Source organism: Anguilla rostrata, chromosome 1 (assembly GCF_018555375.3).
Source record: "Anguilla rostrata isolate EN2019 chromosome 1, ASM1855537v3, whole genome shotgun sequence".
NCBI classification, from domain to species: domain Eukaryota; kingdom Metazoa; phylum Chordata; class Actinopteri; order Anguilliformes; family Anguillidae; genus Anguilla; species Anguilla rostrata.
Window position 1 is genome coordinate 32,517,330 of NC_057933.1, and position 123,096 is coordinate 32,640,425.

The following is a 123,096-nucleotide window of genomic DNA, read 5'->3' on the forward strand; positions in this document are numbered from 1 at the left end:
ACGTCGGTAGAAATTCACACGTTTTTATTGAAAAAAAGAGGTAAAAATAAAAAGTTCATACAACAGCACTGCATCAATTACAAGAAGCTGACAAAAAAATCACACTCATACTGAGCTTATTTAGAATTTAGCCAAATTTGAAAACCGTTATTTCACCGCTGTCCCCTACATATGTGTAGGCCTAAACTAGAAAATGAAAGTAGCCTAGTATCGCCCCTATTTGCAAAGCAGTGTCAGGTGTATAGGTGCTAGATACTGTACTTCGGGCAGAAAGTGTCCGTGAGTGCTAAGGAATATTGCCCCCTGTTGCAAGAGGTTAGGATACGACTTTCTTCAGACTCCACATCCAAGTTAAGTTCCAAACTGTCGAACAGGAACACAGCGATTTCGATAATTTTGTATTTAAGACATGCTGAACATTAGTGTCCTCTATTATTTAATGTCTAATATTAGAATGTTTAAAACGATCGGTTAAGTCAATATTTATTTATTTATTGCACTTGAAATGCGTCCAGCACACATGAGCACATGCCAATATCAATCATATTTTCCAAATGCAGTGTAACGAGGTGCGGCGATGGAAACTATGGAAGATTCAGAACAATCTCACCTGATCAACGAAAGGACATACTCACTGAAACAAAAACGGTAAATGTTTTGATTACGAAATTGAACCTTAAGCTTCCAATGTAAATTTTCCCCTGGCATATCAATAAACGCAACCAGAAACATATTCGCGCTTACAGTAGTGACCAGTATCGTAGCTAATATTTACCAGTTAACATTATCCTACAGTTTATATTTTTGTCGAGATGTATATAGTCAGTTGTATTGCACTGCTTTTTTGGCTTTTCGTCTAGCAAGAATGGAAGTCAGCAAGTTTGAATTGTAATGATTGATGGCCACGCCATAAGATTGCATTGGTTTGTGTGAAAAAAAACAAATTAACCTACTGCATGGAGGACTAACTGTGCCAAAATGAGATAAGATATAAAAGTTAAAATTATAACAGTGATTATAACTTGCTAGTTCGGTAAGCCCTAGTGCTGTATAGCTATTGATGTAGGCTGGTAGGCTAGTCGCTCCACTCCACGCACACCCATTCCCAACATAGGGTGCAAATCAATAAACAATCCACAAATTTACTGCACGAGTGCAAATCCTTTATTGGAATGAAAGCAAGTTGCAAAAACACAAAACGGACAGGTTAAGCTTTATCATGTTCGGTTTTACGATAAGCTGTTCGTGTCACCAAGCCTGCGACTTTTATCCAATACAATACTAGCCTAAAATGTTGGATTAATTAACTACATTTTATAGGTTCTGTCTATCACCGGTTCTGTTTATATAAAAAATATATAGCCGGCCTACAATGAGCACCATAATTTTTTGGGGAAAAAGACGTAGCCTAATGAAAGTGCATATTCTTAGATTTTTATTTAAGGACATTTTTATAAGTCTACATTTTGGTTTCGCCATGTAGAAATTACAGATCTTTTAATAAATAGTCCCCCATTTCAGGCAGGGGACCAGAGATTGCCATTCTCTGTGAAGCTCATAAAGTCCAGTAAATAGTTACTCGAGGTAGGCTACTGCAGTTCATAACCCTGTGCCAAAAAGCAAATTTCTCCATTGAAGTCCATTCAAAACTACGAATTTACCCTGGCCAAATTAATTAATTAATATTTTGGACAGAACTTTTTAGCTCTAAAATGTATTCACACTGAACGAAATACTTTGCAGGCACCGATTTTGTTTCTTCTTGGAAGAAGATATAAGATTTATTTCATTTCAATTTGGTCCACATGGTTTTACGTCACAGCGCGCGTAGCCTACTGCATAGACGAGCACGGAGCACCCGCTCATGAACGAGTATGACGTTGTTATTCATCTAGGCCAGTGGTGTCAAACTCGTTGCCATGGAGGGCCGTGTGTATGCAGGTTTTCATTCCAACCAATTAATGCTGCCTTAATTGAGTCCAATTACTCATTCAGCCATATGCGTTTAACTGCATTGAAGCACAGAATATAAGAAAATTTTTATTTAGACAATGCGGGTCACCATAGACGTCGGGTCACCATTGTGCACAAACCTGCATCCCTAATTCAGCAAATAATTTAACTAATTATATAATCAAGATCTGAGGCTGGAATGAAAACCTGCATACACACGGCCCTCCATGGCAACGAGTTTGACACCACTGATCTAGGCTATGTAGAAAAGGGTGGAATTCAGAGTTTCTTGCACAGAACCGATGTATCAGAATACGCAGTATAGCCTATTAAACCATGACCTAGGTCCTAGGATAACATGAATCCACTGCCATTATTGTTTTCATTATATTGTTATTTTGATACATAAATATTAGCCTACTAATAATTATGTTACCTGCCATAATTTTCTTGTTCCCATTGTTCATGGGGATGACTCGTGACAAATAAATAAATGATTAGGAATAAAGCTGGAATATGTGGCTCATAAATTAAGATTCTATGCTGATTTCACCATATTATTTTGACTAAATTCTCATTCTGATATTGCTACTAATTGCAGTATATCATTAAAATGATATTAGTTGTAGCATTTCTGTCTGCATGATGATGGTGCTGATGATGACTAATCACGTATGAAAAATAAATAGGCAAACATAAATTTAAAAATGAGAATAGCTAGGCTATATTTAATTTGCTCTTAAATTATGTTTCAAATGGTGCTGAGTGAGTGACGTGGTGATGATGAAGATGATAAATGTCATTGACCTAGATGACGATTGTATGAATATAAAATAATACATAAGTCTAATTTATCCAGATTTTACGTGATTTTAGCATTTTGAAGTGTATTTATTATTTCTTGGCTAACTCACAGTTCAATGTGCTCAGTAAGCGTGAACATTTGTCTGTGTCCTGTGATATACCGGCCAGGTCAGTACCGCTTCGCGGTTCCCTTTTAATTGTAGGCTACTACTCACCGCTTTTCTAAGGATACTAATGTTCGTTTTTCAGTGGATTTGTCATGTCTTAGTGTGTATTTTATGATTTAAAAAAAAAAACACAGAGAAATCAAGCACAAGTGATGTGGTACATGTAAGCACTAGACAATGACACCTTGAATAATTTCCACCTTGTACTGCTTATGTCAGTTCAGGATAGCAGGACTAACAACATAGTGCAGCAAATCATATCGAAAAGTTGTCGTTGCCCATATCGTAGGCTACTTTTTCCTGTAAACAATGAGAACGAGCCAATATTGCAGTAGCTTACAAGCTCTTATTTTATTACTACACATTGTTTACATACATAACCAAAAGCACATTGCATGTTTCCATTTGAATAAAAAATTAATATTGATAAAATCGTTTGCGTTCTCTCGTGCACCTAACAGGCATTCAAGTCAAAGCAAGCAGATAAATCAAGCGAATTATTTAAGTTAGCTGGCTGTTCCAGTCTGCAATCGCTTTTCACAACAATGCATTTTAGTTGAGATCAGGGTCAGGATAGCATCCGTACGCGCTAACTAGGTTAACTAAAGTAGGCGATCCGTACGCGCTAGGTTAACTAAAGTAGGCGATCACTAAGCGCTAACTAGGTTAACTAAAGTAGGCGAAACGCTAACATGTTAGCGTTAGCTAAATTACGTTAGGCGTAAAGCTGTGCTTAAAAATCTTGTGCCGTAGCAGTGGCGTCGCTAGGGGGATGTTTTTCGTCCAGACCCGGCCCTTTTGACACCAAAAAAAAAAAAAAAAAAAAATTATTATAAATAATAATAATTTTTTTTGGACACCCGAAAGAAAGAAAGTAACCTAACCTACTAGTAGGCGCAGTATTAGGTTGCAATCAGACGATTCGATGACTAGCACTGTTGCACTGCACATGTTTTATTTCAAATCCAGTGTGCTGAATGAATACAGAGCAGAGTAGGGTACACAAAAGAAAGAGTGGACAAATACTGATAGATTTTTTTCCCTTGTTTACCAGGCTCTCTGTGATTTCTGACCTCACCAGCGCTCTCTTTTTTCTTAATTTCTAAGGCTTCGCTGACTTTCATTGGCACAACTCTGGTCCTCATGTTGACAAACATCAGTACCATACTCCAAAGGCAATCAAAAGGCTAGACTCAAAACTTGATAATGAAAATTCTGTTATGCCTGCACTAAAGAAGCAATTGAACACACCTAACTAATCAGAAACACCTGTGAAGCCATGTGCCTGCTGTAAATTCTAATTGAAGACCAGCTTGTGAATGTCCTTGTTCAAGCTGGGCTGAGCTGGTGTGCCAGTCTGGTTGAGCTGGGCTAAGCTGGTGTACCAACCTGGTGGAGCTGGCTTTGGCTTTTGGACAATGTTCATCGGACATCAAATCAAGCAGACTTGTTATGGACCAGTTTGGGTGAGCTGATCAAGCATGTTTGTAAGAATTGGAAACCAGCTTGCTGAAGCTCATTCGTTGTCAAAGAACAACGAATTTGAAATTCCTATTCTTCGGTATTGGTTCTGCCAAGCACAGCACTACATTCCCACTTGCCCCTACATCTGGAAGCTGAGGAGGATGGACAGCTTTCCCAGTATAAACTTCAAAATTGTGTGGAACGCTATCTGATCCAGCAAGGACCAGTATTTTGTAACCCCATTTTCTTGGTTTACTGGGTAGGTACTGCTTGAATGTGCTCTTACCCTTAAATGGCACCATTTGTTCAACCACACTCAATGTGTCACGCATCGGAAGTTGTTTCAGCTTGGTGAGGATGTGATTTAGAAGAGGCAGAATCTTGTATAGCTCATTGTAGTTAGCTATATCTCTCATGGGCTGATGACTGTTGTCGCTGAAATGGAGAAATATTTTTGATGGTCTCCCACCGTGCAAGAGGCATCACATCAGCAACATGTGCAACGCGGCTACTGTGGCTCCAAAACATGTGGGTGGCTGGAAGACCGAATAAGGATGTGTGGAGCACAGTGCCAAAGAACTGTTCAAGTTCTTGAACAGTAAGGTTAGGCGGCTTGGCAGGATTGCACTGGATGCTGTACAGGTTTGACTCATTAACAATAAGCTCAAAGAGATCGCAAGACTTTTGAAATATTGGTATGGAGACAGAATTTTACCGGCTGATGGAGGGATGTGTAACCATTCAGGGTGTACTGCAGAGAAGGTGGTGTGACATGTTTTCCAACGAGGGGTCTGGGAAGAAATACTGTCATCTTCAGACAGATTGTCATCTTCGTCTTCATCTTCATCTTCATCCTCACTGGTATCTTGAGTGTCTATAAAAATATATAAAAAGTAAATTTCCAATGCCAATGAAAACACAACAAGAGTAACTACAGCTTGATATTTCGTATATTCAATAGCACAAAATATTGTGGGTATCCCCAATCCATCTCTGCAAAGAAGAGACAGCCAGACCAAATCAGGACTGCTCGTTTCATGCTTATCCCTCCAAAGGGGACCACAGCATTTTACCATGTACACAGTAGAAGAGATTCTGCTGTTCGTATTGGGCAGACAAAGTGAAAAGCTCTAATATAGAGAGTATACGTGATAGCTTGGTGCAGTACACAGATAGCAACAATTCAGCTTCTTCCAGTCATTGGAAGAATGATGACTGCTTTTCAACTTTGTCCTCACCACCAAAGAGAGGATGTCAAGCTCAGTATGAAACACATTCATACCCCAAATAGGTAGACTTGTGGAACTTAGCATAGTTTTTGCTAGAGAATTCAACATAGCTAAAGCTGTTCAACAGTTTGACTCTAAGGACACTGGATATAATGTTCACAGTTACTTAAGAAGAATTGACTACTGTCTCAGATCTGTTCAGGGCAACTGATTTACAAAAGGTTAAACTTATCTCGAAAACTTGTACCAGAGAGATCCATGTGTTCATGGAACAACTTCCATCAACCGTTTGTTCTAGCTACCCCAAGCTCTGTGGTAGCAGAATACTTACATAAGACTGATTAAGCATCCCAGGCAGTAGCTACAGTTTAGCGTTGTCTTAACTGAGATTAATGTGATTCTGTGTATTTATATTTGTCTTTTTTCAGATTATTTGAATGAGTTCTGTCGGCTATGTTATGTGAATTGATTTGCCATCTACAGCTACATCAAGCAAACACACATGTGGTTTCTTTTCTTTTGGATAACTCTTTCAACTCGAACTCTTTGACTAACAAGCTAAGAATCTTAATGTAGTTGCTAGTCTGTGAATATCCCACTATCAGTTACTCCTATTGCTCATAACTTGAAGCTGTGCTGCCCTCTTTGGCACTGCTGGGAGCGATACTCACTTGTAGCGAAACCGATAGGCCTGCTTTTTGTGACCAAGTATTTTTTTTTACTTTTTCAGAGTGAAAGTTGGGTAAGATGAAAAGAGATGTGTGTGTGTGTTTGTGTGTGTGTCATATGTGCCATATTTATTTATGCCTTTAGTTATGTGTCTAAAAATGGAACATTCGTGATGTATTTAATTAACGCATTTCAATATCAGTGGGTTTAATTAAGTTGATTAAACAAGATACTTTTATTCTTCTGCCCTCTTGAAGTTGTCTACTGTCAGCCTATTACGCTCTAGGAGAAACACTACATGGCCAAAAGTATGTGGACACCTGACATCCAACATCTCTTCCAAAATTTTGGGCATTAATATGGAGTTGATCCAACATTTGCTGCAATAACAGCCCTCCACTCTTTTTGCAAAGCTTTATACTAGATGTTGGAGCATTGCTGCTGGGAATTGCTTCCTTTCAGCCATAAGAGCATTAGTGAGGCCAGGCACTGATTGGGCAATTAGGCCTGGCTTGCAGTTGGCTTTCTAAGTGATCCCAAAGGTGTTCGATGGGGTTGAGGTCGGGGTTCTGTGCAGGCCAGTCTAGTTCTTCCACTCTGTTCTCGACAAAACCATTTTTATATGGACCTCACTTTATGCTTGGGGGTGCTGTCATGCTTAAAAAGGAAAGGGCCTTCCCCAAACTGTTGCCACAAAGGTTGAAGCACAGAATGATCTAGAATGTCATTGCATTAAAGTAATAATCTCGAAGATTTTCATTAAAATAAATGTCTGTTAAGTCATTATCTGTCACTGAATTAGGTAACACAATGGTGAATGAGCCTATTATTATATTAATTTATATTATTATAGTAATAATAATTTATGATTAAAGAACTGGGTGTCTGTGGTGACATTCCCGGGAAAAAAAATCACAAGCGACGCACAGTTAGTGACGCGCTTTCCATCACCCATCAGTGGTTGGTCCGCCAGAGAGGGTAGGCGGAGCTAAAGCAACAGGCTCGCTCTTCAACTCACTTGTGTGTGTGTGCGGCGTACTGTTTTTTCAGGTGGAGAAAAGTTGAGAAAGTTATGGAACCCTAAAAAGTTTTTGTGTAACATGAGAGGTCATATTATTTGTTGATGTAGATTTCGTATTACATTTGATGACAATTTAACGTTACTAAATTACATAGCTATTTGCACAGCTAACGCTAGCTACCGGACCGTGTCAAGAAAGGCAACATTAGTTTAGACAACGTTGTGCACAGTAGCCATCTCTCATATCAGGTAACATTGCGTTAGCTAGCTAGCTAATGTAATTAACATAATCTAATGTCAGCTAACAATTAGAAAAAACGCTAGCTAGCGCTACCGACCGGTACCGACCTGGCAAACTGTCTCTCGAATGCAACGCTACTTTGCAGCTTTGCAATGTAGCTAACTAAAGGCCAGTTCAGATCAATGATTAGCAACGAGACTGGATGCAACTTGCAAAATTCCAAGACGTCTGATTGTAAACGTTCTAAAACTGCACTTGGTGATTTGACAAGGTGGGTCTTTTGAGACCCCAGGGCAGGCAACGGCTTCAGACCATAGACCGTATAAAAGCTTCAGATGCTCTGCAACTAACCAGTTCACACCACTGCATTTTCTCTACAACATTTTTAAACCGTTTTGTCTCGTTGCGTATCATTGATCTGAACTGGCCTTCACGTTACCGTTATTTACATTGCCATCAGTATATTTATATTATTTATAATGATCGGAATAAGGCGGTCTTTACACAGAGCATTAACCCCAGAGTATAGGTGGAGCAGAGCCGGGTCTGATTTCTGTGTAAAGCTGTCAAGCCGGAAAAAACTACAGAATACGGCAGTATGGATTGCGTTATTATTTTATTACGCTTCCTCGTATGTTCCTTCTGCCTTGATGCCCTTTTTTGATGAAATCTCTTTTGTTTTTGTTTTATTCTTCTTATTCTGATTGCTAATTTAACACCCAGCTCCGCTTTTTTCTCGAACAGTTTAGCTAGCAAAACCAGGAACAAGGCAGTTGTTTCAAAAATATCACAACAATCATTCACGATGATGATGCACAAGATACAAAATTGCACGAGCCACAGCGAATCCCGCGAATTCTTCTCTGCAGTGTAAAGATGTTCATACCGGGCAAAAGGTGGATAAAGAACGTCAGTGGAAATTGATCATCACTAATTCTACCCCAGGTCTTCTACAGCATTTTAACCCGGCTCAACAGTGTAAATACAGCTTAAGTTAACCTAATGTTAGACAATGAATGAGTATGTACATAACGTTACTTTTATAACAACCATTTTTTATTCAGTTGATAGTAAGTTTTACAGTTACCGTGGCCAAGGTGCCAAATGACTGACGTCACACAGGCGACACTGTTTGGAAGTTGGGAAGTGAGGTCCAAAAAACAAACCTGCAATTACCGCTTCTTGCCATTGGTACCGCCAAAGAGAACAAAACTGAGATCTTCGAGATTGTAACTTAAAGATTTGCCTTCACTGGAACTAAGGGGTCTAGCCCAAACCATGAAAAACAACTCTAGACCAAGGGGTGTCCAGATACTTTTGGTCATATAGTATATTAACATATTTACTTTATAGCATAAAGTAAAGGAAACCCAACTGCAAGCCAGGCGCAATCGCCCGATCAGTGCCCAACCTCACAAATGCTCTTCTGGCTGAATGTTATTAAATCCCTGCAGCAATGCTCCAACATCAAGTACAAAGCCTTCCCAGAAGTGCGGAAGGCTGTTATAGCAGCAAAGGGTAGACAAGCTCCATATTAATGCCGATAATTCTGGATGAAATGTTGGATGTCAGGTGTCACATACTTTTGGCCATACAGTGTATGTCAGTATTCTCTTGCTTTAGGCCACTAACTCACAAATGCCAAATTTAAAACTCTAATTTTAAAACTATACTTAAAACTCAAATTCTTATTTCCTGGAGTGATACTTGTTGTGAACTACAGGGAAAGTCTCTTTCAGGATGGTGTGACTATGACTTAATATAACCTAACCAAAGTTTCTCTTAGTTTTATTTTTTCATTTAGTAACTCTTTAATGTAACATGTAAATGTCTTCAGTAAAGAATATGAATGTAATATGCCTCATTATTATGCCCAGGCTAGAATATCCAACCCTCTTGTGCACTTATAGGGAAGCATCTGCCACTGTGGAACTGAGCACTGTTGGTTCACATTGCCATGGGAATCAGGTGGCCTCCAGTGAAAGTTATGAGAAGACTCTGGCTAAAAATAAGCTGTACATGGCCTCCATCATCTGCCTCATCTTTATGATCGGAGAAGTGGTTGGTAAGAGTTTAGTCGAGCTCTTGTTTATTTCACAAGTGACATAATGTGCTACTACACCTGTGTTACGGCTAGCCACAGGCAAACCACAACATAAAATGGAGTCGAACAAGAGATTCAACAATAATGATTTAATCCAGAATTAATAGACAAGTTTCACAATGCACTTGAAGATAAATACAAGTATCCACGTATCACCACGTAGCAGTACAACAATGAATGAATTAGTACAATGGTAATAAAGACTAGGTAGCAATCAAATGGGGTGATCCTCCAGGCCCGTCTGTGTAGAGGACCCCAGAAGGATCACAGGGCTGTAGTATATATACTAGAGCAGGGGTGGCCAACTCCGGTCCTGGGGAGCCGCAGGGTCTGCGGGTTTTTGTTTTGACCTTAAATACAACAACCACTTACACAAAATAAACCAGGTGAGGTGAGTTAACTATGTAATCAACTTCTTTAATTGATCAATTAAGTGCCGAGTAAAAACAAAAGCCAGCAGACCCTGCGGCTCTCCAGGACCTGGGTTGGCCACCCCTGTACTAGAGTCTATCAGGTGCAGTCTATTTGGAACAGGTGTAGCTCATCCCACTGCCAATCACCAATTAAGCAATCTAAGCAGAGAGCAGAGAGAGCGACAGAGAGAGAGAGGGAGAAAGACATGCACCCCACATGCACCAAGAAGTAGGGGCGCACATAACAACCTGTTCCACTCCCAAATGTCATCTACCTGTGTCCTTAATAACTTCTGCAAGAGTGCTGTTCTGTGGTTTATAGTGTACAGTATACACACAAGATATTTGTCATTGTTTTCTTACTGCAAGTTTTCTAACTGTTGCCTGAAGTTAAATGGAACTGACCGCAACACTGGTATGAGTGATTCCATCTTAGGTCCTTAAAATGATTGTGCGTTTATTTGTGCGCACACGAATGCATGCGTTTGTTTCTGTGTATATGTGCATTTACATCTGTGTGTGAGCACATGTATATGTTTTTTCACATGCAGGAGGATACCTTGCCCACAGTTTGGCCATCATGACAGATGCTGCCCATCTCCTTACTGACTTCAGCAGCATGTTGGTCAGCCTCTTCTCCCTGTGGGTCTCCTCCCGACCCCCCACCAAAACCATGAGCTTTGGATGGCACCGCTCAGGTCTGGTTCCACCACTGTTATTTCTCAAACAATATGGGATTCTCAATAATATATATGTAATTGGTAGTCAATGACAATTATTTTACTTGAACCCAACACGTCAACAGGGATTATGCTGTCTGCACAAATGTGACTTTCATGTGTCTGTTAGGCACCTGTAGTATTGATTCATAGCAGTATTTGAGAGGCAGCAAGGTGGCTTATCCTGTTAATATACTGTTCCAGTGTGTTGGCTGCACCCCACAGTCTGCTATGCAGCCTGGACTGTGTTATTGACTGTGTGGCTCAGCTGGTGGACTGTGGACAGAATGGGCAGTTGGTTGCACATGCTCTCCTCCTGCTCGCCTTCATTGTCCTGAATCGAATGATGTTGCAACAATGAGACATGCTTACAAAACATTATTGCATATTCCAAATTGGGAAATAAAATGTAAAATTTGCTTTAAAAATGTACTAAGAATCGAACTAATTAGACTACTGATTAGACTACTAATAGACTATTACTGACCATTCATATTCCTCCCACATCCAAAAACTAATACTAGAATTTATTATTTCTTAATGGATTCGAGGGTAAATCCTCAAATTACAAAAACAGAAGTGTAACAGTTTCAGATCATAGTTACACTTAATCTACCTTAACAGGACTATTTCTGACATTTTAGTTCTATGTTGCTTGCAGATCTGAGTTACATAGTCAAACATCTTACCAAGTTCCTGAAGTTTAACAACAATGATGAGGTAACTGACTCTGCAGGAGTCACTTAAGGTTTTTGAAGCTTAATTGAAAAAGGGGAATAAGGGCAAAATAGACAATGAAATTTTGAATGAACACCCTATATTGGCAAAAACATTCATGAACTCCTTTAAACAATCTGACTTTGGTGCAGTATTACAATTAAAATATGAATATAATGTTATTCTCAGCAGTCAACTTCCTTTTACTGATGCTCAAACAAAAAAACTTTGAGCTGGGTGACCAGCCAAGACAAGTCAGAGGGAACAAGCTAAACATGCTATCCATAGGATCCAGTAAAAAACTGTAATTTTCTTTCAAACGTTGAAAATATTAATTACTGCTTTAGGGAATTATATTCAGGACTATATACTACCAAATAATCAGCTAAAGAGCATATTTTGCCAAGTTTTTTGACTCACTCAATATCCCACAACTAAACGAAGTGTCCAAAAGAAATATAGACTGCATGTTTTCTAAAAAGGAGTTGGTTGACACCAAGGACATTTCTGTCAGCAGGTCCAGGTGGTTTTGGGTGTGAATTTGATAAAGTATTTCATGAGATCCTTGCACCACTTACTCTCAGAGTGGATAAATAAGTCAATTGAAAATAGGAAATTCCAAAATTCCATTTATGAAGGTAATATATAGTGCCTCCATGATGTTAGGGACAAATATATATTTTTTAATGATTTGGCTCTGTACTCCACAATTTTTGATTGGTAATTAAACAATTCACACATGGCTAAAGTGTACGTTCTCAGCTTTTAGCAAAGGGTATTTTTATACATTCTGGTTTAGAGCACTTGAAGCACTTTTTATACATAGCCCCCTATGTCAGGGCACCATAATGTTTGGGACATATTAATATTACAGTTGAGGCCAAAGGTTTACATACACCTAGGCTAAAGACATTCAAACCCAATTTTTCACAACTCCACACATTTCATGTTACCATAAATTTCCTGTGGTAAGTCAATTAAGGTATCTAGGGTATCTTTATTTCCATAAGAGCTCATTTCAAAATAATAGCTAAGAGACAGATTTATTTCAGCTTTTATGTACTATATCAGATTTTCAGTGGGTGAAAAGTTTGCATACGCTTTGTTAGTACTTGGTGGCATTGCCTTTTAATTGCTTAACTTGAATCAAACACTTGGGGTAGCCTTCCACAAGCTTCTCACAATACTTTGCCAGAATTTTTGCCCATTCCTCCTGACAGAACTGGTGTAACTCAGTGTGGTTTGTGGGCCTCCTTGCCCGGACACGCCTTTTCAGTTCAGTCCACAAATTTTCTATGGGATTCAGGTCAGGGCTTTGTGATGACCACTCCAATACTTTCACTTTGTTGTCTTTAAGCCATTTTGTTACAACTTTGGAGGTATGCTTAGGATCATTGTCCTGATGAAAGACCCAGTTGCGACCAAGTTTTAACTTTATAGTTGATGTCTTGAGGTGTTGCTTCAGTATTTCTAGATAATTTTCCTTCCTCATGATGCTATCTATTTTCTGAAGTGCACCAGTCCCTTTTCCAGCAAAACACCTCCACAACATGATTCTGCCACCCCCATGCTTCACAGTTGGGATTGTGTTCTTTGGATTAAAAGTCTCACCCTTTTTTCCATACATAGCGCTGATCATTATGGCCAAATAGTTCAATTTTTGTTTCATCTGACCAGAGAACACTCAAAAGGGCTAGGTCTTCGTCCCGGTGATCACCTGCAAACTTCATTCTGGCTTTTTTATGCCGGTCTTGGAGTAGGGGCTTCTTCCTTGAGCGACAGCCTTTCAGGCCATGCCGATGTAGGATTCTCTTAACGGTGGATGTAGATACTTTGGTACCTAATGCCTCCAACTTCACCAGTTCCTTTGTTGTTGTCTTGGGGTTCAGTTGAACCTTTCAGACCAAAGTGTGTTCAGCCTTGGGAGTTAATTTGTGCCTCCTTCCTGAAGGATGCAGTGTATGTGTTGTGTATGATTTTTATATTTTCATACAATTGTTTGTACAGATGCTTGTGGTACCTTCAGTTCTTTGGAAATTGCTCCTAAGGAGGAACCGGACTTGTAGAGGTCAACAATTTTTTTTCTGAGGTCTTGAGACAGTCAACTTGGTGTATGTAAACTTTTGACCCACTGGAATTCTGATATATTGAATTAAAGTAAATAAAAATCTGTCTCTAATCGATTGTTTTAAAATAATCTCTGATGTGAACAACGGAGATGCCGTAATTGACTTGCCAAAAGAAATGTATGGTGAAATGAAATGTGTGGAGTTGTGAAAAACTGAATTTGAATATCTTTAGCCTAGGTGTATGTAAACTTTTGGCCTCAACTGTAAGTAAATGAAAGTAGTCATGTTCAGTACTTTGTCACATATCCTTTGAATTCAATAATTGCTCGAAGTCTGTGACCAATAGACATCACCAGTGGCTGAGTATCTTCTCTGGTGATGCTCTGCCAGGCCTGTACTGCAGCTTTTCTCTGTTCCTGCTTGTTTCGGGGGGTTGTTGCCTTAAGTTTGTTCTTTGGAATATGAAACGCATGTTCAATTGTATTCAAATCGAGTGACTGCCTTGGCCAGTCAGTAACTTTATAGTTCTTGGCTTTGACTCCTTTCCAGCAGTGTATCATTGTCTTACTGTAGGATGAAACATCATTCAATGCGTTTGGAGGAATTTGCTTGAGCCTGAGCAGATGGGATGTTTCTGTAAACTTCAGAATTCATTGTGCAGCTTCTATCAGCAGTTACAGTACATAAATAAAGTCAAGTCACCATTTAACATGCCAACCAACCACATATGCTTTCCACAAGTAATCAACCAAACGTAAGAAACTTAAAATTTACAAATCAAATTAACAATCTACAAAAACTTCCTACTTTCACGGTTCAAATGTAATGTAATTTACCATTATAATAAAAACTCATTTGTTATGTTTTCTCTTCACAAATCCATGCTCCTACGTTACACAAAACATAATGGAAAACTCACAGTAACAAACCATCACAGATAAGCATAGCTTCCTTGAAACAAATACTTGAAGATGCCATCTGTCTAACTTGGTAAAAACAGAGTCATGATAACAATACAGAAGTATTCCTGGACGTAACTTAGCTCTTCTCATGATGTATACAATTAGCTAGCTAACTGAGACTTAACAACATTAAGCACATTAGGTATGTGCATAAAATTGAACAAAAAAGATTGAGTCAATGATCTTGAGTTTAAAATATCACTAAGCAATGCAGGCCTGTAAACTGTATGGCACACTGTGTCTTGAATAAAAAGTATGTTATAGCAAGACAGAAATAATTTTTTTTTTTAAACTGTATATAATGTTTAATGGTATCTGTGACCATATGTGTATGTGCATGGGTACAGTATATACTGTATCTAGGTATTTATATGCATGCATGTATATGTGTATGTTTCTTCATACGCATAATTAATAGCTAAATATTAATTTGTCACCTCCAACCAACCTTTTTTGTGTGTGTGTGTGTGTATGCGTGTGTGAGTGTGAGTTGCATAGGTCGAGTATGCGTTCTTTTTTATTTGTCTATTTGTCTTTCTTGTGCTTGTTTTCGTCATATGTTTGTATTATATTATTGGAAAATAAAAAATAAAAATAATATTAAAAATTATATAATTATACTTGAATATTGTGTGCTTACTGTAACACCTTCTACTTTGTAATTCTGTAACTTGTGGCAGAAATTCTGGGAGCTTTGGTGTCGGTGATGTCCATCTGGATTGTGACAGGATTCCTCCTATACCTTGCTGTTCAGAGGGTTGTTGATAGAGACTATGAAATCAATGGCCATGTGATGCTTGTAACATCAGGATGTGCTGTCGGTGTCAACTTCATGTGAGTTTCTCTTTAATATAGTCTTATTCTCTTTAATATAGTCTAATATAGTCTTATCTTGGTTGACCTGACTTATTTTCATTTGTAATACAACCTGCAAACCCCATCTCTTCTTTTAGGAAATATACCAGTCACTGCAAACCTTATACATTTGAGTTATTCAGCCTTTAACAATGACTAGTCATAACATAAGTTCTTTTCCATCTAGTCACCAAAAAGAGTTTGTGGTGCGTCTATGTGGTAGAGGTTGGTCAGCGTCAGGCTTCAATCCATAGCCCTCATTGGCTAATCCACGCAAGAAATATGACTAGCACACTCAGATAAAGACCAAGGTCCCCAGCCAACCAATCATGCTCTTATGCTCTTATTGTTTCTCCTGGCATAACATCATGTTCTATAGCAGTGTACTAAATTATATTTTTAAACTACTGGCTACTTAAGTCTCTGTCACTTCCCCTTTTTCAGAATGGCATACATTCTCCATCAGTCTCACTCATCTCATGGACACGCTCATGACTCTGGGTACCACAGGCTCAATGAGGGTAGAGCGAGCCACACACCCTTGGGTGCAGAGAACCATGTGGCTGAGCATAGCCACTCCCATGGCTTCCTGGGTGACCATGGCAACGCTAGTGTGAGGGCTGCCTTCATCCATGTGGTGGGGGACCTGCTGCAGAGCATGGGAGTGCTGGTGGCTGCCATAATCATCTACTTCCAGGTTAGCGGTGGCTCACATAAGGTCATGTGGGTTCTTATTGAGTGCAAACCCCAGAAAAAAGGGAAAGATCAAGTGCAGTAATTATGTTCATATAACTTAAATTAAAGGGGTGAAAAGAAAAATGGATTTACCTTAATTTTTTACATATGCTTTCAGGTAAAATAAATAGGACCTGCCTTACCAGCCACAAGGCCCACTTTGTGGGCTCTTACCAATCGCTTATTTTATTCATCCTTGACTCCTTAGTCCTTGGGTGACCCAGAAATCATTTGCGGTCCAGCATCTTTAAGGACATTTTAACCCATTAAATGCTTTGAAGGAGCTAGGAGTGAGGAGCTGGGAGGCTCCCAATGGATGCTTGAGCAAGGAAACATGAGTGCATTCTTTGGAAGTATTTTCTTTAGAAACGCATCATGTATAAATGATTGTCCTGTGGATCCACCTCTGCCCATCTGCCACGTCTGTAATTGATGTGGCTTCAAACTGAGTCTTGACAGAAAAAGGACGTTCCATTTGCCTAATACACATTTCCTCGATTCCTCTGTTCTTGCTCCCTTTCTTCAAGTCCTTTCCTTGCATTCTCCATTGGGGGGAACTAAGGAAGCAAGGAAAGGTCATGAAGAAAGGAGGCAAGGAGTTAAAATAAGTGATTGGAAAGAGCCCTATGACTACTGCATCACCAAGTGTGACATGGTGTGTTGGCAACAAAAGGCTTGTTCTTTGCAGCATTTTGAGCTACACCAAGTAAAGCAAAACTAATGCTCCTTGGAAAGGAGAAGTGGGATATTCAGTTCCCTAGTTTAATACCAATTTCTCTCCATCACAGCATTCACTCTGGTTTACTGTGTAGGGCCACCAGTTTGTCCCTGCTTATTTTCTAAGATGTATTTCAGTCCTCTGCCAAGAAGTCAGTAGTCTTCTTGTGAAACCATGTCAGACAATTATCCTAATTGCAACACCCTAATCATCTACATTGATAGAGAAACTACAACTAATTAAGAGCAGATAAATGACAGTGATTTGTACAAGTGACTTTCATGTTCAATTATTGAGGACCCTGGACTTGCAGCAGTATTTTGAAATGTTTCAGAGGGGATGTAAATTTTTGTTTGAAGCAGTCAGAAATACTTGTATTAAGAGAAGCTATATAATATTTAATGTTCAAATAAATAGTTACACAAATGAATAGTATCAATAATATAATTTGCAGCACAGGAATGCTAAAGAAATTATGAATAAAAGTGGTGGATGTCATTATACACAGTTCAACAGTTCTCTCCTTTTAGAAGAAATGTGTACGTTGGTTGACAGAAGCATGGGTTTTTATGCTTTTTTGAGTTGGATTTTAAAATTTGTAATTGTCCATAAAATTACATAAAATATGTCATTAGTCATTATGGGCATAATTCTCCATAGGCAGCATGGTGGTGCAGTGGATTGCACTGTCGCCTGCAAGAAGGTCCTGGGTTTTAATCCCAGCTAGGGCCTTTGTATGGAGTCCACTGCCCATATGTATGAGTGTTTAAGTGAATAATGTGTGTGCCCTGCAATGGATTGGTTACCCGCTCAGGGTGTATTCTTGCCTCTCTCCCAATGCATGCTGGGATGGGCTCCAGCCCCATTGTGACCCTGACCAGGAATAATGGATGGATGGGTAGATGGATAATTGTCCATCCCATCTGTTGATTCTTCCATGACCACATATATTCTGTCTGTTGTTTTGATCATTCTTTAATGATTTGGTTTTATGGAAAGTAGCGCCTGTGACATACTTCTGTCAAAAGCTGTCTAACTATGGCCCTTTTTATGACATTTTAAAAACGATTTCACCTGTTTATACAGGGTAGCTTGACTGAGCATGCATGCACTTTTATAATGTAATGTCATTTTGTAATGCCCTATTTCACACTCACATGGGTACCCAGTCACACAAATAAATCAAATAAAATCAATAATACAGTATAGATTAAACAACACTGAGTTCAAAAACAGTTACAGTTTTACAAGTTCTGTGCTCTTTATAATAGATTTACATTATCCAAGAGTAATCAAGTCTGTTAGCTGAAGTTCCCTCTGTAAGCTATTCTAGGCAGAGGTTGCAAAGAACTTCAAAGCCTTTTTTTACCCACCTCAGTACCGGCAGTAGGAAACTTTGTTATCAGAGTATCATGTGATCATACTGTAACTGGTATGTGGCATAACTCTGGGTCAAGTAAAAAGAGAGCCAGGTGGGGAGAATTCTCAGGATTGCTTTATAAATAAAAACATATCAGTGGCTAAGTTGATGCATAGATAGAGCAAGCTAACCAACCATTGAGTACAATAAACAATGGCGAGTCATGAATTTGTGATGAATCTCAGGGCTTCATGATACATAGTGTCTACCATGTGAAGACAATAGGTGGGTGCATGCATGGAAACTAGATTACCATAAAGAACTGGCAAGAAGGTAGCTTCCACTAATCTCTGCCTGCCAAGATTTGTTTCTAAAGAAAAAACCCAACTTCTGCTTGAGATTCTTGGCAAGGTGTTGTATGTAATACTTAAAAAAATTAGTTATTCAATACTGTAGGGTCTCCTCCTTTTAACAGAGGTAAGACGGTGATTTCCAGACAGTAGGAAATTTGTTGGAAACTAAGGAGAGATGTAAAAAATTAGGTAGTGGTTCTGCTATCAATTCTGTGGCTAATTTTAAAATCAATGGGCCTGCTGGTTTGCAAGGGTTCAATTCATTTAGAGCCCTGCGTACTTCAGCAACAGAAAAAGGGGCACAAAAAATGTATGATGGGTCTTAACTCTGCTCTTACATTTTATACTCTCCATAGTAGGAGTCAAACAAAAAAACAAAAAAAACTTGAGGAAATAAAATGACCATTAAAACAATTCAAGATTTTCATTTTGTCTGTAATAATCAGCAAGTCTAGTGATATGCAGGGAGGTAATCTTTTAGAAATGTCCCTGGCGGGTAAAGATTTTAACCACTTTCCAGAACTTCCTGGGGTTGTTAAAATTTTCAGTAGTCTCAATAAAATAGACTTCTGTTTCTCCTTTCTTTACAAATTAGGTAAACTGCTGATGGACCTGATTCAGAGCCTGAGGAGTTATTAATAGCTGATGGGTGTCCATAACAGCGTACATGATATGATTGTCTTTGCCAGCATTAACAGAAAGGGCCTTGAGCTGAAGTTATTTACTTACTGATGTAGAGAGTGCAATGTTAACATGAACTATTTGCTTAACGTGAATTGCAACACCCCCACCTCTTTTGGGTCAATCTGCACCTGCCACGATGTAACTTAGTGAGATGACATACCTGCCATCCCAGTAGCCACTGATGTAAATATTCTGATCAAGAACAGGTATTTTTTCAGCCAGGTTTCAGATAGAACAGCATCAGCATCACAAGATTTTACCCAAAACACTTTCTCGGTTTTATGTGCTATTTGCACAAGAGGCATTGAAGAAACACAGTGAGTAAAGTATTAAATATGTCCGTTCTGTAGTTTTGGAGAAATATGCGTTTTAAATTTATCGTCCTATTTTCAACCGGTTGAGAAAGTTGTCAACTTGGTGCGTCACGAACACAGTAACCACTCCCCTCTCCATGCCCCGTAAACCCATGGATAACTCGAGACCCATAGTTTGCGCCGCTGGCTTACAGGCAAGACAATGCAAATATTTGACTAACGTTAGGTTCACTTAAATTAGAGTGCCTTTTAAGGGCTATTAGATTATTTCTGGTTATATTCATTTAGCTAGCTAGCTAACGTTAGCTAGCTAGGTAGTTTGCTTTCATGAGGCAATGTTATCGATAACGTTAGCTAGCTAGTTTGCTTTTATGAGGACGTTATAGTTGTGCTTTTATCTTAACTTGGCTAGCTAGATAGCAAAAATTATAATTGGATATAAGTCAACATCCTTACCTTAGCTATCTATCGATACTTGATATACTACTAAGCTAGCTAGCTTGTGAAAAGTCTCCCAAAAAGAGCGCGTATCATGGGGGTAGCTATGGTAACGGGGCACGGTCTGTCAATCATAGCTAACAGTTCTCATTACCACGCCCAGACGGTTCGGGTGAACTTTTATAGTGGGAAATTTAGGCTTAGAAAAATATGTTTTAAAGTACATTGAAATGACTGAATAATAAAAAAAATTATGCACATTTGTTTTGTTGTTGCCTAAAGACAACTGGGAAGTGTCACGTTCAACCACCATGTTACTCCTTTAAGGTGAATGATACCCAAACCTGATCTGCCTTTGAAATCAGGAGGCATAAGATGCTGATTAAGGTTGCATTTTCTACCGGACACACTTTAACAGCTGATTTAAATTATTTTCAATGAGTTTGATGCATTTTCTGAGTTGCCTTTGCGCACCAGGTGCCTTGTGTTTATCCCCCCAGGGCGCCTCTGTTTTCAGGTGTGCATGAGCTGAAAATAATCCTTTTTTGATGTTCTCCAAGAAAAAAGCGCCCTACGTCACTATCATTCTTTTTTCTGCTGTCTAATTGCATGAAAGTAGAGGTGGGCCTTGGTTCTGCCATTAGCTTCCGCTGTAGCTAAATAAAGAAAATGAAAGAGAAGTTAGTTGTCACAGTTTCTGGCCACTTGAAGTTGTACAATTTCACAAATCGTAACTACCCATGACAAAAATAAGCAGTCCAAGGCACAGTGACAAATTAGTGCTTTGTGGGTGGCAAGTTCTTTTCAGGTGAAATTAGTTGACTAATGCTGTTAAATATTCAATTCTGCGAGTGATTGACAGGAGCAGAGTGCGGTTGCCTGGCAACAGCAAAAAGACGCCTCCTGTGCCTGTTTCAGAGTGGGCTTTATAAAATTAAAATAGGTAATGCGTCTCGCGTTTTCAAGCCAATAATATGTATCTGAGGGTATCTGGGCCAGGATTTGGCTGGACATTGCCAGAAATCAATAGTAAAAGAATAATCAGGATTCAGTATGTAGTCTTTTTGAAAGATTCCTCAGTTTTGGAATATAATTGGGGACAATAAATGAGTCCTCTAAGACAAAAAGTCTGTAGAAGTGTTGCTGAATCCATCACTATTGCGAACGAAATTGACAGAGTATCTCAATGTAAAATATCCAAATTAGGGTTGAGGGGCCCAGACAAGCCATCTGCACAATGTCCATCAGTCTTGTTGTCACAGAGGCTGAGGTTCCCAAGTATGGCTAGGATAATCTTAATTTCACCTGCAGCATCATGAATCCTCCAAAGTCGGTTTTGTATATTAGATATTCAAACCCTACATGCCAGCCATTAGATATTCAAACCCTACATGCCAGCCAGATCCCTCCGTTCTGCTACCTCAGGACGCCTAGCACCTCCCCCTCTTCGCACCTGCACTTCCAGAACGTCTCCTGTCTGTTCTGGCCCCACGATGGTGGAGTGACCTCCCTGTGGAGGTCAGAAAAGCTGAGACACTGACCCATTTCAAACGACGACTGAAGACTCACCTCTTCAGGCTGCACCTCTCCCCATCCCTCCCTACCCCCCTGTAAATGACTGTAAGCTTAGGGTTGTAACTAGGCAGCTGTTTCGTAGGTGACTTAGGTGCATTAACTGTCTTAACTACTGCTTGTATTTTTTCCATAGATTGCGTTGTTGCCGTTCTCGTTGTGTTAGGGTTAATCAGTTTAACCTTCAGGGTCCAAGTTGAACTATGCGGTTGTTCCCTGCACTTGGACCGGTACTTCTCTCTAGGGGTTTCGTCATACTTGTTCCTGGTTATGGTTATACACTTTGTTGTACGTCGCTCTGGATAAGAGCGTCTGCCAAATGCCTGTAATGTAATGTAATGTAATGTATTTTGTTGACTCAAAGAGCTAGAAATTCAGAGCAAGAATATGAACAAAACAAGGAACAGGTGAGTGCATGCAGCAACAAACACCAAGTAAACCATCAGCCCCGCAAGCATGTCACATGCCAAGGAATAAGGCAAGTGCGAAAGAGAGGGATAATTTCTAATTAAAACACTTTCCTTGGTTTATTTGAAGATTTTAGTGGCCATCAGAATCTTGACAGCTTACCCGATGATCCAACGTCTAGCTGCCAGGTTCAGGTTCCCTTGTTCAACAATCACATACTGATCTTGATGTCATAAAGGCTACTTTTTAGGTTAAACCGTTTAGCATTCCATTATATCTCTGAAGGCACAAAGACATGTCCAAACAGTCTTTAGGGGGCCCCATTGACTTTCAATGTTTACTATGTCATATAAGGACATATAAGTCACCATCAACTGTCAGTCACTTTGATGTTGTGTGATACATTTTGGGACCCTGTCTGCTGTAAGGCCTCACCTAATCACTGCGCTCAACTGTCATCTCCTTACAGCCTGAATACAAAATAGCAGATCCACTTTGTACTTTCCTGTTCTCAGTGTTTGTCCTTGGAACAACTGTTTCGGTTCTGAGGGATGTGATCAGGATCCTCATGGAAGGTAACCATGGAATCTGGAACACAATTTCAAAATTTCAGTCCCTACCTGCATGCTACTGTTATAATGTTGACAGGAACATCTACGTAACCGTAGTTTGAAGGACAGGGGAAAACCAGGGAAGGTTTTTGTTCAATAAAGAATTTATAAATCAGCCAGTTGAAGGCTGCTTTAAATTTTTTATAGTTTTTGAGTGGATCACCCAAAATATATTTATCATTCATTATATTTTCAAGAAAAATACATTGCAATTTATTGCAGGTTTCTCTCTCTTCATAATCTGCAGGAGTGCCTCATGGTGTTGAGTTTAACACGGTGAAGGAGGCTCTTCTCTCAGTTACAACTGTGAAGGGTGTGCACAACCTGCACCTCTGGACTCTCACCCAGAGCCACACCCTGCTCTCCACCCACCTGGCTATTGGTGAGACCTTGCCCCCTGCCAGCATGCAGGCCATGTACAACACAGACACTATAACATCACATAACATGACAAAGACCATACTGAACTGCAGAAATATTAAATCTGAACTTGTATGACGGTGTAATGGTTGAGACATTTTTATTCCAGTGCTTGAGTCAGCACTACAAACTCCATGACGAGGTGTCCATTGTTGATCTTTGGATTTTTGGTATAGCTTTTTAGAACACAACTGCTTAGGTTGGAACCACTTCATCCTCTTAGGCCTGGGTGTCTGTGTTCTGTGACCTGTGCACCAATGCCATTACTGTACGGCTATTACCTGCAGCCAACTGTGCTTCTAAATTATATCCATATGTGCTCTTCTGGTTGTCTAGGTAGTTGAATGTGAATCAAGAAAAATTACCTTTCCTTGAGTACAGGCCTTCAGCTCCTTACATGGCATGCAAACTCATTACACCCAAGTGGATACTTTTTTTAGTCACTCTCCCTGTTTGTAAATGGCAGCTATACACAATACAGAGAGATTGATGTGCCACAGAAAGACATGTTGTTTTTCAGAGCCAAGTTCTGACCACCAGAATGTCCTTCAGGAGGCCACTGAGCTCCTTCAGACATCATTTGGTTTCTCAAGCACCACTATTCAGCTGGAGCTGTACTCCCGGGACATGGACCACTGCACAGAATGTCAGGATCCCACTGATTGAGGGTTTCCACAGTGACATAGGCTGTGATGACAGGCAAGCATTTCCCACTGGAGAGAAGACGTCCTTTCAGAAAGTTGGTTGGTGAGTCTGGCAAAATGTAACAGACTGCTGGTGTTGTCAGTACTCCTCTCTGGACTGTGACAGCTGGCCACTCTGTGTATTGTCAGTCATGTGCTTGGTTTAGGTTTTGGTTTTGCCATGTTTGATTCCCATGTGCTCTTGTCCCCACCCCTCACCTGATCTCTATTAAAGTTACAATCTCAAAGATTTCTGTTTCGTTCGCTTTGGCGGTACCGAAGGCGAAAAGCAGTAATTGCAGGTGTGTTTTTGGACCTCACTTCCCAGAGATCCAACCGGATCCAACCAGTGTCGCCTGTGTGACATCAGTCAGTTGGCATCTGTGCCACGCCAATTATAACACTTACTATTTACTGAATAAAAAATGGTTGTTATAAAAGTAACGTTATGTACACACTCATTCATTGTCTAATATTAGGCTAACTTAAGCTGCCTTTACACTGCCGAGCCGGGTTAAAATGCCGTAGCAGACCTGGGGCAGAATTAGTGATGATCAATTTCCACAGACGTTCTTTATCCACCTTTTGCCCGGTATGAACATCTTTACGCTGCAGAGAAGAATTTGCGGGATTCGCTGCGGCTCGTACAATTATGTATCTCGTGCACACTAAACAGTCTTTCTCGTGAATGATTGTTGTGTGATATTTTTGAAACAACTGCCTTGCAAAATGTTACCGCTGGTGTTTCTGGTTTTGCTAGCAAACTGTTCGAGAATAAAGCGGAACTAGGTGTTAAATTAGCAATCAGAACAAGAAAGAAACAAAAACAAAGGCATCAAAAAAGGGCAAGGCTGAAGGACCATATGAGGAAGCGTAATAAAATAATAACGCTAATCCATACTGCTGTATTCTTTTATTTAGTTTTCTCCGGTTTGACATCTTTACACTGAAATCAGACCTGGCTCTGCTCCACCTATACCCCTGGTTAATGCTCTGTGTAAAGACGGCTTTATTCCAATCATTATAATATATCGATGAACTTGATGGCAAAGTAAATAACGGTAACGTTAAGGCCAATTCAGATCAATGATTTGCAACGAGACGAAACAGTTTTAGAATGTTGCAGAGAAAATTGCAGCAGTGTGAACTGGTTAGTTGCAGAGCGTCTGAAGCCGTTGCCTGGGGTCTCAAAAGACTCACCTGGTCAAATCACCAAGTGCTGTTAGAACGTTTACAATCAGACGTCTTGGAATTTTGCAAGTTGCATCCAGTCTCGTTGCGAATCATTGATCTGAACTGACCTTTAGTTAGCTACATTGCAACAAGGTAGCATTGCATTCGAGAGACGTTTTGCGAGGTCGGTACCAATCGGTAGCATTAGCTAGCGTTTTTTTCTAATTGTTAGCTGACATTAAATTGTGTTAATTACATTAGCTAGCTAGCTAATGCAATGTTACCTGATATGACAGATGGATACTGTGCGCAACGTTGTCTAAGCTAATGTTGCCTTTATTCACATGGTCCGGTAGCTAGCGTTAGCTGTGAAAATAGCTAGGCTTTGTAATTTAGTAACGTTACATTGTCATCAAATGCAATACGAAATCTACATCAACAAATAATATGACCTCTCATGTTGCACAAAAACTTTTTAGGGTTCCATAACCCCTCCCCCCCCTTTCTCTGTTATTGTAACGCTAGCAGACATTGGAAAAAACAGTACACCGCTCACACGCAAGTGAGTTGAAGAGCGATCCTGTTGTGTTTGCTCCGTCTATCCTCTCTGGCGGACCAAGCACTGATGGGTGATGGAAAACGCGTCACTAACTATGCGCCGCTTGTGATTTTTTCCCGAGAATGTCGCCACAGACACCCAGTTCTTTAATCAGAAATTATTATATTAATAATAATAATAATAATAATAATAATATAAATAAATATAATAATAGGCTCAATCACCATTGTGTTACCTAATTCGGCGACAGATAGTGAATTAACAGACATTTATTTTAATGAAAATCTTAGAGATTATTACTTTAATTACCCCTATTACTACCTCCTGTTCCTTGTTGTCTTTTCTGTTTATTGCATGTGTATTTATTTCCTGGGTCTGCACCTCTTCCTTGTCAGATTGTGAACTTGTGTTTCTGAGTCTGTTCGTGCAGTTTGTTGTCTGGAAATTGAAATCCTGTATCTGTTACTGCGACCTGTTCTTTTCCTGCTGTTTTGGATTGTTTGCCCTGTGAATTGCTGGCTTTTGACCTGGATTGTCTTTTGGTTCATGCTCTGCCTGCTGATTTGGATCATTATGGAATAAATCTGAATTTGAATTTGAACTTTTGAATTTGATTCTTCATCTGGTTTGCGATTGGGTCTTTGCCTGCAAAGCCTGACAGTACAGTCTGATCAAGATGGACCCAGCAGATCCTGGCCAGGTAAAAGCTGCTCTGGAACAGTAGGGAATAACTGCTGGGCACACCTGGACTCTGTAAATAAGACCCTGGATTCTCTCGCTGCCAGTGTCGCTGACCTGACTGCTTTAATTCAGCCTCTCCGACTAGCCCAGGGCATTCAGCACATATCCACTACAACATCGTCAGATGTTCCAGTACCCTCATCTGCGCCCTCTGCGCCTGCCCGTGAGCCTCATCTGTCACTCCAAGTATTCGGGTGAGCCGGGAACCTGCCGCTCTTTTTTATCTCAGTGCTCTATGATTTTTGAACTGCAACCATCTACGTTCCCCACTAAACGAGCTACAGTGGCTTATGTAATCACCCTCTTGGGCCGGCTCAGGTTGAGCTTGAATTTTCGGGCCAATTGACAACTCTAGTATACAACTGCCTCCAACATCTAGCTCCAACACTGTCTGCAACATCATTATAGCTGATTGTGGGAAAATACTTCAGCTACAAGTTACAAAGCTTCCTCTAGAGGTTTTGTTGAGGAACTAGCAGAACGGTCACGTTATCTTGAACATCTGGGGGGGGGGGGGGATAAGCTATAATTCTGCTTATTAATAACATGCAATGGCATCTAGTCTATTACCTAGTTAGCTGACTGATTAAATCAAACGAAAGTTTATCTGACAAATGCACAGTTAACAATACAGCAAATAGACCGATGTTAGCCTGCAATGAAGTGCTTAATGTCCCAGGGAACATTTTTTATAAACATTTGGTGAAAATTTCCACCCCTCTAGACGTCTAGATTCTGGCTTTTGCTCACTGTGGTTACTCTGCAAGTGTGCTAGTGAATGCAAAGGGAAAACATAGTAAAACAATATAAGAAATAATAACCCAAAATAAGAAAAGATAGATAAGAAGGTAAGTAAAAAATAGAGCTGCCACAATAGGTAGATGGTGCACATAATTAGGCTATGTAGGTTCAATCTTCCACAACGGTATCACATAAATGGGGCATAGCCCTATAGGTAGTGAAAGTTAGAAGTTCCATGTTATGGTCAAACTAGCTCTAGAAGCATAGCTAACATTAATGAGCGCTAATGGCTTAAATGAAGCAAGACACTTGTACCATTTACAATACTAACTTATATTCATAATTTAGGTAGCAATAAAATGCCACAAATGCAATTATCATGGTGAAAATGCAAAACTTAAGTTGTTCTCCTTGAAAGGGAGATTTTTATGTGTAAAATCAATGGTAAGAGTGTGAATTTATTCCATATTTAGTCGCAGATATTGATATCAGTACAATGACGCGGTATAATTCCACTTGTTTATTTCACTATTCAGAGAGTAGTGCTTTTCACCACTGTATTGGCATACCTTTGGCTTTTGTTGGCTTTACCCTGTTGCTATGATGGAATACAAATTTTTGGTGATGAAAGAATATTTTTTTGAACTCTCAGATACATGCTATTGTCCAGTATGTCATGCTTGGGGGGTGTATTTGCAGATGAGACTGCAGAAGGGGGTGCTTGTTAAATGAATGACCTATGCGACAATGGTGGCACTCAGAGACTCCATATTTGGCATCATTGTAGTGTATCATGTACTAATAAAGCACAGTTTGTTGTTTCCACTTATACTATATTTGTAGGAAGCAATGAATGTCTGAGTTGAGCAATCTGGGGACTCCAGTGTGCCAGCCACTAGGGGGTTTGTGCGAAGGCGTTAATGAAAGACCAAACGATACCTTCCCTAACCCTGTGGACGTAAGGTGTAAGATTGACACATCATAAAACAAACTTAACCTTGTTAAAAAAGTGCATAATCATTCTTCAATTTTTCCAGTTAGATGTTTTTCCTATTTATACATTTATGATTGTGATGGGAGATTTATTGATTTTTTGAAGTGACAATGGCCAAATCGACCGGTAAGGCAGTTTAACTACTTTTTAACGAGGCTACTTTATCTACCTTACAAATGGTATGTTTTTAAATTAATGTTAGCTAGGCATACAGATTATCTATCTACAATTAGTAAGTGTATTGTTCATACAATAACCCATTAAAACACACCATAATCCATTTAAAAATATGACATTTTCATTTATTTGTAATTTATGGAAGAGTAAAAATGTCTAAATCCATCCACATACATGTTTCTCTGAGCTAGAATGTATATTTGCATGTGTGTATGTGTATGAATGTCTCTCCCTAAATTTAATTATCTTATAGTTCCCAAATTTATATGCATTATTATTATCAGTTGCTCATAACACAGCACAAAAATAAATGATATCCCAACAACATACAAAAATGCCAAGTTAGTCATGCATACATCGACTAAGTGATTAATTCAAAATCTTGCAAAATCTTGGTCTGTCATTAAAAGTATTGATATCAAATTGAGCCAACTTACAACTATTTTGGCTGTCTTAGCTCACACTAATTAAAGAAGCTCTGTTCCAAAGCAATGCTATCTGCCCAATGTTTCCTAAATTAGTTAATGTAACTTGGCTTTGTGTGTTTATTTTTTATTTTTGTCTAACCAACTGAAGAATTTTGAATGTGGTCATTCAAACTGTCACATTAAAATGTCAAATAAAAAAAGACATCATTTAAATGAACAACTGATGAAAACCAGAAAGGAGATTTTTATGCTTGTTTGCCAAGTTAATTTTGCAAAATGTACAGTTCCTGTACAATATATATATTGAAGTCATTAAAACTCATTTTAACCACTCCACAGATTTCATGTTATCAAACTAGTGTTGGCAAGTCAGTTAGGACATCCATTTGGTGCAGACACAAATAATTAAACAATTGTTCAAGACAATTATTTCACTTAATTCACTATATCACAATTCCATGAGGTCAGAGTTTACATACCTAAGTTGATGTGCCTTCAAACTGCTTGAAAATTCAGAAAATTATGTCATACTTTAGAAACTCTGATAGCAATGAAATTATTTCATCAATTGGAGGTGTACCTGTGGATGTATTTTAAGGCCTACCTTCAAACTCAGTGCCTGTTTGCTTGACATCATGGGAAAATCAAAATAAATCAGCCAAGAGCTCAGAAAGAAAATTGTGGACCTCCATAAGTCTGGTTCATCCTTGGGAGCAATTTCCAAATGCCTGAAGGTACCATGTTCATCTGTACAAACAATACTACGCAAGTATAAACACCATGGTACCATGGTATTCAACCCCCATTCAATATCACCATTTTTTAAATATTTGCTGGTCTGTAGAGTGGCTATATTTTGTGGAAACACACTTAAGCCCTTAGGAAATCCATAACGATACGGTTTGCTTCACCTGTGATAAACATAAATCCCATCGAAGCACTTCACATCAATTTGAAGCTGACTAGCAAACATGCCAAAGACAAAGGAGCTCTCTCAAAAGTTAAAAGAAGAAATTATTTCATTGCATAAAATAGGCAATGGATACAAACAGATCTCCAAGATATTGAAAGTTCAAAGAGACACAATTGGCAGCATCATAAGGAAGTTTAAAAGTCATGGAATAGCAGTAAACCTACCTGGACGTGGAAGGAAGAGCAAAGTTACATCAACTGGTGTCAGGCACATCATAAGAACTGCTGAGAAAACCCCTCATATTCCTGCCAAAGGCTTACAGGATGACCTTTTGAAAGCTGGAACAAAAGTATCAGTACAGACGATAACAAGGATATTGAACAAGCAAGGCCTTCATGGCCGGACACCTCGCCGCACTCCACTCTTAACCAGTAAGCATATGAAAAATCGACTTGAATATGCAAGACTTCATTTGGATAAGTCTATGGAGTTTTGGGAGAATATTTTATGAAATGACGAGACAAAACTGGAATTGTTTAGACCCATGGATAAGCGGTATGTCTGGTGCAAGAAAGGTGCAGCTTATGACAAGAAGAACACCATCTCCACAGTCAAGTATGGAGGTGGGTCAGTCCTTCTGTGGGGGTGTTTTGCTGCTTCTGGTACTGGCAATCTTCAGCGTGTAACTGGCACCATGGATTCCTTGAAATACCAGGCTATTCTGGAGAAGAATGTGATGCCCTCAGTGCATAAGCTGACACTTGGTGATCATTGGACTTTCCAGCAAGACAATGATCCTAAGAAAACATCCAAGTCAACCAAAGCTTGGTTCAGGGTACGATCTTGGAATGTCCTTGACTGGCCTTTTCAGTCCCCAGATTTAAATCCCATTGAAAATCTTTGGTGGGATTTGAAGAAAGCAGTGGCATCACGAAAACCAAAGAATATTGGTGAACTTGAAGCATTTGCACAGGAAGAATGGGCCAAAAGAGAGATGTCAGAGGCTTGTGAGTACTTATAGGAAGTGTTTATTGGAAGTTATAAAAGCTAAAGGATGTTCCACAAAGTACTGATTTTGAGGGTTGAATAATTTGGTCATTGAGTTTTTGGAGAGAATTTCATTTTTTTCCTCATAACAAATAGTAAGCTCAGGCGTATGTTTTCAAAATCATTTGAACATGTTCTAATAAACATGTATTTCTGTTTACCAAGGCCTTAGTTGATACACTGTCATGAAATTTTATTCACATCACAAAGACATCTTATGGGTTAGAGGGGTTGAATAATTTTGATTGCACCTGTATATCCACAGTAAAACGAGTCCTATCTCGACATAACCCGAAAGGCTGCTCAGCAAGGAAGAAGCCACTACTCCAAAACTTCCATAAAAAAGCCAGACTACAGTTCTCAACTGCACATGAGGACAAAGATCTTACTTTTTGAGAAATGTCCTCTGGTCTGAGGGAACAATAATTGAACTGTTTGGCCATAATGACCATCGTTATGTTTGGGGGGGAAAAGGGTGAGGCTTGCAAGCCGAAGAACACCATCCAACCGTGAAGCACGGGGGTGGCAGCATCATGTTGTGGGGGTACTTTGCTGCAGGAGGGACTGGTGCACTTCTTAAAATAGATGGCATCATGAGGAAGGAAAATTATGTGGATATATTGAAGCAAAATCTCAAGACATCGGCCAGGAAGTTAAAGCTTGGTCGCTAATAGCTCTTCCAAATGGACAATGATCCAAAGCATACTTCCAAAGTTGTGGCAAAATGGCTTAAGGACAACAAAGTCAAGGTATTGGAGTGGCCATCACAAAGTCCTGACCTCAGTCCAATCAAAACAAAACCTGACTCAGTTACACCAGTTCTGTCAAGAGGAATGGGCCAAAATTCCAGAAACTTGTGAGAAGCTTGTGGAAGGCTACCCGAAATGTTTGACCCAAGTTAAACAATTCAAAGGCAATGCTACCAAATACTAACAGAGTGTATGTAAACTTCTGACCCACTGGGAATGTGATGAAAGAAATAAAAACTGAAATAAATCATTCTCTCTACTATTATTCTGACATTTCACATTCTTAAAATAAAGTTGTGATCATAACTGACCTAAAACAGGGAATGTTTACTAGGATTAAATGTCAGGAATTGTGAAAAACTGAGTTTAAATGGATTTGGCTAAGGTGTATGTAAACTTTCGATTCAACTGTATATATTTGCAACTTAAAATAAGTACCAATTGTGTACTGTACATAGATGGATAAATAGAATGTCATTACATTTTGCCAGCAGAATCTAACAATCACATTTACAAACAGACATGTATACCAATAAACTTACAAGCATTTACACTTCAGAAATGGAGATTGAATAAATAAATACCGATGAAAAATTATATTTAGGGCGATTCAATATTGAATATTACAAACCAATCCAGATATACTGTATGTTTGCCCCATTAATGTACTGTATGTTTGTGGGTCAGATCACAAGTTTAAATAAGTATAATTTCTTTTACAATGTAACATAATAAAAAAACTTCTTTGCTAACAATTTTCTAATCATAATAATAATAATGCATTTTATTCATGATGTGCTTTTCATACACCCAAAGCAATGGAAGCAGATAACTTTTCAAACATATAGCGTTCTCATTTTAAAAATAAATGAATAAATTTAAGTGTAACACAGCTGAATTGCAGATTATTTGCACTATAAATGATTGGCATTGGACATATTCATTGATGCATAAAGTTTGAGACCACATTTTCTTCAGATGAAAGATGTACAGTATGTACAGTAAGATGAAAACACACAAGTTACCTGAAATAATTTTGGAAACATTACTGTAGGTAGCATTCCTTTGGAATACAGCTTGTTTAATTTATGTGGGCTATGATAGCCAAAATTGTTTGTTCCAACTTAGCCACATTTTCATATCAATAATTTAATGACAGGCCTAGTTTTTGCACATAACAATTAATGACTTATAGACAGTGCTTGGTACGCTTAACTTGGCATTTTTGTAAAATGTGTTTTAGTTGAGATACATTAAGCCCCCTCAGAGGGGCCTGATTATGGTCTGAAACCAACTTGAACACACAGTCATAGGGAAAAACACACAAGAGATACTATACAATCCAGTTACCTTCCAGTAGGCTGGTCTGCTTATCACCAGATTAGTGAAGCTGTCAGTACATGATACAGTATAATTAATGCGTTTCATTAAGTTTTTTTTTTTTCCTTTAATGTGGATATACATAATTTCATTGCTCTTCCTGCTATATTTATTTTCAAACAGAACAGACACATTAATTGGGAGTTTCAGAAGTGAATCTATTTACCACATGCTAAATGACACATACCCATAACAATTTCCCTTGCCATCTTGTGGGAAAGCTCCTGGTTCAATCAATATTGGTTTTGCTTTTATGATAACACCACACAAGGTCATCGCTTCCCAAGTGAATAGGAAATTAGCCACTAAAAGAGCTCAATGTATAAGAAATCTGAAGCCAATTTCTGTACTGAAGTTAATCCTCTTAAGTCTCTTTCTCCACACGTATACACTATGCAAAATGTCTTACAGAACAGGATGTTCCAGTTTATCTGCAGAACTCACCCTTCACCCATTTTTTCAGTATTGACAGGAACTTTTTAATGGTGACAGGAAGGTGCACGTGATTGTAACTGTGGAGTCTCACAAATGATGCAATACAGTGTTTTGCTTTATCTCTCCCACAGTGCCAGACTGCAGCTTGCCTGCATTACTATATATAATTAAAATCGGAACAACAGAAATTACGACAATATAATTTTTTCAGGTTGAATGTCTGATATTTGGATTACAATTCTGATAAAATGTGCCAATTATGCATTTATGGAACCACTGTCACAATTTAGAAAGTAAATTTTGGTTTTTCCAACTCAATAGTAGGTAGAAACCTGAAAATTCAAACACAATCCATTACCTTCTAATATCTCAGGCTCTTCTACTAACTAAAACATTTTAATTGCCGACCTCACAAAATGATTGACAATACCAGAATCAATGTTCATAATTCCTGATATTCCAATTTCATTTACCCAAGACAAAACTGTTTACAGATAAGAATTTCTAACATGGAGATGAGAAACAATAAAAACATCAATGAAAATAACAGCTTCAGACACATAGATCTCAGTCTTTAGATACTTCACCCAGTAGAAATGACAATACGCCAATGTGTGTAATACTTGTGGGCCAAAATGCTGTGGCTGCCTAATGTCCAAAAAGAATTATGTCAAACCAATCCTCACTTGCTGGGTGTGGATAACAGAGGTAGCTTTTTCTTAGATTACGTTTACACATAATGACCATCTTCAGCACCCTGTGCTCAAATAAAATTTCTGATTTCTGCATGTAACCCTTGTCTGTGCTTGATAATAGGTTATTATACAATACAAATACATGATTTAATCAATTTAATCACCCTGCATTTGTTCGTGATACACATTCAAAAACTGCTCTACTTTTACTTCACATGAATTCCTCATATAAGGAGAAAAGTCCTCATATGACCAGACTCTTCTCTCTGGACAAAAAACAATTCCTATGGTGATTACTACCTCCATCATAAGGCACATATGGTCATTCTCTGAAAAACATATCAGTTCTTGATCTTATTATTGTCATTTAGTAAATATATCCAATGATCTTAATATGATTGTTTCATGAAAAACAAAGTTGTATGAAGAGGAAAATAAAACAAAGGAAAACTTCTGGTCCGACATTCTAATCTATACAGATTATGTGGGTATATTTTCAAAGAACTTCTTGGTGCCCTTTAACACTGCCTCAGCAAGCAAAGAAAAATGCAGACTCTTCAAAGATCAAGAACAAAGTGATATTCACATTCAGTTCATATCACTGGCCGAGTCGGAGCAAAATCACCCCGCCCTGCTCCCACTCCTCCTCGCACTGAAGTTTGTCCTCAAATTACAGTTGTGGTCACTGACTGTGGTCTTTTTGACGACAGCTCCAGTATTTGCTGTAGGCATCCTGGAACATCTTTTTGCATGTCAGCTTAGCGCCAAGGCGGGAGCAGATGAGGAAGGATCCTCCCATCTTGCGGTGCAGCGAATAGGTCTCTTCAGGGGGTGGGGTCAAGCGTTGCCTCAGCATGATGGGGATGAGGCTATGGATGCGCTCTGTGGTGCTTTGAGCGCCAAAGTCAAATGGCTCATCAGAAGAGAAGGCCTCACCCAGGATCATCACCGCATCCACGTGGGCATTCTCCATTTCCTGAGCACAAGTTAAAAGCAAGAAATATACAATATTTGCTATAATATAACAAATTATACCATAATATACTTTCAGAATATATTCTCCCCCTTTAACTGTTTTACATCGTGCCCTGTTACAATTTAAAATGTTAATGAACGTAAATATTTTTCCCTGTCACCAATACAATGCAGGACTGTAAAAGATATCAACCCTAATATCCACTATGAATATAAAGGTGTATCTCTCCAGCTTGATCAGGAAAGAATTCATTTAAGGTGACTCCCTCGGTGTAAGAAAATGTAAAAAGTAGAAATATTTATAGCAAGCTGTTTAAGCTTTTATTAAACTGTTTTTTGATATCAGGAATTCAATTTTAACTAGTTATAAATCAAATGTTTTCCCATTCATTTCAATGGGACCTTTCATTTTTGATATCAGGAATTGAATTTCAACTAGTTAAAAATTAGTATTCTTGATATCAAGAATTGAATTTCAACTCATTAAAATTTGAATTCTCAATATCAATAATTTAATTTTTACTAGTTTAAATTCAAATCCTGATATCAGGAATAGACATGTAAATAAAATGCTAATGATTTTTTTGCATAGACTGGAAGATGATCAATGGCCATTGTTTCCCATAGCCTAGCTACAGTGCGTTTTCCTGTAGCAGCTCACAAGGAAGATTATCCGCCACACCAAAAATAATGCTTAAACAATAATATATCCGCTATAATAACAGTTATATGATTTATCCTGAGTTTGAAAATTAGCACATGTGGGAGCTGAGACGAGACATGTTAGGTGCACTAAACAATATTGCTACAACAGGGGACGTTGTTAACCTGGATCCAGACCCAGAATCGCCATGTCTGCGGTATTGTCTTCTTTTTCTGATCAGAGAAGGATAATGCAGGCATGGCAATGCGGGTTCTGGATGATCCAGAAGAGGAGTCGCCTGTTCCGAGAAACTTGGACTCATTCAACTCTCTCAGTTAGTCTCTAGCATTTAATGACGAAATACTGACCTGTGTTCATGCCTGACTAATAAGTTTAGGTAAATTACAAGCTGATAATTACTGCACTTTGGCAATGTAGAGAACGGATAGTATGAGCAAGACCAGTTTTCATTGGGAAACAAATAGCTAATCGCGTATAAGCCTCATTCGACGAACTGAACTTCCACCGCGCATGACATGGCATTTCCCCATTATTCATAATGTCATAGACAGAAAACTAACTCAGAGCATTATGGCGATGAGATTTTTTTTTCTGGTGAAAAAACATGACATTCCCTGTTAGGTCTTTAAAAACATCCTCACCGCAGTATTATCCTATTCCCCCTGCTTCTTGAATTTTACAATAAATCTCATGAACGCTATGGCAGCTGATATTTGTATATAACAAATGACCCAGGAACAATTCAGGATTTTTAATTTTAAACTCTATGCTAGGTTGCAGTCAAAATAATAATACTTTTTTTTAAGCAATTAAGACACATTGGAATGCAAAAGCATAGTACATATATCATTTCTTTATCACATTCTTTGTCATTTGAATAAAAGCCACATTTAAATGAATAGGCTATATTTTAGCTATTTGTAGACTGTACCTAAGTACAACTCTTTATATCACAAATAATATTTAAGAAAAGTAAAAAAAAAAAAAAAAAAAAAATTGTCCTGACGTAATTCCTTATTACAATTGATACAGCTGTCTTGTTTTATCAAAACCATAAATTTAACCAATAACTATATTTTAACATTTTACTTGCCGTAGTATAGCCAAACTCTTAGCTTGCTGTTTACACACTTCCCATGATTCCACTGACTCGTGACTTTTGAAGCAAGACGTTTGTACCATTTACAATTCTAACTTATATTAGTTTATATTCATAAATTGGGAAGAAATGAAGTGCCAAAAAGGCAATTGTCTAGGCAAAAAAGCAAAAATGAATTTGCTCTTTTCTAGTTTGCAATGAAATACTGAGAGATACCATATATACAGGTTAAACTACACATGTCCTGGATCAAAAACTGCTTGACCACAAGTCCATAAAATATAAGGGTGGATATGTAGAACTACTATAGATCTATGAAGCAAAAACTAAACAGTGTAGCCAGCGTCTCCATATCTATCCAAAATGTCTAAATTATGCATTGCTGTAAATCACAACATAATTACGTATTTCACTACAAATCAACTGTTTTGACTCAAGAAACTCACCGTTGCATCATTTTCAAGTGGGAATTACAAGCTTTCTGTCAGCACAGTGGTCCGAAATTTCTAGGAGTCTAGAAACATATCCAAAATATCTCCAAAAATCAATAAAATGCTTTTTGTCCATTATAAAGCATATTAATTATGCTTATGCTCTGCCATAGATTGGCGGCCTGTCCAGGGTGTATTCCTGCCTCTTGCCCAATGCACGCTGGGATAGGCTCGTTTTCAGATGCCCGAACCACCTCCACTGACTCCTATCAATGCAAAGGAGCAGCGGCTCTTCTTTGAGGTCATCCTGGACAACTGAGGTCCTCACCCTGTCAAGGAGAGTAAGCACTGCGCCCCTACGGAGGAACCCCATTTCGGCCGCTTGTATTCGCAATCTCATTCTTTCAGTCACTACCCATGGCTCGTGACTATAGGTGAGAGTAGGAATGAAGATCGACTGGTAAATCAAGAGCTTGCCTTTTCGGCTCAGCTGGTTCTTCACCACCGCCATCTGATATAATGCCTACATTACAGTGGCCGCTGCACCTAGATGGCTGTAGAATCCCCGAATCTCTTTCTCCCTCACTCGTGAATGAGACCCCAAGCTCAAATTTAATTTCGGCTAGCCTATTCACGACCGTGTTGAATATATACAAATGCGTGGCACTCACGTAGGTTTCGGAAAATATTCCCCATCAAAAAATTAAGAATTTCCTCTTGTTGAAATATGTTGCCAATATAGGATGGAACACGCACGGAAGACAGCTACCACATTAGGTGTATGTTTTTAGAGTATATTATTAGAGTGTATTAGTAATTTTATTTATATCGAATTCTATAAATTTGGGTTGTAACACAACTTGTAGTTTTCTTGGCTTTGCGCGGCTGTTGTGCAAGTTGTGGCAAGTCTATATTTATCAGCAAGTGTTCCAGGCGGACAGCATGTTGCAGTTTTCAATTTAAGTTATGTCCTGAAATGAGGTTATCCAAACGGAACTGTATAATGATAACAGGGTTTCTATCAGATTTTAATGTGAGCTGTGTTTTTGGATGTTCTGTGCTTTTATGTCTTAGATCTGACCTATGTAACTTTATTATTTATACACATGTATTTATATGAAGCTCTAGACCAACAGTAGGACACACATATTTGCATGCCTGACCTACTCCTACACAGACCCATAGGGCAATTTGTTATTTTTAACTATTTGCTGCTATACACATTATCCCCTTCACACAGATGTCAAATCTGGGCAATCCCCACTCTATTTAAGCTCTATAACTCCAGATGTGAGCATCACAGAGACTTGGAAAATGGCTTAAATGAAGCAAGACAGTTGTACCATTTACTAACACAATACTAACTTCAATTAGATTATATTCTTAATTTCGGTAGAAATAAAGTGCCAGAAATGCAATTATCTAGGTGAAAATGCAGATCAACGGAGAAGTTGATCTGCATGGCACAGGCTGCTCTAATATTGCACAAATATTCCACATGTGAAAGCTCTACTATCCCTATGATCTTGAACTGCATCACTTTTATGGGCTATCTGGACTGGGCTGTTGGATTATTTTAATGGTTTCTTACCTTCGTCTCATACCCCGTGAGAAACTTCATGTCTATTGACCGCTGTCGCACCCCCTCCCTGTCTCCTATTGACGCTGCCTTAATAATCTGGTAAAACAGTATAATGTGTAAATGTTCTGCTGTGTTAATAAAAAAATCAATAAACATCACAGAAATGACTGCATTTAAAAATATCTTAAATAAGGTTGTCTTTCCAAGGAAAGTGTAAATGCATGACACAAAAAAATGCACCACAACATTTACAATGTTGATCATTGTTATACAAATTGAAAATGGGTAACACTTTATGCTACAGTCCCCTCCAAAAGTATTGGAACAGCAAGGCCAATTCCTTTGTTTTTGCAATACACTGAATACATTTGGGGTTGAGATTACACCTAGATGTGTTAAACTACTTAGAACATAGCACCTTTGGTATCAGACCACCCAATTTTTAGGTGAGCAAAAGTATTGGAACAGAGAGTATTTAAGTAAATGAAAGCAAATAACACTTAATATTTGGTAGCATATCTCTTGCTTGCAATAACTGCATCAAGCCTGCGACCCATTGACATCACCAAACTGTTGCATTCTTCTTTTGTGATGCTTTTCCAGGCTTTTACTGCAGCCTCTTTCAGTTGTTGTTTGTTTCGGGGGGGGTTTCCCTTCAATCTCCTCTTCAGGAGGTGAAATGCATGCTCAATTGGGTTAAGGTCTGGTGATTGACTTGGCCAGTCTAAAATCTTCCACTTTTTCTCCCTAATGAAATCCTTTGTTGTGTTGGCAGTGTGTTTTGGGTCATTGTCTTGCTGCATGATGAAGTTCCTCCCAATTAGTTTGGACGCATTTCTCCGTAAGTTGGCAGACAGAATGTTTTTGTAGACTTCTGAATTCATCCTGCTGCTACCATCATGAGTTACATCATCAATAAAGATTAGTGAGCCCACTCCATGAGCAGACATGCAAGCCCAAGCCATGACACTTCCTCCACCGTGCTTCACAGATGAGCTTATATGTTTTGGATCATGAGCAGATCCCTTCTTTCTCCACACTTTGGCCTTTCCATCACTTTGGTAGAGGTAAATCTTGGTCTCATCAGTACATAAATCTTTGTTCCAGAACTTTTGTGGCTCATCTCTGTACTTCTTTGCAAATTGTAATCTCGCCTTCCGATTCTTACTACTGATGAGTGGTTTGCATCTTGTGGTATAGCCTCTATATTGCTGCTCTCTAAGTCTTCTTCGAACAGTTGATTGAGATACCTTCACCCCTGTCCTGTGGAGATTGTTTGTGATGTCACTGACTGATGTTTTGAGGTTTTTCTTCACAGCTTTCACAATGTTTCTGTCATCAACTGCTGTTGTTTTCCTTGGTCGACCTGTTCGATATCTGTTGCTCAGTACGCCAACGGTTTCTTTCTTTTTCAGGACATTCCAGGTTGTCGTACAGGCTATCCCCAATGCTTGTGCAATGACTCTGATCGATTTCCCCTTTTTTCTAAGCTTGCTTTTCTCCCAAAGACAGCTCTCTGGTCTTCATGTTAGTTTATCTTTTATAACACAAATGCAGTTTTCACAGGCAAAACCCAAGGCTAAAACCAAGAGTAGACATTCAGAACTATTTATTGTTTAACCAATCAATCTAACAGGACACATCTCACTACCTGGCCTGAAGACTCGTCTCTTCAGACTATACCTAGACTAACCACCACCATGCTGTGTATTTCACTCTAAATCTCCCCCCCCCCTTTTTCATGACACTTGTTACATGTTGCCCCATCCCAGCACTTTTTGGTAATTTGTATTTGTCCTAATACTGTAGCTTATTCTTCTACCTAGTTGGCTTTGCAGAGGTTAGGTCTGAATCGTGTTCACTGTGTGAACTAAACTGTGTTCTTGGCTAGAAATAGCTGTACAAAATAAGTATTGTACCTTACTGAACCTGTGTTTAGCAGTTGTCTATGACCATGAAATGCACTTTTTTTGTACGTCGCTTTGGATAAAAGCGTCTGCCAAATGAATGTAATGTAATGTAAACATCTGGGCAACAAGAAACACCTGTCAGTCACATGTTCCAATACTTTTGCTCACCTAAAAATTGGGTTGTCTGATACAAAAGGTGATATGTTCGAAGTTGTTTAACAAATCTAGATAAAAATACCAGGAAATAAAAGCTGAAATTCGGATCTGTCATCTCATGTACATCTTTTGACCTCAAACTCAATTGTCTTCAGTGTATAGCAAAGACAAAGGAATTGACCTTGCTGTTCCAATACATTTGGGACTGTACATGTCTGCAATAATCTATTGACATGTTCTCAACTACATGCTGAAGAGCCGTACCTCAATGTAGATGTCAGTGAAGCTCACATCAAATCCTCTGGTGGCACCAAAATCTAACAGCGCAACCTAAGTGGGAATATAAACACAGAGTACAGTACAACCAGTTACTTAACTATTTACAGCACGACCTAACAGAGAAAATGAGGGGTGTGTGTGCGTGTGTGTGTTTGGGGTACAATGAGGTGGCTATAGCTGTAAACTGTAAACTCCAGGTTCAGCGTACAGTCATCATACCCCTGTGCTTGACAGTTAACTTGAATAAAGCAATGAATGGATAATAATAACATAATCTTTATGATGAGGAAGAAAATTGAGAGCAATACGTCATCTGTGACTGAACTTAAACAGTGACATATTTGATGCAGTTTACATCAATGAGATTGTGTGAGCCAATATTGAATTTTAAATTTTACATTACCTGTCATTATAGGGCCAAAACAATAAACTCACCCTGTGTGTTTGTGGATCATAGAAGAAGTTGGACCAGTTGGGGTCAGTCTGCATGTATCTAAATTCAAACAGCTCCCTGAGGCATAGGATCAGGATGTTCTCACAGATCTACAGAACCAAGAAGATATTGTCCTTCAGAACATTAAACACTTTAGCAAGAAGCTACAAGACTGTGCAACATTTTAAAAGCACCCTTATGTTTTTTCCTAGGAGGACAAAGCTATTTCTAAAGTGCTTAGCTGAATGACTTATAACAGAACAGCCTGATTTGGTGTAGCATTAAGGTAAACTGTGCAGACATTTTTTGACAGCATCTGTCAAGTCTTCCAGGGATCATGAGGCCCTTGGATTGTTCAAAACCAGGCTTTACACATGTAGGTACAGGCCATACACAGTGCTTGGTACATACCAGACAGCAGAAAAAGTTATGATTTTTAGTGTAATGGTTTTAATTATATTAAGCTGAGATTGTTGTTAGTATCTGACAAATTGAACACCCAAAGTCAGGCCAGAAATCTACAGCTATCTACAAAAAACAATGTGGCTTTGCTAAAAATCTAGCGCTGGTGCACCTCCCTCCCTACTGCTGCTGCTAGCAACACTCCCGGTTGTCACATAAGAGATGCGTGATGGATTCGGTAAGTAGACCTGCCATAAGCTTGCGATAATTAAGTAGCTTCCAAGCTTAGATATGTGGAATCAAAGCCTTTCTTTATTTGGGTGTAATGTCCGGAGTTTGAGACTGGTGTCGAGTCTAATGTTAGAGTAGCTCAGTATTACAACACTATTACACACCGAATGATCTGCATGTTTAATTATATGATGGTAAAGCCTAGCTTATATTGCTTTCTTTTGTTTTGTCTGCTAGTCTGTTACTGCATGTTCTAACCTAGCGATGAGGAATGGTTTAAATGACAGATATGAATGGTAATGAGCGCAGGATACACGACTCTGTGCTTGTCTGCTGAACAGGTCTCGATAATCTATTAGTATTTATTACAATTCAATGGTTATAATTTGGTTAAAAACTTTCACTTTGGTGAAAAACACAATGAATTATCACTTCTGGGAAATATAACCACAATCTGAGTCCAGTTTCTAGGACCTTTAATAGAGCATTTAAAGCAGACCCCATCGGGATTCTTTTCATCAATACATTTTACAATAATTTTGAAATGAGTCCCTGTGAAGCCTTTCTGATAAACTAATACAATCTGCAAAAAAGGTATGGATAGCAGTCATTGTCAGTACAAAAGACATTTCTCCAATTCAAAAAAGGAATGACACTCATTTTCAGAGTGAAACATTAATATAAAGATGGTCTAGCAGATTCTGGGTGCTAGTCAAGAGAAAGTGCTGTCTTGACCCAAATATTTGTTTCTGACAAGTGTTGGATAATGGTGGCCAGTTCCACAGGCTGTGGGTTAAAGGCTCACTTCATTTTTGAGGTCCTGGGAGAGGCTATCAGCCTTGTCAAGGGGAAATCCAGGCACCAGCTCGGTGGTGAAGACATGCTGGCTGCTGAGCTCATCAATCACATCAGGTACGTAGAAGAAAGGATGGTCCTTCATTAGCTCCCTGTTCAATGGAAAACAAAGAAACTGCACTTAGAATGCACCCTTGATGCAGCGACTGCGCGTGAAGAACGCTCAAAGTTCACAAATTGTCAACACAGTTCAGCTTGTGGAATGCTGATTGAAAAGAAGTTCCATCTGGCAGATAAATGTTTGTCTGCGCTATCCAAAAATTACAATGGAAAATACTGCAATTAGATGGGCCCTAAAATTAATGAGAAATAATTATTCACATTCCACGAACAGAGGTCATTTATCTCATTGACAATCAGAAAACAATCGATCAGTTCCATCTTGGTATAAATATTCATGTCTTTACAAAACATCTTTCAGTTCAAGTTTATTATGCGTATGCTATGTATCTGATTTTCTCACATGTACGTATTTCCTTTGCCACCAGCCTTTTTGTCAAGCCACATTCACACACATCTAACTTGATAAAGTAATTACCAGTAATTAAGTACAGACAATGACTGACAGCAATGTAAATTGTCTCTCGCATTTTCATTCTATTTATTGTGGGCTGTGCACATGCAGCCGCATTTTGAAATGTACAGGGGATATGAGTTTTTGTTTGAAGTGGTGGGCAATACACTCAAATTGATTTATCAGAATTAACTTGCACAGAAATATGTAAATAGTTTTATTCATAAAATAGTTTACAGTTCAGTTTAAAGTTCAGTTGTTTAACTGTCTCTTCTGTCATCAATTGACAATGTTTGGTGAAGAGATGTATCTGTCTGTATCACAGTTGGTTACTTTTTGTTTTCTTTTTGCCTTTTAAGTAAGAATTGTAAACATTTATTCAGCTATATCCCAGAATTCATCCTGTGAGTTCTCTAATACAAATAATTTTCAATTGCCTAGCCTGAATCAGCACTTCTTGTTGAAAGCCAGAATTAAGTCTAACGAGAGGGTTGTCATATTAAGTCTGAAAACTTGCATGGGATTAAAACTCCTGAAAAGCTTAATGAGTTGATTGAAAGTAATATAGCTTATTTTTCAGTTGGCATGGGGTTACATTATAATTCTGTTTTTCGCAGCAAACTCATTGACTGTTGTTCATTGAATGCATTGCCTGTACAGTGTGTCTGCAGATCCACAGTGCGACATTCATGTGCTAACTACAAATGAGGGAGTAATTCATGGTGGTAGTAAGATACAGTGAATACGCAAGGAGAGCTCTCTCAGCAAATGTGATGATTTTTCCTTGAAGAACAAATAAAATGTGTGAAACATAATTGTATGTCTCATCTGTTGATTCCTTTGTGACCTCTTCCATTTTGATCCGCCGACCATGCTTCTGCCAAAGCTGTGAACCTAATAGAACTGGCCCTCCTTATATTATATAATTGTTTAAAAATGCATCTAATTCTGGATTAACCACTTTTACCAGTGGACTATTTGCACTTCTAATTGATAGAACATCAATAAAAACCTGATTGACATCAGCTGCAGCTCAAGGCTGTATTTTCAAGGTACTTTTTCAAGTACTCATCAATTCTACCATCTACAACAGGTGATTCTGAATTGTGTGATTTATTGTCCAACTGCAATTGCAAAATAAATGAAATCCATCTGTTTACAGTGTACCAGACAGACTCATTACCAAACTCTATCCCTGAGTTTTATTTTTCCCCAGAGAACATTTTTTTCCCCACTCACTTGAACTTCTTAGCGCACTTGGCCTCTCTTACATAATCACACTCCAGTGCCAGCTCCCGGCTCATTACCTCAATCAAATGCTCCGGAAACAAGCCTGCATGTGACAGAAACAAAGATGAGAAGAATGACATAATCAATTCTCTCACAAATGATCTCTCTTTAGTGTGAAACAAGTGTCACAATAAGTGAGTCAATAGCCGCGTTTCCACCAAAAGTACCAGTCCCAGGAACTACTTTTCAAGGAACTAAAAGGTTCCTTCAGCCCATGATTGTCTGTGTTTCCACCACGGTCTGAAGTCCCGCGAAGATTAGGCAAATTAGCCCACTGACGTATGAAAAAGCGACGTTGTCGTCGGTCCATCTGTCATATGATTTCTTCTGTAACCCCATACTACCACCGAAGTAGCCTACATTATTTTCTAATAACCGGGACAGCCCGGAGGGGTTTATTCCACTTATATACAACGGGTTACCAACAATGACTATATATGGTTACTTTTGTATTTATTGATTTTTATCGATTTAATCACCTGGAATTGAAATATTCTTCTGCAGCCGTTTGGGCATATTTTACCGCTGTCAAGCAAAACTGTCGTTGGTAGTTGAACTTGGACCGTTGTTATGCAATAAATAGGATATAACAGGCCAATAGTCAGATTGTAACTGTTTTATATTTCCTCTCAAACACATTCATGTTTTTATGCGAACATTCGCTTTCATGTCTTGACATCCGAAGAGACAGAATGCATTCACATTTCCAATATAACTGGAAACAACAGCAGAAAACATGCACACGTTGTAAACAATTTGCTGTTTGATTACTTTCTCATCGTCAATTCCATATAGGCTAATCGCAAAATGACAAGAATAGAACGAAAACTCGGACTTGCGTGAAAATTTAAATTAGTAGTCGTACAGCCACCGTTTGCTTTCCTTCGAAGTTACTGCTAGCCGAGCAGCGAAGTGTGCCCTCCAGATGCGAACCATGCACCATAAATTAGTCCATAGTCTTCCTGGTCTTTTTGTGGAATTGAAGAATGGCAGAGTAAAATTACGGCAGTCTGAAAAAGCTAACGGGACGATTACTAGAATTAACCTGTTATTTTACCCTGACAAAAAGTGCGGAAGGTGATTTCCAGTTTGCTTTTACTGTATCACCAATGTGAATTACGCAGAACTACCGCATACCTCACATAACTGTATCAAACGTTTTGAGTCAATTACAACGGGCTAACAAAGAAAATCCGGAAGAAAATATTCAGCAACCAAATTAATCCGTTTGAATGTTTCGGTACGTAATATGCTGTCCCAGCACGAATGCTTAGCATTTTATAAAACGAATACTAAAGCAAGAAAAGAACAGAAGAGCACACGTTATAATTCCAAGACGTTGGCAGGCTATAACCAAAACTAGGCTACTGCGCCGCATAACATACAAGTTTGATTTGAAGTTATTATGAAAATAAATCGGTTTGCGCCTGCATATTTTTAAACATGGCGGTTGAAAATAAACAAAAAAATGCTGCGAGTACTCGACCAATCAGAAATGTTCAGCGCTGCAAGCTCCACCCAAAAGGTTCCTGTACTTTCGGAAAGTACTACCCCCCGAGCAGGAACTTTTTTGGGGGTAAAATAAAGCTCCTGGAACTAAATTTAGACCCTAGTTCCTGCGGTGGAAACGCACTGAGTTCTTCAAAAGGTTCCTAGTTCCGGGGTAAAGTTCCTGCGGTGGAAACGCGGCTAATAATGTGGAAATGCTGTCTGTGTGAATGACATGCAGATTTGGGGCTGGAATAAAGCTACACGGAAATATTCCCCAATAGGGAAGGACAGAATATTAGTTCCTATGGTACACTGTAAATACTGACTTTCAATTTCTCTTTTCATTAGGTTTGATTAAACTGTTATTTAAAAAGTGTTTATTGGTAGTTTGCAGTCACAGACTGAATTGTATACCAATTCACACCTCAGTTAAATGCAAAATTGGGAGTGACACAATTTTTTGTTGTTTTGACTCCATACTCCAGTACATTGGCTATGAAATAAAACAATAAACATGAGGTAAAGTGCAGACTATCAGCTTTGATTTTAGAGTATTTACATCCATATTGTGTGATTAGAGTAGGAATTACAGCCCATTTCATATAGTCCCCCCAATGGAATGATCATTTGTGAAGCCCTAGCTATGTACGTTACTATGGAGAGGAGCCTCTACTTTCCAGATACTGAGTGAAATACACCTCTGTTCCACGCTGTGTTCATTTTTCAGGTGAGAGGGGGAAGAAGGCCTACCGTCAGGCAGTGCATTGCTCATGCTCAGAACGGTCATCAAATTGTTCACGTCACTGTCTATGCTCTGGGCCACTCCTGGGTACTGCAATCAATCCAACAGACAAAGACACAGTAGCATCACTTCAGAAATCTTCTGGTTCTTCCAAAACGTTTTAGTACAGGGCCACTCAAAAGCTAAAACCCCATCATGCTGATTTTAAACTACTGACAATCACATGGGTGGTGGGGTTTACAGTAATTCACAGTCATTGGTCATATTATGTGGTCATTAATTTAGGTCTCATGAAGGATTGCAGACATCAACACCTTTGTGTTACAGAGTCAAGGACTGTGTCAAGGAGAGGTTTAAGAACCACAAAATGCCTATTCACTCATATAATGTTTTTCATCTGTTTTCTGTACCTAGGCCCTCCACCTGCGTATAGACCGTTTTATTTATAAAGTGTTTTTAATGAACAGCATAAGTGACGTCACTGTTCCTAGACAACTTCCGGTGGGTTGAGTCTTTTGTTTAGAAGCTGGCTAGCTAGCTGATACCAGATACCTTGTAAAGGCAGTGTTATCAATAAAATGTCTTAATAAACAATGGGGCCGTGTTGTTCAGTGGTAGAGTGCTCCTGTGACCAGGAACAAACTTACTGTTGGAAAATGAAGTTAACTGGTTATTTCTGACACTTTCTTACGTCCCTCAAAAAACACAGGTGATACTGGTATTAATAGTTGCAAACTCCCCTTTAAACTGACCATTGGTCTCAACCTGTTTTTATTAATTATCCTTGATCAACAAGTGTCCCAACAATCTGAATAATCCCTTGGCAGGTAAACATGCAGCTTATTTCTTCACACCATGTTACAGAAATTAAACAAATTCAATTTTGAAAAAATCTGTTTTAATAAATTTGTACAGTATAGTTAAACAAAAAACTATACACCAATTGGTTAACTACCACGTTGGCTTTTAGATGAACCTGCCCCTCAAGATAGTTTCATTTAACTTGTAATTACAAAATATTGGTATCGACACTGTGCAGACAACTACACTGGTGAAAGCTTGTGCACCGTATTCCACTGGTTAAACAGAACCGTGCAACGGTGTATTAAAGGAGCACTAGAGAGGGCTGCATGTAACTTCCCAGTAATGAAGTATTGTTACTGCTCAATAATGTGAAGGCTTAAAAAAAAATCGCTCATCTTTAGTCTGACGCTATCTGCTAAAAGTGGCATCTTGCCAGAAGTTTATTAGGAACAGCTGCACAGATGTTACTGTTTTGGTCTTTGAAACAGTCTAATGGGATTCCCCATACCCATACAGCAGTCTGGCAGAGTTTTTCAGGGTTTCCTACAGAAATAATCAAAATGACCACAGACTCTCTTAAGAACATTAACTTCTTTACCTTCTGACCTCATGTAAAAAGACAGAATTCAAAAACAACTTTACACATCCACACAATAAAGCCCCCAAACTTGGGTTATTTTGCATTTATTCTCTTTTCTCCTACATCATCACAAATGCTCCAGTAGCAAAATCCATAATTATCCCCATTGGGCATTTAGCTAAATCAGCCTATGACAAAATCAGATCTCGAAAGTAGCCAAATACTTGAAGATACTTGGATACCCATGCAAAAAGGACATATTAGGGAGTGCACAGGTTTTTAAAAACTTTGCGGTCACCACTTTGGTTTGTGTGGAAGCTAGCTTGTTTGCCAACTAATAATTGCCAACAATATTGCTTTTCAGCAGCATAATCTTTGTGAGAAATGAATTATTTCTAAATGCATTCTCTATCATTTCACATGCAAACCCCACACAATATCACTTCATGACTAGGAATGGGTATAAAATGGGTATTTCAAACCTGAACCAGTATTCCGCCTTCTTTAAAATAACAAGCAAACGACGACATGAGTGCTTTTTAAATGCAAAGATACGTCCCATTGTTTGAATCTTTCTGGGCAAAGTAAAGCCACACTTTAGACAATTTTGCTTTTGGAATTTAGACCTAGTTTAATGTTAGCTAGCTAACAAGTTGACAGAGCAAGCATAATAAAAGGCACAAAAATGACTGCGTTGTGAAATGAAAGCACTGAAATCTGCGTTGCGATTTTGTCCGGTAGATAACCTTACCAGTCGAATGGGAACCAGTGGCCGCTACCAGCTTTTGGTAAAAAATCCTACCCATGACTCAGATAGCTACATGACTACAAGGTAGGCCCTAAAACCTCTAACTACTATTGCAGGATTCACCCAGCCAGGGGCTTCTTCTGCAGGACTGCAGCAACAACTTTATACATGCAGCAATCTAAATGATCAAAAGCAAGATACATGACCGTTCATGGCCATTTCAATAAGTGTTTATTACTTTATTTACTTATATAATATTGATATTCAAATTATATCATAAACTTTGAACGACCACATTCTCTTCAGATGGTAAGACGAAAAAATACAGGGCCAAGTCACTTGAAATAATTTAGGAAACACTGGTCAGCACTGCTTTGAAATAGAGCTTGTTTAGTTTTTTTTTTTGTTCATTTGTTGTAACCTGGCATCATTTTGATATCCAGTACCTTTAATGGCAGGCCTAGATTTTGCAAGTTTGAATTAATGACTTACAGTTGAGGCCAAAAGTTTACATACACCTAGGCTAAAGACATTCAAACTCAATTATTCCCAACTCCACACATTTCATGTAACCATACATTTCCAATTAGGGTATCTACTTCATTTCCATAAGAGGTCCTTTCAAAAAAATAGCTAAGAGACAGATTTATTTCAGCTTTTATGTACTATATCAGATTTTCAGTAGGTCAAAAGTTTACATACACTTTGCTAGTATTTGGTAGCATTGCCTTTTAATTGCTTAACTTGAATCAAACGCTTGGGTAGCCTTCCACAAGCTTCTCACAATACTTTTTCAGAATTTTTGCCCATTCCTCCTGACAGAATTGCTGTAACTCAGTCAGGTTTAAAGCATTCATGCCGAGGGTGGAATGAGTGAAACATGATCTTACCAACAATGCTCATCTAGTGTTAGTAAAGGTAAGAGAGATGCACTGTTTAGCATGAGCTTGTAAGGATCATTCAGTTGGCTCTCCCAATCCTCAATTTAAGCATGACTGAACTGATCCTGGAACAGGCCTCACTGGCCGCATGCACCGAGACACCTCTCACCTGGATCTTCATGGCCACCTCCCTGCCATCCTTCATCCGAGCCAGGTGCACCTGTCCGATGGAAGCAGCAGCAAACGGCCTCTCCTCAAAGAACTCCAGTTTGTCCCTCCAGTTTGCACCCAGGTCATTGCTAATGGCTTTCTGCCATGGGGGGGCAGAAGTGGGACACATGCTGAGGATTGTCCCTACCCACAAAGGGCCCACTGTCTTCAGCCTGCTGGATGAATCCTCTCTCTTTGTGGTTTACTGAGGGACTCATATTTCAGACTGACCGAACAAATATAGAGTGCTGTGTATTTGGCAGAGCAGTTCAAATGTGGAATGTCAATTATAAAAAAAACAAACAAACACAACACGTTAATTTCAGGGCAAAGGAAACTGTACCATCATCTGTTTAGTTGGCATGAAGTCTGCGCTCTGTCGAACTCGGTCAAAGATCTTAGCCAGCTGAGGGTTGATGAAGGCATCGTCTAGAAGGCAAGATGGAGCTTTGAGGGTGACAGTGCATCATATCACATTTCTTCTCAGCCAATCTGCTTTCAGGTTATAGAACAGCCTGTCCCTTGCCCAACTGTACAAAAGGGGTGTTCCACCTAAGCTTTGAACACTCCCTAAACCCAAGATCACACACTTTCTAAAAAGTTGCAGGTATGCCTAAAATGTGGGATTCTTTAATTTGCCCAATCTCGTCTTTGGCATCTCGTCTTTAAATCTGTACCATACAAACAAAAGTCCAGAAGCAGCTGTTCTGAAAATTTGTTGAATGAATATCACTTACAGCAGTACTCTCATACTCAAAATGAATAAATTATATTAATGACAACTCCTTGGAACATAAAAATAATTGTCTATAAAAAAAGTGATTTACCAACACACATGGCCCGCACAAGGGCAGTCAAAGGTTCTGTATGGCTAACTAATGATCCAACCAAATACTTTCTCCAGATTCAACCTTTCTACAGATTGTAGCCTTGTGTGCCCTTGTCATCTTGTCATACCAGACCCCTAAAATTAAACACGCACGCATGCAAGCGCCCACACACACTCACACACACACACACTCACATACTCACATACTCTCTCACACACACACACACACAGAGACACAGATAAAGACCCATGCAAACAAACAAACAAAAAAACATTTCCATTAGCCTGGTTGTGTCAGTTTAAGTAACCAAATTTAATACCCACTCCTGTTATTGAACCCTGTGGTTTAGAACCCCGGCAATTTTTCACCTGTTTGGGAAGTTACAGAGCTCGGAAAAGGCTAGCAAATTATTTTTGGGTTCTGACATTTCCTGAGCTGCTGCTGCTGCTGTTTGGCATGCCATGCAACTTACAGGACCGTGACACACTGTCATTAATTCACTTTGTACACTTGGGCCACACAAAACTGAAATGCAACACCGTAGCCAGGCTGGATGTTTTTTTATTTGTTTTTTGTTGCAGTTGTTTTTAATTTTTCATGTCTCCACAGTTACCGGAGGGTATTTCACAAAGTGGGATAAAGGAAATGTTTGGAACAACTTGCCGAACTGAAATCTGATTGGATGAAATCCTTCAGTTTAAAAATGTTTACAAAATTTAGCGAGTTAGCTCTTAATAATACTTCATGAACCCCCCCTACACATGGTGGGTGCATGGAGATGTGAACATGGGTTTGTGGTGGAGGGACATTTCTGAATGAGAGAACACTAAAACACCCCCCACATATTTCTAACTTGCTGCCACTCCCAGGAATAACCCATAAAACACTGACAAGCACAGGGCCTGTTCCAGAAAATGGCCATGGTCAAAGCAAGGTCAGCCTCTGTTGAAGACTGAAATGAGGGGGAAGGGTAACAGGCTTTAAAAATGGTATTGCCGGGTAGTATTTGGCGCAAGGGCTGAACTGCAAGGATGATGACAGCAATGGATATTTATGGAACCTGGGGAGGTAGAAACAGGCTGCTGATTTCTCACTCATTGGGAAATAATAGCTGAGGTCAGACAGGTGCTTCAATACTGCCCATAAAACTGGGAGTATACTTCCTGCAGAAACAAACTTTAGCTAATTTGTATAAACTAAAATGCAAAATGGCACATTGGAGAAAACAAACCTCTGCATTGACATTGGCCAACACAGCGTGCACATCCCTGCAGGCCGAACTAGCAGAGATGTTTGCACACCTATGTAAAGGTGGAAATTGCCTGCAATTGGTCTAAAGCATCACATGGGTGGCTGCGTTAGCAGTGTCCCGTCCCCTTGTCTGATCAAGCGGACGAACATCTCTTTCTTTTTATTTTTTGGAGCGCAAAATAAACTATAGCAACACTGAAATCATCCACGTCCATCTGTTGAAGTTTCAGATCCTTTACTGCAGCTATTGTTTTTTTTAAGTTCAGTGCATCAAACGTTGTCACTTCTGTGTTTGCCTTGGTTATCATAATCTCAGAATCTAAATCTACACCCCCCAGTGTGGATGGTCCCTAAACAAATAGTTCAAAGCTGCAATGAGTATACACACCGTCTTTTGTACACTTTGTATGAAAAATAATAGATGGAGGGCAACAGTTGTCAGAGTTGCACTGGATGTCATAGAGGCAGGGGGAAAACTTTGCAAAGTAGTTGACCATTCCAAGTACTGTTTCCAGCTTGGCGCAGTTCTTCGGTGGCTCCATCTTTTTTATGGTTGTGATCTTCGGTGGATCTGGAATTACTCCTTCCACTTTGAGACAATGTCCGAAGTAGCTGACTTCTGTGGAGCAGACTCTTCTTGGAGTTGAGCTGGACTCCACTCTAATGGGACCTTCACAAAGAGGTTTCTGTTGTAGTCCTCTTTAGTATGGCCATAGACGGGGATGTCATCCACAATCACAACAACTCTGTTGAAGCTTTTGTACATCTCATCAATCTTTCATTGAAACCTGTCTTAGGCTAAGAAGATCCTAAAGGGCAGGCTGGCACGTGGCTTGTTGCAAGCTGTCGAATCGGTGGAGTAGTATTCTCTACATGGATTTTGACACAATTGAGTCGTTTAGTAATGGTAAATGGACTGGGTTTAGTAATTTCATGTACTCAAGTGGAAGAGGAGACACTGCTTCGAGTGTGTCAGTCAATATCGCATAGCACAGTTCAATTTAGGCGCAGCTCATCATCTAGCGGATTGCTAATTACAGGGCTTTCCCATGCAATTTGTGCATGATCATATAGCCTATTCAAAAGCCAATTAAGTTTTCGTGAATCTATGCTGTCCAATTTGACTTCAACAAGCAAGAAAAATGCATACTTTTAATTTACTGTTCATATTGTTTTTGTCTTTTTATTTTCTATTTCTGTATTTATTTCCATTTTTAATTGACCACGGCTGTTCTTATACTGCATTGTGGTCCTGGGGGGAGTGTATAAATTTTGTTTTCTTACGCTCACCTGTAATAACAAGAATGACAATAAATGCAATTTAAACAATCTTTTGATTGTAATTGAACAAAGTTTAAATGATAGTTACAGTACTGGCACAAATTATGGATAGTCTGCATTTATAATTACATTTTTTTATTTTATTTTAATGTTTATAGGGACAGATACATTTAAACATAGGTAGATAGATAGTAGATAGTTAGATAGATAGTTTGCCTTTATTGTTACGTGCTAACTTTAGGTGTCGTTTATTATAATCTGATTCCAGATACATTTTGGTTGTATTCCGTCCTGAGATATAAATAAAATATTACCTAGCACAAGGTGTACTTTAGTTATTGCTATCTGATGAAAAACACATTTTCAACGTGTTTTTATGCTGAAAACGTGTTTTTCATCAGATATAATTTTGTTTTGTACTCTGTTATGAGTTAGTGATAATAGTCATTCATATAAATTTAGGCTGAGAGACATACATACACATACATGCATGCAAACACATTCTAGCTGAAAGAAACACATATGAATCCATTTTTCCTTTACCATGAATGACAAATAAATGAAAGTGTATTTCATATTTTTAAATGGAAGCGTTCTCAATGGGCTATTGTGCACAACAAACCTACTAAATGTTGGTAGGGGATATATTGGGTTGGTTAGCATAAAAATTTATAAATGTGGCATTGCAGTAGCCCATTTAAAAATTATTGAACAGTAGAAATGGCAGAGTGGTATATTTGACATTGTCACTTTTTAAGGAAATGGATATACATGCCGTGTATATCCGTGTATACGTACAGTTGGCCTGTCATGTCGTTAGCAAGGTAGCTAACCTTAAACTCGGTTAAAATGCAAAAAGCAGAACTGTCTAAAGTGTGGGTGTATTTTATTTGTATTTCAGAAATATAAATGAGTTTGCAGCAAAAATTATACAGATGCAACAGATACAGTTTATGTGTTTTATTTTTAGTAACCCAGGAAGGCAATGTAATGACTGAGAAGTTTTCGTGAGTTTGAGGGGGACTGAAACCTAGCCTGTCAGTCATTCAAAAGTGTCGCAGGCAAATGTGCTACCCGGTGAGCTACTAGTGAAGGAGACATGAATGTTAAAGTTTTGCTCTTTTAAACCAGTGCATCTCTATATGTAATTTTGTGTGCGCATCCAATGTTTTTATTGGCTGATGTACCTTAAATGTCCAATGGAGAAACATATTATTTGTGGGCTTGGAGCATTTGTGATGATGTAATCAGGCAGGAAAAAAAAGAATAAAAAGAAGAAGGAGAAAATGCAAAATCCGCTTAGTTTGGGGCTTTACTGTGTGGACGTGTGAAGTTTTTTGTGAATTCTGTCTATTGAAATGGGGTCAGAAAGTACAGAAATGAATGATTTTAAGGGATGAGAGTTAGTCGTTGCGGTTATTTCTGTGGGGAACCCTGAAAAGTGCCAAACTCTGGGGCATGCCGCCATGCCAAGGCGTAACTCTGCAGGATGTCATACCTGCTATCCCAATTTAGTAAAAGCTAGCTAAGCTAGTTGATAATAACCAGATTGATTCCACAACTGGTAGTTTTTTTGGTATTATTAATTCAATGAGAGAGTGAAACAACGGCAACCTCCGTTTATTGAAGGTTGCCGTTGTTTTGCTCTCTCTGCTCCACTTCGCTGTTTTTTTCCTCTCCCTGGACTCGCCACCCTTCCCTCTCTTCTCTCTCTTGTGAGTCCACATGCCAGGAAAACTTTGCAAGGCCTGCAACGGAGCAAGGCGCGTATACCCTCGGCTACCGGCTGCGGGAGGAACGAGGCACCCCAAAGCGCTCCTATGATTAGCGGTGGTCGAAGAACCAGGAGAGCCACGCACGACTGACGCATCCTGCAGAGAAATTCCCACAAGGCAAACAACCTGCGACAAGGACCCGGCTGCGTGTTTTGGAACCAGGAGGAAAGGACGAACGGCTTCCCCTTTTTCACAGCTCCCACAAACTTCGCACTGGAAACCAGGAATAATTTCCAACAACGTAACCAAAGGACTCAAGTAAGGCCGTAACTCTGGGCTTAGTATAATTAGCGACAGACCGAATGTAGCCACATTTATGATTGGATGTATGTAGCTGTGACTTATTGTAACTGTATTGCTCTAAGCCATCCACCGTGCTGCGTTAGTTTCATATATCACGAACAGAACTGATCCTGCATGTTACCTGTTACCCATTTCAATTACTGGTCATAACACAGTATGATCTCAAAAAATGCACACTGATAGCCATATAGGAAATATCCTTACCTATTTGGTACTCTTCATGCGCCATTGTTTTTTCACTAGCTTTGTCTAGTTTCAAAAATCCCTCTATTCATACTCCATCCTGTTGGTTTGTTCTCCATGAACACGTCTGCGGTACACAACCCAAAACATAGGAGAACATCCAACACTGCTCACTCACATACATGCGCGCACACACACACACAACACCTACACACACGTGCACTCACATAGTTTATTATACACCAGTGTATAGAATTGTGCTTTGCCCTTTTCGGTACTTTGTGCTTAATAAACTTTATTATATTTACACGGTTGTCTGTATTTATATTACTCTTGTGTTGAATTGAGTCAGCCGCTGCTAATCAAAATAACTTAGTAGAATACCTTCACCTCTAAGCTGAATCATTTATATTAGTTTGGTATTAGCTGAACATGATATTTTGATTTGGTTAAAAAAGACTATTAATGTGTAATTTTAATAATTATTAATTTAGTTATTAATTTGAATTGCTAATTTATAGTCTGTATAATTATTATGAGACTGATTATTACATGCTGGCACCACCAGTGAGGATATTGATGTATATCTTCAACAGTTTGGCAGAGCCGGTCCTGACCTCCCTGGGGCCCTCCTACCTGACCCGTGAGCCATGTAAACCATTTGGCATTGCCACACTGTCACACCTGACACCACAGTGCTCCCACTACAGTCCTCCCTCCTTTAAAACAGTTTGCTCTATCTGGCGGTCTAAGAATAAGAATATTTAATCAGTAGTCAATGTCAATCCATTGCTTTCCATCTTGCATTACACCAGAGTCGTAACTAGACCTAGACTGAGAGACTAGATAATCATTGTCTTGTTTTAAAATTATGTGCGCCTATGAGGAATGCCATCACACCTATATATTGTCTGGACTAGACCCCACAGAGGTTGCTGCTGGAAAGCGCAAGTTTCATTTCGTGCATGCGCATATGAACGCATGTTCACGCGCGACGCGGTTATCTTTTCTGAGCTGCAGTTTATAAGCACAGTTGCCCCTTGGCGTTTATCAGACGTAATAATTAAGCATTATAAAATACGTAGCTCAAATCAAGCAATCTGATTGGTTCATAGCCGTGGTATATTAACCATGTACCACGGCTATGACGTCTAATTCCTTTGCACAATTCAGTATCACTCCGCGTCTGAGGAAAAAAAAAAACGTTTTGGAGTGTGTCTATTACTTTCATATTGCCATACTTGGTGATCGTTTTATAAAAGCAATAGCTCACTTCAGGCCGTGATTAATTAATTATAAAGGGACACCTTTTGTTACCCTCCCCTTTATTGTTTATTGGTATAAAACGAGGAGGAACTATTTTTCTCGATGGAATCGTTGTTTTCATAGAATTAACAACCAGAGGTTTTTGCTTAGCAATGGTGCAAATAGAACAACCAACCAGAGTTTTTGCATATCAACGGTCCAAATAGCAGTAACAATGAGAGGTTTGCTTGACAACGGTAAAATAATACGGGACAGCCCGTCGTGGATAATTCCTTACGTATTTCACTCTCACTTTTGTCAGGCACAAAGTCACAGAACACAGCCCTGGAAGTGGCTGGCAAGCAAGCAAGACATAGACAGACCAGATGCACTGCCCAGCTAGGTTAGCAAGACAGACATACTAGAGAGAGATGCACTGCAAGCTAGCACATCAACTTAACGTTACTGTTATTTGCTGACATCAAACTTGGAGAGGAGAGAACACAAGTTTACCTGATTGCTGTTCCCGCAATTCACTCATACTGTGTTTTTTTTTTTTTTTTTCTCTTTTCGTGACCAGAAGGATAGTTCCACGTCATCCTCTCATCTAAGTTGTAAACATTGATACCCGCTTTGACACAAGGGGGAGGTGGGGCCCTTGCGTAATTTGCGGGGCCCTACACAACTTGCGTAGTGAGCGTATAGGGCCGCCCGGCTCTACAGTTTGGTGTCCCCTACAGCTGTATGCTGTGAGAGGGTTGCAGGATGATCACGCTTCTGGAAAGCGATTTCCAGGGGAAGTTCGTCTGCCACCATTGCCAGCTGGTTGAGCACCTCGAGAGCAAGATCCTTGATCTTGTGGGCCAGCTTGCTAGATTCCACAGTTCGCAATGAGTAGAGTTCCAAGAATTGAGCAGCATGTCCCTTAAGGAACTGGTGTGCACACCACAGCAAGGAAAAGGAGGAGAATCCAGAACAAGCAGGCAGAGATACTGTAGTTGGGTCACAGTAGAGTGTAAGCGCAGAAAAGGGCAAGCACTCCACACGGGGCTGGCATCTCCAGGTTGTGGTGTCCAACTGGTTCCAGCCCTTGCAGACATTGGACCTTGCCCTTGACCCTGAGAGTGGTAGGACCCTTAAAAACCAAAATCTTTTTAAGGGTGGCTTGGGAAGAGGAGAGAATGTGTACAATTAATAAACTGAAATGTTTAAGTTTAAATGTTAGAAGCATATAAAAAAATGTTTCAGAACTGCAATAATAGTGGGGGCTAGGCATAGTTGGGATTAAAGAGACATGGCTTGGGGAGGAGTATGGGGATGAATATAACATAGAGGGGTACAAAGTCATTAGGAAGGATAGACCCAGTAAGAGGTGGGGATGTTTTTATGTGCAGGAGATTCCAGAATTTGACCAGCTCATGCCTAGTGAGGATATCTGGATTAAGCTAATTGGGAAACATGAGCAGGGCCTGATGGTAGGCATACGTTACCGGCTGCCAGCTTCAGACAGTACTATGAATTCAATGCTCTTTGGAAACATGAAACAAGCTTGTCAGGAAGGTGAGATTATGAGTAACTCCAATTACCCCACTATTAATTGAAAATTGATGACAGGACAAGGAAAAAGTGCGGAGGAATTTATAAATGTTACAAATGATCCTTTTTTGGCACAGTATGCCAGTCAGTCAACAAGAGGAAAATCATTTCTGGATGATAATGATACCGACAGAATTTGTCACAGAGGTAATCCGTTTTGATGAATTTAGGCAAATTAGAAAGGCCTCCTCTACAGCCAGAATTTTAAATTTTCGATGAGCATAATACTGACTGGGTGCAGGGCGGCACGGTGGTGCAGTGGGTAGTACTGTCGCCTCACAACAAGAAGGTTGTGGGTTCGAATTTAGGCTTGGGGCCTTTCTGTGTGGAGTTAGCATTTTCTCCCTGTGTCCAGGTGGGTTTCCTCCCACAGTCCAAAGACATGCAGGTAGGCTAATTGGAGATTCTAAATTGCCCAGAGGTATGAGTGTGTGAGTGAATGATGTGTGTGCCCTGCGATAGATTGGCCGCCTGTCCAGGGTGTATTCCTGCCTTTCGGCCATTGCACGCTGGGATAGGCTCCAGCACCCCCAGCGACCCTGCTCAGGATAAGAGGGTATAGATAATGGATGGATGGATGACTGGGCGCAACTTCTTGAATGTAAGACTGTGAATGAAAAGTGGGGCAAGTTCAAAAGGGTTATTCTTGAGGAACAAAGTGAATTAATTCCAAAGGTAAAGAAAAGTAAGTTGCTGAAGCAATCTCCCCAGTGGATGAACAAAGCCACATGGGAGAATTTAAGAAAAAAGCGTATAAGACATATAAAAACGACAGCACAGTAATGAGGCTGAATATTGTGATATGCATGGTCAAATTAAAAAAGAACTACAGGAAGCTAAGAGGTTCTTCGAAAGAAATAACTGCCCAAGATTCTGCCCAAACATTCAAATTCAATTTTTCACAACTCCACACATTTCAAGTTTACCATACATTTCCTGTGTTAAGTCAATTAAGGTATCTACTTTATTCCCATAAGTGGTCATTTCAAAATAATAGCTAAGAGACAAATTTATTTAAGCTTTTAAGTACTATATCAGATTATCAGTAGGTCAAAAGTTTACATACACTTTGTTAGTATTTGGTGGCATTGCCTTTTAATTGCTTAACTTGAATCAAACGTTTGGGGTAGCCTTCCACAAGCTTCTCACAATACTTTGCTGGAATTTATGCCCATTCCTCCTGACAGAACTGGTGTAACTCAGTCAGGTTTGTGGGCCTCCTTGCACGGACATGCTTTTTTAGTTCAGTCCACAAATTTTCTATGGGATTCAGGTCAGGGCCTTGTGATGGCCACTACAATACTTTCACTTTGTTGTCTTTAAGCCATTTTGTTACAACTTTGGAGGTATGCTTAGGATCACTGTCCTGCTGGAAGACCCAGAAGTTTTAACTTTCTAGCTGATGTCTTGAGGCGTTGCTTCAGTATTTCTAGATAATTCTCTTTACACATGATGCCATCTATTTTCTTAAGTGCACCAGTCCCTTTTCCAGCAAAAGACCCCCACAACATGATGCTGCCACCCCATGCTTCACAGTTGGGATGGTGTTCTTCAGATTAAAAACCTCACCCTTTCTCCTCTATACATCATTATGGCCAAACAGTTCAATTTTTGTTTCATCTGACCAGAGAACACCTCCTCCAAAAGGCTAGGTCTTTGTCCTGGTGATCACCTGCAAATTTGGCCTTCTTGCGGCTTTTTTGCCGGTCTTGGAGTAGGGGCTTTTCCATTGCGTGACAGCCTTTCAGGCAATGCCAATGTAGGTTTCTCTTAATGGTGGATGTAGATACTTTGGTACCTGATGCCTCCAACTCCTTCACCAGTTCCTTTGTTCTTGTCTTGGGTTTCAGTTGAACCTTTCAGACTAAAGTTTGTAGTCAAAAAAGTAATTTGCCAGACTATTTAAAGAGACAGTCAACTTGGTGTATGTAAAATTTTGATCCCCTGGAATTCTGATATAGTGAGCCATACACAAGCCAAATTTTGCCAATCCTTACCCATTTAGGGGGTACCCTATTTAAAGCTTAACTCCAGATGTGAACACTACAGAGACTTGAAAAATGGCTTAAATGAAGCAAGACATTTGTACAATTTACAATACTAACGCAGATTAGTTTATATTCACAATTTTGGAAGAAATAAAGTGCCACAAATGCAATTGTTTAGACAAAAAATCTAAAATAAATTTGCACTTTTTAAGTTTGCAATGAAATACTAAGAGATTCCATATATACAGGAGGTTAAACTATACATGTGCTAGATCAAGAACTTCTTGACCACAAGTTCATAAAATCTAAGGGTGGCTATGTAGAACTACTATAGATGTATGAAGCAAAAACTAAGCAGTGTACCCAGCGTCTCCAAATCTATCCAAAATAAAAAGTAAAAAGTTCTCCAAGGGTGCAGTGACAACTCATCCAGGAAGTCACATATGCCTCAGCTAAGGTCACTGTTCATGACTCCAAAATAAGAAAGAAAATGGGATTCATGGGAGAGTAGCAAGGTAGAAACCACTGCTAACCATGAGAAATGTCAACTTCCCACATTTGTAAAAAAGCACCTGGATGATACCCAAGCATTTTGGGATAATGTTCTATGGACAGATGAGTCAAAAGTGGAACTTTTTGGATGACATGGGTCCCATTATGTCTGGCATAAAGAAAATACAGCTTTTCACAGTAAGAACAACATCCCAATATATCAAACATGGTGGTGGTAGGCTGATGATGTGGGTATGCTTTCCTGCCTCGGACGACTGGACGACTTGCCATTATTGACGCAACCATGAATTCTGCTCCGTATCTGAAAATTCTTAAGGAGAATGTCTGGTTATCTATCCATAAACTGTAGTTTACGTGTAATTGGATTATGCAGCAATACAATAATCCACAAAAAAGCAAGTCCACATCTGAATAGCTGAAAAGAAACAAATTTAAAAGTTCTGGAGTGGCCTAGTCAAAGTCCTGGCTTGAACCCAATATAGATGCTGTGGCAGGACATGAAACAAGCAGTTCATGCTTGAAAACCTAACAATTAATCTGCATTAGAGCAGTTCTGCAAAGAACAACGGGCTAAAATTCCTCCACAGTGATGTGAAAGACTGACATCAAATAATAGGAAGTTTTTTGTTGCAGTTATTGCTGCTAAAGGCGGTGCAATGAGTAATTACTAACTAAGTTCCCTTTGTCTAATATTACACTTTGTCTAAAGATCTGAAATCATTCAGTGTGACAAATGTGCAATAATAGAGGAAATCAGAAATGGGGCAAATACTTTTTCACGGCACTGACACATCCACACCAGTGTAGTGTTTCTGATCTGTCGGACAGCTGTTTGAGGGTTTTTGGCACCAATGGTGAGAATTATTTGGTCATGAACTCTACCTACCTACCAGGCCCTTTGCAATTACTGAGCCCACAAGTGCTCTCTTTCTTCTTAATGGTGTTCCAAATAGTTGATTTTGGTTAGCCTAAGGTTTGGCCCATATCTCTGATTGTTTCTATTATTTTTCTCAGGCTCATAATGGCTTCCTTGACTTTCGTTGGCACAACTCTGATCCCGACTCCAAAGGCAATCAAGTCTTGAATCAAGACTAGATACTGAAAGCTCTGACTGCTGCACGAAGGAAGCAACTGAACACATCTGACTAAGCAGAAACACCTGTGAATCAATTTGTACCAAACATTATGGTGCCCTGAAATGTATTAAAAAGTGCTGTAATTTCTTCATGGTGAAACCAAAATGTATAAAAATACCCTTTAATAAAGGCAGAGAATGTGCTCTTTAACCACGTTTGATTACAAATTGAGAAGTACAGAGCCAAATAGAGGAAAAAAAGTGTTTGTCCCAAACATTATGGAGACAATATGCCAATTATGTAGACAATAAACAATGACATTTTATTGATCTTTTGCAAGCGCAGCCGGTAGCATTTCACATGGCCTCTGAAGTTTAGATGTTTACTGCTGCATCAGGTATGATTAATGAAAACAAATAGATGAAAGAAAGCAGATGCATTGCATGGCAACAAAGTTTATCATTACGCTTAAAAAACAATTGATAGCTGTGAACAACGTTCATGAGCCAGCCTTAGATAATTCATGATTACCAAAATCTATTAAAAGGAGTGCTTAGCGACCTCTATCTAGGAAAAGCCACTCTTGGAGGGAAGACTGCTCTGGGGTGTCGATTATTTTGGATGGTAGTAAATGCTACACAGATGTGTCTCACCTTGAATGCTAAGCATCTGGCCCAACTTCAGGGCTGCCCCACGGACCTTGCACAGCGTCCGGACAATCCTCTCTGCATTTGCCTCGGACAGAAAGGGGCTGGAGTCCAGAATGGCCTTTTTTCCTCCTGAGAAGACAAACGGAAACATCAGACAAAAGGCTTCACATTAGTGCTGGATGAATAATGGCAAGCAAAAAGTGGAAATGCCATCTTTTTCTTGTCCTAGACTTTGTAACTGAAAAAATTAGGAATAATCATTAATCAAATTTAAGACTAAATCTAAACATTTTTGATAAAGTGCTTGGATTGGATGATTACTAGATTTTCTTTGCTTGTTATTATTTACCTTTTCAATGGCAAGTGTTTTTTACTCATTTACTTTTTCATACCTCTTCTTTTTCCTTGCCCAATCATTAATTTCATTCCTTATGTTAATTATTTATGTATGCAAACAAGGTGTGCGACAAATAAAAGATTATTATGCAATATGATATCCAGGGATGTTCTGAAATAAAAAGTATGGAGTATGGAGCTGTTCAGTGACTGCTGGACCTTTTGTCCTCTGAATGTCATTACTGCTGGAGTCTGTTCACTCAGACAGCCAGTTTTTAAGAGTCGGTTTTTAAGAAGCCTTACTGTTCCTGATGAAGACGCCAGGTCATATCTTTAAATATATTTATTCAAATGTAAACTTAATTTGAAAATTACCTTCCATTATACAGTTGCATTATCAACTGCAGAGACAGTATGTATATCAACGGAAATTATGTTGCAAGGATGAGGCAGGCACTCCAAATTGAGCATAAGAAAAAAAAATTCATACAAAATGTGAGATACAGGACCATTAACCCCTTTGTGCACATGCCAAATCTGGCCAATCCTTGCCCATTTAGGGGGTACCCTATTTATAACTCCAGATGTGACCATCACAGAGACTTGAAACATGGCTTAAATGAAGCGATACATTTGCACCATTTACAATACTAACTTAGATTGGTTTATATGAATCATTCAGGAAGAAATAAAGTGCTACAAAGGCAATTGTTCAGGCAAAAAAGCAAAAATGAGTTTGCAATGAAAATACTGAGGGATCCCATGTATACAGCAGGTTAAACTATACATTTCCTGGATCAAAAACTCCTTGATCACAAGTTCATAAAATCTAAGGGTGGGTATGTAGAACTACTAAAGATCTATGAAACAAAAACGAAGCAGTGTACCCAGCATCTTCAAATCTATCCAAAATGTCAAAATTACGCATTGCTGTAAATCATAACATATTCACGTATTTCAAAACAAATCACCTTTTTTGGCTCAAGGAACTCACTGTTGCATCATTTTCAAGTGGGAATTACAAGCTTTCCATCAGTGCAATGGTCTAGAAATATCTAGGGGTCCAGAAACATATCCAAAATCTCTCCATAAAATGTTTTTTGTCCACTATATATATATATATGAAGATTTAAGATGAAACAATAATATCAGATAAAAAAATAATGCAAAAACATTGTCACACAATGCGGTACAGTACCTAAATGTGTAATAATTAACTCTTGTATGTATTTCTGTACTCTACCATATGTAATGTTTTTTGTATGGGGATGGGACGACATGAAAACAATATTCAACCATCCACCACATTTTGGCGATATTCCGACTCTCAAGTCATATCCGGTGCATGGAACACAAAAACTACTAAGCTACCAATGAACACTTACATTACAGTGTGAAATATCCTCATTATTTACCACTAACCTATTTAATTTCAAAAATAACATATATAACCGAAATATTTTGAGCAGTAATACTTACATAGCAATGATGAAATGTTATCTGTGTTCAGTAGATAGAGACAGAGACAGTATATCAACATTGTAGCTCTCTCCTCTTCTGTTTTACTCCAGAAAACGATGTCAGCTAGGTCTATCAGGAAAGATATGGCTTAGCTATGCTCAGAAGTACTCAATAATAATAATATTTTCCAAGAAATTACGAAAATCATTGACAACGTTTCATCAGGTGCAGTGTCTTTTACTGCTACCACAGAGTGAATGTGTAAGTGAATGCGATGAGAAAACTTTCAGTTACGCTGACCTATAAAACGCTATTCCAAAAGCAAAATTAGACATGTTATACATTGTTAGAAAGCTTATACTGTCACCAACTGAATAAATGAATTGTCAATCAAGCCAGACTGTACTAAAATGGGTGACAATATCGTAAACAACACGTGTGGTATTACACACAGCTATTTTGGAAGTACAGACATCACAAATGCACGTATATTTCACAAACAGACTGTCCAAAACAATATATGACCACTCGGTCTCAAAAGGGACATCTCTACACGTAAAACTAATGGTAAGGTTGTATATTTATTCAATATTTAGTCCCAGATATTGACTGTAGAATGATATGGTATAATTTTTGAAAACCTTTTCTTGTTTATTTCGTTATTCAGTGAGCAGCTGCTGTATTGGCATATCTCAGGGCTGTTGGGCAATCTTATTGCTATGACGAAATACAATTTTTGAGTGGTGAAAGAATATTTTTATGAATGCCCAAAAAGACAATATTGTCCATTATGGCATGGGTGGGGGGTGTAGTTGCAGATGAGACAGCAGGAAGGGGGTGATTGTTAAATGAACGACCAGAGCGACAATGGTGGCGCTGCGAAACTCCGTATTCGGCATAGTTGTTGTGTACTGTCTAGTAATGAAACTAAAACAAACCGTTTCTGTTTTCAACGCATACTTTGGTTGCAGGAGCAATGAATGTCTGAGTTGAATAATATAGGCACGCTGGCGTGCCTACCATTAGAGGGTTTGCGCTAAGTGGTTAATAGTTTAGTAATCACTACTACTTAAAACAAAGCTGTGAAATTTTCCTTGACAAAGGTGTTTCTTACAATAAGTTAGTCGTGTATTAAACATTTACTCCATTGGTTCTCAAAAGCATATCCGTAGAGCACATACAACCACTATGCAACAAACTACAGATCAGATGTTGCCCCAATTATTAATCAACCTGTTAAAATCATTCTTATATTTCTTTCCATTCTTAAAATCATTCTTATATTGTTTGTAAATTCATAATTAATATCTTAATCACACAATCATTTTCAATCACACACAAGCTCAGTGGACTGCAGTGTGAAAAGAAGTGGTGGCTGGCTGAAGGGATTTGCAGGATGTTCTTAAAGCCTCCCAGACTAATAGAGGGCACTACCACACTTTAATGGGATGGGTCAACAATTACAGCCAATGTTACTTTTCAGGGAACTGAAGAAAATTCAGAAAAAAAAGTTGCTTATAAATTAACCGCAATTTGCATACACTTTGAGGTTAAAAGACAACAAAGTTTAATACAGTGACAGCTGAAAGCTGTTTCTTTACTGTTGGTTGTCATCAGCTATGTCAACAATTCCACTTACCATTTCGCTCCTCAGACCTCAGAGATTTTTTGACCACTTCTGCCAATGCCCCAATGCCGAGACCTACTGCCAGACCTGCAGGGGGACAACACCAAGCCTCATCCAGTCATTTTATTTAAGTACAGTATTCAAATAAAACATCTGGCATGGTTTGGATTTTCAGCTTTTTTTCTTTTCCAGCTTTCATTTTTAATTTTCAATCCAATTTTCTCATGGAGTAAGAAACTTTTCTTTCTTGCTGTTTCTTTTAGTTTAATAAAGGAAACCAGACACTGCCTTGCCTCAATACTTCTGGTATGCATATTAAAACTGTTCTCTGAAGACCAGTCTTCACTTATGACAAGTGAAAATCTCTACTTTCTATTCTCCAAATGGGAGAAATATAAGTATAAAAAAACAGGCAAGTAAACAAAAGTCCATATGAAACCTACTGCATCACATACATAGAATGGGGTGTGGCTGAAATTAATCAAGCAACTGCTTCAACAAACTTCTTTGATCTTCCTGCTGGTTTAAGTAATGACAAGAAACACAACATACACATGAAGCAGTTTGAATGACAAATGATCAACATTTCCAAGAGCAAACCCTTGAAAGTTAACACAGCACTGTTATAATGTGGCGCCCCCAAAAAGTATGGCCATTCAGAGACATAGAAAATGAACTCAGCTTGTGATCACAAAATTATTCCTCAATAGATTATTACACTGTTGAGTATTAGTTTCCTGTTTCCAGTAGCTCTGCATTGTCCCTTTAGGTTCAAGAGAAATTGGGATGGCAGATATGTCAGCAGACAGAATTCACAAGCAACTTCACACATCTACACAATAAAACCCCAAAATGACATCATCACAAAAGCTCCAGGCTCACAAAGAACATCTGTGGGCCTGCAGTCTTCCCATTGGACATTTAGCTACATCATCCAATAAAAACATTGGATACACATGCAAAACTGACATATGTAGAAGTATACTTGTTTAAAAACATAAAATAAAATTGCAGCCCCCAAGGCTAGTTCATTAGAAACTCACTATTGCGTTTGCAAGTGCATAATCTCTGTGGGAAACTCATTCATGTTTCAGAAATCCATTCTGTATCTCAACACGCGTCAAAGTTGAAATGGTTATCTACCTTCTTTAAAAGAAATAGCAAATAACAACATTAAGGAACGTCCCTTTTTTGCAAAGGTACATTGTATTGTTTGGATCCTTCAGGATAAAATACACCCACATTTTAGTTTTGCTTTCGGCATTTTGGCCCAAGTTTAACATTAACTAGCTTGCTAACGAGTGGGCAGAGCGGGTGTATAGCATTAGTACAGACAGCACCAAAAATAAGCACAGAAATCTGTGTTAAGATTCAGTCCACTAGATAAAGAAGCTGGTTGTATGGGAATTTCACCATTCACGGCCATTAGTAAGTGTTTATAACTTTATTTCCTTATGAAATACAGATATTCCAATTATATTACAACATTCAATGCATTTGTTTAAGAAAATTCGCGAAGGGGAAGCCATAGGCTATGGACTTCTTCACAGCAGGTTTATTGATTTTCTAAAAGTGAGAAATTGACCGCGTTTCTACTGTTTACCCTTTGACTAGGCTACTGTAGCCACCCTGCAAACACCACATTTCTAAATGAATGTTAGCTAGCTCTATAGATCCTCTACTGACGTCCAAACAATTACTACGTCTGTCGTGTACACAATACCCCATTAAAACACTTCAATGTAAAATATAACAAACACATTATTTGTCATCCATGGTAAAGGATAAATGACTAAATCCATACCTTTGTGTTTCTTTCAGCGAGAATGTATGTGTTTGCATGTATTTATGTGTATGCATGTCTCTCTCACAGCCTATATGTATTACTTTTATCACTTACTCATAACACAGTACGAAAGTACACAAATAAATGATATCTGAAGAAAAACATGTTTTCGACATACAAAGATTCTAAGTTACTCACACATGCAAAGGACTGTCAAAGTCATTAATTCAAACTTGCAAAATCTATGCCTTTTTTGCATAGAGAGTGAGTGGAAGCTTAGCACATGCTTTATTGGAGCTTTGTTTGATTATCTGCAAATACTTTGCATAAAAGACACTGCAGTAGTGATAAAGAGCATTATATTATTGTAAATCTGATGTTTACTGCTGACACGCAGTCTGAATGTAGGTCTGAGCACACAGCAATGTAAAACCAAGTGGCCTGATTGTTGATAAGTGAATACAGTTAGTGTGATAAATAATTATGAATACATTTTGCGCATAGAAGCTCTTCAAAAGGACAGCATTTGACTGAAATACAGAGCTTAGTCAAAAAGAGAGAATGGGTAAATAAAGAATTTTCTTTTTGTGGCAATCCAGAGGGGACAACCCTCGATGGAATTAACATCTGGAAGTGGAATACGGCTGGGAAAAATGACATACACAATATTCCAATTTGGAGAGGTTTTCAGGGGATTTGGGCCCACCTTTGGGAAAACGCATGTCAAATTTTACTGCTCTGTTCTATCCACTCCAAACTTTTTCTGGGTGTTGTATACATCCTGGTTTAAGATTAAAAAAAGAAATCTAGTTTTGTCCAGTATCAGAAGTACACTATCACTTAGTTGTTTTTCAGAATATATATGTCCTGTATGTCTATGGAGTAAGCCAAATAAAGTCTTATTCATGAACATAGTTTTCTTTATAACTAACTACTACTACTACTACTACTACTACTACTACTACTACTACTACTACTACTACTACTACTACTACTACTACTACTACTACTACTACTACTACTACTACTACTACTACTACTACTACTACTACTACTACTACTACTACTACTACTACTACTACTACTACTACTACTACTACTACTACTACTACTACTACTACTACTACTACTAATAATAATAATAATAATAATAATAATAATAATAAATGCTTTTTTTGTTCTCATACACCCAAAACACTGGATACAGACAATTGTTCACACATATAGTGTAGTCATTTAAAAACTTTTTTTTTTAGATGTAGCACAGCTGAATTGCTGATTATTTCCACTACAACTGATTGCCATTGGATGTCTCACAGAGTTTCAATGACCGCATTCTCTTCAGATAGAAAGATGAAAAAACACAGGGCCAAGTTACTTTAAATAATTTAGGAAACATTGGGTAGCACTGCAATGGAATACAGCTTATTTAATTTGTGTGATCTAAAATAGCCAAAACTGTTTCTTGTAAATTGGCCCAATTTTGATATCAGTACTTTTAAAGGCAGGCCTAGATTTAGTAAGTTTGAATTAAATACTTACAGACAGTGCTTTGAATGAATTGAGTAACTTGCCATTTTTGTACATTGAAAACATGTTTTTCTTCAGATTAAGACTCAATTCAGCCTTTTGTTTACTGATTATTACTAATCAAATGACAGCAGAACATTGAGCTCAAGAACAATGCTGATCACAGGTACCATAGAAATATAAAAGGCTGCACTGATCAATTACTAGAATAATATTATTGCAACAAGTGAAGGTTTAGAACTTTTTGTGCAGATGTTCAGATCTTTGTGAGTCACTTATCGTCTGAAAAAGGATAACAGACTGTAATACTAACTTTACTGTAAAACTCCCCATAAAGACACAATAGACTCAGTTTACATATTTAATGTCACAACATGCTAACAATTACGTGAGGAAAAAGGATAAACCAGCACGTTGTTGACATAATTAGGATAATTATGTTACTACGAAATTAATCTTACCTCCAAAATTCACCAGTCTCCCTATCCGTGTGACCGGAACTTTTCGCTCTCTTGCTCTTTCACTAAGCTTTAAAAAAGCAAGAGAACAGAAAGGGTGAAAAATGTATAATGGCATGTTCAGTTTGAACTGTACATTCAACTGTTTTTTTAGAAATGTATAATTGTACTGTGAGGATACAAACATCAATCTGATACTGTGTCAATCCAGGGTACCAGATCACGTTGATCATGCACCACAGTTACTTCAATAGCAGGACACTTTATATCCGAGTGATAAATATCACAGTTACTGATTAGTCAAAGATGATTTGGTATATGAACAGAACAGTCAGAAACAACAACAACAGTCAGAAACAACAGAAAACTATTCAAAGGGAAATATTTCACTAGACCACGGAATACACTTTGAAAGTTGTGGTTGGTTGGAAATTCCTCTTTGAATCAACACAATAGGAATTTCTACTGGACACATGCTTGGTTTGCCAGGTTATGGATATATATACATATATATATATACACACAGTATAAATATATATATATATATATATATATATATACACACACACATATAGCCTACATATAGGCCTACATATTATCTATTGGGATGGCAGGTATGCCATCTTGCCAAGATACGCCTTGGCGGGGCAGCATGCCCCATACCTATAAAGCACAGAGAGTTTGGCACTTTTCAGGGTTCCCCACAGAAATAACAGCAACAGCCACAGACTCTCAGCCCTTAAAAACCTTAATTTCGGTACATTCTGACTCCATTTCAACAGAGATAATTCAATAACAATAACAACTTCACATGTCCACACAATACAGCCCCAAACTAAGGGGATTTTGTATGTTCTCCTTCTCCTCCTCCTCCTTTTTCCTGACCCTAACCCTAACCCAGAAATGCTCCTAGCCCACAAAGAATATGTATCCCCATTGGTCATTTTATGTACACCAGCCAATCCTTCACCAACACCAGCCAATCAAAATGTTGCATACACACGCAAAATGGACATATCTTTTTACCCAAGAAAATTGCCAGACACTACAGCTAGTCACGTCATGGCTCAGCAGTAATGTCAAGGTCTACAGATCATGGAGCCACAGGTTCAAGCCCCACTTCAACTGAGTTTCTTATAAATGCTTATTTGTTCACTAATAATAATCTTAATACTGTAATATTTACATAGCAATGATGAAATCTTATCTGTTTTCAGTAGATAGAGACAGAGACATTCAATATTTAGTCCCAGATATTGACTGTAGAATGACATGGTATCATTTTTAAAAACTTTTTCTCGTTTATTTTGTTATTCACTGAGCAGCGTTTTCACCGCTGTATTGGCATATTTTAGGGCTATTGCCGGGTTTATCTTGTTGCTATGACGGATTTTTGAGTGGTGAAAGAATATTTTTATGAATGCCAAGGTAGACAATATTGTCCATTATGTCAGGGGTGGGGGGTGTAGTTGCAGATGAGACTGTAGGGAGGGGGTGAGTGTTAAATGAACCACCAGAGCGACAATGGTGCCGCTGTAAAACTCCGTAGTCGGTATAGTTGTCGTGTATCGTCTACTAAAGAAACTAAAACAACACGTTTCTGTTTTTACTTTGGTTGCAGTAGCACTGAATGTCTGAGTTCAGTAATCTCGGCACGCCAGCGTGCCGACCACTAGGGGCTTTGCGCTAAGAGGTTAACAACTCAAATAACATTAAAGTGAAATCTTAAATCAAAACACCTTTACAATAGAAAATGCCCTGTCTTGGGAAAAAAAAAAAACACAGAATACTGACAGCATCACCAATCATTTTTTAATATATTTTTTTCTGAGCAAGCCAGCTTAATCCCTTAGTGCACATGCCAAATCTAGCCAATCCTTGCCCATTTAGGGGGTACCCTATTTAAGGCTTTATAACTCCAGATGTGAGCATCACAGAGACTTGGCTTAAATGAAGCAAGACATTTGTACCATTTACAATACTAACTTAGATTAGTTTATATTTATAAGTTAGGAAGCAAAAAAGTGCAATTGTTCAGGTGTTCAGGTTTAGTTTGCAATAAAATACGGAGCAATCACATATATACAGCAGGTTAAACTATACATGTCCTGGATCAAAAACTCATTGACTCCTTTAGTAATCACTACTACTTAAAACAGAGTTGTGAAATTTTCCTTGACGAGGGTGTTTCTTATAATAACTTAATCATTTATTTATCCATTTATTTATCCAGTGGTTAAGGCCCACAGTTTAGTAAGGTAGTTGTATATCATACAATTTATAATTTGAAAAGAAAAAAGTTGTTGAGAGAGTGTGTGAGAGCGAGCAAGAGAGATGGTAAGAGCACAACCAAGAAAATTTACCATTTGCTTGTGGGGTTTGGAATTGCTCTTCTTAGTCTCACTGGCTTTGTTAAGATCCTCGGCCGCAAGTCCACTGACCGAAGAGTGGTCCCTGTGAAAGCAGCGAGTCTGCCCAAAACACTGTCCACTTGGGTCTGTATCACCCTTGAAGATGTATCCTCCAGCTACTGTCCACAAAGTACGTGCAAATTTTCTGGGCACCCCACTCTCAACCCCCTTCTGCCAATGGCCACAGTCCTTAAGTGACTTGTTGAAACTGGCCAGTCCAAAGTCTACTAGGTTACTCTTAGCAGCAGAAAATTCCAACCATACATCCCTGTCTGCCCCGAAATGGGAGACATCCTGCGGAGACAAAACAAAATAATTACTGAGAGGAATGTAAAAGAATGGAAAATAAAAGGCCAGAATTACTCACTTGTCTCTTGCCTGTGGAGACATGAGTTGTACAACAATACTCAGCACTCATATTCCCAGACTACCGTGCCAACTTACAGATAGTTACCTCTTAGTCATACAGCTACACTTGACTTTCCTGTTTGGAAAGGTGGCCCACACCTGGCTCCACTCAGCTCTACATTAATTTTCATCCTGCTTCAACAGCCATTACCTGTGATAAACTGCATCCTACTGTCTTACAGTACCTTCTTTCAGATACCCGAGTTTATATCGTGATTGTGTGTGTGTGTGTGTGTGTGTGTGGGGGGGGGGGATTTCAAACATATTCCAAGTCACAGAGTTCTCCAACCCAGCTACAGACATTGGCCACCTCATCCATTACTTGGAAATATTTTGAATGCATATATAAATGCCTAAACTAATATATTTTCATCATTTATGAAAGAACATTTTCATACAAGCCTAAAGACACGTTTTTGAATTTTCGACCTGAACAGCTGTGGCCCTTCATCTCTCAAATGTCCACTTGGAGATAGGAGAATGTACGCAGCTTTTCACTGAAAATGGATTCCACTGTACTGTAATGAGGTGGAAGAAAGTGCCAGCCATCCTTCCCTATCACCATTCATACAATAGTGTGTTATTCTGGTTGCCACTGGTTTTCCCCCAGGGTTGTGCAAATTGCTTAACGAGTGCACCAGCATCATTAGTGAATATACAACTGTACGAAAGAACATGAAAAACAGGTCATAAATGAAATAATGAAGGAATTAATTGATGGAATGGTTAATGGATAGGTGGATGGACAGGTGAATTAACTGGCCAGTTGGATGAGTCCAGTGTGATGTATCAACCATAGCCCACCTGAATCTTCTGCGCACTGACACTCAGGGAGCGCATGATGGTCACCTGCACGCTGTGGCCCACCTCCAGGACAGCACTGCTGAGTGGGGCAGTAGCCTGTATCTCTGTGACTGCCTGGCTCAGCTTGGACAGCCCTCTCACCACCAAGATCATATCACCTGCCATAATGGCTCTCCTTCACACCTGTGTGAACAAGAGCAGCAAGTTAGCTCATAGCCTAATTAGACCTGTATAACATAGTGGAAAAGGAACCTAAGGGAATGATCAGCTTTTTACATTTACATTTTGACAATTCCCACCCTTGTCTGGAATGGCCACTTAGCTATCAGCAGCTCCATTCATGCTGATTTGGTACAATGAAGACATCCACGGTTCCCCTAGTAAACACATGATGTCACCAGCCTGCTTATTTTCCCACAGCCCACAGCCCAGCTTGTGCAGAACAGACTCGAAGGAGGATCTCATCTATGCACCAAAATGGTGAATTCCACCCTGAGATTTTCTTTTATTTGTAAAAGAGTAGCTGTCATCCAGACTGAAATGAGCTCTCAGCCAACTCTCTAACTGCAGTGAGTGCAGAGATGTAGCCCCAAACTGCTGCACATGCCCCAGGTACCTGCTTTGCTATGGACTACAATGGGGCAAGTGATTATAGTCTATGAGTGGGTGTCAGACAAATTGTAATGGTTTAATGTAACTACGATTTGAATAACTACAAATTATTCAGTTGACAAGTAGAAAGTGATTTCAGACATGGTCACTTTGGTTGTCATAACAAATCTGGCAAGAACAGATTTTTTTTTTCCTGGTGGTGAGAGGGAATGGTGAAGAGGAGAAAAATGTGTAAAGCCAGGCAAGGAAAAATGTATAGTTGACATGGTTGACACTCCCCCATATAATATAGAGCAGTGGTCTCCAACCCTAGTCCTGGAGAGCTACAGGGTCTGCTGGTTTGTGTTTTCACCTTAAAATCAGCACCCAATTGAGACCCAACACCAGGTGAGTTGAGTTAACTGTGCAATCAACTGCTCTAATTGATTCATGAAGTTCAGAGTCACTATGAAAACCAGCAGACTCTGTAGCTCTCCAGGACCAGGGTTAGAGACCACTGATATAGAGGAATACAAACTCATGAGGAAGGATAGACCCAGTAAGAGAGGTGGGGGTGTAGCTCCCTATGTAAAAGCAAATTTTAATGTGAAGATAATACCAAATATTGACCAGCTCATGCCTAGTGAGGATATCTGGATTAAGCTCATAAGGAGCATGAAAAGGGCCTTACAGTAGGCTGGCCACCAGCTTCAGACAGTAGTGTGAATTCAATGCTCTTAGGAAACATAAAACAAGGTTGTCAGGAATGTGAGACTATTATTATGGGTGACTTCAACTACCTGCTATTAATTGGGAATTGATGACAGGACAATGAAAAAGTGAGGTAGAATTTTTAGATGTTATAAATGACCTTTTTTGGCAAAGTATGTCAATGAGTGTACAAGAGAGAAATCAATTCTGGATGTGGTGCTACATAATGACGCCGACAAAATCTGTCGCATAGAGGTAGGCTAATTGAGCTACTTGGGACTAGCAATCATTCTGCAGTTAGTTTTGATATATTTTGCTAAATTAACAATGCCTCCTCTATGGCCTGAATGTTTAATTCTAGACAAGCCAATGTCAAAAAGATACAAGAAAAGGGCTTTATAAGAATAAAGATATTGCTGATGCCTTAAATAGTTATTTTGTTGAAAGTTTTACAAGGGATGAGGTTACAAGTAGACTGGAAGGCATATTCAGTACTCAGAATGTCTTATCTGATATTGAGATGAAAGACAAATAAGGCAGCAGGCCCTGATAGCATATACCCAAGGGTACTCAAAGAGTTAGGTGTGGTCATCTGTAACCCACAGGCAGGCTATGGTGACCTCCCGTCTTGATTACTGCAACTCGCTCCTTGCAAGCCTGCCAGCTTGTGCCATACAGCCACAACAGATGATTCAGAATGCTGCTGCTGACTGTCTTTCACCTTCCTAACGTTGAAGCCACACTGTACGTGGCTACGCCGCCTGGTGCCCCTCCCGCGTCCCACAATCAGCTGCTTGTGGGCGTGTCACCTATTTTTTGACAGACAGTTTTGTTTGTTAAATGTTGACCAGGTTTAATGTCGTGTTTCATGTTATTGTCCAGTCTGAATAAAAAACATTTCTGCAGTAACCTAGCTGTGAAAGATGTTAGTCAGCTGCCAAGCGAAGCTGTCTAATGTCTAGCTAGTGAGTAACAACCAACAATAACGACAAAAAACATTTTCTTGCTAATTAGCCAGCTAATGTCTTCAAAGTTATATCTGGTTAGCTTGCTACGTGGCTGGTAGAAAAGATCACGAACAACTAACAACTAATACATTATTAGTTTTATGATCACCTTGATTTTACTTACATCTACGTTTTTCTCACAACATACATACGATACAGCAATTACGAGTCAGTCCTCCATTGTGGAACTATAGAATGTGGAACTAAAATTGGAAAAGTGGGACAATTTACTTGACGGATCTTTAGATCAAATCTGATTGGTTACTGCGACGTGGAGTTGTACCGCTGGGGGGGTCAAGCTAAACTTTGGCCATCCCCCCTGCCGCCTAGCCCTATGCCGTCTGCAATCCCAAGATGCTTTGCAGAGATGTGCCACCACCTCTCATTTAAAATGAATGGAGGCAGCGTCGCCACCAGGCGGCGCCGTGTACAGTGTGGCTTCAATGTAAGTTCTCTCACGTCACTCCTCTGCTGAGGTCACACAACTGGCTACCGGTTGCTGCCAGGAACAGTTTCACAGTCCTGACCCTTGCCTACTCTGCAGCCAACATGACAGCCCCCACCTGCTTACAGGACATGATTCACTCCTACATGCCAGCTCGACCGCTCTGCTCTGCTGCAGCAGGGCGACTTGCGCCCCCTGCCAACCAGGTGAATGGTTCTTGCTCGTCCCTACCATGGTGCTCCTCCACCCTAGCTACTCAGTGGTGGAACAAACTCCCTGTGCCTCTACGAACCAGTCTCAGTCACTGCCCATCTTCCGCTGTGGTCTGAAGATGCATCTCTTCAGACTATATCTGGAATAACTGTCTCCACTCTGCAGGGCACTCTCATTCTAGGATCACTCTTATCAGTTATATCCTTCCACTTTGTTCCTGTACCACTTTCATGTCACACATCTACCTCCTGTACCACTTTCATGTTACATGTACCTTCATCCAGCACTTATATTGCCCTTGTATTGTTATCTTGATGTTGTAGCTTGTTGTCATGTCTCCTAGTTTGACTTAACATTACTCTTTGACCTAGACTATGCTTACAATGTGAACTGGACTTACTGTGTTCATAGCTATGAATAACTGTTACATAGTGAGTATTATACCTTATTGGACCAGTGTTTTGTAGTTGTTCCAATGACCTTATGCACTGATTGTACATTGCTTCGTGTGCCTGCCAAATAAATGTAATGTTATAGTAACCTACCTGTGGTGCAGTTTTTCCTTTCTACTCTAGCCTTCCCTTTTAAAGAAGAATTTTTCTAACCATAGCTCTGCCTGCCAAATGCAAAAACATTTTCAAAAGCTAACTCCAGCTATCTAACCTAACGTTAGCTGTTGACTTTTTCAGTCTAAATTCGCAGTCTTGCTTTGGGCAGAGGGCACAATGGCAAAATTGTACTCATTTTGAAAAACTTAAAATTACCGGGCACAGATATGGGCGCACAACTGTCCTCCAAATCATGCTCCACACACGGCTACTATGAGCTACAAGAGGGAGGGTGGCAGCTTGCACAGTGAAAGTACAGTGTGTTGCTTAGAATAGACAACTAAATAACGAAAAAAAAATTGGGGCAGGGGAAATATATTTGGGTGGGTCACCCAAATAAATTAACTGTATGGGAACATTGTATATGTGTGGGTCCGAGAAATCAATATGTAGTATTACCAGTTGTACAGCCAGTTAAAAATGAAATGCTTTCAATGAAGGGTTTCACACTTCACATGTAGTTACACTGTCTACAAAGTTTGGGCCATTTACCTCAATTCATACCATCATTGTAATGTAAGGACATAATATTTTCAGTAAACCGTTCATCAAGTCTTTGTGTTAAAACACATGCTTCTAATCCTAAAGCCACCACACCAAAGCCTAAAAATGTTTTGTAAGCATCGGATAGGTTATGTATGAACAGAGATTTAATTTCTACAATCACCAGAAGAGCAAGCATGTCAAACACATGAGCTAGTTTGCAAGCTAATATTGTTTACAGGTAGGTGACTGTTTCGTAGGTGACTTAGGTGCATTAACTGTCTTAACGACTACTTGTATTTTTTCCATAGATTGCGTTGTTGCCGTTCTCGTTGTTAGTGTTAATCAGTTTAACCATCAGGGTCCAAGTTGAACTATGCGGTTGTTCCCTGCACTTGGACCGGTACTTCTCTCTAGGGGTTTCGTCATACTTGTTCCTGGTTATGGTTATACACTTTGTTGTACGTCGCTCTGGATAAGAGCGTCTGCCAAATGCCTGTAATGTAATGTAATGTAAGGTAGAACAGAAACTACCCCAAATTTCTCTCTGGGAGTTATGTCAACGCTCCCTTTGCTTAGTATGGGAGGTATGTCCAAATTCAAATTAAATCACCCATTGAAGTTTTACAAAAATGAGAAAGGATAGAGGTGTACGTTATTATGAGGTATACCTCCACCAAATCCGCACCTTTCACTGCTGATATTTCTGTGCAGAGACTGCAATGGTCAGCCTCAAAGAGAAACTTAGGCCTTGAACATGGCATCACAGGTGACAAACAGAAGCAATCTCATAGTCAAATGCATGCTATATTCACAGCTTAAAGGAAATTATCAAATTGTTCTGTTGCCACAAATCTCACAATTCCCTCGATCAAATGTTAAATTATCATAGTTCTGATCACATTGAAACAGAGGCCCAACAGCAGGTCAGGGCTCATCGCTAGGTTACTGCTCAGAACTGCAAATCAACAACAACAAGCAATCAGAGAGAAATGCACAGCTGCTACTCACTGCCAACACATTCCAACCAAGCACGTCCAAATATCAATCCCCTTTGTGTCGCAAGGTTAGATAATTATAGAACTTTTATTACTATTATTGTGAGCTGGTGGGAAATAAGTTGAACATAAGATACAACAGCGCTTCTTCCCCACATGAGTATGCAATACATAGGCTACTCATAAAATTCAAAAACATGAGGAATAATATGTGCTTCCAGCAATATAATACAACTGCCTGAACTGTACACGCATGTAATCTATCACTAGAGCTGAAGTGAGTACACACTGCTGGACTAAGTAGTATGCAGCTGAAGTGAGTACACACACTGCTGGACTAAGCAATATGCAGCTACATATGGATCTTGATTGATCAGTGCACTGCTGGACTGATCACATGCTTGCACTAGAGACATATCTTGGGGTGAGGATTCAAATCAACCCCCTGAATCCTAACACAAAATCCTGAAGCTTTGCAGAAAATATGCATTAAGCGATCATGAAGAACCACAAAACCCCCAAAATTTTAAATACCCATAAAAGACCATTACCAGATAACTAGACAAGTAGTCATTCAACTCCCAACTCTCCCAAGTCCAATATCAATTCACTTCAGACGTTTTTCTTCTCTGAAGCTCAGAATGAACTTACACAACAGATGTGGTATTCTAAATTATTCTAAAGGTTCAAAATGTTGGCAGGAGCTTTTTCTTTAAACTGTACCACCTTTAAATGTCCTGAAAATAAACAACCAACACTAGTTACACCATGTCCTTCCACTGGCCTTTGTAACAATCTTATCAACATAATTTTTTTATAACAGCCATGTTTTGTTATCTCAGGTGGAAAAAAAAGGGTCATTGATAGCATCAGTCACTATGCACAGTTCATAGTTACAATATAGTTTTGTTTTGAAATAGAAATAGTTTCCTTTTAAAAAAAATTATACATGTAAGCCCATGATTGCATATGGCAATACTCTTTTTATTAATGAAAATGCATGTTATTCTGCTGTTTCGCGTATACAGACTTGTGTATACAGACATTTTTAATGCTAGCTTTAAAGGATGCAGGCACCAAATTGCAAATCTTTAAGAAGATATCTTGTACCTTATACATGTGTTTTATTCATACAAGTGGTTGACAGCATGACATAACTCCACCCACTGTGGGGCTTGTGAAACCTTATTGACACCCCAATACATTAGGCCCATTCAACTATAAACCTGTGGGCCAAGCGTGGCCCGCCACATATTTTCTGTTGGCCCTGCCATCAATAAGAAGCTTAAAACCAATAATGTTCTGTCCATTTATATCAAAAATTGTGACAACATCTAGGACTGAACCTGCAGCGTGTTCATGTGCCTCTTACCAGCAACACAGTAATAATGTTCAGCTATTAGCATGTGTCTGAGATACCTCAATGTTGTGTATACACATAACATTTTGTTTTATAAATAGCTTGTGGAAAACGCTTAACCTATATGCGCCAAAAGATTCTGGCCCCCAGGAAAAAAGTAGCAAAGACCGCTACTATACAAGCTGTGAGATTGCTGCACAGTATACAGCGTTGGACTGCACCACGTGAGCGGGTACAAGCTTGGTCCTCGCTGACCCTCAGCTAGAGCTCTGTCCTTGAAACAAACCACCATTCCCATATAAACAACTGCGACAGACTGCTCCACTCTCCTTCACTCTTTCAAGCACTCCTTTTTTATCTTAATATTGAAGGAGCTGAAACCCAAAACTTACCTTTTACACAAACTCGCACAGGAATAATAATAAACACTTACAATGAAAGAGTTAGGTCTGTTGAGTGTAATCAAATGCATATATCCTGCAAACCACTTGTATAGCATGTGAGGCTGGGAGGGCTATCAATCTTTTAACTAGATGTATGGATTATTAGCAGGGGGAATTACGTGAAAAGTCGTTATGCGGCGAATACAAGCATGAAATTTGGTACATATGTCCCTTGAGTGATCCTACGACATCCTAGAAGGGGTGCACAAAAAAATCTTAAACAGGAAGTGAGTTATTGAAGAAATTCTAAATGGCCGCCTAAACAGTTGGCAGTCAACTCAAAAGACACCTAACGAACCTCATAAAAGCATTAGCCTAAATTTGGCACTACATGTCCCTTGGGCGACCCCAAGACATCCTAGAAGGGGTGCCCAAACAAATCTTAAACAGGAAGTGAGCTATTAAAGAAAATCAAAATGGCCACCTAAACAGTTTGCAGCTGACTCAAAAGGTACCTAAAAGACCTCATAAAGGCACACATGTTTCTTGGGTGATTATAAGACACCCTAGAAGGGGTGCCCAAAAATATTTTAACAGGAAGTGAGCTATTGAAGAAATTCAAAATGGCTGTCTAAACAGTTGGCAATTGACCTATGATGCACCCAAATGGACTCATTTCAATCTCAAGGTTGCTAACATTTGTCATCAGGTATGTGAAGGAGTGGACCTTCACTAGCCTGTTAATTATTTAATTGATTGTATTTATTGTTTCATTGATTTCATTTAATTGTTTAATTGAATGTAATTTGTTAATTTGAGGCAATTGAAATCAGGTGCAATTGATTGGCTCAAGCTATTTAAGGACTGTCAATAGGGGCAGAGGGAAAGAAGGTGAGCCACAACGATCATTTGTACTGCTGGTGTTTTTAAAATAAATTATTCGTCTTTTTAAAGTCTTGTTTTCTTGGTTGTTTTTAAGCCTTTTTACAAGGTAATAACAAATAAAAAGCTTCTAACATGCAGTATAAGATCTCATTTGCTAATGCAAGACATGGCATGCTATATTTTTGATGGTGATGAAAGCAAACCATAATCAACTGTAAAATACCAGCACGTTGTACAGTTATCTAGCAAGACATGCGATAGATAAGTTGGATAACCAGATTAAACAACAAATGCAATGAATAGCAAGAAAACGTGGAGAAAGTAGGACTTGTTTACAGTTTGTAAACAGCACCCTTCTGTGTTATTATCAGTGAGGAGCTAACAGTTTTTTTCCCCCCCAGTGTTCACAGATTGCTGATACCTTGTTCAACATGCTTTGGTTTAAAAGCGTCTGCTAAATGTCAAAATTGTAAACTGTATAAGTTACGGTAGCTCAATGGGAAACTAACCTAAGATAGTTACATGCTAAATGTGAACTTCATAATCCAGGGGGAATGTTTTTTCTAGCACAAAATACATGGCTAATCAAGTCATTGAGCACTGTTCTGATATACTGCCTTTATTGATTAGTTCAGCCCCGCCCCCTCAAATATACCACTCAGAAAATGATTCATTTTGAAGGTCATCTCATTCCAACTGTTTTTTAAGCCTATGTTTGGTGTTTAAAGCTGTTTAAAATGTATTTTAAAAAATTTTCATGGGTTATTTTGGGCAAATCCTTCAATACTTGTCTTCACTTTGTTGTACATCGCTCTGGATAAGAGCGTCTGCCAAATGCCTGTAATGTAATGTAATGTATTTACTATAAATATAAAAGCTAACATTAGCATAATAAGCCAAAATTTCTAAATTATATCACATTTTAGGAACCTTGGGTCTTTTCTGGCGGCCATTTTTGATTTTCCCTTTTAAAAAGCCTTTAATGGGTCCGAATATTTCGGCACCCCTTCTGAGAAGGTGAGATGCATCCTAAAGATTGTCTGTACCAAATTTGGTGCTTCTATCCACCGCATAAAGAGTTGGCCATTTTTTGAGCTTAATTCCCCCTACTATATACCATGTCAAATAATAATATTTGCACCAATTTTGGCAGATCTAAAAAACAATATATTTTTGAAAGAATGAGTGAATGAATGAATGAATGAATGAATGAATTAATGAAACGTTACATTTATATCGCAGTTTTCCAGATGCTTTATGGTGCTGGGACTCCCTGAAAACTTTGTATTTGACCCAGGGGCGGTGCCTTACGTCCTGCGTCGAGTGTTGGGTGCCTGATGCGCGTTCTTGTCGGCTCGCATTGGGTCCTCTCGTCACTTTTTTGATAAGCTAGCAAAACCGTAACCTAAAAAGTTGTTTATTAACCTAATCTTTGCCTTAACCCCAAGGTTAAACCAACAGGAGACCTCACGCCTAATTGTAACTTCAAACAGAGATGATTTTTTATTTTTTTGTGATCATCGATTTACGAAGATACACTTAGATTTTTGCTCCTTCTCCTTGTACTGCTGGCACGGCTGCAACCGTGACTAGACTTCCCTGCAGACTTTCAAATGACTTTTACCTGACTGTTGATATATTCTCAAATTGACCATCATAACATTACTGGAAATTATGTACAACTAAATAGTGCTAAAATATATTGACATTTAGATGGACTAAATTATGTCCAACAACAAAAATCTACTCAGATGGGGGGTCTGTATTCTGGTATCAATGTAGTATCTTGCATCAATAGATGCCCAGCCCAAACGGGCTTACAAGGCAGACTATCAATTTCCATGTACATAGGTGTGAGACCAAATATACAAATTATAGGAAAACATGAATAGTATATTCTGTATGCCTTCATACTTGACATGCATCAAATAAACTGATCTCATATTGTATGCATGTATAATTCAGTCTAGTTTGCCTAATTTTCCAAGCTTTAGAAATAAAACTAGCCCATACGTTGCCACTCAGTCAAACTCATTTTCATCAAACCAAAATAATTCAGGATTTTTGTTCTGCATTCTTACAAAGGTGCACGCAAGTTATCATATTTTGCACCAAAACACTCACCACACGTTTAGCAACCTTTATTTAACGACAGTAATTAAATCACAAGAAACGTTTTAAATGAAATGTTTGCATTTGCCAAAAGCCTCAAAAAACAGGAAATTAAATTGATCAGCCCTAACACTAACATCAGACTGCTCTCTATCAAGGTGTATCAGCACACATCTTTGACAACTGCTACTGTATACTGTACTTTAAACAACCTGTACTCACCACTGGGCAGATTTTTTAAAATTCAAATCTTCTCTCAAATACCCTACTTTATACTCTTCAGACTAATGAACACAATATAGTGGTTTGCAATATTTTCACAATATACTGTGAAGAATTAAGTTAGCTAGCTAGCTAGCTAGACAGACATGAAAGTGGCCAAGAAGATTCTACAAGACAACAATAGTCTCCCCAGCCATAAATATCTATCTAACAGACAGCAAAGACAATATGGTCCCTGATATTAATAGAACTGACTAGCTACATGGTTTCCCCTTGCTTGACTGGATGTGACACATTATCATTAATTGACTGCTTGCCACTTCAGACAGAGTCCGCGTCTGTATGACTGACTGGCTGCTACTGTAAAGAACTGTAAAACAATAAAATTCTTCAAACTTGGAGAAGCTGATTTATAAGTTAGCACTTACTTATAAGTTAGCACAGTGTCTCCCCATGTTAAGTCAATGGACAATTCATTGTCAAAATTTAATAAAGTCTACAGCCATGAAAGTATATAAAGCACACGTCTAATAAAGACCGACAGAAGTGGTGATGTGTCAGTTATCTTTGCACAAAAAAGTTTTTCTTGCATAACTTGCTTTGTGTACCGGGTGCTGAAGCACACATTGCCGCCTCCAAACACTGGATGTTTGGCTCTTACGAAGCCTTGCTTTTATCAGCAGTACTGCTGCGATAGCAAGCATCTCACTATCGCTACTATTTGACAGGGATTAGTGGATGTCGCTTAAAGAAATAGGCAATACACTAAATACAAAAAATCTTTTTGGGCAGGGAAAAAGTCAATGTATGGGAAACACTACATTCATTACGATTATGTTATGCGTTTTCTTTTTACCTGTGAATGAGATATGATGCACTGCACTCCTCTTGAAGTTTAGAATGAGGCTACAAGGAGAGTATTCTAGAGCATGCAAAATAACAAAAAAATTTACAAAAAAAAATAGAATACATTTTCTAAAGTCAAGGCCAAAGAAGAAATCCAACCCAATTGTTTTTTGCACTAAATATACAAAGTTCTCTGAACAATTTAAAGGAGTAATTGTGTCAAAGAAGTTTTAGGTTTTCAAAAAAGCAAAAACTAAAAAATGTGATTACAAGTTAATTGTAACATTATTTAGGTAAAGTGTTAACTTAGCATTTTCATACGCGCCCCTCAAGAAAAAAAGCAAATTAGGTAATTTTTTTGTGTTTCATCAGATGTCACCCCTCCAAAATGTCATTCAGCAACATATTTTCTTTTTCCAAATAAAATCAATTTCATAATAATGTCACATAATAACACATAGTGACACTGTAAATGCCACACTATTTAAAAATAATACCTACTGAGAAAATTCTATCTTAAAACCTATATATGAAATATTTAGCATTTTGCTGTTACTGTCTCCAATACGGCAGCAATTTTCCAATGCAATTCTTATAAAAAGTTAAAAATGAGAGAAAATTTCCCAAAAATCCATTTCTTTGTTAAAGTTAAGTTTCATAATGAGTGTTGTGGTAAAGCAATTAAATGTTTTATATTTTTTAACTAATTATGACTATGTTACCATATGATGGATTTAGTTTTTCTGAATGACAAATTGTCATTTAGGACAGAATTAATTGTAATATAACTATCAATAGTTGTGTAAGAATACACTTTCATCAATGGGGGGTGTAGGCCTAAATATAAAGATACATATTTCCCATATTTGTTGAACTGTGAATGGTTTAATGACATTTAAAAATCAGATGATTTTGCGGATTTCACAATACATTGGAGTCTCAGAACATCAATTTGTTAAAACGTTAAAAACTTGAAATGATTGTCATAAACAGGTGAGTCTCTGAACCTCTTTTCAATTTAATCTATGCAAATGAATGACAATAAAAACAAATTCTGCTTTTCTGTAACTTTAAGTTGCATATAACAAGGTACGTATGAACATAGTTTCAATTTCATATAAACAGGTGAGTCTCTGAACCTGTTTTCATTTTGATCTATGCAATTGAATGACGTCCATCTTGCTTCCTCCATTGATAGCTACAAATCAATAACAACATGTATCTATTTATTCATCTATCCATCCATTCATTCATTTATAGCGGCAATAGTAGTGATCATTCTTCATCTTTATTGTAAATTATGCTCCCAATGCAGTTATGTAGTGGTACTCGACTCTGAAGAGACTGGGGCCCTCAAAAATATTGTATCATTGAAACATATAGGAGGGGCGGCCCAATATAATACTCTTTCATGGGGCCCACAATTTCTAGCCATGCCCCTGGCAGGCCCTATACTGATAACTGTTACTTATACATGGTATACCTGGCCCTTCTCCTAGCTAGCCTCTCTTCCCTTGCAACAGGATCTGCCCTCATCTTTGCACGGTAGCGTGCACACCTCTCTTTGTTTGTCAAAGGCATCTGTTAAAATGTTAAAAATATTTTAAAATGGAAAACAATAATTCAGCATAGTGTATTAAGTGGTACAAATTGCATAAAATGCTAAAGAAATCAACTGACATCAAAGAAAAGTAAGCTAAATCCATGGAGTCATTCTGCAACATCGATGACATTTTGGCGAAATTATTTCGCTGAATGACGAAATCCATTTCGCTGAATGACGAAATCCATTTCGCTGAATGACAAATTTCATACATTTCCATCAATGACAGGCAGTTGCTTGGCCACCTATTTACAACCATGACCTTGACCTTCACTGTTAAACTTCATTTTTTCACATGGCATGCCACATGACTAGCATCATGTGATTTAAGTTCAAAATGGCTTCTTATGATTATGTTGCTGAAGGACATTGAGGAATATTTGTGTTTGGGGACAAAAGTATTTTAGATATTTAATGCTGTTTCTAAAGGGGTATCTTGTCAATACTTTAAAATATTTATCAGGACACAACATTATGCCGAAGGGTATAGTTTATTATTTCTCGTTTTTTGTGTTTTACAAAGAGTTTTCTATACTGATTTTAGGTGGAGAGCATGTTGCTGAATGACATTTTTTGCACTTTAGTGTTAAAAAAATCCCTGAATTTATTATTGTTAAATACAATTATGTATTGGGGCCTACAAAGGGGTCAGAGGTGAATGACTTAAACAATATTTAAACAAATTTTAAAAAACATATGAGAGTAACTGCCTGGGGACACAGAAATTGAGGTCGTCTTTGACCCAATTAATAAACACTGGCATATTTTGAATTCGGACAAACGTATTAACCATCTATTTCAAGAACCCCCCTATTGGTCTTTAAACATGGCCTTCATTTGGGTGACACGTTGACTGAATCGAATTTACATCCGACTCCCTCTCAAAGCCTATTAATGCCTATTCCTAATAGCAATTACAAATGTGGTGCGCGTGCACAGCGCAACTGTGTTAAAAACAGTGTCAGCTGGGTTCAGTTTTGGTATGGTGGCTTGGGAGCAAGTTGTTCCTATCATGTTGCATCCCCAACACTAGACTAGGGACATAATATGACCTAAACTGCAAGCTATCCTGTAAAGGTCATCCCACAAATCAAACATAATCTTAGAATGGCTTGTCAACTTTGCGTTCAAATAGTCCAGGGAGGAAGTAAAAGGCATGTCAATGAAATTACACATATGGGCTCAGGAAGCCAACATCTGCCCCGGGAATTTGTTTCACTACATTACTAATTGTTTTAAATGCACAGTAATCATTCAGTTCACATGTTGAACTTTTTCACTGAGGCTGCAATAACTTCTGTAAATGTAAATACTTTCAGATGCCGCCCACCCAGCTTACCCCGTCTTGTTCGTAAAGGAGTCGTCTCACTGAGGAAAGGTATACTGCCTCAACATATATACATTGAAGGCTGTCACAACTGCATGCTATTTAAAATAATAAACGATAGGGGGGAGGGGGTACCTGTCCCATATTGCCAATATGTCTGCTGATGATGTCACAGTCTGATTCTGGGATGGACCAATGACTAATCTGACCACTACAAAAGGATTGTGTTGGCAATAACACAGCTCTTCCTTTTCAGATAATATTGTACAGTTCATTTCACTGGGAAATTTTATAATTAATAAAGTGACACTGTCCAATTCTAAGTCAGCTTTAAATACATTGTTTATAGTCACCAAAATATAAAAATTCTTTATGTATATCAAATAGCCTATTTAAAAGCAAAAATCAAGCCAAGAAAATAAAAATAAAAACTTATTAACTTCTCGTTTGCTATGTAAGCATAATATAGGCTACTATGTTGTTAAAACAGATCAATAAAATAACTCAGTTCAGACTTTTCCTCAGTTGTCCTGAAATGGCAATAATAAGACAATTCTATAAACGTGAATGAATCAATCTTATTCACATTTACAGTAGCAGGAAAGTTGAAAAAGTATGTCTGTGGTCGACGGCTGACCACACGGTCATCATTATAGCTTGTCTGGGTACTCAACTCGTAAGAAATTTTACCTTTTAAATTATCAGAAAAAGTAGCTATCTGACAAATTCGTCGATCTTGGCGTAGTGAAGAGCTAAATACATTAACATCACGGTATGCTAGCAATCAGCGTTAAATCAACTAATACATAGTAGGCTACTAGCTAGGCTACATACATATGGACACTGGACTCATGTAGTCTCCAATGTTAGAGTTGAATTAACACTGGATACAATGTGTAGCTATCACTCTAGCTGTCTGCGTTTAACTGGACTCACACCGACACATCCAGTCGACTCATCGTGGCACACCCAACAACTTGGATAGCGGTCACGCATCTAGTCATGTTTCTCATGGAAAGCATGCATCGCGTCACGTTCCACATAGCCTAGCAAGCGACATTTATTTACTAAACATTCTCACGATCGACACTCATTCGATGGGACAACATGGCAACGTTTGAATGCTGCTCATCTTGTTGGTTAGCTAGGAAAGCAACATTGTACAGTGGGCTACTTTTAAAAAGCAGTAATATAGTAATATTTTACAAAGCAACTTGCTTACTGTTAAACTATCTAGGGTTAATTCATGAACAAGCTACATTCAGTTCATTCATCCCATCCGAAATAAATCAATCAAAAACATGTAATGTTACTTGTCTTTACTTTATCTTGAGGGAGATAACGTACACAAACTCACAATCGATCTACTGTAAGGATAATGGTGACGGTAAATTATTCCTACCGAACAAAAATGCGCACTTACCGCCAGGGTTGCCAATCTGAACAGCGCTTTAAATAAAACTGCGGAACAACTGATGTTTACCTTGCTACTCTACTAGATTACCATAGAATTTTCATACCCGCCTCAAGGCACTTCTTATTGGTTAAATCTATATTGTTGAAAAGGGTACTGGACTTTCCATTGGTTGTCCGGCCATCAATAAGGCTTCCCCTTGCGCTACATAAAGCAACCAATGAAAACTTTACCAGAACTTGCCAGACAGCAATGTTAATCAGAACTTCGTGAAATGAAACGGGCTGAAGAAATGCTGCTTCAGACCATTGTGGCGTTCACTGCACCTCGCCATTTCCCATTGACCATAACAGAAAAAAATCTTGCATTTTTATACCGAATGAATACATTCACGATTTTAGTTTCAACCAAGTTTTATCCGCCACATAGCCTATGGTCATAAGCATTTGGGCTTTCATGATGAGATGACGTCCTTCCTTGCTTCCTCTGTAATTTCCTACTATGGAACGCCAAGCGAGTCAAAAAGACGTGAAAATGACGTCTGGAATCACGCGTTGTCAATGTATTGTGCATTCCAATCGGTTGTTTTGACTTCCTTAGACAGCGAATTAAAGTTTATGGTTAATAATTTAAGTTCAGATAATCTTATTTGATAATGACCTTATGAATAGTTTAATACAGGAGCCACATTGTTAATTGCAGATGGGACATGGTAAATCTTGGTTAGTTTAAACCTGGCATACAAGACCATTTTCCTCCTCTGGCAACGTGTGAGATTTACCAAAATGTAAACCTAGTGATAATTTATGGAATTAATTTATTATCATGCTGATATTATTGTAAATACAAGTTTTTAATGAAGTGATATGGTGGTCATCACGTTCTACACTAGTGTTAAATAAAACTAAATAACTGACCCAAACTGTTTTTGGTCCACCTCCAGGGGGTTTGTCTCTTGCACACCGATTGTCTTCATCAAAGACTGAAAAAAACATGTATATTTCATGATAAAAGTCACAGTTTAATAAAATTCATCTTAAAATTCATTCATCTTTCCAATTAAACTTCTACTCTAATCTACCCACCTGAGCTCTCCAGAATCTCAGCTGCCATCTCCCGTCGCTTGAATGACATTGCTTCTTTCGAAGGGTCAAACTTCATTGGTATGGTTCTACACTGCCATCTGAACCATCATACAAAACATTTGTTTTGATTTGCACAAAAAAGTGTATTATGAATTGAAGGGAATGGACATCTGAAAATTTGATCAGAATACTGATATACATACTATAAACACCTTACAGTATGAACTCACCTATATAACCAATACACCACAGCTGAAGGAATCCTGCTGTATGGTGTGGTTTATCACCCCTCCTTTCCACTTCATGTCAACCCAGTCACTTTTGCTGTGGCATGTCCTTCGCATCTTGAAGTATTCTCTTATTAAGAATTAAATATGTTTGCCCATGAGTAGTCTGTGTTCGTGTGAGAGTAAAAAAATATAGACAGATAATCTACTTGAATGCAATAATTAGCACACGTCTGGTTATTTCATTGACTTTTTATATCTCTCCTTTCTACAGAATGTGTCCTAATTACAGGTAATAAATAAAATTCATCTTTTTATGAAGCGCTTTTCATTAAAAACAATCTCAAGGCGCTAAAATGTATTAAATGTATTTAGGACATTACATGTGTTAAATTCCAGAGCCGCAAATTATGTCACACCATTGTTGGAGATGGGTATTTCTTCCACAACTATATACCTTCCCACAGTTTTTTTTTTACAGTTTTTCTCGATTGCTAACACACTAAAACTGGTTCTTTTAGCAAAAACTCCCAAATGATTACTTCAGCTCTCAGAGGACAAACACATCTCTCAAAACTAAAAACAGTTTTCACTTGTTTTAACACATGCTGCAAATTGTCAAACTTTTTCTGCAAATCTCTACAAACAAATGCCCTCATGAATCACTGGTTACACACTGTGCTCATGCAACAAACACTAGCAGTCAAAACATTCAACTCAAGTCATCACAACCTAAACTAAGGTAGCACACCTTTCTCAAGGTGCAAACACTTGGCAGCAAAATTGTTAACACACCAGTCACCAATCACCAGTCACCAATCTCAGGACCAATAAATAGGGCCACAGTTTGCATCTGTGTGCTTATGAACAATGGATCCTCAACATGGACGACAAAGCACGGCACGAAGACGAAGACGAAGACGAAGAGGCAGGAGACAATTTGTCCCAGATGAAATGCGTGCCACCTTGATTGACCATGTGCTGGTGCATGGTATGACAATGAGGGAAGCTGGACAGAGAGTTCAGCGAACTTGAGCCGTTTCACGGTGGCATCCATTGTCCGTACTTTCAGACAAGAAAACAGGTACTGTAATTTACTGTACTGTTACATATTGTATCTGCTGTACTACTGTGAGACGATATACTGTTTATGTAATGTTGAAGTGTATTTACAGACTATATGTTCTTTAGATTTTATTGTACAAATGGATGACTCCGTAATCATCAGTAATTGTTTGCTTACATTGTGTTTTTGCAGAACTGAGAGGCGGCCACCGGCTGGAGGCAGGCAACGACTATTGTCAGATGACCAAGAGACAGCAGTAGTGAACATGGTCATTGCAAACAATACCATTCGCCTGCGTGAAATTCAGACAAGGATCATTCAAGATCAGGGCGTTTTTGGAGGGATTGACTGTATTGCCATATCAACCATACAGCGCATACTTCACCACAATAGGCTGAGGATGAAGCAAGTTTACAGAGTACCTTTTGAAAGAAATGCAATCAGGGTGAAGAACCAACGGTTTCAATATGTGCAGGTAAGCCCAATATGGTACACTATTTTTAGGTACATGTACAGTACTATATTTGTAGAGTATACTATGATGGTCTACCTGTCCAGTACAACAGTACTGTATGGTAATGTAATGTGTGTACTGTAGTGCCCTACTGTAAATTACTGTATGCAAGGCATGTCTTTCATTGTGGCAAAGTGTGTGTACACTGCATACTCTAATACATACCTTACTGTATTTAGAATATATATACAATGTTTTTTTGTAGAGAATTTTTGAGCTTGATGCTCTGGCCGAACCCCACGAATACGTCTTTGTTGATGAGGCGGGGTTTAACCTGATGAAAAGGCGGAGAAGAGGAAGAAATATCATTGGTCAGCGCGCCATTGTTGAGTTGCCAGGACAACAAGGAGGCAACATGACCCTATGTGCCGCCATCAGCCAGAGGGGCGTCCTCCACCGCCATGCTACCCTGGGGCCTTACAACACGGCACACCTCCCTGCATTCCTAAATAACATGGAAAACAACACACATCAACAGGAAGGGGAGCCAGGGCGGCCAGAGCAGTCCCACTATGTTGTCATATGGGACAACGTAAGTTTCCATCGTGCTGCTCTGGTTCGTGCCTGGTTCACTGACCATCCTAGATTTTCTGTTTTATTTCTGCCTGCATATCCACCATTCCTCAACCCTATTGAGGAATTTCTCTGCATGGCGGTGGAGGGTGTACGATCGCAACCCTTATATGTGGGAAAATCTCCTGCAGGCCATGGAGGCCTGTGGAGATATTGCACTTGAATCCATCCAAAGGTGGATTAGGCATACCAGGGCATATTTCCCACGCTGCCTTGCACGAGCTAACATCATGTGTGATGTGAATGAAATTGTGGCCTGACCCAGCCCAGAGTTTTTGTTTTTTTGTTTGTTTTTTGTTCTGCACATACTTTTGAGTTCCGTTTTTGAATACTACTCTCTTGAAATTACTACTTTTTTTGTTCCTTCAACTGTGATGTGTACTGTATACTGTACAGTATTTCACTTTTCAGTACTGAAAATAAAATATTTGTAAAGTTGCAGACTCACTGCTATAAAAGGTTTTTGCAGTAGTGCTTTGAATTTAACTCACTGGTGTGTTACGGGTAATCTACATTGCCTGTGATTTTGATGGCTTACGTGTGCCATATGAAGTCAAAGTTTATTTTGATGGAAGAATATGTCTTTGAGAAAAGAATTTGAGTTTGGCATGGATGTTTGAGGTTTGTACTGATGTGTAGTTTTGGGATTGTGTTAATAGTTTTGAGAAAAGGGGGAATTGTTTCATAAAATGTGTCTTAGCAATAGAAAAAAACTGTAATCACCCACAATTTAGTTTTGTTCCAAAGTTTCTGAAAAATGCCCAAATCTTTGGAAAAATTCAATAACTTTGCTACCCTCCCTACCCTCTCATGATCAAAATACAGCTGTTTACTTTTTACCTAAATCTGAATGCGGCATGTTCTGAATCACGCTTTTCATCATGTCCAGCAGGATCCACAACAAATATCTGGCTGGTTGGTGTATGCAGATACTGTGAAAAAAAATGTTGCTTAATACACAAAACTTTGATTGAATGCTTGGATTAATTATCTCGACTATTGATGTTTTAAAAAAACATTCCTCACCAGAAACTTCCAGTGGTTGTTAATGTTCAGAAAACTAATAACAGAACTGTATTCCTCAAAGGTGACCTAAAATAGAGCATCCGACATTACCCTATGAGCAATAAATCAAGGTAAACTACCAATTTCATTACATTACATTTATTTGGCAGATGCTTTTATCCAAAGCGACGTACAAAAAGTGCATTTCATGGTCATAGACAACTACTAAACACAGGTTCAGTAAGATACAATACTTATTTTGTACAGCTATTTCTAGCCAAGAACACAGTTTAGTTCACACAGTGAACACTATTCAGACCTAACCTCTGCAAAGCCAACGAGGCAGAAGAATAAGCTACAGTTTTAGGACAAATACAAATTACCAAAAAGTGCTGGGATGGGGCAACATGTAACAAGTGTCATGAAAAGGGGGGGGGGGGGATTTATATACAGCGTGGTGGTGGTTAATCTAGGTATAGTCTGAAGAGATGAGTCTTCAGGCCACGGCGGAAGATGGGTAGTGAGGGGGAGGTTCGGAGAGGGACGGGGAGTTCGTTGCACCACTGGGGAGCTAAGGTTGAAAAAGCTCTGTGATCCCTTTGGTAGGGTGGGAGGGGTTACAAGGCGCCCTGCTGTTGCAGAGCGGAGTGGTCGAGCAGGGACATAGGATCGAATCATGTCCTGCAAGTAGATGGGGGCTGTCCTGTTGGCTGCAGTGTAGGCAAGGGTCAGGGCTTTGAACCGGATCCTGGCAGCAACCGGTAGCCAGTGGAGTGATCGCAAGAGAGGAGTGACGTGGGAGAATTTGGGAAGGTTGTAGATGAGTCGGGCAGCGGAATTCTGAATCATCTGTAGTGGCTGTATGGCACAAGCTGGCAGGCTTGCAAGGAGAGAGTTACAGTAATCAAGGCGAGAGGTCACCGTAGCCTGGACGAGCAGCTGGGTGGAGTGCATCGTCAGGTATGGTCGAATCCTTCTGATGCTCTACAAAAGGAATCTGCAGGACCGTGATGTTGCCTTGATGTGCTCCTTGAGGTCCAGTTGGTCATCCAGGACCACCCCAAAGCTCTTGGCATAGTGAGAGGCAGTCACTGTGGTGCCATGAACCGTGATTGAGAGCTCACGTAGTAAGGTGGTCTTGCATGGGAAGAAGAGCAGCTCAGTTTTGTTGAGGTTGAGCTTCAGATGGTGGCTGGCCATTCAGGTGGAGATGTCAGCCAGGCAGGAAGATATCTTATCATCGACCTGTGTGGCCGAGGGGGGGAAAGAAAAGAAGAGTTGCGTGTCATCTGCATAACAATGATAGGAAAAGCCATGTGAATTAATAACTGAACCAAGAGATTTGGTGTATAAGGGGAACAGCAGAGGACCCAGTACAGATCCCTGCGGCACTCCCGTAACAAGGGGATGAGAAGCAGAGGAAGACCCCTTCCAGGTGACCTGGTAGGACCTATCTGCAAGATAGGAAGCGAACCAAGACAGGGCAGTCCCAGCGATGCCCATCCCAGCCAAGGTGGAGAGGAGTATTTTATGGTTGACCTTGTCGAAGGCTGCAGACAGGTCAAGAAGGATCAGGACAGAGGAGAGGCGTGAGGCTCTTGCAGTGGCAAGTGCCTCCGTCACAGCCAGGAGCGCAGTCTCTGTTGAGTGCCCGGATCGGAAGCCAGACTGGTGAGGGTCTAGCAGGTTGTTCTGATGGAGAAAAGAGGTTAGTTGTTTAAGAACTGCTCGTTCAAGGGTTTTGGACAGAAAGGGTAGAAGCGATACAGGTCGATAATTCATTACATCGGAGGGGTCTGAGGTGGGTTTTTTGAGAAGCGGGGTAACACGAGCCATCTTAAAATCAGAGGGAACATGACCAGAGGAAAGAGAGGAATTAATAATGGAGGACAGATAGGGAAGGATCTTGCTGGAAATGGATTGGAGAACTGTAAATGGGATGGGGTCAAGTGGACAGGTGGTTGCACGATGAGAGGTGATGAGTTGTAGTACATCAGAATCCTCCAGCATCTCAAAGGAGGTCAGTGTGGCTGTGGGTTTGTCCCGGGCAGTTGGGGGGCTCACTGGATGGGCGAAGGAGTTCCGGATTGTAGCCACTTGTCCTTCAAAGGCGGCCAGAAAGTCATCTGCGGAGAGGGAAGAGGGAGGTGGGGGTGGAGGAGGAATGAGGAGGGAAGAGAAGGTAGAGAATAGTTTGCGTGGGTTAGACACACATGCACTGATCTTAGATTGGAAAAATGAGTCTTTAGCTGATGTGAGGGCAGATGTGAAAGTCACCAGCAGGGTATGATATGCGGTCAGGTCATCAGAGGATCAGGATTTCCTCCACTTCCTCTCTGCAGCCCGCAGTGATGTTCTGCTGGAGCGTAGTGACTCAGTCAGCCATGGGTAGGGGGGTGAGGAGCGTGCTGGTTTGGAGACAAGAGGACAAAGTGAGTCAAGGGACTGGGAGAGGCAGGAGTTGAAGGTGGAGGTAGCAAGATCAACTGGCAGGTTAGAGAAAGACGCAGGAGGGGGAAGTGTAGACAGAGCAGTGGAGATGAGGGAGGATTGTGAAAGAGTAGAGAGATTTCTCCTGAAAGTTACTGTGGGTGAGCTGTTGGATGAATTGAGGGGGAGTAAGTAGGAGAGGGAGAAAGAAAGAAAGAAAGAAGTGGTCTGAGACATAGAGGGGAGTCACCGTAAGTTGGGGAATGGAGCAGCTTCTGGTGAATACAAGGTCTAGCTGGTTACCAGCCTTGTGTGTGGGGGGGAAGAGGACAGGGATAGGGCGAAAGACTGGAGGAGTGAGGCAACCCTGGACAGTTGGGAGGTCTCTGGTAGGAGGTTGAAGTCTCCCAGTAGAATAGCAGGAGTGCCATCCTCAGGGAGGGAGCTCAGGAGAGTGTCCAGCTCGTCCAGGAAAGAGCCGAGTGGACCTGGAGGACGGTACAGAACAATAATGTTTTTGATGGATGAGTTACAGTAATTGCATGAAATTCAAAGGAGGAGGAAGTAGGGTTAGGACTGGGGAGGACACAAAACTTCTAGGACAAGGAAATGAGCAAACCGGTACCCCCGCCTCGGCCAGAGGCCCTGGGGGTGTGCAAGAAGGAGTATCCCGCCGACAGTGCAGCTGGGGGGGCAGTGTTGTCGGGAGTGATCCAAGTTTCTGTGAGAGCCAGGAAGTCAAGAGACTTCATCTTGGCAAAGGCAGTAATGAAGTCAGCTTTCTGGACAGCTGACTGGCAGTTCCATAGTCCACCTGTGACAGTGAATTCCGGCCTATGGCAGCCTCCGCTGGACCTATAAATACGGCATTATCAACAATTTGATTTAAACTTACGTTTGGAAGACTGTCGACGTATCTCTTCCGGTTACCACTCAGTATCATCCCACCGCTGTAGTGGTTTAATACATATTTATATACTCTGTCCATGTCCTCTGTTTTTCACTGCCACTTGAAAGAAGCACTCAATAGTCTAAATCAGGAGAATAGAAGAAGATCACAAACTGTTTTGCTGAACAGGAACTATTTAAAGAGTGACACAATTTATGAAGGTTGAAATAAGCATAACTTAAAGTAATAATCTTGAAGATTTTCATTAAAATAAATGTCTGTTAAGTCACAATTTATCGCCAAATTAGGTAACATAATGGTGATTGAGCCTATTATTATATAAATTTATATTATTATTATTATTATTATTATAATTTATGATTAAAGAACTGGGTGTCTGTGGCGACATTCCTGGGAAAAAATCACAAGCGGCACATAGATAGCGATGCGTTTTCCATCACCCATCAGTGGTTAGTCCACAAGAGAGGGTAGACGGAGCTAACGCAACAGGCTCGCTCTTCAACTCACTCACGTGTGAGCGATGTACCGTTTCTTTCCGGTGTCTGCTAGCGTTACAATAACATAGAGAGGGGGGGTTATGGAACCCTAAAAAGTTTTTGTGTAACATGATAGGTCATATTATTTGTTGATGTAGATTTCGTATTACATTTGATGACAATGTAACGTTACTAAATTACATAGCCTAGCTATTTGCACAGCTAACGCTAGCTACCGGACCATGTCAATAAAGGCAACATTAGTTTAGACAACGTTGCGCACAGTATCCATCTCTCATATCAGGTAACGTTGCGTTAGCTAGCTAGCTAATGTAATTAACACAATTTAATGTCAGCTAACAATTAGAAAAAACGCTAGCTAATGCTACCGACTGGTACCGACCTCGAAAACGTCTCTCGAATGCAATGCTACCTTGTTGCAACGTTGCAATGTAGCTAACTAAAGGTCAGTTCAGATCAATGATTCGCAACGAGACTGGATGCAACTTGCAAAATTCCAAGACGTCTGATTGTAAACGTTCTAACTGCACTTGGCTGTTTGACAAGGTGGGTCTTTTGAGACCCCAGGCAACGGCTTCAGACGCTCTGCAACCGACCAGTTCACACGGCTGCAATTTTCTCAGCAACATTGATCTGAATTGGCCTTAATGTTACCGTTATTTACATTGCCATCAAGTTAATCAATATATTATAATGATCGGAATAAAGCCGTCTTTACACAGAGCATTAACCAGGGGTATAGGTGGAGCAGAGCCAGGTCTGATTTCAGTGTAAAGATGTCAAACCCGAGAAAAATAAATAAAAGAATACAGCAGTATGGATTAGCGTTATTATTTTATTACGCTTCCTCATATGGTCCTTCAGCCTTGCCCTTTTTTGACGAAATCTCCTTTGTTTTTGTTTTATTATTATTGTTCTGATTGCTAATTTAACACCCAGCTCCGCTTTATCCTCGAACAGTTTAGCTAGCAAAACCAGAAACACCAGCAGTAACATTTTGCAAGGCAGTTGTTTCAAAAATATCACACAACAATCATTCACGAGAAAGGCTGTTTAGTGTGCACGAGATACATAATTGTACAAGCCGCAGCGAATCCCGCAAATTCTTCTCTGCAGTGTAAAGATGTTCATACCGGGCAAAAGGTGCATAAAGAACGTCTGTGGAAATTGATCATCACTAATTCTGCCCCAGGTCTGCTACGGCATTTTAACCCGGCTCGGCAGTGTAAAGGTGTGACGATACGGGTGCTGGGACCCAGGCGCAGAGTGGAAAAAAACACGAAAAAGGGAGAAAATTAACAAAGACTTTACTTACAGAAAGGCAAACAAACAGGGAACAGAAAAGGACACGAAGGGCAAAAACACAAACCCAAAAAATCTAAATAAGGCAAACAAACAGGGAACAGAAAGGACACGAAGGGCAAAAACACAAACTCAAAAAATATCTAAATAAAACAGAAAACAAGAGGAACTCACAAACATGGGCAGGGCAGAACACAGGCAGGTAGGGGACAAGGGCAGTTCAAACAGAGCACAAGGGCAGGTCAAACAAAACAGGCAGGTATAATACGGTCAGGAAACAAACACAAACAGGTAAAAAACGCAGGCAGGTACAATGGGTCTGAGGAAACGCAAATCGGGAACAAACACAAGCAGGCAGGAACATGTAAGTCAGGTAACAAACACAAGAAGGCAGGTACGTGAAAGTCGGGAAACAAACACAAGAAGGCAGGTACGTGAAAGTCAGGAAACAAACACAAGAAGGCAGGTACGTGAAAGTCGGGAAACAAACACAAGGAACCAGCACCCGAGTCAAGGGAACAGAGAACTTAAATAGACAGGGGTAACAAGACACAGGTGAACTCAAAAAACAATCAAACCAGAAGGAGGGGATAAGACACAGGTGGGAACAATGATGGGATAACGAGACAATTGAAACAATCATACAATTAACAGGAGGGGAGCAGGACACAAAACAGAAGTGCCGCCATCTGGCGGCCCAACAAGGGAAACACAGACAGGAACACAGGACCATGACAGTACCCCCCCCCCCAAGGGACGGCTCCTGACGTCCCAGGAGGCCGACCCGGGGAGGGAGTCAACAGAGGGTGGGGCTGGAGACCGGATTCAGGACTGGACAAGACAAGAACAGGGACAGAACACAGGAACAAGACTCTGGACCGGACTCTGACGGGGGAACAGGACTCAGACAGGAACAGGGACTGGACACAGAAACAGGACGGGACTCGGGACTGGAACGGGATGCAGGACTCGGGACTGGAACGGGACGCAGGACTCGGGACTGGACTCTGACGGGGGAACAGGACTCGGGACTGGACTCGGACGGGGAAACAGGAGGACGGGGGAAAACAGAACACAGGAAAACTTGGGACAAAACTCAGGAACTAGGAAAACAGGGTGACACTGGGAGACTCAGGGCTGGGCAGGACCCGGGCGACACGGGGAGACTCAGGGCTGGGCAGGACCCGGGCGACACGGGGAGACTCAGGGCTGGGCAGGACCCGGGCGACACGGGGAGACTCAGGGCTGGGCAGGACCCGGGCGACACGGGGAGACTCAGGGCTGGGCAGGACCCGGGCGACACAGGGAGACTCAGGGCTCGCACTCGGGCGACACGGGGGAAACTCAGGGCCCGCACATCGGGCGACTCGGGGGAAACTCAGGGCCCGCACATCGGGCGACTCGGGGGGAACTCAGGGCCCGCACATCGGGCGACTCGGGGGGAACTCAGGGCCCGCACATCGGGCGACTCGGGGGACTCAGGAAACCAGGGGGAACTCAGGAAACCAGGGGGGACTTGGACAGGGGCAAGGCAGACATACAGGACTGGACTGGGGCGAGGTGGACACAGGACAGCAACAAGACGGGGCACGACAACACTGGACTGGGTTGGACAAGACTGAGGGGGAAACCGACTGCCAGATACTGGCACAATAGGGAGACCTAAAAAGACAGACACAGGGACAAGCAGGCGGGGAGGCACACGGCGACACCGATGGACACACAAAGGGACAGGCAGACAGGGAAGGCGAGGGGGGAACCCAACAACTGACATAGGGACTGACACACAGGCAAACAAGACAAAACACACGCGGACTGGCACACAGACAGACAGGCAGACAGGCGGGCAAACACGTTGGCCGATGGGCTGACGGCCTGGGGGGCAGACAAACAGGCCAACAAACTGGCTGACACACATACGGGTAGACTAACAGACAAACAGGCGGGCAGACAATTAGACAGGGGGGCCGGGGAACACACGGACACACGGTTGGGAGGACAGACACCAAAGGGAGAAAGGACACCAGGGGGAGCGACGAGACCGGGGGAGGGACGACCACTGGGGGGAGCGACGAGACCGGGGGAGGGACGACCACTGGGGGGAGGGACGACCACTGGGGGGAGCGACGAGACCGGGGGAGGGACGACCACTGGGGGGAGCGACGAAACCAGGGGAAGCACGAACGCCAGGGGAAGCACGAACGCCAGGGGAAGCACGAATGCCAGGGGAAGCACGAACGCCAGGGGGCAAGGTGTGGACACTAGGGGGAGCGAGAACACTAGGGAAAGAACGGACACTGGGGGGCGCAAGAACACTAGGGGGAGCACGAACACCAGGGGGAGCACGAACGCCAGGGGGCAAGGTGTGGACACTAGGGAGAGCAAGAACACTAGGGGAAGAACGGACACTGGGGGGCGCGAGAACACTAGGGGGAGCACGAACGCCAGGGGGAGCACGAACGCCAGGGGGCAAGGAGTGGACACTAGGGAGAGCAAGAACACTAGGGGAAGAACGGACACTGGGGGGCGCGAGAACACTAGGGGGAGCACGAACGCTAGGGGGAGAACGAACGCCAGGGGGAGCACGAACGCCAGGGGGAGCACGAACGCCAGGGGGAGCACGAACGCCAGGGGGAGCACGAACGCTAGGGGCAAGGCAGGCGGCTTAGCCTGCGGGTGGCCAGAGCAGTCTGCGGCGGCCCCTGCGGGAAAAGATGGGACCGTTGTCCTCTCCGGGGCTCTGGACGGCTCTGGAGGCCTCTCCGGAGCTCTGGATGGCTCCGGAGGCCCCCCGGGACTCGAGGCGGCTGCGGAGGCTCCCTGGGCTTGAGGCGGCTCGAAGGCCCCCGGGGCTCGAGGCACAAGTACAGCCCGAAACTTGGGTGTAGCAGGCGGCCTCCGCGGAAGGGTCAGAGCAGGCGAGGCCTCCGGGGCTGGAGGCGGCTCTGGGGGCCTCTCCGGGGCTCGAGGCGGCTCTGGGGGCCTCTCCGGGGCTCGAGGCGGCTCTGGGGGCCTCTCCGGGGCTCGAGGCGGCTCTGGGGGCCTCTCCGGGGCTCGAGGCGGCTCTGGGGGCCTCTCCGGGGCTCGAGGCGGCTCTGGGGGCCTCTCCGAGGCTCGAGGCGGATCCGGGAGCCTCTCCGGGCTCGAGGCGGATCCGGGAGCCTCTCCGGGGCTCGAGGCGGATCTGGGAGCCTCTCCGGGGCTCCAGGTGGCTCTGGGGGCCCCTCCGGGACTTGAGGCAGAGCAGGCCGTGATGGCCGCTCCGGGACTTGAGGCAGAGCAGGCCGTGAAGGCCGCTCCGGGACTTGAGGCAGAGCAGGCCGTGAAGGCCGCTCCGGGACTTGAGGCAGAGCAGGCCGTGAAGGCCGCTCCGGGACTTGAGGCAGAGCAGGCCGTGAAGGCCGCTCCAGGACTTGAGGCACAGTAGGCCGTGAAGGCCGCTCCGGGACTTGAGGCAGAGCAGGCCGTGAAGGCCGCTCCGGGACTTGAGGCAGAGCAGGCCGTGAAGGCCGCTCCGGGACTTGAGGCAGAGCAGGCCGTGAAGGCCGCTCCGGGACTTGAGGCAGAGCAGGCCGTGAAGGCCGCTCCGGGACTTGAGGCAGAGCAGGCCGTGAAGGCCCCTCCGGCACTCGGGGCAGAGCAGGCCGTGAAGGTCCCTCCGGCACTCGGGGCAGAGCAGGCCGTGAAGGTCCCTCTGGGACTTGGGGTGGAGCAGGCCGAGGGCCCTGCCATCTGGGCTGGGCAGGGGACAGGAACAAACACAAGAAGGCAAGTACGTGAAAGTCGGGAAACAAACACAAGAAGGCAGGTACGTGAAAGTCGGGAAACAAACACAAGAAGGCAGGTACGTGAAAGTCGGGAAACAAACACAAGGAACCAGCACCCGAGTCAAGGGAACAGAGAACTTAAATAGACAGGGGTAACAAGACACAGGTGAACTCAAAAAACAATCAAACCAGAAGGAGGGGATAAGACACAGGTGGGAACAATGATGGGATAACGAGACAATTGAAACAATCATACAATTAACAGGAGGGGAGCAGGACACAAAACAGAAGTGCCGCCATCTGGCGGCCCAACAAGGGAAACACAGACAGGAACACAGGACCATGACAAAAGGCAGCTTAAGTTAGCCTAATGTTAGACAATGAATGAGTGTGTACATAACGTTACTTTTATAACAACCATTTTTTATTCAGTAAATAGTAGGCTAAGTCCGTGGTTCTCAACTGGTGGGTCGCGACCCAAAAATTGGTCGTGGAGCCATTTTGAGTGGGTCGCGAATGTGCGCGTCAAAAAAAAAAGAAGAAAAAAATTGAGGGAAAAAGTCTTCAGAATTTCTGATGTGGCGCTTTTATTTTGAAGGACATATGTTTCCCATGACGCAGCGCGCATGCAGTCGCGTTTGCTGCAAGCGGCCAAAACCAGACTTCGTTTTTGAAGCTCATTTCCTGGTGTTGTAGTTCTTGGTTGCTCACTAGCGCCACTACGGATGGCTCCAGTATAGGTGTTTTCATATCCGGTTTCCATGTAAGTCTACGGTACAAATGCGATCAAAATACAAAGTCAATAATTTTTTCTCACAAGAACAAATAGTCATAATAGGTGTATTCTATTCGTCTTATGACTGTCCATGGGTCGATTTCATGATTTATTGCGTCATTTGGGCACAGTGCCAATATTTGTTCTGGACCAATGAGGTACAGCTTGCGTCACTTCCGGATTACTGCGGAGGATTAAGCTACAGTAGGGGCTACAGTCTATGGTCACTGGGGTGGGCGGTGGCGCCTCTTGGCCCTGACATTGCGGCTCCGGCCACGGTCCACCTGTGTGAAGTCAGAAAATGCAGGCATCCCATTTCGTAGTGATTTCATTATGGCGTGTGCTATTTACAGCTGCACTAGACGACCATAAAATAATCCTCCTCTTAAGTTTTTCGGTAGCTGAGTCATTTTTACTATTTCCTTTAGCCTACTTAACCAAATAATTAGTTGACAGAAAGCGTAATCAGCTTGCTATATTTGGTAGTCCAGTAGCCTATACTAAAACAGTTCGCAACTTCGGCTACCAAGCCATTTGACTAGCTAGCTAACCGTAACCGGCAAACATTCAATCTGTCACACGTGTTTGACGGCTTGTCAGTCGTGTACATTCCGTAAATGTCTACCTGGGCCATGCTTGACGCATGTGACAAAGCTACTATAATCCCGATTTTGGGATAAACATTTTGTTCAGTTTCACGAAGCGAATTAAGAGTCTCAAGGTTCATTTGCTGAATAACATACAACACACGATGAAATCACACACACAGAATTTAACAAAATTAACCATCTTGGCATTTAGAAAGGAACATGTTTTTAGCATTTAAGAGACCGACAAGCTAGGCATTTAAGACAGTGGTTCTCAGAATCGGTCCTGGGGGCTCCTTGCGTATATTGGCTTTTCTCCATTGGTTTTGATGATTTACAAGAAAAAAATAATAGCCGAATAACAATTAGAAATTCAATGTAGGCTACATTATTTTTGTCTTCATGCACCAGGTGGAAAACTTGCTGTACGAAGTGCGTTGTCATATTTACACGCCTGCAGATCATTTATTAAAATACTTGGTAGATTTGTTAATCACCGCTGACAGTGTTAATTTTTATTCGGTAGAAAGTGATTTGCGAACGATCGGTCAGCTAGCGTCACCCAGCAAGTGAAGACCACAAACGGCGATGGAGTAGCTAGTAGTTACTGGCTCATTAACTGACTGTGGCGAAAACCTATGACGATAACTTGCTCGGTTAACAGCAGGTCTACCAGACAGTTATACGAAAATTAGCCTAGTCAAATCACCAGTAGCCTACACATCTCTGATTGATTGACCATCAGTGTAGTTAATGTTCTTCCCCTGTGGTTCATATTGCTATGCGTGAGCTAACCACGGATAGCCTACCTAGCTCACTGGCAAGCTGATATGCTAGCTAAGCATATTCGTTTTGCTGAGAAACATAAATTAAAGATAACTGAACATAATTGTATTTTTAATGTCATACATATAACGTGATTACATGACACAGTACAGTCACGGATGGAAATTAAACTCCGTAAACATCTGATAATATTTAAAATATATTATCAGATGTTTACGGAGTTTAATTTCCATCCGTTCGTTCTGCAATTGTTCGTTCAGGTTGATGGGCTTTTCCGCACCGGACTGTCAATCACATTGTAAAAATCACAGAGCCGCTTAACTCTATGGTTTTGGCTCCAAATCGACAACATGGCCGCGCCCGCCATTGAGCTTCAAAACGTGTTTTAGAGACCCACGGAGAGTCAATGGGTGACGTCACAGTAGCTTTGTCCATATTTTCTACAGTCTCTGGATTGCTGTCAGCGTTGTTATTACAGTAACATTCGAGCATTTGTAAACATGGCGAAACGCAAACACGACACCGACTACATTAAATATGGGTTTTCTTACATTGAGGACAAAAGAGAGGAACCAAAACCTCAGCGTGTTGTGTGCAGCGAAGTGCTGGCACATGAAAGCATGAAGCCATCAAAAATGAAACGCCATTCAGAAACGAAACACTCCGCTTATAAAGACAAACCTGTTGAGTACTTTCAAAGACGACTCCAGGAGCTGAGGGCATTGCAAAAGTGCCTAACATCTTCATGTTCGAAGCAAGAGCAGGCACTCCGTGCATCTTACCACGTAGCTCGCCGTATTGCAAAGTCCAAGAAGCCCCACAACATTGCAGAAGACCTTATTTTACCTGCAGCCGTTGACATGGTCAGAGAGGTGCTGGATCAATCTGCTGCGGATAAACTGAAGACCACTGTCGAATGATTCCATAAGTAGGCGGATTGAAGAAATGTCCGATGACATCAAACAACAGACCACAGCTCGCGTCAAGGCAAGTGCTCACTATACATTACAGATGGACGAATCCACAGACATCTCTAACCATGCGATTTTACTTGTTTATGTGAGGCATGTGTGAGAAGGGGACTTGCAGGAGCAATTTCTCTGCACTAGAGATCTTCCCACCACTACAACTGCAGAGGACATTTTCAGTACTGTGGATTTGTACTTGGGTTCGGTGGGCCTAAGCTGGGATATGTGCGTTGGAATCACAACTGATGATGCTGCCTCCATGATAGGAAAACATTCAGGGGTGGTGAAGAGAATACTTGAAAAGGCACCGAATGCGACTTGGAACCATTGTTTTTTGCATCGAGAGGCCTTAGCAGCCAAGGATATGGTGCCAGTGCTTCATGAAACTTTGAAAGATGTCGTCAAAATGGTGAACCACATTAAATGGAGCGCCAAGAACACCCAATGCTTTCAAAATCTGTGCAAAGACCTGGGCAGTGAGCATGTACAGGTACTGTATCATACGGAAGTTCGCTGGCTTTCGAGGGGAAAGGTACTCTCACACTTCTGCGAACTTCGAACAGAAATCGCAGCCTTCCTTTCGGAGAACAACTCGCCTCTTGCCGACCTGTTTAGCGACGATGTGTGGCTCGCACAAGTTGCTTATCTCGCCGATGAGTTCGAACAGTTAAACACATTAAATGTGTCTATGCAAGGGAGGGGACACAATATTTTTGAACAGTCTGAAAAAATCAAGGCGTTCAAAAAGAAGATTGCATTGTGGGCGAATCAGGTTTCCAAAAATAGGCTTGACATGTTCCCCAATGCTTGTCGTGAGGCACAACAACTGGACACCGCAGGCAAAAATGCTCTGAAGAAAACTGTGACGGCACATCTCACTAAACTGCAGGATCGGTTTAACGACTGCTTCCCGGAGAAACACGGGGATGACGACTGGGTACGCGATCCCTTCGGAATCGATATGGAAAGCGTCATGTTGCCAAGCAACGAAGAGAGTCAGCTGGTGGAGCTCTCATGTGATCGGACGCTGAAAAAGAAATTCACTGAGGTAAGCCTCCCCCAGTTCTGGTGCAGTACTGTGATGACTGAGTATCCATCCCTCGCCACCCATGCAATCAAAATCATCCTACCATTCAGCACTACCTCTCTTTGTGAAAGTGGCTTCTCAGCTCTGGTCCAGCTGAAGACAAAGCAGAGGAACAGATTGGACATTGAGCACGACCTCAGAGTTGCTTTGTCTACCATCATCCCAGACTTTGAGACACTTGTCAGGAGCAAAAAGCATCCCCAGTTATCCCATTAGTTCCCCCAAACTTAGGTCTGTTATGTCAGCCTTATGATGAAGGGTTCAAGTAAAGTGCTACTGAATATTCTTCATAATACAATGCTGTTCAGTATGTATCCCCTGATAGGGTATTCTCTGCTACAGTTCAATTTAGATTCTTGAAACTTGATGAGCATCACCAGTTTAACTTGTTTAAAAAGCATATATACCCGTAATTCAAGATAAGTCTGCGTTTTTATTTAATTCAAGAAAAGTCTGCCTTTTTATTTCATATTTCATACAGTTCAATTTAGATTCTTCAAACTTGATAAGTATCACCAGTTTAAAAAGCATATATGCCTGTATTTCAAGATAAGTCTGCCTTTTTATTATGGGTTTTTAGCCCTAGTTGCACTTTTTTTGTTTATTTCATGTTTTTAACAGTGCATGAAGGCATTGTGTATTACTGCAATATTTTTTTGTGAAATAAATTTGAGTGGTTCAAAAATTTCAGACATTTGGGTTGCGACTTAATGACTAAGGAAAAATGTGGGTCCTGAGGCCAGACCAGTTGAGAACCACTGGGCTAAGTGTTATAGTTGGCGTGGCCCAGGTGCCAACTGACTGATGTCACACAGGCGACACTGGTAGGATCTGGTTGGATCTCTGGGAAGTGAGGTCCAAAAACACACCTGCAATTACTGCTTTTCGCCATTGGTACCGCCAAAGAGAACGAAACAGAAATCTTTGAGATTGTAACTTTACTTTACTTAACTTCCCAGAGATCCAACCGGATCCAACCAGTGTCGCCTGTGTGGTTCCACGTCGTGTGTGTTGTTTTTTTTCCCCCTCTGTAATGCTGCAGGAGAGCCATTCATCATCCCATTCGCTGTCTCCGCTGTCAATCATCGTTAACATGGTTCCGCCTTCACCAATCACATCCCTCCTCTGGAAGATATAAGCTGCGTGGCTGCTGCTGCTCATGGTCTCTCTGTCATTGATATCTGTTCGTTTTCGCTGTGTGGTTGTGTATGTGCGGTAGAGATTTAGAGACCTGTGTGTGTGCATGTAAACGTTTCCCCTGCTTGTGTATGTGTGGTTGTCTGTGTGTGGTTCAGGCCCTGGGGCAGGTAAGACAGAGGCCTCTATACACCGGTGCTACACGCAGGAGGAAACTTGTATAGACACGTTAGAAAAGGGGTGGTTGCCAACTGTGTATTTTTGTTTGTAAGAGTAGTTAGACAGTCTTTTGTTATGCTTAGTTAGTTAGATTATCTTTTGTTCTAGCGCTGTTTGGTTCTGTTTATTTCATTTCTTTGGCTACATCCATGTCCCTTGGCCTTGTGACCTAGTTGTGCCTTGTTTTGTGTAAACTTGTACAAATGTAAATATCACTTTACTTGCACTCTTATAATAATAACACCTTTAATATCACCTGCAACTTTGTCTGCCCTGATTATTTACACTAATTGTGCTCAACACCTTTTCACCAGGACACTTTATTTCAATATATATGTCACGTACTCCCTCCTACCCCTAGACACCTTGAGAGACGTAACACATTGGGGGCTCGTCCGGGATCGCGCGTATTCCATGTGAATGAACGTGTGTTTTGCATTGTACATTGTTGCATCTCTAGATCGGTGGGTTGTGCAGCTCTAGGTTTGTGTATTGTTGGTGTACTGTGTGTGTATTTCTTGCTGTGCATAGTGAAGGAAATAAAAATGGCTTCGTTTGATTTAGGTGAGTTTATTGTAGAACCTTCGGTTATTGTTTTCGACCACTGTCGTAAAGCAGACTTATTAGCGATTGCAAATCACTTCGGTATTTCGGTTTTGAGGAGTCATCTTAAAAGGGAGATTAAGTCTGTGGTATGGGACAAACTGGTGGAGTTGGGAGTCTTTACCTTGCCTGTCCTGTTACCTCCCAGCCAGCTTGACGCGTCGTCCCTGGTGTCTAGGAAAGATCCCGATCCACCGCTGAGCGCTGGGGGTTCTGCCGGAACGGAAGTGAAGGCGGAGAATCCCCCGGCTACCTTGCCAAGGTTCGAGGCTTTCTTGCCGAGCTCCTCTGGGCCGAGGGTTGATGCACGACTGAAGGTCCGTTTGGCCCGTCTTCAACTGGAGGCCCAGGAGAGGGCTCGAGAGTCCCAGGAAAGGGCTCAGAAACTTGAGTTTGAGCATAGGCTAGCCATACGTACACTAGAAATTGAGGCGGAGACAAAGCTAAAGCTGCGTAAGTTGGAGTTGGAGAAAGCCGCTACACAAGCTGTTACAGCCCCCGCCTCAGGTATGCCTGCACCACTTGCTGACCACTATGATGTGTGGAGACACGTAGCAATTCCCCCATTTCGGGAGACAGAGGTGGACGCTTATTTTAATACTTTCGAGCGCCTTGCCACTGTACTTAACTGGTCAAAAGATATTTGGACCACCTTGCTGCAGTGCAAATGAACAGGTAAAGCGCAGGATGCAGTGGCTACCTTGTCACTTGCCGACAGTTTAAATTATGAGGTGGTGAAGGCTGCGGTGCTCCGTGCGTATGAGTTGGTGCCGGAGGCTTATAGACAACAATTTAGAAATTACCAGAAAACCCCGTCCCAGTCCTTTGTTGAGTTCGCTAGGGAGAAGGGAACTCTTTTCGATAAGTGGTGTGTTGCTAGCAAAGCAACAGAGTATAGTTCGCTCCAGGAGTTAATTTTATTGGAGGAGTTCAAAAAGTGCATGCCAGAGCATTGTGTAGTGTATTTGAATGAGCAAAAGGTTGCTTCCTTAAATGAGGCGGAAATCTTTGCCGATGAGTTTACCCTCACACATAAAAGTGTGTTTGTGACGTCCCGTGGGAAAACTGCTGATGCTGCTCCACCTGTTGCGTCACCAGTTAAACCCCCTAGATCTCCCCCTTCACGCTTTAAGGAACAATGAGAGTGTTTCTACTGCCACAAAAGGGGCCATGCTATAGCGGACTGTTTTCTAGTAAAAAAGAAAACTCCTGACACCCCAAAACCTAACGGTTTTGTTAGAACCGTATCCAAGCAGTCCCCCAGTACCCATGAATAAGGTAACGTTGGCTACGGGCCATTCATATTTGAGGGCTTTGTGTCTTTGGTTGGGGAACCGAATGTCCAAAAGGCAGTCTGAATTTTAAGAGACACTGGGGCATCCCAGTCCTTCTTGTTGGCGGAGATCTTGCCTTTAGCCGCGTTTCCACCAAAAGTACCCGGAACTTTTAGTCCCAGGAATAACTTTTCAAGGAACTAAAAGGTTCCTTCAGCCCATTGTTGTCTGCATTTCCACCGCGGTCTAAAGTCCTGCGAAGATTAGGCAAATTAGCCCACTGACGTATGAAAAAGCGACGTTGTCGTCGGTCCATCTGTCCTATGATTTCTTCTGTAACCCCATACTACCACCGAAGTAACCTACATTATTTTCTAATAACCGGGACAGCCCGGAGGGGTTTATTCCACTTATATACAACGGATTACCAACAATGACTATATATGGTTACTTTTGTATTTATTGATTTTTATCGATTTAATCACCTGAAATTTAAATATTCTTCCGCAGCCGTTTGGGCATATTTTACCGTTGTCAAGCAAAACTGTCGTTGGTAGTTGAACTTGGACCGTTGTTATGCAACAAATAGGATATAACAGGCCAATAGTCAGATTGTAACTGTTTTATATATCCTCTCAAACACATTCATTATGGTTTTATGCAAACATTCACTTTCATGTCTTGACATCTGAGGCGACAGAATGCATTCACATTCCACAAATAACTGGCAACAACAGCAGAAAACATGCACACGTTGTAAACAATTTGCAGTTGAATTGATTACTTTCTCATCATCAATTCCATATAGGCTAATCGCAAAATGACAAGAATAGAACGAAAACTCGGACTTGCGTGAAAATTTAAATTAGCAGTGGTACAGTTTGCTTTCCTTCAAAGTTTCTGCTAGCCGAGCAGCGAAGTGTGCCCTCCAGATGTGAACCATGCACCATAAATTAGTCCGTAGTCTTCCTGGTCTTTTTGTGGAATTGAAGAATGGCTGTAAAATTACGGCAGTCTGAAAAAGCAAAAGGGACGATTACTAGAATTAACCTGTTATTTTACCCTGACAAAAAGTGCGGAAGGTGATTTCCAGTTTGCTTTTTACTGTATCACCAATGTAAATTACGCATAACTACCGCATACCTCACATAACTGTATCAAACTTTTTGATTCAATTACAATGGGCTAACAAAGAAAATCCGGAAGAAAATATTCAGCAACCGAATTAAACCGTTTGAATGTTTCGGTACGTAATATGCTGTCCCAGCACGAATGTTTAGCATTTTATAAAAACGAATACTAAAGCAAGAAAAGAACAGAAGAGCACACGTTATAATTCCAAGACGTTGGCAGGCTATAACCAAAAGTAGGCTACTGCGCCGCATAACATACAAGTTTGATTTCAAGTTATTATGAAAATAAATCGGTTTGCGGCTGCAGATTTTTAAAAATGGTGGTTGAAATAAAACACTGCAAGTAGTCAACCAATCAGAAATTTTCAGCGCTTGCGCCCCACCCCAAAGGTTCCGGTACTTTTGGAAAGTACTACCCCCCGAGCAGGAACTTTTTTGGGGGTAGAATAAAGCCCCTGGAACTTAATTTAGACCCTAGTTCCTGCGGTCGAAACGCACTGAGTTCCTCAGAAGGTTCCTAGTTCCGGGGTAAAGTTCCTGCGGTGGAAACGCGGCTTTTGTCAGATGCGTCCTCTTGCAGTGCGGACATCATAGTTCAGGGAATCGAGATGGGCTTTATTAGTGTTCCCTGACGATTTTCTTCAGTACGTCTTAGCTTTTGGTATGCAGAATGCTCTGGCCACCTTTCAAAGGTTGGTTAATATTGTATTATCTGGTGTTCCGAACTGCAACGCATATCTCGATGACCTGGTTGTATATACCAGCACTTGGTCCGAACATATACAAATCCTCAGAATGGTGTTTGACAGATTGGCATCGGCTTCGTTAACTGTCAACCTTGCCAAATGCGAGTTTGGGAAAGCCACAGTTACCTACTTAGGTAAGCAGGTTGGCCAGGGTAGGGTAAGGCCTGTAAATGCTAAAATTATGGCCATTACCGGTTTTCCAGCACCTATGACCAAACGCGAGTTGCGTAGATTTATTGGAATGGCAGGCTACTACCGTAGTTTCTGCAGGAACTTTTCCTCGGTAATAGCTCCCCTGACAAGTTTGCTCAGCTCTACACAGACAGTTTATCTGGACCCCCGATTGTCAACATGCCTTTGAAAGCGTCAAAGCTTTGTTGTGCAGTGCTCCTGTGCTCGCCGCTCCGGAGTTCGCGATACCATTTAAATTAGAGGTAGACGTGAGCGCCTTGGAAGCTGGCGCTGTGTTAATTCAAGAAAGTGCAGATGGAATTGATCACCCCATCTGTTTCTTTTCGAGAAAGTTCACCAAACCTCAGATAAATTACTCCAGCATCGAGATAGAAGGACCTGCCCTACTGTTGGCGTTACAACATTTTGAGGTATACATTGGATCCAGCTCTGTCCCTGTCGTTGTATATACGGACCATAATCCATTAGTTTTCTTGTCGCGATTAATGCGCTGGTCCCTCATAATTCAAAATTACAACCTGGACATAAAACATAAAAAAGGTACCGACAATGTTATGGCAGATGCATTGTCTTGTATATAAAGTAGCCTTTTCAGAACTAAAATGACACACTGCAACTGTACGTATGAACAAACTTAACTGATAAGTTTGTTCTTGTTGGTGGGTGTGTTACGTTCCACGTTGTGTGTGTTGTTTTTTTCCCCCTCTGTAATGCTGCAGGAGAGCCATTCATCATCCCATTCGCTGTCCCTGCTGTCAATCATTGTTAACCTGGTCCCGCCTCCACCAATCACATCCCTCCTCTGGAAGATATAAGCTGCATGGCTGCTGCTGCTCGTGGTGCTCGAGAGCTCAGTGAGGTGGAGACAGAAGTGTGTTCTCTGGGCGGTAAACGAGTGGGAAGATCGGCTGCTAGTGTTTGTGATTTCTTTTAGCTGGTTAGCTGCAAATCAACGTCAACGTTAATGCGGAGTCGATGTGCAACAGTTTAAAATAAAAGTTAGCCAACTTGTCTCTGGAAGGGTGCATTGTGCTACGCTGGTTTTTTTTTTTTTTGACTTAGTTTGGCTTTATTTTGATTGATTATACAATATTGACATTGTTTTGCGGACGTCGGGACGTGGTAGCAATAGGTTTGGGTGTCAGGGGGAGCATTTTGTAGGAATATCGACCGACGGCCTGCATAGGTCCGGAACGGTATTCTTGCACTGCTCCTCCTTACAATCCCTGACAGGATGGCGGGGAGGGAGACGGATGGTGACAGCATGGAGGAAGGTGAGAGGGGAGCGAGTGAGTGGCAGGTGGTGAGAGGAGGCATGAAGGAAAGTAGAAGTAAAAGAGAGAGAAAAGAGGACGGAGCTAGCTCAGGTGGGGGCGGATAGTGAGGGGAGCGAGAGGGAGGAGGAGGACCCGAAGGCACGAGTGATAATAGTGGTGAGATTTGAGGGAGAGGGGGGAGTAAAGAAAGTCAATCCGCTGAAGCTAACTAAAACTATTAGAGGACAGATTGGAGAAGTGAAGTATGCGAGAGTTTTGGGAGATGGAAACTTGCTCATAGGATGCGACAATGAAGGTCAGATGGAGAAGGCAAAGAAAATGAGTAGTGTTGGAAAAGCTAAAGTAGCCAAAGTAGTACGAGTGGGGGAGCAGAGGGGTGGTGGGTGCAAGGGGGTAATTTCTGGATTACCTCTTGTAGTTAGCATGAAGCAACTGGTAGAGAACTTGAGGGTGCGGAATAGGTTAGTTAAAAGTGCTAAAAGAATGACAAGGGGGGTGGAGAAAGAAGAGACTGAGACCGTTTTTGATTGAACCCTAACCCTAACCCTAACCCCAAAGGTTCTCCCAAAGGAATTATACTTTGGATTTGTGAGATACAGAGTTAGAGAGTTCATACCAAAGCCGATGAGGTGTTTTAACTGCCAGGAATTTGGGCATGTGGCTAAGGTGTGCAAAGGGAAGAGAAGGTGTGCTAGATGTGGTGGGGAACATGAGTATGGGAAGTGTGGAGAGGGAGTGAGACCTGTCATGGTCCTGTTTTCCTGTCTGTGTTTCCCTTGTTGGGCCGCCAGATGGCGGCACTTCTGTTTTGTGTCCTGCTCCCCCCTGTTAATTGTATTATTGTTTGTCTCGTTATTCCATCATTGTTCCCACCTGTGTCTTGTTATCCCCTCCTTCTGGTTTGATTGTTTTTTGAGTTCACCCGTGTCTTGTTACCCCCTGCCTATTTAAGTTCTGTGTCCCCTTGACTCGGGTGCTGGTTCCTTGTGTTTGTTTCCTACGTATGTTCAGACCGTATGTACCTGCCTGCGTTTTTGACCTGTTTGTGTTTGTTCCTGACTTGTGTTTGTTCCCAATCTGTGCTTGTTTTTGACCGTTTGTATCTGCCTGTGTTTTTGACCTGCCCTTGTGCTCTGCCTTCCTGTGTTCTGCCCTGCCCGTGTTCTGTCCTGCCCGTGTTTGTGAGTTCCTCTTGTTTTCTGTTTTATTTAGATATTTTTTGAGTTTGTGTTTTTGTCCATTGTGGCCTTTTCTGTTCCCTGTTTGTTTGCCTTTTTTGGTTAGTAAAGTCTTTGTTAATTTTCCCTTTTTGAGTTTGTCTGTCTTTACTCTGCGCCTGGGTCCCAACCCCCGTACCGTGTCAGAGACCAAAATGTTGTAACTGTGGAGGGAATCATAGTGTGGCTTATTGGGGTTGTGAAGTGATAAGAAGAGAGGTGGAGGTGCAGGAGATAAGGAGGAAGGAAAAAGTCTCATATGCTGAGGCAGTTAAGATGGCAGGACAGGAAAAACAGAATAAGGAGGGAGGATGTAGCAAAGAACAAGCGGCAGAAAAAGAAAAGCAAGATAAGAGTGCATGGATAGAGAAGAAGAAATTGGTGACTTCCATAGCAGGAGTGATAAATGCAACAGCTGAGATCAAATCTAAAACAGAAAGGATTCAGGTTATTGTCAAAGCAGCAGTACACCACTTGGATATGATAGGTTTAAAATGGGAAGAAGTAAGGGATGAACTCAGTGTACAGTCAAGTCCAGAAACGGCATGTGTGGGTTGATTGTACTAATAATTTTAATTCTTCAGTGGAATACGAGAAGCCTGGTTGCTAATGGGCAAGATTTCAAGCAGTTTGTAGTCAGTAGGAGAGAAAAACCAGACATTGTGTTTATTCAAGAGTCCTGGTTAAAGTCTAACTTGGATTTTGTTTTATATGGTTATGTGGCAGTGAGGCGAGAGGACAGAGTGGGGAGGAGGCCTTTTTTGAAGCAAGGCATCCCTTACAGAGTTGTAGGTATAGGTAATGAGCAAGAGTATGTGGTGGTAAGTGTGGGCAGAAAGGAAAGAGTTAGTGATTGTGAATTACTATAATCCGTGCAAAAGGCTAGAGTTAAGCAAGCTTGAGGAGATAGAAGGGCAGAATGGTAGTAGCACGGTTTGGTGTGGTGATTTTAATGGACATAACACATTATGGGGGAGTGACAGAACAGATGCTAATGGTCAGGTGATAGAAGAGTTGTTCGATTAAAAGAATTTAGTATGTTTAAATGATGGCAGTAGTACAAGAATAGATGTTAATTCAGGGAGAGAGGCTGTGCTTGATCTTACGCTTGTGTCAAACAACATAGCAGCAGTGTGTGATTGGACAGTGTACCAAGAAGGTACTATAGGGAGTGATCATTACCCAGTCTGGTCTAAGATAAATATTACTATAGATTATATATATTATAAATATTACCATTGACCATAGAGAACACAGGTGGGAAATGGATCCTTGGGAAAGCTGATTGGGAGAAATTTCTGGAAGGAAATATTTAAGTCAGGTTAATGATAGAATGGACATAGAGTCACTTGACAGTAAAATAAAACAAGGCATAATGACAGCTGCATTCGAATCCATTCCTAAAAGTAAAGGTTGTATGAAGAAGAAAGAGGTACCATGGTGGGATGATAAGTGTAAGGAAGCAGTGAGAAATAGAAATAAGGCGTTTAAACTAGTCAAAAGAACTCATAATTTTCAACATATGATTCAGTACAAGCAGGCCCAGGCAGTAGTAAGGAGGATAATAAGACAGACAAAAAGGACACATTGAAGAAAGTACTGTGGTACAATTGGAAACACAACTCAGGTGGGAGAAGTATGGGGGATGATAAAAAAGATGGGAGGGGACAGGAGGGAGTGGAGTTACCCGGACCGATGGAAATGAAATGTTTCAATCACCTGTCCAACTAATCTATACATTGTTGTCATTTATCGCCCCCCAGGTCCACTGGGAAACTTCATCGATGAGCTGGATATCCTACTCAGCTCTTTCCCTGAGAACGGCACCCCACTGATCCTGCTTGGAGATTTCAACCTCCACCTGGAAACATCCCAGTCTTCAGCTGTCCTACATCTCCTCCACTCCTTTGACCTCTCCCTACAGTCATCTCCCCCTACCCACAAGGCGGGCAACCTCCTCGACCTGGTTTTTCTGAGGAATAGCCCTTGCACCGATATCACTGTAACCCCTCTGCACACCTCTGACCACCACTTCGTTTCCTTCTCCCTCCCCCTTGCTCCCTCTCACCCACCTTCTCCCCCCACCCACTGTATCTGTCCGCCGCAATCTCTGCTCCCTCTCAACCTCCTCTCTTGCTTCATCTGTCACTGCTGCCCTCCCTCCTCTCGAATCCTTCACTACCCTCCCCACTGATTCTGCATCCACCTCCCTACTTTCCTCCCTTACATCTGCTCTTGACTCCCTCTGCCCCACTGTCTCTAGGCCAACACGTCCATCTCCTCCCCGCCCGTGGATGTCCAATGCCATACGCACCTCCAGGGTTGGACTCCGTGCAGCAGAGAGGAAGTGGAGGACATCCAGAGATGCTTCAGACCTCTCTGCCTACCAATCCCTCCTTGCAGCGTTCTCCTCCACGGTGACTGCTGCCAAGGTAAACTACTATCAAACCAAAATCCATAACTACCGTTCTAACCCTCGGCAACTGTTTTCTGTCTTTTCCTCTCTCCTCAGCCAGCCATCTGCACGCCCTCAGTCCTCGCTCACTGCTGACGACTTTGCAACCTTCTTTGACGAGAAGATTGCAGTCATCCGCAACTCCTTCTGCACTCCACCTCACCCTATGCTCCCCTCCCCTTGTCTCTCCACTCCTCTGCTTACGGTCACTGGCTCCCAACTCCCCACCCCTCAACCTGTACTCTCCCCCTCCCTCACCATTTCCCCTTGTTTCTCCGACTTCTCTCCCCTCACCGATTCTGAGGTTTCACAACTCCTACTTTCCCATCGCCCCACAACCTGTGCCCTTGACCCCATTCCCTCACCACTCCTCCAGGCAATCTCACCCGAGATTCTCCCATTCATCACCTCCCTGGTTAACTCCTCCCTGACATCCGGCTGCTTCCCGTCAACCTTCAAGAAGGCCCTCATCTCCCCCCTCCTGAAAAAGACCACACTAGACCCCTCCATCATTGGGAACTACAGACCGGTATCTCTCCTTCCATTTCTGTCAAAAACCATTGAACGTGCTGCATCAAATCAACTCTCTGTGTTTCTTTCACAGAATGAGCTCCTCGATCCCCATCAGTCTGGATTCAGACCAGGCCACTCGACAGAGACCGCACTCCTCTCTGTCAACGAAGCTCTCCACGCAGCCCGAGCAGCCTCCCTCTCCTCCGTCTTATTACTTCTGGACCTATCGGCAGCCTTCGACACAGTCGACCACCCCACCCTCCTGTCCTCCCTATCTGCAATGGGGATCTGTGGCACAGTCCTCAATTGGATTGAGTCTTACCTCTCAGATCGCTCCTTCCAGGTAGCCTGGGCTGGTAAAGTATCTGCGCCACACCCCCTCATCACCGGAGTCCCACAGGGCTCGGTCCTTGGTCCTCTCCTCTTCTCTCTCTACACCCAGTCCCTTGGCCCTGTCATCACAGCTCATGGTATGTCTTACCATTGCTATGCTGATGACACACAACTGTTTCTCTCCTTCCCACCCTCTGACACACAGGTCTCAGCCCGCATCACTGCCTGCCTGAGTGATATTCAGAGCTGGATGGTCCGCCACCATCTCAAGCTCAATCCAGGTAAGACAGAGCTCATTTATATTCCGGCTCTTAACTCCCCTCTCTCTGATCTCTCTATCTCCCTAGGTAATACCATCCTCACACCATCACCCTCAACTAGAAACCTTGGCGTGGTGATGGACAACAGACTGTCCCTCACCGAGCACATTTCAGCAGTGACACGTTCATGCAGGTTCTTCCTGTATAACATCCGGAGGATCCGCCCCTTCCTCACAACTTACTCGACCCAACTCCTCGTCCAGGCAGTGGTCCTGTCCCGCCTGGACTACTGTAACTCCCTGCTTGCTGGCCTCCCAGCATCATCTATCAGACCCCTGCAACTCATCCAGAACGCAGCAGCGCGTCTGGTCTTCAACCTCCCCAGACATTCCCACGTTACCCCCCTGCTCACCACCCTCCACTGGCTCCCCGTGATGGCTCGCATCAAATTTAAAACATTAGTGCTTGCCTTCAAAGCAGCCAGGGGGTCAGCCCCTCCCTATCTACGTCAACTCATCAGACCCTACACCCCAGCTAGACCTCTCCGTTCTGCTGCCACATGTCGCCTGGTCCCTGCCCCGGCTCGCACCAGCACCCGGTCACGCCTCCTGTCTGTTCTAGCCCCACGGTGGTGGAATGACCTTCCTGTGCAAGTCAGAACAGCAGAGACCCTGGCCGTCTTCAAACGTAGACTGAAGACTCACCTCTTCAAGCTACATCTCACCTCATCACCCCCCACTACCCTCTAACATTTTTTTAGAAGAAGAAAAAAAAAAAAAAAAAAAAAAAAAAAAAAATAATAGGGTGTACAATTCACACTTTTTTGCAAAGTTATACCTATTGTAGCTCTCTTGCAGGAATGTTGTAAAGCGCTTGTCTCTGAGTTTTGTAATGCACTTGTTGTAAGTCGCTCTGGATAAGAGCGTCTGCTAAGAACCTATAATGTAATATGTAATGTAATGAGACTGCAGTAACAAATAATGAAAAGGCTTAGTTATTGGCAAATACGTTTGTTATGGTACATAGCTCCAATAATTTATCTGTAGAAGGAAGAAGAGGCAAAGAGAAAACAAAGTCTGAAAATATGGAGGCTTTATGCAGAAAAGATAGTAATGATGATGGACAAAATGTACCCCTTATGTTATAGCATGTTAAAACATCTGAGTGTAGGAAGTCTGGGGAAATTGTTGTCACTGTATAATAAAGTGTGGGAAGAGGGGAGAATGCCAAGGAGCTGGAAGGAGGCGATAATTATTCCAATAAGGAAACCTGGAAAAGATGCCAGCAGGCCTGGAAACTGTAGACCAATTGCCTTGACATCTCACATTTGTAAGTTAATGGAACGTATGATAAATGAGAGGTTAATGCATTTTTTGGAAAAGGAGGTATGGTGGCGTCGTATCAAAGTGGATTCAGGAGAGGAAGGAATACTATGGATCCAATGTTGTGTCTGGAGAATGAAATAAGGAAAGCGCAAGTAAATAAAGAGACACTGGTTGCAGTGTTTTTTGATGTTGAGAAAGCTTATGATATGCTATGGAGAGAGGGACTTCTAATCAAACTGCACTTAATGGGAGTCAGAGGGAAAATGTTTAATTGGGTTATGGACTTTTTAGATGGAAGGACTATTCAGGTGAAGATAGGGTCAGAGTTATCAACCCAATATGTTGTGGAAAACGGGACACCTCAGGGAAGTGTAGTAAGTCCAACTTTATTTTCCATCATGATAAACGACATATTTATTAATGTCCCTATGGATATGGGGAAGTCATTGTTTGCAGATGACGGGGCTTTGTGGAAAAGAGGGAGAAATGTGGAACACATAGTGAAGAAAGTGCAAGATGGAATAAATCAAGTTGATAAGTGGGGAACAAAGTGGGGAGTTAAATTTTCAGTTGAAAAAACAAAATCTATGTTCTTTACAAGAAAGAAACTCAGGGAATGAAATTTGAAATTGTATGGAAATAATTTAGAGAAAGTTGTGAGTTTTTTGGGAGTATATTTTGATATGAGGTTAACATGGAGGGAGCATATTAGATATGTTGTTAGCAGATGTAAAAAAGTGATAAATGTCATGAGGTGTCTTGCAGGATTGGAGTGGGGAGCTGATATAGCATCTCTGAAATATATTTATGTAGCCTTAATTAGATCAAGATTAGACTATGGAAGTATCGTATATGGATCAGCAGCAAAATCTGTGCTAGCGGACCTAGATGTTATACAAGCTTAGGCTTTACGAGTGTGTTTAGGAGCAGTGAAAACTTCCCCAGTGTGTGCACTCCAAGTGGAAGCAGGTGAAATGCTTCCTTCCGATGCTGTGGTTGCGTCGGAAACAGCTGGTGGCTAACTACTGGGTTAATCTAAGAGGGCATGGAGATAGTCATCCACCAAAAAGGGTACTGCAGACAAGCTGGGAGAAGGAGAGGATGGAAAAATCAAGTTTTGGATGGGCAGGAGATCAAGTGGCAAGAGATATGGGAGTCTATGATAAAGAGTTTGGCGAAACTGTGGTGTGGCCTGTTAGACCTGTCTGGGAATTAGAAAGTGTGGGTGTAGATCTGGAATTACTTAAGATTATGCACAGTAATAAGAATGCTGACTTAGTTAGTGAATACTATAATTATAGGGATTGTAAGTATAAAGGCAGTGTTCAGATTTTTACAGATGGATCAAAGGATCCGCAGACAGATGCGACAGGGGCTGCAGTTGCTGTGCCTAGTTACCAAGTGGGAATTAGCAAGAGAACATCGGATTGTTTAAGTGTGTATGCTGTTGAATTGTTTGCCATATTGATGGCATTAGAATGGGCTGAACGGGGTAGGTTTAGCAAAATAGTAATATGTAGTGATTCTGTGTCGGCCATTGCAATTATTAATACAGGTACAGCCAGAAATCACCAGGATCTGCTGTATGAAATCTTGTTTGCCAATTCAAGAGTGGTTAGGCAAGGGACAAATGTTACATTCATGTGGGTCCCAGCACATTCAGATATCCCAGGAAACGAGAGAGCAGATACGTTGGCAAAAGAAGCAGTCAAAAAGGGAATTGTTGAAATCAATATAAAGTTATCAAAATCAGAGGGAAAGGGCATTGTGTGGGGAAATATCAATAAAGAATGGCAGCAGCACTGGGATCAGGAGAGAAGGGGGAGACATTTACATCTGATACAAAATAGAGTAGGCAGTGTAAGAAAGAGGGGAGGAAACAGAAGAGAAGAGGTCGTAATAACAAGATTAAGAATAGGACACAGCAATTTACGCAGCACACTTCATGTTTTAGGTAAACATCCAACCGGTCTTCGTGAAATCTGTCAGGTACCAGAAACTGTAGAACACGTTATCATTAACTGCAATAAATATAGGTCGGAAAGGAAGGACATGATGGAGGAGATGGGAAGATTGGGGATAACAGGAGCAGGACTGAAGAATGTACTGGAGTGTGGTGCTAGTGGGCAGGGGAGATGCTTTATTAACTACCTTCGGGGAACGGGACTGTTAATGAAAGTGTGACAGTCAATAAGCTGTAGGAGTTAACTTACTCCGAGAGATGGCAGTAATGCAACTTTCAAGGATGCAAGCTGCCGGTAAACAACACCGAAGAAGAAGAAAGAATGGTCTCTCTGTCATTGATCTCTGTTCGTTTTCGCTGTGTGGTTGTGTATGTGCGGTAGAGATTTAGAGACCTGTGTGTGTGCGTGTAAACGTTTCCCCTGCTTGTGTATGTGTGGTTCAGGCCCTGAGGCAGGTAAGACAGAGGCCTCAGATACACCGGTGCTACACGCAGGAGGAAACATGTTGTCAGGTTCCGGGGTAGGACTCAGAAGCAGACCAAAACAATCCGAGAAATACTTGGCGATTTATTATCACAAAACAGAGTGACAGAACCAGCAAAACAACAGTCTCGTAAACCACAAACCAGTTGAAGGTCGATAATCCGAAACAATCCCAAATCCAAAAAGGCAAAGGTACAAAAACGGAATCTGTACAAAAACGGAAAGGTACAAAAACAGGTCAGTTAAACAGGCAAGAATCCAAAACCAAAAGCAATCATTAACAGAGCAGGCAGGCTAAATTCGTAGCAAAATTAGAAAACCAGGAAGTACAGCTAGACATAGAAGGCTTGAACGGCGCTGAGTAACACCAAGGCACGATCTGGCACAGGCTAATAGGGCTAACAGAATATATAGCTAAGGAAACTGAGTAGAAGATGAGTAGCAGGTGGAGACGGCGGCAGAGGCTTGATTGCATGATGCGGTGAGGCTTGATTGAATAATACAGCTGAGGCAGACAGGCAGGACTGGGGGCGGAGTGTGGGCGGGAACCAGGAACCTCAAACCAAGGCACACCCCATGCGCTCACACACACACACACACACACACACACACACACAAAAATAAAATAAAAATAAAAAAATAAATAAAAAAAAGAGAAACAGGAACAGAACGGAAACTCAGGCGGACCTCCTGACACATGTATAGACACATTAGAAAAGGGGTGGTTGCCAACTGTGTATTTTTGTTTGTAAGAGTAGTTAGACAGTCTTTTGTTATGCTTAGTTAGTCAGATTATCTTTTGTTCTAGTTTGGTTCTGTTTATTTCATTTATTTGGCTACATCCATGTCCCTTGGCCTTGTCACCTAGTTGTGTCTTGTTTTGTGTAAACTTGTACAAATGTAAATATCACTTCACTTGCACTTATAATAATAACACCTTTAATGTCACCTGCAACTTTGTCTGCCCTGATTATTTACACTAATTGTGCTCAACACCATTTCACCCGGACACTTTATTTCAATATATATATTACGTACTCCCTCCTACCCCTAGACACATTGAGAGATGTAACACTCGGTATGAACATCCTTACACTGCAGAGAATTCTGCAAGAATTCGCGGGATTCGCTGTGGCTCGTGCAATTATGTATCTCGTGCATCATCATCGTAAATGATTGTTGTGTGATATTTTTGAAACAACTGCCTTGTTTCTGGTTTTGCTAGCTAAACTGTTCGAGAATAAAGCTGAGCTGGGTGTTAAATTAGCAATCAGAATAAGAAGAATAAAACAAAAACAAAGGAGATTTCATCAAAAAAGGGCATCAAGGCTGAAGGAACGTACGAGGAAGCGTAATAAAATAATAACAACGCTAATCCATACTGCCGTATTCTTTTATTTAGTTTTCTCCGGCTTGACATCTTTACACAGAAATCAGACCCGGCTCTGCTCCACCTATACCCCGGCTTATATATTGATGAACTTGATGGCAATGTAAATAACGGTAACGTTACGGTCAGTTAAGATCAATGATTTGCAACGAGACGAAACGGTTTTAGAATGTTGCAGAGAAAATTGCAGCCGTGTGAACTGGTTGCACAGCCTCTGAAGCCGTTGCCTAGGGTCTCAAAAGACCCACCTTGTCAAATCGCCAAGTGCAGTTTTAGAACGTTTA

At 40.8% G+C, this 123,096-nt stretch overlaps 2 protein-coding genes across 5 annotated transcripts; one reads left to right on the forward strand and one right to left on the reverse strand.

The window, feature by feature from the left end:
- The first annotated feature begins 302 nt into the window (after window positions 1–302).
- LOC135254775 (proton-coupled zinc antiporter SLC30A2-like) lies at window positions 303–26,016 on the forward strand. Of its 3 annotated transcripts, none has more exons than XM_064335285.1 (8): window positions 303–648; window positions 9,459–9,613; window positions 10,617–10,763; window positions 15,213–15,366; window positions 15,832–16,084; window positions 22,439–22,544; window positions 22,828–22,962; window positions 23,553–26,016. In XM_064335285.1, exons 1-8 carry the CDS (start codon window positions 578–580, stop codon window positions 23,561–23,563), a joined length of 1,032 nt encoding a protein of 343 aa, XP_064191355.1. In that variant the 5' UTR covers window positions 303–577; the 3' UTR covers window positions 23,564–26,016. The 3 variants fall into 3 exon arrangements, with proteins under 3 accessions (XP_064191355.1, XP_064191337.1, XP_064191347.1); XM_064335267.1 differs by having other exon boundaries at window positions 310–648; window positions 23,521–26,016; XM_064335277.1 differs by lacking the exons at window positions 303–648; window positions 9,459–9,613 and adding an exon at window positions 10,221–10,480 and having other exon boundaries at window positions 23,521–26,016.
- Window positions 26,017–32,254: 6,238 nt separating this feature from the next.
- On the reverse strand, window positions 32,255–89,170 carry LOC135254791 (atypical kinase COQ8A, mitochondrial-like). 2 transcript variants are annotated; one of them, XM_064335298.1, is made up of 15 exons: window positions 88,722–89,170; window positions 73,505–73,687; window positions 72,245–72,586; window positions 69,885–69,951; window positions 66,120–66,194; window positions 62,687–62,812; window positions 50,336–50,421; window positions 49,952–50,092; window positions 46,778–46,859; window positions 44,486–44,579; window positions 42,683–42,824; window positions 41,247–41,354; window positions 40,797–40,862; window positions 38,476–38,562; window positions 32,255–34,691 (listed from the first exon to the last, which is right to left on the reverse strand). In XM_064335298.1, the coding sequence occupies exons 2-15, from the start codon at window positions 73,667–73,669 to the stop codon at window positions 34,398–34,400; spliced, it is 1,875 nt and encodes a 624-aa protein (XP_064191368.1). In that variant the 5' UTR covers window positions 73,670–73,687; window positions 88,722–89,170; the 3' UTR covers window positions 32,255–34,397. The 2 variants fall into 2 exon arrangements, with proteins under 2 accessions (XP_064191368.1, XP_064191376.1); XM_064335306.1 differs by having other exon boundaries at window positions 89,089–89,110.
- Window positions 89,171–123,096: the final 33,926 nt, after the last annotated feature.

Bases quoted from the DNA above. Each gene is read 5' to 3' on its own strand.
- LOC135254775 (XM_064335267.1), top strand. From the start codon at position 578: ATGGAAACTATGGAAGATTCAGAACAATCTCACCTGATCAACGAAAGG. The intron at 649-9,458 runs GTAAATGTTTTG...GTGCACTTATAG, and splicing joins TACTCACTGAAACAAAAACG to GGAAGCATCTGCCACTGTGG. The intron at 22,963-23,520 runs GTGAGACCTTGC...GTTGTTTTTCAG, and splicing joins CTCCACCCACCTGGCTATTG to AGCCAAGTTCTGACCACCAG.
- LOC135254791 (XM_064335298.1), bottom strand. From the start codon at position 73,669: ATGGCAGGTGATATGATCTTGGTGGTGAGAGGGCTGTCCAAGCTGAGC. The intron at 62,813-66,119 runs GTAAGTGGAATT...TTGTCTTCTCAG, and splicing joins GAGGTCTGAGGAGCGAAATG to GAGGAAAAAAGGCCATTCTG. The intron at 41,355-42,682 runs GTGAGCCTTTAA...TTGGTTCTGTAG, and splicing joins CCCAGGACCTCAAAAATGAA to ATCTGTGAGAACATCCTGAT.